Source organism: Neolamprologus multifasciatus, chromosome 11, assembly GCF_963576455.1.
Source record: "Neolamprologus multifasciatus chromosome 11, fNeoMul1.2, whole genome shotgun sequence".
Classification (NCBI taxonomy): Eukaryota; Metazoa; Chordata; class Actinopteri; order Cichliformes; family Cichlidae; genus Neolamprologus; species Neolamprologus multifasciatus.
In genome coordinates, this window is record NC_140449.1 from 27,871,882 (window position 1) to 27,999,898 (window position 128,017).

The 128,017-nt window shown below is 38.5% G+C and overlaps 3 protein-coding genes, 2 long non-coding RNA genes and 1 other non-coding gene across 8 annotated transcripts; 4 read left to right on the forward strand and 2 right to left on the reverse strand.

Moving 5' to 3' along the window:
* Window positions 1–327: 327 nt before the first annotated feature.
* On the reverse strand, window positions 328–26,585 carry nagpa (N-acetylglucosamine-1-phosphodiester alpha-N-acetylglucosaminidase). Its single transcript, XM_085176578.1, has 12 exons — window positions 26,397–26,585; window positions 22,938–23,143; window positions 22,507–22,774; window positions 20,320–20,459; window positions 18,298–18,406; window positions 14,861–14,989; window positions 14,486–14,691; window positions 12,907–12,954; window positions 12,443–12,571; window positions 10,106–10,237; window positions 6,572–6,653; window positions 328–3,435 (listed from the first exon to the last, which is right to left on the reverse strand). The coding sequence occupies exons 1-12, from the start codon at window positions 26,477–26,479 to the stop codon at window positions 3,168–3,170; spliced, it is 1,800 nt and encodes a 599-aa protein (XP_085032704.1). The 5' UTR covers window positions 26,480–26,585; the 3' UTR covers window positions 328–3,167.
* Window positions 26,586–26,933: 348 nt separating this feature from the next.
* ndufaf6 (NADH:ubiquinone oxidoreductase complex assembly factor 6) lies at window positions 26,934–98,862 on the forward strand. 2 transcript variants are annotated; one of them, XM_085176582.1, is made up of 9 exons: window positions 26,934–27,200; window positions 29,185–29,284; window positions 29,542–29,664; window positions 29,895–29,951; window positions 30,298–30,400; window positions 31,310–31,443; window positions 44,188–44,289; window positions 48,007–48,063; window positions 95,712–98,862. In XM_085176582.1, the coding sequence occupies exons 1-9, from the start codon at window positions 26,995–26,997 to the stop codon at window positions 95,826–95,828; spliced, it is 999 nt and encodes a 332-aa protein (XP_085032708.1). In that variant the 5' UTR covers window positions 26,934–26,994; the 3' UTR covers window positions 95,829–98,862. The 2 variants fall into 2 exon arrangements, with proteins under 2 accessions (XP_085032708.1, XP_085032707.1); XM_085176581.1 differs by lacking the exon at window positions 95,712–98,862 and adding an exon at window positions 53,252–54,266 and having other exon boundaries at window positions 26,945–27,200.
* Window positions 38,858–40,389, forward strand: LOC146508706 (uncharacterized). The gene is made up of 2 exons (XR_014876726.1): window positions 38,858–39,185; window positions 39,772–40,389. It is a non-coding gene; the product is annotated as an uncharacterized LOC146508706 (long non-coding RNA).
* Window positions 59,087–66,705, forward strand: LOC146508707 (uncharacterized). The gene is made up of 2 exons (XR_014876725.1): window positions 59,087–64,054; window positions 65,966–66,705. It is a non-coding gene; the product is annotated as an uncharacterized LOC146508707 (long non-coding RNA).
* Window positions 98,863–105,242: 6,380 nt separating the features above from the next.
* LOC146508708 (5-hydroxytryptamine receptor 1B) lies at window positions 105,243–109,834 on the reverse strand. 2 transcript variants are annotated; one of them, XM_085176587.1, is made up of 2 exons: window positions 109,735–109,834; window positions 105,243–106,422 (listed from the first exon to the last, which is right to left on the reverse strand). In XM_085176587.1, the coding sequence occupies exon 2, from the start codon at window positions 106,386–106,388 to the stop codon at window positions 105,354–105,356; it is 1,035 nt and encodes a 344-aa protein (XP_085032713.1). In that variant the 5' UTR covers window positions 106,389–106,422; window positions 109,735–109,834; the 3' UTR covers window positions 105,243–105,353. The 2 variants fall into 2 exon arrangements, with proteins under 2 accessions (XP_085032713.1, XP_085032712.1); XM_085176586.1 differs by having other exon boundaries at window positions 109,570–109,820.
* Window positions 107,304–107,377, forward strand: trnat-agu (transfer RNA threonine (anticodon AGU)). The gene has a single exon. It is a non-coding gene; the product is annotated as a tRNA-Thr (tRNA).
* Window positions 109,835–128,017: the final 18,183 nt, after the last annotated feature.

Genomic DNA, 128,017 nt, shown 5'->3' on the forward strand with positions numbered 1-128,017 from the left:
GTGACTGCCACACTGAGGTGTAAAGGGTGTTCTTCACTTTGCAGTTGCAATCAGTAAACATTGAAGGAGAAAGCATTCTGTTATTGCAAATATCACCTTTTATTCAGTGTATATTATGCAACAGTGTGTCGGTCTAACGGCATGATGACTGCAATTTGTGTGGTTTAGATCACGTAAGAGTAGCTAATGCAGCACTTGTAAGTGGTGGAGTATTTGTAGCGTGTTTTATGTGTCCAGATGTCATATGAGTGGTGACCCAATGCTTCAGCTGATGGTATAATACACAGATCCCCACAGCGCCATGGTGAACTACATAACTAGTTCAAATATTTTTCCTGTTAGTCCTGCTTTATCCTTCTACTCCTTCTGTAATCAGTTTACATTTGATTGCATAAGTTAAGGGGACTGTGCCTGAATTGGCTCCAGTTATATATTTTGCCTTCTCCTGTAACTGGTCTGCCCTTTGATTGCTTTGTGGATGCTTTTGGACCGTGAGTTTTGAACATAATTAGAACTGCATTTAAGTTTCTTGCAACTGCCTTAGGAAATAATTAATTTGGCAATTAAATAAAGAATCCATAAATATATACAGAGCCCGCAAATAATGAAAGTCTCATGTCACTGTTAGACTGCTAGAGAAAGAAAATGCCTTCCGGAGCTACAGTATGTTTCCCAGGGAAGGAAGAGAAATAATAGATTCTCCCATAAAGAGTGAAAAATGTATTTTATTAATAGAAAATCCTAAGTCCAGCATTTAGACTGTCTTACAGAGCAGAAATACAAATGTCCTCAATTCCCTCTTATTTTCTCAAATAAAGCCAAATAAAATGTGAAGCATTCAAGCAACACACAAAAAGCTGAAGATAGGAAACTCAGAACAAGTTAAAAAAAAAATCATCACTAAAAAAAATGTAAAAGTGAAAGTAGGACAAAGTTATTTAAAGTGACAAGTGAGCAGCTCATGGTTAAGGTCCGAGGACAACTGTATGCTCCAGTCACCTGCAGGTGAAGGTTCAGCCTGTTTATCTCTGCACAGTTAAAACTTTGTCACTGTGTAGCAGCACTAGAGTTTCCTCATGGAAACACAATGCTGATATAGAACAACAAATAAACAAAGACAGGACAAGGCCAGTCAGTGAGAGAAAAAAAAAGACAACTGCGTCTACAAAATAGGCTTTAACAGTTAGCATAATGCATAAAATCACTCCATAAACAGTTAATTAAAACATCAACATGACCCAGTGCCTTCTCTTTGTGCTGTTTGACAGTTAGTGCAGAATGAAGAAAACAGGAAATATAAGTTTCACAAAACATCTAGCAACAGAAGAAGCTAAGCCTGTTTTCCTGTTGGTTCACCGTCTTGATGAATGTTGGGTGGATTCCTCTCAGAATCCCCAGAATCCCACTGACTTTGGTGGTCAGACTTACTTTTCCCAAACAGCCAACTGAAGTCACTTCTAGAGCTAATTCCATGCAAACACAATCTTTATATAACACAGGACACTAATACAATAGTGTTAGCATGCTAACAAGATGATTTTACTTTTTGGCTATTGCTAAAAAATGTTATTGTATACCAGTGAGCCTGCAAACTCCAGTGCTGAACTGAAAACTGCAGTTCCTCTGATGGCCACTTGAGGCTGGCTCCAGAAGACTTTCATGTTAAAATGTCCAATTTTACAACATTAAAAGCATTTTTAGCTCTGGATCAAATCATCGAACTGGATCTGAACTGAGTACTGTTGCTACTTTTGTATAAATTCATGCATGCTATTGGATAATATGGTCTCTTGTGAGATAGAGGCTGTCCAAAAAGTTTGCACTTCAGTTTTCGTGAGAGACGTTTTAGTTTAGTAAAGTTTGTTAATTAGCAGTAATTAGTGGATTTCTGTTTCAATGTATTACAGTTTATGGATACAGTTTGCTAACCAAGCCTGCTTGCTTACAACTTAGTACCATAACGTCTTGTCTAAATATGATTGGTTCAGACACCACAAAACCAACAAGTCAGTGGCCAAAACACTATTGTTAAAGCCTGGTAATGAAGAATCTAAAGACCAGTTGCTATAGTACCAGCACAAGTTAAAACTCAAGATCTTTTTGCTAGCTTACTCAGAAGCTTTAAAACACATCTCACTGTGTTTGCAGCCAGATTTTCTAAAAGGTCAACTCTTTTAGTCATTTATTTTTCCTGACAACTGTAGCAGTCAGTCTTTATGGTGGTGTTTCAGTTAGCATACAATATTAGTACGCTACTATGCTAAATGCTAACACACCGACCAGATGACGTTGCTTTTCCATAATGGTGCTGTTTGAGTGCAAGAGCAGCGAGTATAATGGCCCTGACAACTGTGTTAGGTTGAAAGTGAACATAGAAACAAAAGTAAATGATTTCTACTTTGAACAACCAAAACGTGATATTTACTTTATTTTGCTTAAAACAAAAATAAATCATCTCATAAATACACTCTGGGTGATTATGCTTATAAATGACATAGTAATAATTTTCTTAATAACATTTAATATAAAATTGGCACCTTTCTACACAGAAACTCAAAGGGATTATTCACATTTATCTTATAGATATTTGAAATTCAGACATGGAGCTCAGTGCAAATTGAGTAAACTCTATCATCTTGTTTAAAAATTGTCTGTAAAGTAAGCTCAACAGTCTGGGTGTTCTTTGGTTACATAGCTTCACTGACCTTAAAAATACTGCTGATGTGTTCAAATTAAATCTGATTCTAAAAAGTCAGCTATGAAAAAATATCTGTTTTATACTAAGGGGAAAGATAATTAACTGACATTTAAGTGAGATAACCCATTAATGCGATCTTGTAATACAGATTCCTGACAACAGTTTAAAGTTCTTCACAAAACCACAACTTTTCAAGTTGTGGTTTTGCTGGAGTTTAGCTGGAATGGAGACATTCAGATTGCTGATCAAGTTCCATAGCTGTAAACAAAAACCTTAGGCATGTATGTGGGTTAAAGACTGCAATAAAGCTGCTGTGCTTTGTCCTTTAGTTTCAGTTTCATTTTATCAGGAGTGTTGATAGAAACCTATCATTGATAAGAAGAGCAAATAAAGCAGAGGATTACCGAGTTCAGCGTTGTCTTTTTGTGCAATAACTGTCTTCACTCACTATCCTTGGTCCTCTTGACAGCTACGACTGCCCTGAGTGTGAGGAAGACCAAATTTCATCCTGAGAGTCCGAGTCCTCCAATTGAAAATCCTCTTTCTCAGCTCTCTGAGAGTTGCCTCTGGCACATGAAGTGACTCCGTTGATGTTGTTCAGAGGGACGTACGAATAATCCTTGCGCTCGGGAAAGTGAGATGCCACTGAAACGGCACGGCAGGCCTGTACGAGGTGAACCAGCAGGCTGGCTGAGAGGACAGTAGCCAGGGTGAGGGTGATGATCAGCCACGTTCGCCTGAGGAGTGGAGGAGGTTAGATCATTTCAATGATGAATCCAGAAGCCACATGTATCAGTACAAAGCACTCACTGGCTCACTGTAATGAGAGCAAGCAAGGTTTCCTTACAGTGTGCCTTCATTTTAAAACTGGATTTTACTGAGTGACTGAGTTCAATTATGTCCACAGCTGTATTTGTACTTGTGCAGTTTCTCCTTCTCCTACAACTTTAAACAGCTTTTCATACAGGAACTGACCCACTTGTGTGGCAGGGATAATATAAAGTTGTGGGAAATATGTGTATGTTTTTTTTAACATCAAATGTTTTGATTTTACTGTTACTTTCCACTTTTATAGTATTTTATAGTGAACCGCTAACAGTCCTACAGTAGCAAGATTTACTGCTGCAGGGAGATTTAATGCCCAAAGTGACAATGGAAACAATGTAGCTGATGGACATCAGTTGAGAAAACTATATTTAGACTATTTTAAAACATTTACTATATGTAAAGAAAATGTTATGGGTAGTAATTAAAAATTACTAATTGGATTATAAGTGTTGGTAAAAACCAAATCAGTTGCTAAAATAGCTGCTTTAGGGTTAAAGTGTATTTTTCCAATGTATCTAATTCCTTAACTAATTTGTTAGCCTTCTGTTTATGTAGAATATGTAGAATATAGTGTAATACATTTATCATTTCCTGAAGCACCTACTTATATCTTTATTACTTGTTTTATTCACCCAAGAGTCCAAACATTTTAGGAACTATTGTATATTACAAAATGCGTGCCCATTAAATGTCTGGTGACCAATCAAAACAAAAAACAAATGTCTAACCATTTCAGCTCCAGTGAATTTTACAAAAGAACTATGTGTGTCAGTTCTGTGTAAACAGGATTTGTACTTCAATCGCACTACAGCAACATTTTCCTTGCCTGAAGTCTTTGTTATGCAAACTTATATATACACATTAAAAAGCCTATAAGACTGTGGACACCTGTATACTTGGCTAGTGTTGAGACGACGCCGGTCTCTCCGATTCTTTTGGTCCTGGTAGAGATCACGCTGAGATGTTTCCATGTTTTACACAATCCTTCTATTACCCATTATTCTTACAGATGCATCTGGAGATCAGCACACTGCATTCCTATGCAGTCCTATGCTAAAGGCTGATCTAAAGAACTCCACACAACAGTTACAGTTATAACCCTCTGGTCTCCTCCCCCTACAGTAAACACCCCCACAATGGAAATACACTAGTACAGTGGCCAAGGGTGCTGACACTCTGACCCCCATCTCCTTCTATGGTAGTGCCCATTTACCCTTTGTCTGCCCCTCACCCTCAGTAACTCTTGCTTCATGCCCTGGGGGTGGGGGTTGATTGTCCTCCTGCCCTGCACCTCAGTTCTTTGTTCCCATCCCAGGCCTATTTTCTATTTTGTATCCTTACACCCATTACCACAATATTATAATGTTGCAAGCAATCACAACTATATTCTCTTTAACGTTGATGTACATTAAGGAATCTATTCTCAACACCAGCGGTCCTTTTAAAAAAAGAAGGGGGGTGGGGGGGCAGTTAAACTTATGTGGAAACCTGGTTGTAACCTGGCTGCAGATGTGCAATGGATGTAAATAAATTGTCAAGACAAGCAACTACTAAAGCTAACAGGGTGCAGTACCTCACTACTAATACATTGTATGAACAGTCTGCTTTTATTACAGTGGCTTTGCTCACTGGTTTGCAAAAACCCTTTGTGAAAGTAAACTCAGTCCCTTTATTCACTTAAAACTGAAAAATAAGCATTTTGTATTTGCACATAAAAAGACGTTAAGTGCAAATACAAATACTTTTCCTTGTCTGATAGTAAGTAGTGAGAGGAAAAAGCAACAAGCCGTGAGAAGAAGTCTGAGACATTTCTCACATGTGGCACACAACATGAGATAGTCTGCTAAGGGTTTCTTCTGACCACTAGAAACTTTCTGTCAGTACTGAGGCAGTTGCCTGGAGGAAGCTGCGTGCAGGACGACTGCTCACTTGCTTTAAAAAGCTACTTTCAGCTGCCTTCTTATTCACAAAGAGGTCATCATAATGTGGAGCTCTGCATGTTTGAATTGGCAGATTTTTACACTATTTGTGAGAGGCAGGTTAAAAACTGTTTAATATTCAATAAGACTGTGCATAACATTTGCATATATCTAATCAGTTTAACTGCCAGACTGAAAAGTTGGTGGTATTATTGTTACCGTGGTCTTGAGTCAGTATCTCCTTCACATGCTTGTTTGGATGATAAGGGACAGAAACAGTTAAAGATAACAGAGCTCCACCTACTTTGTCGCAGCTGATCGATCCCTGCCTGAAGTGGGAGTTGGTTTTGGAAAGTTACAAGAAATGAATGACAAAAACAGCCCCATCTGGAAGGCCCTGGGGGAAGGGGATTTCAACGCTGACATGCACTTTGACTACTGCTGAATATAACAAATTGGAACATGTCCAATTTTTTAACAAATAAGGTTTAAAGGGATTAGTTCTTTTTAAACGTGTCCTTTCCTACATAAGTGACCAAACATTAGAAACCATAGCAACAACTAACAATCCCTCACTTCCATGTGAAAAGTAATGAGGCCAGTGAATGCATCCCACCCCCAGAGTGTCTTTTACATGCCTTGTTTACATGTAAAAGAGAGAGTGTGAGAGAAAAAGCCAAATGCGGGTCTGGGCTGCTTCAGATGTTTTCTATTATTATTAAACTGAACTACAGTATTTAGAGCAGAGGAAAAAACTGGATCACTTATTAACAGGATCTGTAATTTTCTGTATTTTCTGAATACATAGCAATACCATATATACATGGAACATGGCCAAAGCTTTAGATTTCACAAACAGCTTTTTAAAAGTTCTTGGTTCTGTGTGCTGCCAGTGTGAGTGAATAAGAATTCTTGAACCTCATTCCCATTCATATTCCTTCTTATTTAACACATTAATACTACGTCGAGAGCTGAAATCGATGCTAAAAATAGTATCAAAATGGCAAAATGTAACCACTTTATTTTTTAAAAGGAAGACAATTTATTGAAAAGACCTCAAGATGCACAGAAGGGTGAAAGGTGACAGGGGAGGGTGGGTTAATGTTGTGTGACCTTTGACACTTACTCTGTAAAATAAGGCCGCTCTCTGTAAGCGTCTTCTTCTCGCCTCCAAGATATAAACATCTTTCTAGCCAGGCAGTGTCCAGCTATGGTGAGGTGAGGAAAAAGAACAAGAGACAAGTAAATGACAGAGGACACTGGCCGTGGCTGGTCAGTGTTTTTAATCCCATCCTGCATGAAAAGGTAATTTTCTAACCCAGACTTCAGCCACAATTACACTGGCTGCTCCACCAGTAATTGAAATCTCCACAGCCAAACCTTGGATTTCAAATTGGTGTTTTTCCAAATAGAGCAGCATGGCCTACTTTTATATCAGCTCTGTGTGAAATTTAACCTACAGGCTGTCACCATTAAAGGGATACTGGAGTAGTTATTAGCAGCTCAGGTTTCCAGCGCAGTTATAGATATTCAGACTATCACTGATGTAGTTGGACATGTAAATCAGTAATCAGAAACAAAGGCAAGAAATCAAAGATAATTATATGCAAGTCACACTAAATTTTGCCAACTTATGACTCTTAGAAAAAGTATTTCTGAATTAAGTCTCCCACTCCTGTGCACCTCTGGGGAGAGGTTTGTGTTTCTGTGTTGGCTTTGTGCACACGATGCCTGCTACAGACCTCATCTCATAAGTTATTGTTGGATAAAATATTGCATCGACCAATGAGTTAAACTGCTTAGAGAGACGTATTTGAATATTAATTTACTACGTCTTTAACACTGATATCATAAGTCAACTTTGGAAAATGTTAACAGAATCAGTTGAAGACAGTATTTAAAGCTTCACGTTCTCCCATGTAGCACACAGCTTTAGATGTGTTGTCACGAGACTGAAAACACTGGAGGGATGGATAGTTAGAGCATGCAGTTAGGAAGGTAGGAAGGCCATTTGGTAGATATGAATCGTAGGTTTGTGGTTTGAACTTTGAACAGCGTTATCAGAGATAATTTTTTCTGTTTTTGTTGTTTCTATTAGAAACATAACAGAAGCAGTAAAAAAAACATCAGATAATTGCAGAAAGTCTATTTATATCATGATGTAAGTAAAATATCAGACCTGTCAGGCCACATAAACAGTGCTTTAGGTCACAAAAAATGGCATTTCTGAAAACTCGTTATAGGGTCAAGATTATCAGAAACTTGTTCTGCAATGACATCATGTAACATCAAAGGTGTGTGGCTTTATCACATTTTTATGTGTTGCTTTTGTGCAATGGTGGACGTAGACAAAATACTTTTTCTGTTAACGATATTATCTGCATTTTTTTAAGAATGCGGACACATGCGCACAAATGCAAATGCAAGACTCGCTTCTTCCTCTATGCACCATCTTTTGTTTATATAATAACTTCCTGCCCCAGGCGTCTGATTGGCCAGGATTTCTATACAGTTATGGTCATATTACCATCTGTTGCTGCTATGGTATGCTCTTCACAGCCCTTGACACTGTGTTTTAATATGTTCGTGTGGGTGGAAATATTTTTCAAAATGGTGCTTGAGAGGATAGGATTTAAGGGAAAAAAAAGGAAAGCTGAAAACTCCCCACAAAAAACAACACCAATGATAATGATAACATTAAAGGGTATAATGTAATACAAGTAGAGTGCAAAGTGGAATTAAAGCCTCTTTCAAATAAACAATGATTGAACATTACTAACTTTTATGAGGATATTCACTGTACTAGTTTTGGCTACATGTACCTAATATTCTGAAAACAGATTGTAGAGCAGAAAGACATAACCGTATGAGTTACAGTGGAAAGTTTTGAGAGCTGACATGCAGGTGAGTAACATTTCCAGTCCTCCTAGATGAGCTGACACGGTGCTCCTCTGTTTAGACAGACGGCAACAAAGACAGAGCTGCTTCTACATCTGCTCTCTGCAAATATTGAATCATTTGCTCATGTGAGAATATGCACACTTCAACACAATGATAAACACCATCTCTGCCTTTTCTCCTCAGGCACACACATACTGAAGCTGATTTACATAGTGTCACATTACTTTAGTGTCTCCTCTCACACTGACTGTTTTTCTCACACATATTCTTTCTTACACTATGTTCACTGTGTGAGTATCTCACCCTACTTTAAGGAGATGGGATAGAGAATGACTGAATCAACAAATGGAAATTTATTTGAAACAAAGTAACCAGCTGTAGGGACTGACAGCTGGTTAATGTGTACATGTGTAGTCCTTATGGGCAGCAGGCAAATCAGTATTTAATATCTGCTCAGCTGTTTAACAGGAAAAAAAAAGAAAGAAAGAAGACAAATGTAAATGAGAAACACCACAGTGGGACTTCAGTTGCACTGAAACACAGTACAGATGACCACATTTTGAAATGTGATACAGTGAAACAGCAAAGTATGTTAAACAAAAGATTTGGTCTCCAACCCTGTGGAACCACATGCTTTAAAAGGTTGCTACTTGCTGTGATTTGGTCAGAAGGCATCTATTAAATAATACTTTAGTTCATCTTTCTCCGCTCTTGTATGTTGGCTGTGAATTTTGCCCAAAAGAAAGCAGGCAAAGGAGATGAAACTGAGTTATTTGCATCTTGTTTCACTTCAAATTCTCTACAAAAACAACCATAAATGTTCCTGCTTTCACAGCTCGCAACATAATTAATAATTAGTTATGGTGTAATGAACAGGCTAGGGATGAGGGAAAAGGAAGGAACAGAGGCGCTGTGCATAGAAAAAAAAATTCAAACTGTTCATTCACGTGAAAACCCCTGCAGCTAATCACCAGCTGCATGAGAGCTTAAGGACAGGCTTTCGTTCATCTCTTTACCTCTACCATCAACCACCATATGACCCTGTGTGTACAAGCAGTATGTGTGCCTATATATGGGTCTGCACAGGAGTTATTGCAGTTTTGTAACAACTTTGTGTGCATTCTTTTTATTTCAAGAAGTTCTTTTCAGTTTACTTTATTTTCAGTCTGATGGTAAAATTCAGGTAGAAGATATCACAATAGAAACACTTTTAAAATCAAATTGCCTCACAGTTGTGTAGACATCCATCCATCCATTCGCTTCCGCTTATCCTTTTTCAGGGTCGCGGGGGGCGCTGGAGCCTATCCCAGCTGTCATAGGGCGAGAGGTGGGGTACACCCTGGACAGGTCTGTCGCAGGGCTAACACATAGGGACAGACAACCATTCACACTCACATTCATTCGCACATTCACACCTAGTGACAATTTGGATTATCCAATTAACCTATCCCCACAAGCTGCATGTCTTTGGACGGTGGGAGGAAGCCGGAGTACCCGGAGGGAACCCACGGAAACATGGGGAGAACATGCAAACTCCACACAGAAAGACCCCGGCCTGATGTTGGAATTGAACTCAGGACCTTCTTGCTGTGCGGCAACAGTGCTAACCACCGTGCCAACGTGTTGTGTAGACATCTCAAATCTAAATAAACGTATGCACCTAACCAGCGGTTGTAAAAAAAAAAATTGTTTCCACTCCAGGCTTTATGTAGCTTTAAAAAAAATGACCTTGGTTAACTTTAATAACCTTGGTCTGTACCTGTGTGTAAGGTGTAGTTGGTGCCTCCTGGCAGTGTGGTGTTGCAGCTTCCTGTTTGTGGGTCACATGGACACCGATCCTCACATTGACACTCATGAGCACAGGACAGACCATAGAAACCCAGAGGACACACTGAAAGAAAGAGAAAAAAATGAAGTGAATTTACATTTTTTTAATATTTAAATAAAGAACAAACAAATTTAGCAAACTAAATGGTTCATTTTGTGACTGAAATGGTCGTCAAGTTGGTTTTTCTCTGTTTCTGTTCAATCAAGTTTAATCGTCGGATCTTTTAAATAAGTTCTGAAAAGTTTTAATACCCGTTTCATTTTTACAGCCAAAATAAAAGCATGAATGAAAACAAAAAGGTTATTGAGTGACTTCACTCAGACTTTTTTTGTGATACACCTGTTCAACTGCTCATTAATACAGATATATAGTCAGCCAATCACATGGCAGCCTCTCAGTCCATTTAGACATGTAGACATGGTCACAACAAGCTGCTGAAGTTGAGTATAAAACTGAGTATAAAAGTAGGGAAAAAGGCAGTTTGGTGCCACACTGGTGGATTTGCATATTTCAGAAAGAGCAGATCTGCTGGGATTTTCCCACACAAACATATGGTTGTCTGCTTTACAGAGACTGTTCTGAATATGAGAAAATATCCAGTTAGCAGTAGGGCTGGGCCATACCATACTGTTCACGGTAATACCGGTATAATGTTGAGCAACGATAAGAAAATGAAATATCGCGGTAGAATATGGGTAAAACGCGCATGCGCAGTGCCTTTGTTTTCATACGCACATGGCGGAGAATGAGAAGGACGAAAGCAGATCGTTGAATGAAACAGATGAACCAGAATTGGTTTGTAAAAATGTTGCAACTTCAGTGGTGTGGAACTGGTTTAGCTTTCGTCCATCAGATACACAACAAAGCACTATTTTTGGTAGAGCATGCTAGCGGGCCGTCATTATTACCGTGTTTTTTGGAAAATACGGCACCCTTAAAATCAATCCTTTGATTTTTCTGAAAATCAACAGTGCCCCTTATAATCCAGTGGGCCTTATGTATGAATTCTGGTTGTGTTTACTGACCTCAAAATGATTTTATATGGTACACGGCGCTCGAAAATCTGTCAAATGTTTTAGTACAACTTTGCTAAGCTACGGAGCTGCACCGCTTGATGGCTTGTCGGAGCATTACAGCTATCGTAGGCAGGAGCCTCGCAGAGTGATACCTACTGTGCTTCAACATAATATTACCGTATTGTGTGTGTATAACCTCTTTTTAAAGTTTTGTGGATATTATACATGGTTATGCTGAGGATATGTCAGCCAATTTCCACCGGAAATGCCTTTTGGTTAAACTGTCAGCAAGGAATTTGCATTTGCACTGTTAAATTTTTATATAACTTTAATGCACATAAAAAAACCAGCTGCTTGTTTAAGTGAAAATACATTGACTTTTTTTTTTTGCACTAATAAAGTTGAGGAGTTGTAAAGTATTTTGTCTAGTGTCAATTATATTGTCAGTTATATCGTTATCGCAAATTTTCAAATGTATATCGTGATAAATATTTTTGGTCATATCGCCCTGCTCTAGTTAGCAGTGGTTCTCTTTTTGAAAATGCCTACTTGATGCCCGATATGAGAGGAGAATGGCCAGAGTGCTTTGAGCTGACACGAAGGAAACAGTAACCCCAATCACCACTTTTTGCAAGCAAGGTTTTCAGCAGAGCATGTTTGAATGTTCAAGAAGTCGAACTCTAAAGCAGATATGCTACGGCAGCAGAAGACCACACTGGGTGCCATTACTCCTCCCAAGGAGAGGAAACTGTGCCTACAATTTACACCTTCTCACCAAAATTGGACAACAGAAGATTGGACAAATGCTGCCTGGTCTGATTATTTTTAGTTTTTGCTGTTACATTTGGATGGTAAGGTTACAATTGAAAGCATGAATCCATCTTGCATTATATCAATGATCTCTATTTCTGGTGGTGGTGTAATGGTGTGAGGAATATTTTCTTGGCACACTTTTGGCCGCTTCGTACCTGACCATGCCTTGAAGACCATAGTGTGATCCACATGTGACACATAAAACTACCTTGTATTAAGTGGTGTGAATTCTAGCCAACACAGCAAAGGTCTAGTTAATGATTTCCTTCTACAGCATAAATAAAAATGGATGGAAATCAAGTTGCAGTTCAACACATGTGACAGAACATACATGGAATAGTTCAACACAATAGTAAAGAAAATCCTTTTACTTCCACTAAAATTCCGAGTGACTTTCAACAGGTCTGGGTGAAGTGACATTTAGCATGCATAGCTCTACCTTGCTCACAGTAGTTGCCATGGAAACCTGGAGGGCAGGTGCAGCGTCCGTGGACGGGGTCACAGGAACCGCCATTAACACAGGAGCAGGTCTGATTGCAGCCGTCACCATAGAAACCGGCGAGGCACTCTGCAAACAAAAAAACAAAACAAAACAACAGAGACGTTTCATGTAAGGAGCGTGTTTTATTTTTGTGTCACAGGACAGCAATCAAACAATGTGTGAACATACATACACATTTAAACAAAATATAACACAAATGAAAAAAACAACAACATGTAAAGGTGCAGTGGGATGACCAACAGACCCACACGGGTGGGAAAAATGCCATATTTAATCAAACCATAACTCACCATTAGAGGCTGGTGTTGGTGAAAGTTAATGAGGTTGCGTATGTGTATAGAAGAACAAAAACATGTGTTTGCATTCTTGCGTACGTGTGATTAGATGAGGCTTTTGATTACCTTGGCTGCAGTTCTTTCCTCTCCAACCAGCATCACAGACACAGCCATCTGCAACACAGATGGAACAGACAGAAAGACATGAATCACAGAGGACAAACAATGAGTCAACAATCAGTGGGGAAAACAAGAAGTTTGATCTTTCACTTATAATAATCCCCTCTAGGCAGGCTTGATATATGACTGTAAATACTGTGCTGCTCTACGCTTCCACCACTCAAGTCAAACTGCAGTTTGTATCCGATTCTGGAGTTTGGAGCATGTCTTTACACATTGAGCTGATAATCATTGTCAGCTAGACCTCACATCTGTTAACTGGAGTCATCTGACTTTTTAATTATGTTTGTGAAGTTTGGACTTCAGTTTTGAAATTCTACATTTTATTAGTCTGTTACTTTGCACTACTTAGCTGATATCCATGTCTGCGGATTTCAAAAGTACTGTTTATTGTGGCAGCTTGCCAACCAAGCTTGCTAGCGTTTGCTGGTAACTTAGCACTCAACCCTCTTGTCCATATGTGGTAACTTCTGGGCCCAAAACACTCAAATAGCAGCAGCCAAAACGGTAAGACTGAGGTATCAAAATGTGAACAACACTTACATCATAGCGGCTACATCTTTTATAGACAATCTATGCTCCTACGTTAAGTCAATTCAAGTTCAATGTATTTTTATAGCACATTTTAAGCAACCTCAGTTGACCAAAGTGCTGTACAAGTTATGCAAAATATACCCTATGTATAACAGTCACAAAATTAACAATTATATATATATATACACACACTACAAATCAAATAAAACAAAGAAATTAAGTATTTTGCATAATAAAAGCCAGAGTACTTTTGGCTCCTCAACTAGACCCAAAAGCAAGCTAGAAAAAGTAGGTTTTTCACAGTGTTTTTAAATGATTAAGAGACTGGGCAGCTCTTATGTGAAAAGGTTTGTTGTTGCAAAGATTAGAAGCCACCATTGAAAAGGCTATATCGCCTCTGATTTTAAGCCTGGATCTATGATATCAAAGACCTCAGTGCTCAGCTAGGATTTCGCTGTCTCAAAAGTTCTGTTAGGTAAGGGGGCACCAAATCACTGACACTCTTAAAAAGAACCAATCAAATTTTTAACTGGATCCTGAAATGGACTGCAAGTCAGTGTAAAGAGGTCAGTATAGGTGTAATGTGTACACCTATCTGTAGGTCCTCTAAAAAGCAATGAAAGGAGATGTTGTTTTTTAAAAAAAAAAAATAGACCCCAAGAGAAGCATATATAAAAAAAAAAATGGATCCCAATAGAGAACCCTTAGGTATTCCTCAACCAAGTGTAGACACACATAATGAATACTGTCCTAAATGCACAGGGGAACTCCTATCTGACAAATATGACTGGAAATATTTAAAGGCTGTACTCTTAATACCCAGACATTGGACAAAGATTACTCTTAAACCAGCTGCAACTGCACTAAAAGCTTTAAAACTCAAATTCAGTACATCACTGATGACATGTTTACAGGGCTAAAGGTTTAGAATTACGGTACTATAAGTAATCCTGCTATTTTGCTTTATCTTTACCAGCACTTTCATACTTACTGGCAGTACAGATGCCATGGGGTCGGCAAGCTGATGGCTGACACACCAAAGAGTCACAAGCAGCACCCTGCCAACCATCATGACACTGACAGTGTCCATCCACACAGTCACCGTGCTCGCTGCAGTTTGCTGGCTGGCATAGTCTTTTATGGATACACAAGATGGTGGAGACCTTTCGCTCACAGCGCCACATGTTATCTGGAACACTGGGAGGGAAGGAGATGTGTTGACAGCATGGAAGGACAGAAAAAAAAAAAAAAAAATCAACCATTTATTAATTATCTTCTACACCTATATCCACACTTTAACATTAAATGTTGGAGAATAAAAAAGTAAGTGTAAAGTTTCACAAGTGTGAAGGGACAACTCACTCACCAATGATCAGATGGATAGCTGGCCAAAACGCCATTTTTAATATAGGTGGCAGATCCGCCCCCATCCAGATTAATGGCATTGATCACTCCATGCTCCTTCAGGAAATCAGCCATCTCCCAAAGACTCAAACTGTGTTAAAAAAAAAAGCAGCACTGAAAAAACTGAAGACAAACATTGTGTCCATAGAAATGTTGAGGACTTTAGTCATACTGGCAGCATGTCAGAATCAGTGACTGCCAAACAGCCTGGTGCATCTGTTACTGTTCTGTCTGTCTACATTTTTTTTGGTTCTGTGTTTGTAATTATGTAACTACCATGTTTCTTTCACAAAATCTTGTGCATGAGTGATTCAGCTTTGTGTATTGTATGGAAACGAACATGCATGGGTGTTGCATTAGCTTGGGCTATAAATTCCTTGATATATGCTGCTGTACATTGCATACTTATCCCCACATACAAAAACAATAAAACAAAACAGATATCCATTTACAAGAATATCTCAAATAACTGTATACAAACATTCAAACATCTTTGGTCAAAGATCATATATTTCAGACAGTAGAAATTACTTCTAAAAGCTATCTAAAAGCTTAGTCTCCAATTTGTCTTTTGCAAACAGTGTTTTTGATCTTGATTCTGTATGATGTCAACAAGGGGAGGGGGATATACTTAATATGGTCACCTCGGGTACACGGTAGCTCTGGGTGTGTGTGTCCACAGAAGCCCCCCTCTGTCATTTAAATCTTTTTTGAGAGGCAGTCATGCAGAAGACAGCTGGCCTAAATACACAGTGTCCTTTAAAGGAGAGGAGCTATCATGGTTTGCCTCAGACAGAAGATGACCTGGGGGCCTGCACCAAAGTCCATTATTTTCCACTGTGAATTATGCAAGCAACTCTAGTGGAGTTACAGTTTGCCACAGGTTTTCATGTGTCACCTGCCTGCCAAACTTAAAAAGAGTGAGTCTTTTCAAGGATTCAAGGCTAGAGAAGAAAAGAAAGGTGTGGGATGCTGTAGATGACGTAACTTTAAAATTGAAACTGTGACAACAGATGACAAAACCTCATCTCAGTAGTCTGCCTTAACTTTTGTTTTGTTAATCTAAATGGAATGAAACAACCATTAAACTCTGCAAATAATTAAGATTATGCAGATTAAGATAAAAATGATAAATGATAACTAAAGATAATCTCTTTAGTCCTTGGAGAGAAATATATTCTTGATCATGAGAGCATGCAGACCTGCTTGTGTCAGAATTAATACAAGAGAACAAATACCAAAATATATTGTTTTTCATTTACTCAGTATGATTTACCATCATCGTGGTGACAATGGCACTATAATATGAGAAATAAAGTATATACAAAACACAAAATCTTCAAAAGGCAATGAGTCAAAAACACTGCAGTCAAATATTTTCATGTTGTTGGCATTTAAGGACTTTATTTTATGTTCGGGTTTGTCTGGCCAAATTTCTAAAACAGACGCCTGATTATTTCACCAATCGCGTGTAGAGATTAGGCTGAAAAGTCCAAAAATGGCCACTGTACTGTGGATAAGTGGTTCTTCACAGTTAAGAGACAATCTCGCAATTCAATGCTAATCAATGCATCACATAATGAACTCAGAATGATTAATTAATTAATAATTAATGAAAATAATCATAGATTAAGTGTCTGACTGGCTGATCATCTATGGCAACCTCCACTAGAATTAGTTGAGAATTTCAAAGAACTAGCATGTCGTTCATGGAAACTAGAGGTCAGTTTCTGAGGTCACAGCTTCCTTCGACCTGACTTTTTCATGTTTTATTGAGTGGGAGGTGGCCCTATATTGAGCAGAGATATACAGAGGGCAGCAGACATGTTCAGACGTGTCCGATTGTTGTGCTTTTCCAACCCCTATCATAAACACAACAATAGAATATCTGAAGTCAGTGCAGGTCTGTGGGGTCACAGCATTAAAGGTGGAGGGAAAATTAGATCAATGCAATTGATTGGTGTATCTAAGAGGGTTAAGCTAATATAAGCCTGATAGTGTTATCGGATCTCTGTTTACCAGAACCCCTGTTTACTACATTCACTGTCAGCTTGTTTTTATTTTTCAGCCTCCAAATGACCTCGACCTGCATTAGTCCATCATCTTGTTGTTCAATGCTGTCCTGAGATGTTGTTATTGATTAAACTAATCTATAATTAACAGCTATATTTTGAAACAACCTTTTTTTTTGCATCTTGTGAAAATATCAGAGTTTGTGGACACATTTTTACTGTTGCTGCTTCTAAAAAAAAGATGTTTTGTTGTCAAAACAAACCTACAAGACAGGAAACAAGCAGGTCGAATAAGCTGTCTGTGTTCATGTGTGTTTTGTGTGTTTACACTTGAGCATGTGTTTACATTCGTGATGTGTCTTCTTAAGCCTTTTCCCACCAAAATACCTCTGGGGGTTTTGTGTGCGCTATGAGTTCAGGAGCCATCCCTGAGGGTCTTCTTTCTTTTGTTTGTTTCCTGGGGGAGGCAAAAGCAGATCTAATCCTTTGTAGGCTCTGGAAACTGCTGCTCAGTGCTAACTTGGCTGTTTCTGCTCAAAGCTGATTGGCTATTTCTGAACCTTTTGTCCTTGACGGCCAGAAGTCTTCACCTCTTCAACCTCGCCATTAACAGTGTGAAGTTTTACTGACTGACAACAAAACAACAATGCAGCAACCTTGCCTACATTTATAAAACCCGGTGCTATACCCTGGTGTTGTGACAATAATTCCCTCCATTTTTCTCATTGTTTTTATGGTTTAAAAAAAGAAAGTCATCAGAAAATAAAAACTGATCAGTAGGATGTTGCTGCAAAATGTTTGCGATACCTTACAGCCAAACCAGTACCTGTTGTGAAAAGTTTGAGAGGGTCTTAGGGCTGCTCACTGAGCCCAGATCAGCCAAAATGTCTTTGTTAGACGGTCGTTAGGTAATTTGTCAGCGTGATCTCTACCAGGACCAAAAGAATCGCAGAGACTGGCGTTGTCTCAACATTAGAAAGCCAGCAGGTGGAAAATATGCAAACAGTCAACATGTCATTTTCATGGTCATGTCAAGTCTTTCAATGAGCTGAAGTAAACAGGAGACATTCCAACGTACATGGAGGTTGTTTTTCTCTTCACTGTGTGTGAAATCGGTTCCTGGATATTAAATTCCCACTTGGGACATCCTGTGTTGACTCAAACACCAGTGAATCACTTTAAGCTAACAGGATAAATTGACTCTTTTCTTACATTTACACCCGTGTCTGCAGTTTCTTTTCTAATGGTTGGAGATTAGATAGCTTCCCACTCACTGTGTGGTAAATTTTAAAACAAATTGTTTCAATTTCATCACTACTTCTTGCTTCAAATTTCTTAAAAAGAAAACAGCATTGTAAACATTGTTTATCTCCTTTCCTTTTCTTACCCTCGTGCTTTTGTCTGTCCATCAAAATGAAACAGGATTAACCTTCCCTCTGCATCGTGGCCCACTGCCGTCCTCGCTGAAACTACATCCACAAAAGTGCGGAAACCCCCTGTGAAAATATGAGAAAATGCTTTTTTAATTATGATTAATTTACTTCTGCAGTTAATGCTTGTAGAGCCTACAACGTAATATGTAAGTCCCCAACGTTGCTGCTGGCATTTATGTTTGTGCTTGGTGCATTATGTGTCAATTACCTTGTGGTCATGTCCCTGCGTTTTATATTCCCTATTCCCTCCTGGGTCCCTACTCTTTGTTGTTTTTGGGGGCCAACATACTTTTCCCTCAAGTTCTACCATTTCTTTGTACACCCCTCACATCCATACTGATAGTTTCATCAATGTCCTTTCAGGAATTTGCTGACATTTGTGAGTCCTTATGTTGAAGCTGACATTAATATTCCTTATAGTGAGATGATGATTGTTATTCTCTCACTGATCAATTCAAAAACTGCAGTGAAAATTAGCCAGAAATATGTCGAGTTACAGTGTAGTTTATATCATAGGGTTTCCACTTAAGCATACATCCCAAGTAACAAGACCAAACATTTAACTGAATGAATGAAGAAAAAGCAATTACCTTTATTAGAATGACCAATAAAATTTGATAAAAATATTATGTTGTGTCTTTGCTCCAAAACAATGTTTAAAATCACTTTTTGTTTCAGTATGGTTTGATTTAAGGGTCAATCCAGGGTGCCAGTTCAGTTCCGTAAAGCTTTAAATACTGTGATCAACTGTTGGCTACAGGAACAAGGCAGCAGCTATTGAGACAATAAGGTCGTGACCTTTGAATTTTTTTCTGGGAGCCAGGTGCTCCAACACTTAAGGTTACTGTAAGTGTTCCCTATATACAACTAAATTAAGGCAAGCTGCATGACATTGATGAGTAATGTGGTTTTTGGCCATTACATTTAGTCATTACTAATATCTATCAGTCAATACTGAGAACTACTACTTATTCCAGCTAGCTGGTACACAGAGACATATAGTAGTGTACTGGCTGTTAATGGGCAACACATGAAAGGCTGCACCATGTCTCTTGCACTGCTCTATATTTTTCCATGTTATAAATTCAGCCTTGAAAAAAAATTATGGGTTGATAGATAAGGCTAAATAAGACAAAATAAAAATTACTTTAATAACGACTATAGTGGCTTAGGATTAGTTTGTTCTTTGTGTAAGACAAATGACTCTAGACGTGTCATGTTTATCATCTGGCGCCATGCCACACCCCCCTGTGTTAGTTCAGAGCTAGATTTAGAAAACGTGGGTCTACACACATGATAACAGCTGTTAATTTTAGTGAAGACAGAGAGTGTAAGCACAGACAATGTAAAAGAATTAGCTGTCTATAAATGTAAAGACATTGTGGGCATTATGAACAGGCCACTGGGTTATGCCAGTACTGAAGTACTCTAGCCAGTTAGTTACTGAATCTGATCGAATAAGCCCCAGACAATTCCAAGGTCAGAGAAAATGATGCTGGACAAGCAGAGAGTAATCTAAAATAAATTACCTCCAGATGAACTCTGTTTTTTTAACTGAAATCCTGAGAAATGTTCTTTTTTTTTTTTTTTTTTTTTTTTTTTTGGGGGGGGGGGGGGGGGGGGGTTACTGACGGGCTGGATCCTTTTATGTAACAGTTTAACGTAACCAAAAATCTGGGTTAGGATGGTCCTAATATCAAATTTTCACTATGCAAGTATCGAGGAATAAGACTTAATTTTACAGATAATACTGCAATATCCATATAACATTTAAAAAAATTCTACCAGTCAGAATCAACCTTTACTTTCATTTGCTTAACTTCAGTTAATAACTAGTCACCATCAATATCAGTATACCGTGACAAGATTTATAAATATCTCTATTTCTCAAATCCTAAAATCTTACGATTGAAAACCTTTATACATACATGTGGTCAAAGAAATGAATCCAGCTGGATGTGGATTTGCATCATTACCTGTTTCCTGTGTCTTGTTGCACTCGGCCTCAATGCTCTCATTGATGTAAATCTTGCCGCTTCTCAGTAACCACACCACCCCGCTGACTAATTGGACAAACGGATTGGACTGATCCAAAACGTCATCCTGAGATAGATACCTGAATGGTAAGAGGGGAGAAAGGAATTCAAAAAATATATAAATAATAAAATAAATATAATACTACTGTAGTACATATTATAATTTCATGTTTCTATATTTGATATTTGTGGTGATAAATAATGCTGGTAGGTAATCCTCTACTTTAGTCCAGGCTGAAATGTCTGACATCAATTTGCACAGTTTTTTATGCACCCCAGAGAAAACAAAGAATATTTTTTTACTTTTGTGTTACGACTACTAACAAATCCTCTTTTTTACCACTTTAGGTTCAGGCAGCTTTATTAACTTTAACAGCATTTCTGTTAACTTAGAGGGATAATGTTAAAACAGCATAGCACGGTGGTTCCCACATTTGTACTCGCTGTAGCTGTTTGATGCATCTCTAAAAAAAACAAACAAAAAACCCCCAAAAAAAACAACACAACCCACACACAGACATCAACACTTCAGTTATCTAACAGCCTATTAGTCATATCAAACAGCAAACAGCTGTTTGGACTCTGTACTTGATTTAGTTTAGTAGACAAAGGCTACTGAACTTTTGGACACTGTGTCTACAAAGAAAAACTGAGCTCAGCTCTATCTGGAGGTGTAAACAGCCCAACAGTCACTTCAAACTAGGACCCAAAACTGTCATTTTGTGGGCGAAGCAATGCGTCCTATTTTAAATCAGAGGTAGGTTTATTATGAGCTCGACTGACAGGTCATGGATGGCACAAAGGGCCCAAGCAGGACTGTGAGCAGGTTATTTTTTTTACTGAGGTCCACTCGCTCCCTGGGAGTGTGACCTACAACACAAACCACATCATGTTGCATCATGTGCATTTCTGACCTCAGTTATCAAACAAACAAGTTACATAGAGTACTTCATGGTTTAAAGATAGACGATGAGCAGATGTTTGTTTTTGTTCATCGAGGAAAATGTGGTGGCTTCACATATGAGTGTTATTTAACTTCTAGTTCAATTTTAATGTGAATCTCTTTAAAGTATTAATGTAAAGATATGCAGTTTTCTTTTTCTACAACAATTTGATGATAGTTTAATGTATTTCCACTGATTTAACATGCTACAATGATAAACACTAGTTAGATCAGTGAGTGATTCAGACATGAGCTCATCTTCTTTTGTTTTTCACATCAAAAAAAAAAGAGCATAGGTTATAAGTTATGCAAACAGGAAGTCACTGTATTGCAAAAGTGCATTACTTGGGACAAAACCTGAAAGAGGCCAGTATCAGAGGCAGAGGTGAGAAGATATTTTAGCTCCATGATGTCAGGTACAGATAAGAACAAAGAGGGAATGGAAAGAGGTTTGTTTTTATTCACGGTGTGGTTTCTGGCTGCTTGAAAACACTGATGCAACCGTGAAAGTGGGCTGTACCTTGTAAAAATAAATGCTGGCTTGTACGTTGAATATTGTAATCTGAGAGCTCAATCTAGCAGTAATTCTACAATTATTGGTAACTTCACATCGTGTCTTCTGTCCTGTCTCGCTCCCTTCACCCCCCCTAACTGGTTGTAGCAGATGGCTGCCCCTCCCTGAGCCTGGTTCTGCCAGACATTTCTTCCAGTTAAAAGGGAGTTCTTCATTCCCACTGTTCCCAAGTGCTTGCTCATACCAGGATGTTTGATTGTTGGGGTTTTCTCTGTATTATTGTAGTGTCTATGCCTTTAAATATACAGCACCATGAGGTGAGTGTTGCTGTGATTTGGTGCTATATATAAAATTGGATTGACACAAACATCTTTTTCCTTTGTTTTAGGATTTTTATCTTTTTAGGAAAATATCCAGCAGTCGGCCATATAAAGCACAGATGCCTGACAGAAACGGTATTTGAGACACACCTGTCAGAGGAGACAACGTGCTGTCTGTCTGTAAAACTGCATATAAAACATTACCTCACCTCGGATCACGTCTGGTCACGCAGATATCTTTGAGTATTTGGATGAACTCATCCTTTGTCTTTGGGGCTATGATCTAATGGTGAATCAACAATCACTGAAACGGATTTCTCTGTTTTACATTTTCAAGCCGCATTTCTTACCCAAACACTAGGCTGCCGTCTTTTCTGATTCCAAACTGGGCATTTTGCAGTCCTCCACTGTCCCGCACCACCCTGCCGTTGCTCACCACGTTTCCCAGACACTCCTTTGTTCCTGTATTGAAGAAACCAGCATTTTGCGCATACAGGCACTCAGCCGCTTCAGCCGTCTCTCGTACTGTTGCCCTCACTCTCATTTCGCAGCCGCCTGGCCCCCCTGGCTCCAACACGGACACCGTCCTCAGGGGGTCGTTGACCACTGTCATGTGTCCTGGTAAGAAAGCCGCAGCAGGATGAGGTGAAATTGAATCTTCAGTGATATATAATAAAGGATTCTTGCCAACACTTTGAGATGAAGGGGGAGGGATCAATAAATCAAACACCAGAGATTGATATTATTTTTTGTTCCTTTAACTTATGATGTCATCACTAACCATAAACAATTCTGGAGCTCCCCGGAATATTCGACACAAACAACTTGGTCTCAGCAACCGGCTGCCCGCTGCGGTTACTGGAAGCCCAGCTCTCATAGGTGGTGTTGCCATGAATGATGGGCTGACAATCCCTGACATAGCGATGAGAGTGGGAGGGGCCGTGGCCTTGTGTGTAGGGCAGCAGGATGTCATCGTCCATAGACTCTCTGCAACGAGAGAAGAGTTGTTGGTCTTAATTGAAAGTGACAAAAGTCAATTAGAAAGTGCCAACTGTGGCAGGTGTTGCATGCAAAAACATTTTATGTGTGTGTGGGTGTGCCTTTGGTTCCAAGTTGCACCCAAGTGTTTGTATATTAGAACTCTACCTATAGACAGACAAAGGAAACACCCTGTCTCTACACAAAGGCCAATGTAGAAATAACATTTCTCAAGTGAACTTAGTAGATAGTTGGACAATGTTCCATCACAATTCTTTCAAGACTGTCTGGAGACTGAAAAAGGTTTTACTGGGAAAAAAAACAGATAAATGAACGGACCTGTTAATCCCTTCATTGATATAAAGACATAACTGAATCTTTGTGTACGTTTTTGTGCAGAAATGCCAAACATTTTCTAGTTCCAGCTTCTCACAACAAAGCTCTGGTGCTTTGTTTTGTCATATACTGCCAACCTATCACATATCATATTATTCTGGACAGTTTTTTTGATCAATGCCAGCAAATTGAATGTTACTAGGGGTTCTTTGAGATTACAAAGGGCTCCATGCTTTTATAACCAAAACAATAATAATAATAAAAATACAATTATTGAAATCATTAGTAATCATTAGTTAGTAGCCAACAAATATGTGTTAAAAACAGACACCTCGACTAATATTAGATGCTGCAGTTTCGCTAGAAAAATAAAAGCAACAAAAATAACAAATCCTGATATCCACTGCACCAACATGCAATGTCAACAAACCCTTTAGTAGCTCAGTGTGTCCCATTGGCTCTCTGTGAGGAAGAAAAACATTCCCACATCTCCAAAAATAAGAGCTACAAAAACCCCTTCCCCTTAGGGACGCTGTGGAAATAAAAAACGCATTTGCGTGTTAATCTTTAAACAAATAAATCATGTGAGGACATATTTTAATGGAGCAAATTTCATCACAGCCTTAGCTGGTCAAATCAGTTTCATCACATGAAGGAATGTGTTTTCAAAAGTGATGATTTGTGGTTTCTGCTCCGGGTCATGCAAAAATAGTCCATGCGCAGCCTGTTTTTTTTCCTTCTAAATCTTCAAAGATCCCATTATTACTTGAATGTTAAACTCTTACTCCTTAATTTGGTTTCTTAGAATTCTTATATTCTGAAGTATATATACAAAACAAATAACTTGTATGTATGCCCACTGCCCAGTAAGAATATTTTGGCCCTTTTAACTATATTTTTTATTCAGGTTTCAATGAAACCAATAGCCTGATGGCCCAGAGCCAATAAAAACGATGTCACTGGCCAGCTGGCAGTTTTTCCACCATTTGAGTTTGCATGTGAACCAACCTGGCTGAAATGAACCCTCCCTACTGAGAACTTTTGCTGTAGCCAGTATTTTTTCCACTAAAAGGGCCATAAATGTTCTTTCTCAAACCACCTGTTTGGACCTCCTAACATCTACCACTAGTTTCTTCATTAAGGTGTGTTTTATAGTGTCGATGCACAATAACATCAAGTTGTTTTATACTGTAAGGTAAAGATCCTGCAGTATTCAGGAGAAAACCCTAACATTCAAGCGACCACCTATCAGCAAACACTTTGAGATTGTGGAAAGGAAAAACCCCACAACCACTTGGGGAAGAGAAGAGAAAAAAAAGCTAGTCCAACCTAGAATCTATTAACTAGTTTTCAGCTTAACACTGAGACAGGATGTCTCTAATTTTAGAGATATTGCTTACATGAAAAAGGAAGACCTACACATTTGTTTAATGTGAGCACTGAAGGAGATATCCTGGCAATAAGATTTCTCACAGTGTTGCTAGGTGAGTATCTGGTTAATTACATCAGTTCTCTCTGAATTTAGGAAAAGAAAATTACAGGACATCCAGGCGTTTATGTATGTAAGACGTGCCTGTAGCTTAAACGCGTTATCTGGCTTCACAGATAAATATAGCTGGGTATCAACTGCATAGCAAAGATTATGTATGCAGTATTACAAGCATGTATGGATAGTACTGCACATAGATATGTTTCAAACCATTCCAGTGCAGTTTCTTTTTAATACCAGCAGTATGTTCTAATCTCTGTAGTGAAACATTGTGGTCAGTGGATGCTGCAGTTAAGTCTAACAGGGCAAGCATAGAGATGAGTCCACTGTCCGAGGCATAGGAAAATAATTTGTAACCTCCACTAGTGCTGTTCCTTTGCTGTATTTAACTGAAACTCTAATAATATTATTTAACTATTTCTTGCAGATATCTTTAATAATAACAGTGCATTCATAATACCAGTTGAGCTGTGCTAGGAATGTCTAGAACTACTAGGATTTATTGTATAACCAATATATAACCACTGCAACCACTAAACACAGTCCTTTACCTCTTAATTAATTAATTAATTAATTAAATTAATTAAACATTAAAATATAGAATATAAAACTTTCTTATTGCAAATCAGTATGTGCATTCAAAGCAAAGGTGGTTCCATTTCAGAGAGTGTTTAATCTCTGTAAATTTTGTGTATTTTGGTTAATTTTAGGAGAAGTCATAACGTTTCTGGCTAAAAGAATGACATTCAGGCTTTACTTGCTACTGTCAAATATCAAAACTGATCCAAATTAAGTTTCAAGTTTATAATACATCAGCGCCGTCTTGTGGCCAATAAATCCAACTGCGTCAACATTTTTCTCCAACGGTCAACTTCCGTGTTAAATGAAACCAAAAACATGACGGCTCATCTTGTGACCAAAAGTTTGGGTTAAATAAATATTATGTACAGTTGCAATCACAGAAACACGGGAAAAGTTAAGTGTAAAGAACACTGTTAGTTAGTGTGAAGACATTCAATCGAGCCAACCACAAATGACTTACACGTGTTTGTTAATGCTGTTATTATTTATTATTAGGTGTATTTAAATAAGCACATTAAATTACGTACTGTATTTGCGGTTAATAGTGAATAGCCGCAAGAGTGAATAGTAAACTCTGGACTCTTCTGATAAGACTTTAAACATTGGACACTGTTGCCCAACAGCTGGCAAGTGACTTTACCTAAGTTTGTATGCTGACGTGTAGGTAATTAAACACTGTACATTAAGTCAACTTCATCCCGAAATATCGTCAGCCACCTACCTCAAGTGATTTTTTTAACCAGAAAAAGAAAATGAAGAAGACACGTTTCTTTTAATCTTTATTCTTGGCTAACAACAGTTAGTTAGCAGTTGACTATATATAACGGTTAGCTCAACCAGGAAGTAGCGCCTTACCGGGTATTTGTGGTCTGGGACAGCCGGACACAGAGCCACAACAGCAGCCAGACACACGTACATTTCACCGACTCTGTTGCCATATGAAGAGGAAAATTAGCCTGTCAAACTCCTGTCTCCTCCCGTGGATCCCACATCCTTATCAAAGCCAGCAGAAAACACACGACAGACCCCTTTTCCTGCTAAATTTCAAAATAATGGTTGCTATGTTGCACATCATTGTCAGAAGAATAGATATGAAAGTTATTTCATGTCTGTTTTGTAATATGTTCGTAAATCATTCAAAAACAAACAGAATCTCCCCTTATTTTAATCATCAACTATTTGTGGTAAATGTGAGTATAGGATACCGGCTCTTATTTTGGCAGCAGGGTCATGCCATATCCGGTGGTGTTACCGGTAACCACAATAAGTTCAATTGAATTAGGACTTTTATACCTAATTAACAAATCAGATGTATTTTTTTATATTTTATATTTCAAATATACAATGGAAATTAATTAACAACACGGGCGCTGGCTATTTTATTGATAAATAAATAAATCCGCTGGTTCAAGGTAGTCGGGGAACTATTTGATGTAACACAAGGTCGGGGTGCATGGTAAAGGGGAACATGGCGACTGGTGTTAGTGTGAAACATGGATTATTATGCAGCAAAGCCCGGCTGGTTTATGGTCTTCAGAGGAAAATATCACCTTATAGTGTTTGTATCCAGCGAGCAGCCGAAATACAGAGTGTGAGGGCATCAACCAGCACGACGGGAGACTCACAACACACTGAAAAGTACTGCCTGGATCTGGTTAGGTGGGTCTGACTGCTAGCAACACAAACTGGGTTAGTGGTTAATTAGCTAATCTGTGTTTATAGAAAGCAGATATAATCCGGTCATTTATAGCAAGAAACTTCGTCCTGTTATTGAAAAAAAAATATATATATATATATATAGAAGCAATCTAAAGTTTTGTGGGGACACATCTCTATGCAAGACTTCTTTCAAATATCGCACACATACAGTTTACATACACCAATTATTCAAATGAATATAATTTGTATGTCATTTTAATGATTTCTTTAAATTGTTCTACTTTCCTGGGTAGAATGATTATACAGCATACAGCTTTAATTACTTTAAAAAAGCAAAGATTATGGTTGGTTTCTTGACACGCACCTGACTTTTAAACTTATTCCATAAATTTTCAGTGGCGTTTATCCTTACAAAACGAGTTTTGATTTGTGTTAGGTATAATCTCTCTCACTTCTCAGTCCATGTTGATATAGAGCTCTCTTTTCTGTGGACAGTGACGCTGATGCGCCAGCAGTTTATAGTTCATTATCTCACTCTTATTGCCTGTTTATGCCCTGTCCTTATCTTCAATGTATTGCTGCTCTGTTGTATGTTAATTGCCCCTTGAAGATAAATAAAGTCTTTCTGATTCTGATTCTGATGGCAGGGTTGGGCCTTGGTGGTTAGTGGGTTTCTTGAACATCGTTAAGAAATTTCCTTTCATATGAGGGCGACAGTTTAGGTCAGGGGTCCCCAATCCCAGTCCACGAGGGCCGGTGTCCCTGCAGGTTTTAGATGTGTCCTTGATCCATTTGAATAGATAAATTACCTTCTCAACATGTCTTGAAGTTCTTCAGAGGCCTGGTAATGAACTAATTATGTGATTCAGGTTTGTTGACCCAGGGTGAGATCTAAAACCTGCAGGGACACCGGCCCTCGTGGACTGGGATTGGGGACCCCTGGTTTAGGTCTTCTTCTTGTACTTTCATGTACTTTCATACATTTTTTAAGCCAATGATCTTGGAATCTGCAGTTGTTTAGAAATGGCTCCAAGAGACCTCCCCAACCTGTGTAAATCTACACTTCTCCTTAGATCTGCACTGGATTCCTTGGACTTTCTGGTTCTCATTGCTGATCAGTTCAACGAGGCCTGTAAAAACAAAGCCTTTTTAAGCTTGCAATGAGAAACTACCAGTTCTATTCTTGTTATGAACTGATATGATCATAATTTAAATCATGACATCTTCAGAAAATGAACTAAAATGGAAACAACAGCTGTAAAAAAGCCACGAGGATCACATACCTCCCCTTGTTGGATATATATGATCGTCACTAAGATTAAACAAAATCTGCAGTGCTGACTTTCTTTTCTATGTTATAAAGCTGATCTCTAAAATTACAATTTCTAAATGGTGCTAGAAAAAAAGACATATTGTGCCCTTATTTTCTCCACCCATTAACATTGGCTGCTTGAGCTCTTATATGAGAACTTACAGATCAAATGTTTTACAAAAAAATTGTTTCAAAATACTATTATTTTGTAGGAATATGAGTGGGTCACTCGAATTTTTTTTCTTAAAAGGATCCCTAACAACTAAGACTTCCTAATATTTTGGGATCCCGAACTGTTCCCTGGGATCCCTATTTGCAGGTACTTTTGTTTAGTTTTTAGTAAAACCGTCAGAAACTCACTGGAGGTAATAAGCTCTTTCGGTTGTGTTTGATGTGAACTTATTTTTGTTTGAACATATTTAAGTTAATTGGTTTGTTTAATCTCCTATTTATTTATTTATTTTTTAAGTGTTTGTTTTAAAATGGGGCTTTTGAAGTTATCTTGTCTAACTTATGCCAAATTACAGTGTTGTCAAAAAAGGCTATACAGAAGTACCAAGTTAATGGGACTATTTTGTTATATGGGTATGAAAATGATTTTTGGATAAAACATGAAATCTCATCTCCTGCTTCCCGGCACTCCTATCAGCTCATTCTCTCGCTCCTCCTCAGGTCCAGAGACTATGATGGTTTCCTGTCCTCTCTCCTCCTCCCAGAGAAGGCACGGCGCTCTGCTCTGGCTCTGAGGGCCTTTAATGTGGAGCTGGCACAGGCAGGTATTGGTACAATCAGGCTGAATGCAGAATGATTACTGATAATACTGCTGTTTTTCTACTATTTGCGTCACTGCCGCTGCTGCTACTGTTATACTGCCACTATTCCTGACTATCCTCTATCCTGACTTTCCTCTTAATTAAAAATAAAAAAGAAAGGAATTTAATGAAATCCTTACAGTGGCTAATTTCAGATCCTTGTCCCTCTCAAACTGGCTCGTCAACCATTTGTTTTGCTCATTTGTTTCTCTACAAGGTGAAGGATTCTGTTTCCCAAAAGACCATTGGTTTGATGCGAATGCAGTTTTGGAAGACGGCTATAGAAGAAATCTACAGAGATGAGCCTCCGAACCAACCAGTCAGCACTGAACTGTGGAGGGTAAATATTAGCCAACAGAATACAGGGTATTTTAAGGTGTTTTTTCTTCATGTTAGCAATATGTAGGGGAAACACTGTCAGGATGTTGGATGTCTTATTTCAATTTTAAACGTGCCATGCAGTGTGTCGGATTTCTGTGTTTCTGTCCCTCGGCTTCAATTAGCTGAGGGGCACCAATCTGAATCAGTGTTGCATCTCAGCTAATTAACAGTCTGTGTGGTGTTTTTCAGGCAGTGAGGACACATAAACTGACAAAGAGATGGCTGCTGAGGATCATAACAGAGAGAGTAAGACAAAATTAAGATGATCATTAAATTCAAATTTCTGCAAGTTTAAATTGTGATGTGATAAATGAAGTTGCTGATGAGTGAAACTGAACACGAATAACTGCTTAAATGTGACAATATAAACTTGTCTTTGCATGTGTATATTTTGCTTTTTTTTCATTTTTCATTTATTATTTTCACTTTGTGGGTTATCTACAAGACCTGTCAGATGGTTGCATCCTGTGCCCTTAGAGGTTAAATAATGCCTTATTTTAATGGAAATAAAAACTGAACTTGCCAGCTGCTGTTTAGTGTAATTAAAAATGGGAAAAGTGACATTTCTGTTATTTAAACTTTGTTTTACCAGGAAAAGGACTTGGATGACAGAGCCTACAGGAATCTTCAGGAGCTGGAGGCATATTCAGAGAACACACAGTCATCCTTGATTTACCTCCTGCTGGAGTGTTTAGGTAAGAAACTGTTGATAGCTAAAAGACAAACAGTAATTATAAATTGAGGGGTGTCCTGAGTCCCTCCTAAAGACCTTTATCTGGGCAGATCCAACCATATTTTATGGGTCTGCTTTGCTGAAACAAATCCAGTCAAAATCCAGTAGTTTCCTTTTTTCAGCTCTCCTGTGTGTTGTCACTTCAGTGTGCCTGTGTGGCTGCAGGTTTCTTTAATCAGAGTTGGATTTTGCACAGCAGCATTTCACTGGATATGAGAGTGAAAGTTAACAGAGTGTGAAAAGGGAAATTATCTGGTCACACAAGTGATTGTCTCTGCTCTGACAGCTGTGCTGGCCTAAGCCAGCTCTTCTAACCCTCTTAGCAAAGTTTCATTTTAGCCAGCACAAATTCTCCTTTTCACCATTTAAGCCAGTAAGTTTTCCATTTAAAAACTTAAATATAGGTCAAAATAAATGGTCTGTTGTTTACTTTGTCTTCTTTCTGCATTCTGTATCCTGCCAAATATTGTTTCTGGTGTTTTGTGCTGGTGGATTCATTATTCTGTAATACCAGCAGACCCCTCCCTCTAATTGTGTCACATTGTAAGTAAATATGCCAGGAGGCTAGAAGAGGGCTGTGGCTATTACTCTAATGTGCCAAATACATATTTAATCAACACTGAAGTAAATTTATAGGTGTCAGATTGGATTATGAATTGGAGACATCCAAAATGAAAGGACTATAGTTAGGATTGGGCCCCTCAAAATGAGAAAAGTCTGTTTTAGATGCTTTAATTGGTGTACTTTGATCCACACAGCATTTAATTTCCAGAACAAAAACCTGTTTTTTGCCTCAAGTGAGGAGTGTGTTTACCTGTGAAAAAGAATTATAGTAGGTGATGCCAAACTGTGTGGCTGTCTTTCTTTGCAGGTGTCAAAAATGTCCAAGCGGACCACGCAGCGAGTCACGTTGGTAAAGCTCAGGGAATCATAACATGTCTGAGAGCGACTCCTTATTACAGCAGCCGACGGAAAGTCTACCTGCCCATGGACATCTGCATGTTGGTAAGTTGAACTTTTTCTTTGATTTCAGGCCCAAACGAGCGATCTTACCAAAACTTGGGTGAGGTTTGAGCTGCAGCTGTTGAGACTTTAATGAAGGTGACACGTCTGATAAACTGGTTTTGTTGACCCAAATCAAACCCAGGAAATCAATAAATTCAAATTTTATTTGTCACATACACAGTCATACACAGTACGATATGCAGTGAAATGCTTACACAACTGCTCGTGACCTAAAGAAAAAAGAAAAGGCTATGAATAAGATAGGAAATAAATATAAAATTTAAAAATGGTCAATTTAACTAGGAAGGAATAAAATAAAATATAAAAATTAAAGTTAAAAATGAAATAACTGTACAACAAAATACACAATACACAGTATAGAAATATATAAGAATGTATGAAGAAATACATATATATATATATATATATATACACAATAACAGCAGCTGTACAAGTATTAAATGGAAATGAAGAAATATAATGTCCAATGTTGTGCAATCCACATTTGTGTCTTGTGCAGTGCAAATATGCTTAAAGTGATTTAGTGATGAAGTGATTCGATTAGATGACCATGCATCTAATCGAATTAGTGTAAACAAAGTCCAGAATGTCCAGTGTGTGTGTGTGTGTGTGTGTGTGTGTGTGTGTGTGTGTGTGTGTGTGTGTGTGTGTGTGTGTAAGAACTATATGTGTGGGTCAGTACTATGTGGTGGTGTGATTGAGAGACCGTATCGCCTGCGGGAAGAAGCTCCTCCTCAGTCTCTCTGTGTTGGTCTTCAGGGAGCGGAATCGCTTTCCTGACCTCAACAGAGAGAACAGTCTGTTGTTGGGATGGCTGAGGTCCTTCACGATCTTCCTGGCCTTGGTCCAGCACCGCCTGCTGTAGATTGAGTGCAGGTCAGGGAGCTCGGAGCGGATGGTGCGCTCAGCTGATCGCACAACCCTCTGTAGAGCTCATCTGTCCTGCATGGTGCTGTTCCCGAACCAGGTTAAGATGTTTCCCGTCAGGATGCTCTCTATGGTGCACGAGTAAAAGTTCCTGAGCACCTTGGAGGGCAGTTGGAAGTCTCTCAAGCGTCTGAGGTGGTAGAGACGCTGTCGGGCCTTTTTCACCATGGTGTTGATGTGATAGGACCATGACAAGTCCTGTCACAGTCATGTCACAAATTCAGGACTTGAGCCAGATGATTTTTTTGGCATCATCATCAGCAGATTAATGTGCCTGTGTTATTTATTTCTTATTTATTGTGTTAAATTCATTTCTCAAGAATCATACCCTAGCATTTACCTTAACGTTGCCTTACTCAGGCAACTAAATCAAGTCCCGTGAAAATCAAAGGTTTTTGTGTGTATGCAAGCAGGATTTTTTTTGAATTTTTATTAACATCACATCCAGTTCAGAAGCCAATCATTGTCCAGTTTACACTAGAGCGATGTGAAAACTTGAAGCCTGAATTGCATATAAACTTTGCAAGGCTTTTTCAGAAGGCATGGGTGTAATTTAAGCATTTCTAGCCTTGTAACAGAAACCTAAGAGTACTTTCAGTGAAGGATATTTTAAGTGCTACTTCATATTTAGCATAGTCTGAATCTTCCTCACAAAAGTAACATAAGGCAATCCACACATGCCGGCAAACATTTGACCGGCTCATGGCACGACTCTGCCGTGTTGTCAGTGACGTTCTTGTTGGAACAGTGTTGAAATTTTTGTCCACCATATACGGAAAACAAAACAGTGAGGCATTATTACAGAACAACAATATGGCAAAACCCTCTTAGTTTGCATATTTGCAGGCACAGCAGAAAAACAAAAGACACCTCAAACAATTTGCATCCACACGCTGAGCCATCTGTCACACACCCAGAACAATAACAATCCGGCGATGCAGAGGGAGCCAGGATGCTCTGGGTTGTATTTACTGTACAGATGCGTTTGGACTATTGAATGTAGCATGCAGGTGCTGCCCTTAAAATCTTCGAAGCCTTGTGACAAAACCTATCTCATGTCATCTCCCTCTGCTGCCTTAAGAGGGCGCTGGTGGTGTGCTGTGCTGTAATAGCCTGCACATGTACACATGCACACTTCAGCTCATATTATCCATGCAGGGTGACTTGCACATCACTAATGAACTAACAAAATGTTATAATGTAATGTTCCCTCAATTAGCAAACAGGAGTTGAATTTCTTGGACACAGCAGGCAGGCGTGATGGAATAAATTGTCCCGATACTCGAACAATCACTCATGTTTAAAAAAGCACAAGGGGAGCAAGTTGAGGAGGGAAAAGGGGGCTGGTAAGTAGACTGAAGAGCCAATCTTGTTTAAACAGTCAATCAAATCACTGCAAAAATTCACAAGGGGATCTGATTTTTTTTTTTTTGATGCAACATTCATCTTTTGAATTACCATAAATCTTTTCTTTTTTGTTTCTATTTACAAAGATTTGCTTGATTGAATTTCATTAAATTTCAGCTCATATATGAGTCTTAAGATTTAATCAATTACCACAATATAATATTAAAACTTAATTGGTAACCTCTTCTTTTTTGGTTTTGCTGGATAGGAAGGATGGAGCACAAAGGCAGGACAAAAACTTTTATGTTATAGCAAATTCTATTGAAGAGCAACAGAAAATGCTTTTCCAGCACAGCTCACTGGTTAAGCTGGATTTATAGTACTGTTAGAACAACACACCACAGCCTGATGTGAACCTTTGCAGTTAAATCACACATTGCACTTACACAGGCTTTAAAGCATCTGATTTGTTTTCATGGTTGTAATATGCCACATAAACAGGGTTTATTGATTAACACAGGGATAATGTTTCTGTTCAACTAAGTCTAATGGGCTGTAATTGTATCTAATTTGTTCAAATTGCTGTTACAATAGCTGCTGTATTTCCCTAAAGAGGGTTTTTAAGCTCTGACTGTCCATGTATAGGTTCCACTGGATCTAAGAGGTCTGCTCTCTTTTGCTGCGTTTTAGTTTAAAAAATATTTCATATTTATTTGCTTGTTAAATTATTAGGTTAGATGAGGTAACAACCCTGTTTCCAGGTCCAATCACCTGGATTAGTTAGAAACCGACAGTGTATGCTGCAGCTGATGGGCTCACATTGTTCTCCAATGACTCTTTGGCAGGGTCGGCATGAAGTTTGGGATCAAAACATTTTCACAGCAATTAATCCGAACCACACAGCTGCATATTAATGACATCTTTTGTGTTATGGATGGGCTAATTTCACAAGCTCTGGCATTTATCTCTGCCTGCTGAGCATCCTTATGTATATTTATGGAGGAAAATTTAACCTTCATCCTAGAGCTTCACTGTGCTAATGTACTAGTCTAAAAAACACTCTGTAGCTACCCAGAAGATGACACATTGTTATGTCAGCCAACTGCAGTAACTCTCCAAATGTCAATGGTGATTAGGTTTTAGTCTTTAACATCTCCAAAGTTATAATTGTGGTGTCACAGTCTTGTGAAAATGAGAACCAAAACTGTAATCACCCCATAATTCAGCAACTTGTAAAGCCACCACTGGTAGTATCATTTTCTGTATGACTTTATCAGCATCTCAAATCATTGTTGAGGAATTTGTTTGCAGCATTATTTCAGTTCATTGAGGTTTGCACATTTCTGTTCACAACTCTTTTGAGGTCCTGTTACAGCATTTCAGTCTGACGGTAGAGTTCTTTGGTATACAGAGCAGTTCAGCCAACGCACAATTAGAGCAGGGCAATATGACCAAAAATATTTATCACGATATACATTTGCAAATTTGCGATAACGATATAACTGACGATATAATTGACACTAGACAAAATACTTTACAACTCCACAACTTTATTAATGCAAAAAAACCCATCAATGTATTTTCACTTAAACAAGCAGTTGTTTTTTTTTATGTCCATTAAAGTTATATAAAAATGTAACGGTACAAATTGCTTGCTGACATTTTAACCAAACATTCAAACTTTCACTGAGCAGTCAGACCTTGGAGTAAATTTCCTGGGGCGTCCTCTCTTTGGCATTGTGTTAACACACACGTGAATGCGCCAGTCTGGCAAACTGCCCAAACATCTGGCTTTTACACAGGTGCTCACACTTGCTGATTATCAGTTAACCCTCTCGGGCTCAAATTAAGTTTTAGTTGCTAATGCACAACCACGTCCTGCAGTGGTACTTCTGAGTAAAAAAAACTCATAAAATATGTATGTGGGGTAATCAGGTTGTTAGTGTTTAACTGTTGCAAATCTGCAACGCCTGCCTTGAGAGGGTTAAGTGCATGTGAGTAGCAGCACCTGTAGCTTACTCTCTTAACTCCCTTGGAAGCTATGTGGGTGTACTTAAGTTTTTTTTACCCGACTGCAGAGATTCCTGAAAAAAATATTTTTTTCACATGACTGTAGGCATGTCATCTGTAGCTGTCACCTAGCTAGCTAATGTGCTGTTAACCTCTGAATCGCCTCGATCTCATAAAACCTTTTTTTTTTTTTTTCACAGACAACTGGAGTGATTAATACTGATTAATACTCGGTACCGTATCCGATACTTTATGCACTACATGGATCATTTTATTGGTTGAAAGAATTTGGACTGTTTTTAATATTTGGGCCAACAAGCCCACAGTTGGTTAAGGAGCTGTGGTTCAGATTGTCCATAAATTGTGAGGTTGGTGGTTTGATCCCCAGTCAGCATGTCACAGTACCTTTGGGCTTTGGGTTAAATCCTCCCTTAAAAATAAAAACTTGATGTGTGTCATCTTTATGTGATGGCGAAAGCACCTTGTTAAATACTATGCGTGTGGGCGACTGTTACTTGAACCGTAAAAGGCTGTGAAGTGCCTGAGTCTGTAAAAGAACTATTTACATGCAGGACGACTAGAATATACAGTCTGAACAGTGAGAGTTTTCTCTCATCTTTTATTCATTAACACTGACTGACGTCCTGCAGTTTATTTCATTGTGAGCTCCATTCAGTTCTGTCACACTCTGACAGGGAGTGACGCGCATCAAAATCTGCAGGATTTAAAGGTAACTCACTTGTTGCACGAGGTCACAGTGTATTTAGTTTCATTGAAATAAATTTAATAGTATGCACAAATGTCAATTGTATTTTATACACTTGTCAACTTAAATCAGATTTAGTTGCAGGAGGCTGTTCAGTGCCCTTTGTAGAATTTCAATCACCATCGCTCACTGCAGGAAACACCGTGATTGGTACAACACATAGAAAGCCTGATGTTTATAAAGGGCAGCAAAAAAGAATGGATGCAGTAATCATCTATCCTATTTTATGCTACTTATGTGGTGGATGTTTTAATTAAATGAAGTACAGATTATTCAGAGTGATTGTTTTGCACTGATTGAGTGGAAAGTAATTTAAAAGAGGATATAGGGTTGTAAAAGTTGCTAAACTGGGATGTGAAAAGTGCTGTTAGTGGGATTTTTTTACTTGCCAATATATATAAGTGCTCTGCTTTGCCTCTAGTAGCCTATAGACTTCTGCAGAACTGCAAAGGATGTTAATTTTATGTTTGGTTCCAGGTGCCTTGCTTCAGTGCGTAGTCTGCTCCCAAACAGCACCAACATTATGCAACGTTAGCGCTTCATCATTTCAAGTCACAGAGTCCAAAACCAGTGTGTGTCAGTCTTTTTATATACAGTCTATGGTCACATGCAAACATGAACAGGATACTGAGTGCAGGCCATTTAATGACCATAGCTGTCTTTAAGAGCAGAGGTTTTGTGGATGTTATACAGGAAGCATTTTGTTGCTCCTTGATATTCTTATATTGGAGCCTTTAGTAGTAAGAAAATAGTATTAAATGACATTCTCGTTTTTTGAAGCATAGTGAGTGTGAGTGCATCGAACAGTCCACTTTAAAAATACAGCAAAAAACTGGCATATGATAAGCTTCTATCATTTTCTGAAATTGGCACAAAGGACTTTCAGAATAGCAACAGCTTTAACAGTCTGGATTGTTCCATCCTTTTGTTAAATGAGGCACATGAAATATTGATTGAAGTTATGCTGGCAGTAGAGATATCATCACCTTTGTGCTCTTATTCCATTTGGCACCATAAATAACACTTGAACTACAAGCTGCGGCACAGCTTTTGTAGGTTGTTTGCGGTCATTCACTCTGCTCAATATCTGTCTGCCTCTGTCGAAGTTCTGACATTACATTCGTAAATATTATGTTGTGAGTGCAAAAATAACAAATCCAAACACAGGACCAAATTGCTTCGTCTGGATTTTGTCACCTGACTTTTCTCACTCACACAGTGTAACAGCTGGGCAGTGTGGGTACACAAGTTGTGTGACTTTGTGTTTCATTGATGCTTGAATTCTGAAAATGACTGAGAAAAAGGTAGAAATTACACACCTGATAATAGGCAGACACTGCAGGTAGTCTGGTTAGAGGTAATTGGATGGTCAGGAACCCCTCATCATCTTTCCTGGAAATAATTTGTCATATTCAACGTCACTTTTATTATTACCTTCCACTTGTTTTTCTTCCTTTTCTTCTTTTTTCCATTATTTTCCCGCAATAGCTCATCCTTCACAACTCCCCCCCAGAGCAGACCTAGAGCTGAGAGTCTCAGTTTAGTCCCTACTATCTGCTTGTCTGAGATGTAAACACATAGGGCTGTGCGATATGACCAAAATCTCATATCCCGATATAACAATTCTATCGTCCCGATAACGATAAATATGTAACATTTTCTGTAAATTCTGTGAATCTCGGGCAGCTCGACTTGTGGGAAGTGTTTCCAGATGCGCGTCATGTAGCTGGAGTTGAGTGTTTTAACCGATGCATGAAACGATACATTTTTAGACATAAGTTGTAACGGCCGCCGTTTTCTTTGTGAGCATTTATTACACGGCGTGCTGCGGGGAAAAGCCTGTTCTAACGTTTGAGTCTAAGGTTTATTTTTTAGCACCTGGCGGCTCTTTTTTACTTCTCATCTGTAAATAATCTGCTCTTTCACATGATTCAGTTCATTTTGAAAAGTCTCAACAGGATCTTGAGCTTTATTGTGAAAGGTTTATGTGGAACATAAACAAGCGGACACGCGATGGTGCTACCGTCGTTGTTGCTAACCACAACGCATAAAAACAGGCTCTTGTCCGTCCGTAGTGGTTATATTAAATATAAGAGAAATAGAGAACTTTAAGAAATTAATATAGCCACTACAGTGACCATCAAAACGATGAAAAAATATTGCCGTAAACAGTTTATTTTGCGACACCACGAAACAAACGATAGTGTAAAATGAAACTATAGACGTTTTTATATCGCCATCCGATATATATCGTTATATCGAACAGTGAAGATATCCATTTGCTAAATTATGATTCCTGCTACTCAAATATTTTAAAGTAATCCAGAATATCATATATACACAGCAAATTCAAAAGTGTTAAATGTTTTGGTGTTAGTAGTCTTAGAGTTCATTTTACTCTAAGTAGAGTCACATTCTTTTAATGTAACTCTGAGGTGTAAAATGATAGTAGTTAAAATCGAGTGTTAAAAATGAGTGTTTCTATTTCAAATCTGGAGGTGTTACAATGGAAACATTAACTCTTGACCTCTTAACTCTGAACTCCTACAGGGGCTATGACACCAATAGAGTAAATTCACAGACTCCGCCCCCAGCACGGCTCCAATCGAAGCTGAAGTGAAGCCGTTTCAGAACATTTTGCTCTACATATTTGAGTTGTTTGCCATGCTTGGTAAGTCATGTTTTCAAAGATTGTTTCAATTATTGTTATTAGCTTTTACTTCTGTGGCTCTTTGGAGTTGAGACAAAGCTGTGTGAAAGGCATTAGCCATGTTGCTCGCTGATAGCATAATATTCTGTTTTAGCTAGCTGAAAGGTATTGTTTGCGGGCAAATACCACAGCCTTGAAAAAAAGCTTGAATGTGAATTTTCAGTCAAATTTCTTGGTCAAATACACTTAAAACAATGTCTAGAATGTGAAATGTTGGTATAATGGTGCTACTTGAAGCCTGAAAACGATCTCCCATAAAAAACGAGCAAACAGCAGTAGCAGACGTCCCGAGTCCCGACTGAGTTCTACGTTAGCATTTAGATCCCTCCAGAGTTTTGTGCACACGGTTTAGGTAAAAATGAAAAAGGTTGAGGTTTTACATTTAGTTCAGTATTACCTGTTGTCTGTGTCCTTGTCTTTTGGGAAAATACTTTACACAAGTAATGGCTCAAAAAGGATTCCTTTGTTTGTTTGTTTTTTTTACTGTGCTTCAATTGATTTGTGCCATTAATTAGTGTCAACTAATTTTTAGTCAATCTCCACATAGGATATGCTTGTGAAGATGGAATATGGGGGAGAGCAGAAGTGCGTTGAAGTTCCACAAAGTGATGAATGAAGGACATGCGTATTGTATTTTGTATTTATTGAAATAAGTGATGAGAATGCTGTTATTTGCATTTACCAGCTCACCTATGTCAGACCTTTTGATAAACGAAATTCTAATGAAAGTGAGAACATGTACACTGTTACATCTTTCAGAAAATGTTTTGAAATTGTGGTGCACAGTTCAGAATAAATGTTTTTCAAAAACCAGTGCGTCTTTTTAGTAAATGTTTATTTCCAAAAGAAATTTCTAGAAGTTCAGAACAGTAAAATTCCCGCTTTTTAGAATTAATTAGAAGATAACTCTTACGTAGTTAAACTAAAATACTCTTTGAGAGTTAATATATAAACTCTTAACACCAAGTGTTAAATTATCAACTCCAGAGAGATTTGGTGTTTAACACTAAATCAGAGTTAACATACCAACTCTCCAAAAAGAGTTAAATTAACACTCTCTGGTGTGGACCCATATAGACACTTTAAAAGTGTTGAAATCAAATCTGACAGTGTTAATTTGGACATGCTGGATTTGCTGTGTAGGGCTAACAATACTTAATAATTACTATTAATCCAACAGTCATTCATTGTATGTGGTGAATATGCTAATAAAAGCTTATGATAGCTGATTTCGTCAAATGTCTGTTTTTTTTTTTTTTTATCTCCTGATGTGTCCAAAAAGAAACCTGTCTTGATTCAAAAAGATGCTGATTACAACAAATGACAATTTAACTAATGATACAGTACGTCTCCATTTTCCAAATCAAGCCAGCTTGTAAATTGTTTCATGGTTAATATAAATGTTATTGTTTCGTTTTTGTACTGTGTAATTATGCAAAATTATACGGGAAAGCCCATCATTTATTGAAGAGAGATTTTTTTTTTTTTCTACACCACCACAACAGATTTTAAATAAAATAATAAAGATTTAAATAAAGAGAAGACAGATATACTCTCACTGGTCACATAATTAGGTACTGTTGAGTAGCTTGGTAACACAAATATCTGTTTAGCCATTTGCATAGTGGCAACCCATACCTGCTGGAGGAAGTGGAAGGAAGGGGATTTAAATGCCTTTGAACGGGGTGTGGTTGTTGGTGCCAGATCGGCGGGTCTGAGTTTCCTACAAAGTCTCCAGGGTTTACAGAGAGGTCTGGAAAAAGAGAAAATACCTAGTGAGTGGCAGTTTTAGGAGATTTTAAAATCGTTGTTTGGTGTGAGTTTCAATTCAGATGTTAAGTTCAAAATGTTTTAGTAAAACAACATAAAAGCTTAGATCCATCCTGCCTCGTGTCCATACTTTAGGTTGATCGCTACAGTTCGTGTCCCTTAATACTAATACTAACTGATTTATCTTTTGATTGCTGCTTACAGCAGGGTAATGTGCAAGGTCAGAAACCTGTTTCTTGGACATGACAATGAATCAGATGGCCCACAGAGTCACCAGATCTCAATCCAGTAGATCAGCGTATGATGTGGTGGTCAGGAGGTTCAAATAGTGGATGTCATGTCAATGTGGACCAGAATATCTGGGGAATGTTTCCAGCACCTTGTGGAATCTGTGCCGTGAAGAATTAAGGAACTTCTAAAGACAAAGGAGGTGCAACCTAGTTGTGATTTACAGGTCCGGTTTCAGAAAAATTACATGCTATGTGCTGAAAGTTGAAACTTTTAATCACACAACCATGTGGTCTGAAGGCAGTTTGTTTCTTTCTGTGTCGGTCGATTTGCAAATATGGAAAAAAAAATCTTTATTTGATGACATTTGTTTTTTAAGCTTTTTGTGGCTTTCTGGGCTTTTTTTCCCATTGTTTTGAATTATTGTGACATATTTCAATGTAATTTTGTTGGTACACAGCAAAACGTTCATAGTTTGCTTTGTTCTCTCCAAAGTCCCAGTGGCTACCAGACTTCCAACAGTTGCCTATCATGTTTACAGAAACAGTTATTTTGTGCATCTCCCAAAAGCTTATTTAGCACTTTCTCAAGTTTTCTTGAAGTTTTATTTATTTATTTCAATTCAAAAACCCTTGAACACCTGAGTATATATTTTTTTTAGGTACAAAAAGAATATATCATTGTTACCAACCAAACATAAGAGTCATGAAATATTCATTAAATAATCACAGAACAATATAAAGATGTTACAGACAAAGAGAATTAATCTTTGTTAATGTAATTCTGTTTGTAGGGAATAATTTTTCTAAATTCTGCTGTAAATATCACTTTTGTTCCTTTTTATATCTCAGCTATAAGATAACCTGCAAATGGTCATGGATGTAAGATTTTATATTTTATATTCTGCTGGAGGAAAAGTGCTCATGGTGCAGAGGAATCAATGCTTTCAGTTTATGTGTAATAAATAGAACAGGCTTTGCTGCTTTAATGATCCATGCAAACTGCAGGATGTCAATAATGGACACCAGCCATTGATTTCTCTCCTTCTTAGTGGCCTTGACTTGCTGTCACATCATTATGTGTGGCCACATATACAAACGCACCAGTGGGCGTTGTATTAATACCACATCATCCAACAAGGTGAAAGAACTTATTAAAACGTGACATGTCTGCAGGTCTGGAAAAGCACAAAATTTAGTCCCTTGCATGGGAATTAAAGTCTTGAATAAAATTTCAATCTTAGCTCATGAATGTGTTTTCCACCTTGGAATAGGCTCAATATTCCTGCTAGACTTTCAACATCAACAGGAATACGAGTAGACATTAAATGTGGGATTGTAACAGTGGATTATGTTCACTACTTTTTTGTTGAGTTTCATACACAGTCGCTAGTGTCGCTGGAAAGGTGGGAGGAATTCTGAAAATCATGCTTATCTGGATCCAGGGTAATACATTTATGGAAAAATAGGAATTAGTCTGGGATTGAATTGGTTGTTCTGATATGCATTTCTGCATATACACTTTATTATTATTTCTACCAGTGACCTTTTTGTTGTTGTTGTTGTTGTGGGGTTTTTTGTTTTGTTTTTTTTTTTTTTAAGGGGTGGGGGTGGGGTGTTAAACTGCATTTTGTGTGATTTTAGTTACTGCACTAAACACCAATAACTTAAGTGTTTACCTCTTTTAAATGGATTGCAAAGGATTTGATGCTTACATTATGTTAATTAAAAAAAAGTATATTGTCATTGAATTGTAAATAATTCATTTCAATAAAATTCAAGTGCTTTATCTTCCAGGGTAAAAATAATCGAACCCCCTCTGTGAGCAAGCGCTTGGTAAATGGCAGGAATGACGAATCCCATTTTAACAGGAAGAGACCTCTGCCAGGCGCAGCTGGTTCTCAACAAAAAACTATTATATCGTGCAAAATTTTTCCACAGTAATAAGGCAAGGCAAGTTTATTTGTATAGCACAATTCAACAACAAGGTGATTCAAAGTGCTTTACAGAGACATTAGAAACAAAAACAAATAAAAAGCATGATTTAAAATTGATCAAAACAAGCAAACAAACTAACTAATTAACAAACAAACAAACAAAACAGTATATAAAATCAAAACAGATAAAATCAGAACAGTAGATAAAATCAGTAATTAAAATGTGAGTTTTGAAATTTAAGCCTAAGTTAAATTTCAACATGGTGCTAACACAGAAACTGCCATGGTTTTTAACAGGGTATACTTATTTATACGAAAATGTCATTTAATACCGTTTTCTTGCTACTTAAGGCTCCAATATAAGAATATCAAGGAGCAACAAAATGCTTCCTGTATAACATCCACAAAACCTCTGCTCTTAAAGACAGCTATGGTCATTAAATGGCCTGCACTCAGTATCCTGTCCATGTTTGCGTGTGACCATAGACTATATATAAAAAGATGGTCACACATGGGTTTTGGACTCTTTTTTTTGGACTCTTTGAAACTTTGAAATGATGAGGTGCTAATGTTGCACACTGTTGGTGCTGTATGGGAGCAGACTACGCACTGAGGCAAGGCACCTGGAATCAAACATAAAATTAACATCCTTTGCAGTTCTGCAGAAGTCTAGGGGCTACTAGAGGCAAAGCAGAGCATTTTTATCTATTGACAAGTTAAAAAAAACTGTAATGTAAACACTGCTACAGTGTGTGTATTTATTTATTTTTATTTATTTTTTAGTATTCAAGTGTGGGGGTGGTATGACACCATAGCACAATGTCACACTTATTGCCAGAGCTCCAGGAGCCAACTCGGTGCTTTTAAACCTTTTTCAACATATTAAAGAGAAGACTCGGCTCGTGTGGGAAGTGGAGCTACAATGAATACAGCTGAACTGCAGAGATGGTTTTTGTTGTTAAATTGAAACAACAGCTGTGAACTGAATGCACAAACATCACCGTTTTTTGTTATTGTGTGTCTCTCCAGCACGGAGCTTCTCAGGAGGATTTCATCCGCGGCAGCCGGGAGCAGAACATTCGGGATGTTGTGTATGACATCGCCAGTCAGGCTCACGTGCACCTGCAACATGTATGTACTTCACCTACACAATAAGGTCTACATTGCATGCACATGCACATGGCATATTCCTGTATAGATGTTTCACATGGCAAAAACATGTTCTTTTTAGTGCTACTTTTATATATGATTCACTAGTTTATGAAACTTGGCTTCTGGGATTTACATATGCATTGACATGTACTCAGTTGGTGCAGGCTTTTGTCCAAAGTAAGGGACAACAGATCAAAGAAAAACTTTTAGAATAATTAACTCAACACTCAGCACCATATCCCATTTGAAACAAGTGCCACAAGCCTGCAGGTGTATGAAACAACATAAAGTGCATAGCAAATGACCTATTTTCATTTTCTCCTGAGAGGTAAGGGATGAGAGCAAGAGAGCACATTAGATGAGTAAGCACCCTTGTGTGGTTTTTGAAGTTTGAGTGGGAGTTTGAGGGCTAGTTGTTGCTCATTTGAGAATATGGTACCATAGAGGAAGCGTTTTAAACCTGAACAACAGAATTTGAATATTTCTCATCATCCAGCCACTCTGTGACTGCCTTGCTTTTGCTTAAAGCTCATTGGCACTTATTGTTAATTTCAGGAACTGTTCACGAAAATAAACAAAAACAGGAGGCCTAATTTCCCAATGCATTAGATACATAGGAATCTCTGGTGACTAGAAAAATATGTATTTCCTGACGGGTCGGTAGGTAGTTGCTGGAGGTGAAATCAGTCACAAAGAGGGCTTTAAACCAAAAACAACCTCGTGAATGCTTTGATTGCTAGTAGGTTGCTGATAGTTTGCATGAAAGACACCAACTTGTCTGCAAACATTTTCCAACTATGGAGAAAGCAGTTGTGAAACTCGAGTAAGTTCGAAGCAGTCGGGAAATGGAGAATATCTCCTTTCAAAATAAAAGTTGCGCTTTTTGATACATAACTATTGCAGTAGTAAAGCGCAACACAGTTTCAGTACCAGTTAGCAAGTAGTTGGCAGTTGTTTGCATGCAAGATGCTAAGGGAAGATGCTCACTACAGGTTAGCATCTTCCCTGCAGAATACAGGCAACTACAGCAATGTGATCGGGATATATCAGTTTGCGACCAATTTCACATAGTAACTGGAACCATGAGTGTATATTTTATATACATTCATGTATATAAAATTACACTTTTTTCCCCTAGCAACCCATTGAATGTCCGTGGGTCTGTAACCGTGTGTGACTGGGGCTTAAAACAGCTGACCACAGTAGCTTTTAGAAATATTCTAATATTCCGCAGTTACAAAGTGTATTTTAAGTTGCATAATAAAAACATTTGGATCTTTCGCAAACAAATTCCACACAACATATGCACGGTTATGTTTGAACTCCAAACTGTGTTTAACTTCAAACAAAAACAACATAAAATTTGTTGGTCTTTACCTCTGTCGTTGTGTTGCTCTTCCTCTAATTTGTCAGTGTTGTCCAGTATGCTGGCCAAGCTCACAACGTATATTTTTGCATAATGCCTCTGCAGCACCTGTTGATTGAAATTATGACTCGTTTCAGAGACGAGATGAAGTAAAATTCTCCTCCGCATTACTGCGTTTTATAACACTCTTGAACACCTCTTAATCCACTCAAAACAGCATGAACAAAAAGCTGTGCTATAATGTAAATGAACACCAGTGACGCATAATGCTTTGACATGCTGTGATGTGCGTCTTGCACACTGAAAATGCCCTGGAAATGTCTTGAGTTTGAGTATTGTCTAACTAATGTAGCTCTAATTAGTTGGGAGCTAATTAGTTGGGAGACTTATTAACCTCCACTTACATGCCTCATTGATTTTTGTACTTTAGGAGGCTTTTTCATTAAGTGGCTTCCCAAACATTCATCAGCAGTTACTTGTTTTAATTTGAGCCTTTTTATACCAGTTAGGAGTGTCGCCAACAGTTAAAGGACGTGTGATATTAAAGTGTAAACAATAAAATGTAAATGATTTCTCTGCCATGAATAGATGTAATGTTATTTATTTTCCTATTGTGGCTATACCCATTAACCAAAGAGCCAGTTTACACAAATTATGCAAGTAATGACTCTTTGTGTGTGTGGTATGTTTACATATGTTTGTGGGGATCAAATGCCCCCATTTTGAAGGCATTTTTAAAAGTCAAAATGTGGTTTTAGTGTCAGGATTACAATAAGTTAGGGAAAGCATTATGTCAATAAGATGCCCCCACAAAAATATGAAAGTGTGTCTGTGTGTTGTTGTTTTTTTATAATTAAAATAAATGCATATTTAAAATGATTAAAACAACTGGACATTTTAATGATGACTCCTAATGGGTTTTTTTATTTTTTTTATTCACAGTGTGCTTAAAGTCACATTTGTATTTTCTACAGACACCTTTCTAAAAGAAGTGGTACTCTTCCTACACTGTTGGTCATTGAAACAAGATTAATCTGTCCTTGATGTGTTTCTTTTCAAGACTGACTTCTCAATGGATCTTAGTTCTTATTTACAGTACTTGTGTAGCAACACCAGTGATAGGAACACTTACTGTGAGCCAGATGAACAACTACATTGTTTTTTGGTTTTAAAATCTCTTTAATGCCACCTTAAATTAAATATAAGACCAAACTTGAATCAAAAATTAATTCATTAAAAGGATAAAAAGCAAACTATTCTCTTTACAAGTCAATATTTTTATATAATCTCAAAATTAACATTAAGGAATAATTTTTTAAAAATGGTTGGGTTTAAACATGCTGTGCATTTGTTATGGTGAAACACCTTCTGTATTTTTTCATATTACTATTACTTTGAGTTACAAGTAAGTTGGCTAGTAAGGTCTCACACTTCATCACCATATTCTAAGCCTTGCTGGATCTAAGTGTCGGGTACTTTCCTGTATTAAGATGTTTTTAAGCTTGACCTGCAGTTTTTAAGTTAGCCAGTGTTTCTTATCTGCTTATTGTTACTGTTAAGAATCAACTGCATGAAAATTGGGTAGCCCAAGATGGAGCAATACGTCTAACCAAACCACTTAAAAATTGATTGAAAATTCAGGGAGATTTGTGGAAGTGTGGAAAAAGTATTCAGCCTCCCTAAACGCCCAGTAGATACACTGCATACCATCGATATGGTGTCTGAGCTGACAAGCCACTCTCCCGAGAAACCATGAAAAACAAATTACAACCAAAATAATGCATACCGGTACATGTTTCATCTTTGCTCATTGTAAGAGTCTCTACTGTCATTCTTGGTTACGGTGTAGTATACCACAAACTTCATTCATCTAAATCAAATATGTCGGATTTATTTTTGAAAATTAAAGAGAAGCCAATAACCAGGGCGAAAATCGCAGAAGTCATCTAGCTCATAAAAAAGTGATTTGATTGACGACTCAGTGCAGCAAGTGTAGTTTATGAGTTGCCAGTGTGTCAACATGTTCACTTGCTCCTTTGTATAACAACAGAAGCACAAAAATGTGTAAGTTGTGTCCATGAGAGAACAAAAAAAAGACCTGAGTTCTTCACTGTAACCAGTCCGTCCCACAGCTTCAGGTATGTGCTGTGTGACGGCGGACAAACATGAGATGTAACCGTTTCCTGTTGTTTCTGTGTGGGTGAAAGATCTTTAGAAAAGCAACCCTAAAAGGCCGGTGTGGGCGCATTTTAAAATATTTGGTGTGGTTGAGTGTAGATAATTATTTTCTCTCTCCATTTAATTTCTGTTTATTGTGCTCTCTCCTTCAGGCACGATCCTTTAGCCACAATGTTCCAGCAGCTGCCACTCCAGCCTTCCTCCCCACTGTGAGTCAAATAATGTGGTCATGGTTTGCTCTTTGACAATTTGATGCTGACATTTCTCTGTATGCCTCCTGAACTGCTTCGTATAAAATCGCTCTATATTTATTTTGGAGAAAAATTGATCTGAATGTCAAATATGCCAAAAAAAAAAAAAGTCTTAAAATGACTCAAAGCTTTAATTAACCTCCTATGAAAAGCTTCTAAGAATTGAGACCATCAATTTATTCTAGTGGATTCCTCTTTTTGTTCAGAAAGACTATCAGAAAAACAGACTTCCACTGAGGCCAAAGCAAAGCGATTTTTCAGGCTTCTGTTGCACCCAAACATATTATCCTCATCACTTGAGAATTTAAAATTCTCAAGTGATTACAGCTCTATGTCTGTAAGATTTATTTTGAGGGGCTAAAATAAGATAAAGAAATTGGAAATCCACATCACCTCTCTTGGATATTAATGAGGTGTCCCGTATCCAGAATATTAACAGCAGTGCAGTTCAGTCAGTGCATCTCCAACACCTCCAGCACCATGACCTCAATTATGGACATAAAGTTGTATTTAGTTGAGCTTCTGCATTGGATTACGTTATATTTCCCAGTTGATTTCCCAGTTTTCTCTTTTTAGGACAGATCTCATATGGAGGTTTAAAAATGTTTTGAAGTCTTGCTCATTAACTAAAAATGAATGCAAGTCATGGTTTTGTAAGAAGCAATAGCAGTTTAGGCCTTCTTACAAATGAGGATCCGCAGAGAGGCGATAGATCACAGAACTGATTATTCTGTGCAGCCATGATGTAAATTGCGAGAAATCATAAAAAAAAGCGTGATGGCGTTCTGCTTAAAGAAGAAAACATTTAAAATTAGGGCACATAAATATCTCTCTCTCTAGTTTTCCAGCTGTTACATGCGATATCTCTGGAAGCTCAACTTTTAATTTTGGAAAAGCCTAAATTGTTTTTAATTTGGATATTTTAAAAATCTGTTAAATTTTATGTATTCAGTGGCAGAAAAAAAACGCATAAACGGTAAACCCACTGTGCCAATGAGCTGCCGTACCCAAAGATGAGTTTGAGAAAACTTGATTTTAACTGTGACTGCACAGTTAAACCAAATCTGCAGATACAACATTATGACTACTGACAGGTGATGTAAATTACACTGATCATCTCTTTCAAGTGAACATTTTGTCCTGAAAATTGTTGTATTAGAAGCAGGAATATATGGGTAAGTGTAAAGATTTGGCAAGGGCCAAATTGTGCTGGCTAGATGAAAACTGTGGCTCTTGTGGGGTCTTCCCAGTGTGCATATCAGTATCTTCCAAAATTGGTCCAAGGAAGAACGAGTGGTGAACCAGTGACAGTCTCATTGATGCATGCAGGGAGCAAAAGCAGGTCTGATCCAATAGACGAGCTACAGTAGCTCAAATTGCATAAATGGTAAATGTTAGCTCTGATAGAAAGGTGTCACACTACAAATTGCATCGCAGTTTGTTGCGTGTTGAGCTGCATAGCTGCAGACCAGTCAGGGTGCCCACGCTGACCCCCCATCTGTCACTGAAAGCACCAACCCTTTCATAGAAACTGTATTCCCTGATGGCTTTGGCCTCTGTCAGCAGGATAATGCATCCTGCAATACTATGAGTTTCGGGTGTTAGAACTTGGTCTCCTAGATCCCCAAATCTCAATCCAATCAAGCATCTCTGGGATATAATGGACAAACAAATGCGATCCACGGAGGCTATTCACAATTTACAGGACTTCAAAGGTCTGCTGCTAACCTTTAGGTGCCAGATACCACAGCACACCTTCAGGGGTGAAGAGGAGTCTCACCTCACCAGGTCGGGGCTATGTTTGGGCAGCAGAAGGGTAACCAACATAGTATTAGGCAGGTGGTCCTAATGTTATGCCTGATCATTGTATACCATATACAGGGAAGAGTGAAAACAACCCTTCAGATTGGCTGTCATTTGGGGAAAACAACAAATGGTGGTTACATCTGGCCACTGGGCCTGGTAGTGAGCAATCATTGCTTATGGCCAAAAAACTAATTTAAGCTGAATGTCCTTTCTCAAGATGCCTCAGGATGTTACTCATCATTTGCAGTTTGAGCCGAGGAGGAAAATTGATGGCACACATTGTTAAAAACAAAAACATGAGCATGCTCATTGTTGCACTGCTGACCTTATTTGTTGCCTCTGGACTTGGGCACTGTGGACTCTTAATCAAAACACTATTTGGACAGTGACTTGTAGCTATAAAGGCAGCTCTTATCACCAGCAGTGATCTTCAGCATGAAAGCTGGGTCAGTTTGACACAGAAGTTGATAGATAAAATTTCAGGTCAATGTTTGAATCACAGATTCAGCGTGATTCAAATATTCCAATGATTCAAGTCCCGCAAGGTTTTAATCACAGATGGTGGTTTAGAAATTCACTTTTAGAACAGACAAGTATGCAACAAAGTGTTTTTCTCATGATGCAGATAAAAGTTGTAGTCAAAGTTGAGTGTCCACAAGAAAGACTGTGATTCAGCTGCCTGCTTTTTTGTTGTTGTTTTTTAAAGGGTTATGTGTTTATGTGTTGAGTCCTTTGCTGTGTGTGTTTTCAAAGAGGTGAAGAAGGGTTTTGATCCTTGTTATTTGTAGTCTATCTCCAAAAAAATGAATAGCTTGAAAAAATTCATTTTTAATATTTAATTTAAAAAGTAAACTGTCAAATTCTATATTTACGACATGTAAAGTGAAAATTTCAAGCCTTTTTGTTAGACCTATTTAAACAGTGTGAATACACACAACCACAATCACAGGGATGACACTGACCTGACAGTTGTCCAGATGACAATCATCAACATCTTTTACAACGAGGGTGAGTCACAGAATGTTCTGGAAAGGCTGGCTTCTCAAGTGCTGTATGAAAGCAAGGTAATGGGAAATCGACTGGAAAGTAAAACTTTGTCAGAAACAGGGAAGGGTGCACAAGCAACATGGATCACTTCATCCTTGAGAGGATTGTCAAGAAAAGTCAATACCAGCTTTACAAGAAATGGACTGAGGCTGGTGTCGGTGCATCAAGGGCCACCATGCTTCAGGAAAGAAGCCACAACTATTATCAGCCCACTCCTGAATGAGAGAAGACAGACGTGTCATACCTGGGCTAAGGAGAAGAAGAACTGGACTGGTGCTCAATGGTCCAAAGTAGCCATCTACCAGGAGATTCTAGACCACTTCATGCTTTCATCTGCTGAAAAGCTTTATGAGGATGCAAAGTCCTTTTCCAGCAGAAAAGTCAAAAATACTACCAAAGGGTTTGCTAAGCATGCGATTACTGTGCTTCAGTGTTCCAGCCAACTGTCCTGACATCAACCCAATAGAACATTTAAGGAAGATGAGAAACGGCTGAAACTGATATCAAGTCAAGCTGGGCTTCAGTAACAGATCAATAATAACTTAAGTTGATCACCTCCATGACGCATCACTGCAGTAATTTATGATAAAGGAGCCTCAACCAATTTTTTTTTTTTTTTTTTAAAGCTTGAGGTGTTTCACTTTTTGTGTTGTGGATATAGAAGATGTAAAAGTTTACCTTTTTGACCTAAATTATTTAAAAAAAATTTTTTTTTCACAGTCGAGTTAGTTGAGATGCACTAGTACTCTAGCGTACTGAATTTAAAGTAATAAGTGTTTGGTACCATGAGAATGAAGCACAATATGATCAATCAAAGCAATCTGCTTTATTGTCCTCCAAATATGTTAGACTGTTGCCTACAAAAAAAACTAACAACTTATGGAATCAAGACCTGTTTTTAATTATTGATGTCATTATGTTGCTGCTACCTGCGTAAAATCTGAACAATACATCATCAAATATCTGCCAACTCAGGATGTATCTTGTGTTTTCAGAGTAGATGTATTCAGATAAAATGTAAAGAACTTGCACTAAGTGCTGTGTAAGCGAACTGCAGCTCATCTGTTTGGAGATGAAATTGCATCATTATATGACTAAAGCTGAATAAAAAAAAAAAAAAAAGTTTCTAAAATTTTTATTAGCAGCATTACTAAAGTGTGAGTACCTGGAAATTTTTACTCTACAACACTGAAGTGATGTAATTCACCAAAGGGTTAGTCAATACTTCCCAGTAGCTAAAAATGCAGCACTGCTTTTATCTCACAAGTGGTTCCTAAAAGGAATACGCTGTTTTAAGCTGACTGTTTTATACCTACATGCAGAAGCTGTTTTCTGATTCTAAAACAATGATTTCAGATGATAATGATGCTGATGTACTGACCTGCATCTACTACAGCACAGAGCTGAAAAGCTCTCCAACTTGGCAGTGTGCAGCAAAAATCACTCTGCTCTCCTGAGTGTAGATTATGATGTTCACGCTGCGGTGGACTTGTATTATTTGTCCATATGCTTGATACTTTTCCAGCTCTGTGTTCTTGCCCGCACAAGAAAGCCGGCACAGACACTTACGTTTTCTCACCATGCCGACGATTTGATTTAAATGAACCGCAGGCTCGGGATGAGTCATGTGAAACAGCAGGGTAAAAACAGAGTAGTCCTAGTGAAGCCTGAGGGACATGAAACGCACAAACCGCCGCTTAGGTTCTTTTATATTAACACATGAGTAGTTTATTTAAACCTTACAGTTGAGAGGGTACCTTTTAGAGCTGAGGACAAATGCCATAGCAATATGAATGCAAAGTTCTTTATGACCTTGATCACTCAGATTTCTAAGAGAGCTAAAATGCTCTTATCTGATGTAGTCATGCAGATGGTTTTCAAATCATATGGTGACATTTTGTTTGTTTTTCTACTTTAGTCAAGCTGCAATTTTGTCCTCTATACCCAAATATAAAACCATAAAAATAGCATTTTTAAGACTCAGTAGTGTACGTCTGTGGCCATAGTCAATTTTTGGCTACTTTCAGGTTTCTGACTCACCTCCATTTTGCTCAGTGATTCACAGGATATGGAGGGGCAAAAAAAAAGACATGGCCAGTGGTGTATGTGTTTACTTATTTCTAGTTAAAAACTTGTTCAAGGACACTAACCAACAACTAAACCATGTTATGAAGGTCTGAGTCATATCCATATGAACAATACCTGTAGGAGGATGAGTCGGTGTTTACACTGGAGCTTGTTAGGTCAAACCTGTTGAAGCTGAAACCAAACTCTCCTGTGATGTGTGCTTCAGGTGGTGTTGGAGGACTATCTTCACAGAGTGAGGAGGGTGGATTTTGATGTTTTCCACAAGAGTCTACAGAACAGAAATCCCCTTCTCCCAATCCAGCTGTACATCCGCTCCTGGAAGAAGACTTACTGACTTCATTTCTCTTCTTCCTTCCTGCCTTTTTAAGGACTGCTGCAGGAAATGAAGTGCGGGGGATTTATCTCACCACTACCACCAAAAAACCACAAACCATAGACCAAGTCTGTGGCTCCCACAACAGCTTATATCTTTGAAATATTTGTTTAATCCACAAGTTCACTGGAGGTGTCCTGCCATGCTGATCAGAAAATGCTTGTGTGATGTTTTATTCACAATGTATGAAAACTTTGATCAGATGTCTTCTCGTGGCTTACAGAAAAATCTAATTGCAAATTGGGTCATATTGTTGTTGTTTTTTCACTCATCGTTTCTGTAATAAACACAAACTTACAAGTTGAGACCTGTGGGATGTTAGAAGTCACCTCTGCCGATCTGGACTTGTACGTTGTTTGTATTAACTCTCTTCCTACACTAAAATCTATTTATATTTTTAGTCACACGTAAAAACTTTTTTACATCTATGTAGCTTTTTACTGTTATTTCAAGGTGTCTATTTGATGAATACGACGTTGCTACTGTGCTGTTGTTGTGGACATGTTCACTGAAACATGAAACGCTGAGGTATGACTTCAAGCTTTAGCTTCTGAGATCTGAGAAAATAGTGGGTGATAAAACTGGAGCAGTCAGGTGGGTTAGAAACAAACCTCTAGGTGAATATTTAAGAAAAACACTTTGAAAATAACTGTCTGCAGGTACTCTCAAACATTAGTGACCAACATCATGCCTCCCCAGGAACACAATACATGTAGCAGACGTGTTAATTCTGTTGTGAGCTGTGCTACCGATATGATTTCTACTGTATGTGGAATTGACAGGAGCCTGAGGGACAGACCTCGGGACAGTTACATTCAAAAAATAAATAAAAAGAAACTGTGCAATATTTTTTTTTGTCCTTGTTTTCCTATGATTCTCTTGTCTCTTCTGCTCTTACAAATGCCGAGTGCTTTCTCATAGGAGCTGGGGTCTTCAACTTGCAGTATAAAGCTTGGGGTAACTGATGAATTGAAGCTATAAGTAATGCCTGCTTGACTACATTAACACGTGGATGTTTCTCAGTAAAAGTCTGCCAGACCAGAGTTGGACAATTAATGTTCTCAAGAGCTTACATAGGAAACTGGGACTGTTATGGAGGGCCACACCAATAGGCTTATGAAGAGAGAAAAATAATATGAGCAAAATTGAGTTAAGCTTGTTGATGTGGCCCTCCAGAACAGTCCTAGTTTATTCTTTGACAATACAGCTGTGGACTCATAATCACATGAATGTCATGGTAATTTGGGTATTTTAATTATTTTAACTTTTCTTTTCCCAGGGCAAAATGATTGTACAGCATACTAAAAACAAGATTTGGGTGCACAACCTTTGGCAGCATAAAAGGATCTGTTTGACAGCTCTCACTAGATTCACCATCCAAGGCAGCAAACAGCACCAGTGAATTTCTAAGTAACCAATGATGTCCTGGGAATGTTGTTGTTTACCTGGAAAAGTTAAGATGTAGCTAAGTCGCTCAGTTATGAATTTCTCATTGGTGGTGATCCCAACCCAAATCCAAATTTTAATCCAAGGGAATCAGAATATTTAATTTTTGTTTTCATTAAGTAGTTCTCCCAAGTCTTTGGATGAAGGAGGAAATAAAATAATTATTCTGATGCCAATTCTGATACTTATTTGTTTTAACCAAAAAAGAGGCAATTTTAACTTTCTAAAAAGTATAAAGATTATTTAAATAAGATATTTATGACGATGCAAAAAAAGCTCAAAGATTTATAGTCGCAGTTCTTCCTTGTCCAAATGAAAGATGAATGTACAGCTTTCCATACCATAGAAGCTCCTATATAAAAATACTATTTGCTTTTTTTTTTCACATTTCAAGTCCAAAGTAATTCCAGATCTCCAGATTGTCAAAACTGCCTTTAGGAGAAGCAAAAAAAGAGAAAAATTTACATTTTTTCAAGGTATTTTTCTATATACAGTTGGTTCAGGAAAGCCACAAAAGCTTCGGTCACAGGGAGTTAAAGAAACGTTTTGATGCATAAATTGTGTATGTGGAGTGAAAGCCCATTTCATTATTTCTGAAGGACTTTTGACGTTCTGCTTGTCAGATCTGGTTAAAAACATAAAAAGGTTTTTACAGCAGAATATCTTGGCAAGGTCTCTTCGAGCCATTTTTAACTGCAGATTTAGAGTTTATCTGTTCAAACAAGTGCAAGTTATTCAGACGAGTCACAACTTTGCCAAGGTTTCTGAAGAAAACCCAAACTGTCACCCTCAGATCAGAAATTGGTTAGGATGTTCAGAAAAAACCCCAGTAATAGCAAAGGTTAAAGTGATGGTGGTAACATCATGCGCTGGTGCTGTTTGCTGCCTTGGATGGAATAATGAAGAAGGAAGACTACTTCCAAATTCTTCAACTTCAAATGAAATCAACAGTTATATGGTTGGGACACCCACCAAGACAGTGATGGCAAACACATATCAAAACTATAATTTTGACCCTATGTGGATTAGAGAAAATCAGAAGTAATTCAAATTTGTTGTTTTTATGATTAGACAAGTTTTATAATGATTCCAGTATGGAAAAAGAACACTTCAAAAATCATTAAAATCCCGAAATTACCATAACATTCATGTCCATGAAGCATGTGAGCATATGAAAACTTATGACTTCAACTGTATGTTTCTTATTGTCAGTACCTTGTCTACAAATGCATTCACTCTTCTCCAACTGTGTCAGTTCAGCTTGCTGCAAAGGGACCTTTGACACACACTAAACTCTTATACCAGCCTTTAGTACATTAGATCCTTTTGTTAGCTCAAAGATCCGTGTTTTAATGCTGTTGTTTGGCAGCTGTAATGTCAAAGCATCAGAGTTTCATATGGGCAGAGTGAGTATTCTGGTCATAGGCCACTTATAAAATCCCAAGCAGCTGTCAGCCGAACACACATTGGACCACAGTAGATGAGATTGTAGCAGAAAAACCCCATTAAGCCGACTTCACACAGCACTCGTCGACCTTTCACCTTTTGTCATTTTTTTTATTTGATCATTTTTAAGTTAGATGAAAGTTTACTGCCAACAAGTCCTGTTGCTTTTACCGGCAAAAAGTAAGTAGACTGTGAGTCTTCTCACATTATGCTATATGTCACTAACTTGGGTGTCTCTATCCATCATTTGGATACTGTTGATACTTTGTACGGCTGGTCTGTTCACAGCTTCCCACGTTGTCTCACTGTCTTGAGTACACTACAAACTACAAAAATCCAACCTTATAAAGAATACAAGAAAAGCTGGGGAAAACTTTTGCAACTGTAGCAAATTCTGCAAAACTTTTATGCATTTTTCTTGGGACACAGTCTGAATTGTAATCCTGTTATTTTTGTCATTGCCAGTAATTTCGAAGACTTCCCATTTGTTTGATAAAAGGGTTTTTAGGCTGCTTTCCTACCTTTAAATGCAGAATTGCTGAGGCAGGAGAGGAAAATATGACTCTTTCATATAGTTTTGTTCCTGGCTTCAGGAGGCCCATGGAGCCTCTCAAAGAATGGAGCCACATATAAGTACAGAAACTCAAAAGGTAATGAGACTGAAGATGCATACGTAGGAAGCAGGCAGTTCAAACCCGAAACATTTTATCTCTGAACAGTCCTGTGGAGAGCAGTCTGAAGTTTTCTACGGCACAATACATCGGCGTACTCAGACAGGTTCCTCTGTCTGTGTGTGTTACAGTCACTGTATCAGCAGGTGTCTCACCTAAAATAAATCTAATGTTCTGCAGCTGTTATCAAACCAAACAGCCCCGAAGAGAAAAGAAAGAGCTGCAGCACGTCAGCTCAGTTTCACACTGAGGCTGGAAAACATCTAGGAAATTGCAACCAATCAAGTTTCTCTAGACTGAAACAACCCCCACATCATGCCTCTTGTGTCTGTGGGATAGAATACCGCTGGAGCCTTTAAATATAATGAGTTTCAGCTATTTCCTATGAAGCTGACCTGCCTGTTATTCTTGTCGTTCGATAAATGCTGCAATTCTGAGATACGCGGAGGTGCATTACCTACATTTCGATGGCAAAACCATTTACTAAACTTCCTTTTTTTTTAGTTTTACTGGAAAAATATTCGTCATTTCTCTCGAGCAAAAATACATCAATAAGTTCAGATGCAACCCTGCGACCCTGGAAAGGATAAGCGGAAGCGAATGGTTGGATGGATGGAGGTCATTCACTTACTAAAACACCCTAAAAAATCAGATCTTTGCTGTTTCTAAGATCCTGCACGTGGTTCATACACCAACCCCAGCTAGAACAAAGTTGCTCTGTGATTAGTGAATTTCTAAGTAACCAATGATGTCCTAGGAATGTTGTTGTTTACCTGGAAAAGTTAAGATGTAGCTAAGTCGCTCAGTTATGAATTTGTCATTGGTGGTGATCCCATCCCAAATCCAAATTTTAATCCAAGGGAATTAGAATATTTAATTTTTGTTTTCACTAAGTAGTTCTCTCAACTCTTAGGATGAATGAGGAAATAAAATGATTATTCTGATGCTGATTCTGATACTTATTTGTTTTAACCAAAAAAGAGGCAATTTTAACTTTCTAAAAAGTATAAAGATTATTTAAATAAGATATTTATGACGATGCAAAAAAAAGCTCAAAGATTTATAGTCACAGTTTTTCCTTGTCCAAATGAAAGATGAATGTACAGCTTTCCATACCCTAGAAGCTCCTATATAAAAATACTATTTGCTTCTTTTTTTCACATTTCAAGTCCAAAGTAATTCCAGATCTCCAGATTGTCAAAACTGCCTTTAGGAGAAGCAAAAAAAGAGAAAAATTTACATTTTTTCAAGGTATTTTTCTATATACAGTTGGTTCAGGAAAGCCACAAAAGCTTCGGTCACAGGGAGTTAAAGAAACGTTTTGATGCATAAATTGTGTATGTGGAGTGAAAGCCCATTTCATTATTACTGAAGGACTTTTGCTCTTAAAGGAGCATGTTCTGCTTGTCCGATCTGGTTAAAAACATAAAAAGGTTTTTACAGCAGAACATCCCTTTAGCTAATCGAGTCTGAAAAAAATTATAAGAAACTAGCAATTTGTTTGCAGCCTCTTGTATCTCATATTTTATTTAAATTTACTGTACTTGCTAAAACTGCTTCAGCTAAATCTTGGCTGGAAAAATCCAATTTGAACCTGAAAAAAAAGGACTATGATGGCCATTCTAGGAACATGTGGGCTATATGGCTCTTTTTACATCAAGGACTGCATATTGCAATATTTCATTAACTATTGCAGAAGAAGCAGCGTTGTGTTTTTTGAAGGAACTTCACAAATTCCCAGACCATCTGGATCGATTTGGTTGCTTCCTTCGCGTCCACAGATATCAGCAAGCCTTTAAGCCTCTCTGACTCCAGAGCAGTTGCTCTGAGCACGTGTTGAAATGTTTGAAACAGGTTGATTATAAAATCAGTTTATGTGGTGAGGAAACATTGCCTGTTTAAAAAAGGAGAAAACACTGGACGGTACATTATGTGACAGCTCGTAGCTCAAATGCAAAGATGTAAATACTGAAATCTTCTTGCACAATCCTGATGCTGTTTTTGTGGCTCTGCGTGTCATTTTGTATATTTCATGAGATGTGCATTTATGATAAAAAGAAATCACGTGGGAAATTCACCTCTGGGCATCGAGCGACCCAAAGTTATCTTGAATGCTTGGAATGCTATTAGCATGTTAATTTGGTCCACCTATGACGTGTGTGGTTTCAGACGCTTGGCCTTTTTATGTCAAACCTGACACAGAGACTACAGATATGTTAGCATCGGCAAAGTTATGTTTGTTTATTTATTTATTCATTAAACTTGCAAGTTGTAAGACATAAAGTCATTATAATGTACAAAAGCACCGGATTAGACCAGTTAAAAATCAGACAAAAATAACAAAAATGTGGCTATAAATTGTGAAAAAATATAAGTAAGAACGGAGACATACATCTAGAGACTACTTCAAATATTTTTCATTAATGAGTTCTTATTTAATTATTTACAGCAAAGCGCATGCAGTTCAGTTTTAGAATAATTTACATAACACAAGAAGGTTACAGGAAGATGATGATTTTGGTTTACAGTTCTGTATTTAACAATGTAATAGTCTCTTTGGACTATGAGTCTATGGTCACTGACGACACTTTGTCCTGCTGTGTAAGTAGGGAGTGGGTGCAAGAGAGCCTGGAGAGGTGAAGGTATGCTTTGGAGAACACATGTTGGAATCAGAGGGTCAGGTGGAAAGGTGAAAATGCAAGGCTGTGCACTGGTCAGAGTCTGTGTAAACCATTACCAAGTTCCAAGAGTTCACTTTCTAATATTGTAGTGTCTTTATCTTAGTGAATAAATTGACTTTGTTGTGAACTGGGGACTACATAAATATAATTTAATTTAACTTAAAGAACACACAAAATAAGTTTTGACCAGTAAACATCGTTTAGCACAACCCGAACCACAATCTGGAGATTTGTTTATGTAAATTAGCTTTTGATGGCTGAGCAGATGGGCATAGAGACGATGGGACTTGTGTGTAGCATGTTTATGAACGTGCGATTACTGTCAGCTGTAGGACAGCAGGGACAGGCCGTTCATGAGCATAAAGAGGCGATTCAGATGCCATTAAAATTTATTTCATGCAAAATCTGATAATTATGAGAATTATGCCTTTTTGAGCTCAATGCACTTCACGGTATCTACCCACTGTGTATGTGCCTGAAAGGAATTTATAAAATCATAAAATTAAATATTACCTCATGGACATTCATGGATTATTAAAACAAGATTAAAAGAAAAACTCTCCTGGGTTCAGATGTTAATGAAAACCTGAAGTCTAACTTGACCATTCTCTCACATTCATCAACATACAACATAATTAGAGCTCTAAGAGGTTGAAGACAATTTTCTATAGTTTTTTAGGCTTTCTATAATTTCACATTTGCATAAAATTCAGCTCCTCAAAAGGAAAAAAAAGCAAAGAAATGTAATGTGTTACTCTGCAAGTATATAAGAGAGGAGGTTGAAGAGATTTTTACTAAAAGCCAAAACAGATAAATGCACGACCTTTACTGTAAGTGTGCCAAGTAAATCCTACAGGAGCGACAAATCGAAATGGTCTCATGTTGGATAATGTTTTTTACGATTTGATGAGCAGGGTTGTTCACCCTACCCTCACCTTGACGTGGCACGTGTCTCGTTAGTCCATAATTAAGGCTCATCTCTTCCGCCTTAAGCTGTCACTGTCAGCACCAAGACCTGTAATTACTAACTATGACCGAGGGAAGCTCGCTGCTTTCATCAGCAGATGCACCTACTTTTCACTAAGAGAACAGAAAGCGTTAATTAATTCATATCTGCCTCATTGTTCACAATTCCATTCAATATAATTGTGAACCTTTTTAGAGTCATGTGTTTTCCATTATGGGACTGAAGACCTCAACGAGAATCAGACCACGAGAACCCTGACACACACCAAGGCCACATTTGTTCCTAGAAGTTGGGATTTTAAAAGAGAGAGCCCTCCTACATACTGCTGCAACAAGACAACAAATGTTGTGTTTAACTGCAGTGCTAATTTTAGTGATGCAAAAAGCAGAAAAATATTAGTTCTGTTATGAAAAAAAGAAAAATCAATATTTAGAGACAAGAACTGTCATAAATAAATATTTATATTCATCCCAAAGAGATTCGCTGCCTAAATTTCACCCTTTTCCTAGAATCCTACTCTGACACACCAAGCCTCTGCAGTTATTCCTTCCTTACATACATGAACCCTCTCTGTGGTCTTCCTCTTTTTCATCTTGCCTGGAACCACCATATTTGTTGCAAAATCAGTTTTACCCCGGTTCTTTTATTCGTCGAGGCATCCAGAGACGGCACCAGAACTCAGTAGTTATTTCACAAAACCTTTAATCATCTTTATTCATCTTCATTTAAGCATGCACTTCTAGAAGGGAAGACGAGGCCGGTGTGTCCCTCTGCAAAATCTTCACTCCTTTGTCTGTGAAACACAGTTTTGTAGGGGCGACCCTATCATAAACCCCCCCCCCCCCCCCACAGTGTGCTGCAAACTCTGTGTCTGTGTCTATGCACGAGCACGTGAATGCCTATGTGTGTGCGTACCCGTATGCCTATGTGAGCGCACGTGAGTGAATGTATGTGCGTACCTGTATGTATGTGTGAGTGAGTGTGCGTGTGGATGTGTGTACGTGACAGTTAAAACACTGTGGGTGTAGGTGACTCCCTAGAGGTCATAAAAAACCATCTCCCTTCCAGACCACAGTTATCCAGTTGAGACCCCCACCCAGGTATCCTCTGGGGAATTTCCACTCAGCATTAACTCCTCTTTGTCTTACTTTCACAGTTCAACTGGGGGAGGGTTTCCTACAATCTACTCCTAAGTTCATGACACAGTCAGGCCTTTATTTATATCCAAGGCAGTGTCAGTGTCTCTACAATAATTCTAGATTCTATGTTAACACATTTCTCAACTCTAAATCAGCTAAACATTCCTACATATTCTACATCCCCAATATATCGACTATCCGTCCTCTCCTCGTGTCCAAACCATCTCAAATGTAACCTCATTTCTAATCTTGTCCATTCTGATCACTCCCAATGAAAATCTCCAGCTCGGCCTCCAGGAAGGTCTCACTACCATGTTTTAAAGCTTCACATTGACTCTTGCTGCTATGCTACTGTCACAAATCACCCTTGGCTCTCATTTCCACGTGCTCCACCTTCTCTACACTCTCGCTCCTTCACTTCTTTTGTGCACGGTGTCTAGTGCTCACTGGCCCTTGGTATTTAAAATCATCCACCTTCACTACCACCTCTCCAGGCTTTCTTCCAACTGCTCCCTACTCACAGTGTCATCCGCAAACTTCATAGTCTACAGAGACTACTGCCTGACCTCATCTATCAACCTGTCCATCACCACTGCAAACAGGACTGAGCTCAGAGTCAATCCTGATGTAATCCCCTGTGTCACTCCAACCACACACCTTACCACCGTCTCACTGCCCTCATACCTGACCTGCACCACCCTCACATACTTCTCATTCTTGGCTTCTTATAGTTCCCCTCTTAGCACCCTATTATATGCTTTCTCTAAATCCATAAAGACTCAGTGCTGCTCTTTCTGACCTTCTCTATCATTTTCCACGAACACTCTGTGCTTTTTCACTGCATGATGGCTACTTTTCAACCATATATATTTAATTTGTGTTATACACTGGGGTATTTATAACTATTTGTACATATTAAAGATATTTTACTATATTTTGGAACTTGGTGATATATTGTATTATTTCATTTAGTTTAGGCAATTACATAATTTTCTCAGGGATTAATAAAGTATTCTGGTTCTGATGCTGCTGCTCACTGATTGTCACCTCTCTTTTTAAGCTAGTGTCAACAACTCTTCCTCATAGCTTCATGGTTTGGCTTATCAGCTTTAAGTGAAGACAGATGTAGGGACTATTTAAATAATTTACAGTTCCCTCCATAATGTTTTCAATTTTTGTACACCACCATGGTGGATTTTAACAACACAATTTAAATAGATTAAAAGAACCAAACATCAGACTTTTACACCAAACTCTGAAATTCCCTGAAATAACAAACATGTGCATTACCACCAGGACAGCGTATCACAACAGATCAGTGTGTTCAGCTGAAGCTTAACTCAACCTGTGACGTTTTTTTTTCCAGCTTGAGGCAATGTTTGTGGGACTAATTTTCCAATCCACAGACACAGAAGGGAGACTTCTGTTCACATTTATCCATGCGGTCTTTGTAGTGTGACTGCAGCCCCAAGAAAACCAATTTCTTACAGTCAGTTTCATAAAACAAAACTGTTCTTAAAGACTTTCATTCAATTGCTGAAGAGGTCAAAAAGCAACAATTTGGTCTTTCAGAAAATACGACAGATTAATCAATCTTAATGTCTCTGCATGCAGTGCGGCTGACAGCACCGAGCTTTCTGCTAATAATAAAAGTGAATGTCAGCTGTAATTGGTTGTTGGACACTGGGAATTAACTAACAACAAAGACAAGTTAATACATTAATTCATACAAACTAGGTTCGAAAGATGGAGCACCAACAAGAAGAAGAATATTTTAATCCTGGGTGCTGCAGCCAATGTTGAATTATTTGTTTGATTATGATTTCTATAGTCTGTTGCATAGACAAAAATCAGATAATGAAACTGCAACATGCAAATTCCAACTTCTAGAGATGCTCCATCATACAGAGCGTCCATCTGAGCGTTTCACTGTGTGGGAGACAAAACCAAGGAGAAGGTAGAGTGTCTCATCTTACTATTGCTATACGCATGAGGGCAGCCACAAAAACCTGTATGTAGACTGGTAACACGTGGCTCATGACAGAGGAGGAATTGCTGTATGGGCAGTTTGATAATGAAATAAAGATCAAAGCTGCAGATATAGAAACATGCATGAATGGCTCTTAGTAAAGGTTGAACATGTCAAAGGCATGCCAACTTTATTCACTGTCTTCAGAAGTGCTGCAGTGCAGTGGAAGAACTTAAATGTATCAAGAAGCTTTTGATATGCCAGCAAACATGTGAGCTGTAATTCAGAAACACACAAGTCTTGACAACCTGTTGTGGTCGTGGACAACTGGACACACAACAGCTGAGGAGTCAGTTCTTCTCTGGATGGACAATCGTGCTCAGTGTCTGATGATGATGTTTACAGTACTAGGACCTGAACAGACCCAGCAGCCTAACAAAGAATGACAAACTTTTAACACTTGTTAAACAGTGGCAATGTGTTAGCTTTGCAATGACTGTAGAAGAGATCTGATCTCCTAAAGGGGTCCTCGTGTGAGTTCATTCACACTTGTTGGAAGTGGTGTGCATAATTCTGTTCAAATAAGCCCTAATACCAATGAAAGCCACTCAATGGAAATGAGGAGAAGTTAGTGAAAAAAGAAAGAAGAAAAAAGAGGAAGAGGAGGGGATAAAAAGCAAGAAATTGGTGAGTGAAGCAGATAATAACATATATTATCTGCTCCACTAATTACGTATAATAATAAATAAAAGCTGCTAGTTTAGTCTTAACTGTGGGGACAGACATTTAAATAACCAAACTTCAATTAGATCACATTATTTTGTTTGAGTCTTTGATGCTTAACCTTAGTTTACTTAGCTAGTTAGAATACGTCTTTGGAGATTTACAAGACATTATCTATGAAAAGCAGCTTATTACAATCAGCAGCAGTGTGATGAGGTTCTGAGTGTCTTTTCCAGTACAGATAGCTCAGCATTTTTTCCAGTCAGAGAGAGATGGGAAATTTTCAACTTCAAGTTAAATGCAAAGGGCAACATGACAAAAGTGGCAAAAGCTGGAGCTCTTTTAACGAAAAACTGAGCCTGCTTCCAAAAGGGAGTCAATCATCACAAACTCCAACTTTAAAGCATCCTACTTTACAGCATTAAAAGAGATATTTACAGTGTGGCATACACACAAAAAAGAATTTGGGTCTATGGGTAGTCTTTGCTCTTGTAAGGGGCAGGGATAGCTCAGTAGGTAGAGTGGTGGCCCCACGATCGGAAGGTCAGGGGTTCAATTCCCCTGAACAGCTACCCTGAGGTACCCCTGAGCAAGGTACTGTCCCCACACACTGCTCCCCGGGTGCCCAATGGCTACCCACTGAGTGAATGGGTTAAATGCAGAGAGGAATTTCCCCACGGGGATCAATAAAGTACACTTTTCTTTCTTTAACAGCTCTGAGTGGGGTAATTTTTAAAATTGGATTTACAACTCATCCACCTGGATACCTGGGTTGGGTTTCCATGGCCGAGCATCTGCATCCAAGCTTTAAATCCCCAAGCACAATGCAAAGTGTTGTGGACTTGAGGACTGGAGACAAGTTCTCTGGAGTGACGCCTCTTTTCCATCTGGCAATGCAATGGGTGAGTCTGGGTTTGGCAGCTGCCAGGAGAACTGTTCTGTTTGACTGTATTGTGCCAAGAGTAAAGTTTGGTGGAGGGGAGATTATGGTGTGGTGTTGGTTTTTAGGAAGTGATCTCACTCCTTAGTCCCAGTGAATGTAACGCTTGATTCTTCAGCATTCGCTGATACGCTTTCACTAACATATGAACTTGAGGGACAACTCACTTTTAATCTATAGGGCATAATATGATGTTGGGAAGGCTTTCAACAAGGTTTAGGAGCATGTTTTATTTTTATTTAATAATTTTTTATTTATTTATTTTTTTTTTTGGGGGGGGGGGGGGGGGGCATTTTTAGCCTTTATTGGATAGAGAAGGTTTAGACAGGCAGCGTGAAAGAGGGGAGGACACGCAGCATTGGGCCGTGGGTTGGACTCGAACCCAAGCTGCTGCTTTCTGGCTATGGGGCACATGGTGGCCTGCTCGCCTACTGAGCTAAACTGGCACCTTTATGGGAATTTTTGACTATTCTTCCAGGAGTGCCTTTTTGAAATGAGGCACTGACATTGGATGAGGAGGCCTGGCTCACAGTGTCCGCTTTAATTCATCCCAAAGGTGTTCAGGAGAGCAAATGATGCTTCAAAAAGATTGAGGGTATAACATCTGTTTGGTACTTGAACTTAACCATTTTGGGACGGAGTATCTGGAAAAAATCTGTTAATTGGCTGCTAGCACTCGAAAGATACTTGTAATTAACAGCATCTCAAATGTCATTCATCAGTTCATGATAAGATTTACTGCCTAGAAGGAGCTAAAAAGCACAGTTGAATGGATTTTGAAGTTGACTGGGAATCTGCTGGACTTAAAAGAAGGTAATTACTGGAAACTTCTATTACTTTTTCTCTGCGCTGACTGCTTTAGGTGACAGTTGCTCTGCAGGAGCATCTTAAGGGAGCAGGAACAGCCATTATTTGCTTCAGTCAGCAGAAAAGGTTTGTAAGCGAAATGAGTGCACTGACATCTGACAGGCTTGGGAAAAAAGGAGAAAAAAAATAAGTTGGATCTGCATCTGATCAGAGTTGGAATAAGGCAGCAAGGACTGATAGCACTAAACATCCTATCATTATCTCTAGGGAACAGCTGTGCTCTATTTGACACTAATCAGCTGGGTTATGCATAAAGAAATCATCCTCTCTCAAAATTGTGCAGAACCTGCAGGAGCTATTAGGTTACATATATGTAACGCAAAGTTATTTGAAATGTGTGGGTAAGGATTTATTTCGATAAAGAAGTTGTAACTGCTTCATTTTCATATTATTCTGATATGACAAAGAGGAACATATAAAGACAGGAAAATGTGAATCTGAAGACCCAGTTTGGATAAAAATCCACTGAGAGAGCGTGGAGATAAATGATCATATGTTTCATATGACTGAGTGCCATTATGACTCACAGTTGGTACGTTTTAACCATCATAAACCAGTACACCACTGGATTTGTTTGCTCCAACATATCATCTGTCCGTGTTTGAAACAGTCCCCAATTTGCAGACAGTTCTAAATCCGGTGTGCAATTGCACCGTTGTATTGTAAACGGGCCTTTATTTGATAAATCGGCTGTCGGCGTCACAATGTCAGAATGCCAGAATTGTGGGCATTTGTTTATGTTGTGTGTTGCATTAATTATTTTGTTCCACTTCCCCTTTCCCCCATCTATTCAATATATTTTTGGTACAAGATATTGCAGTTTTTGGTCTCATCATTCACACCATCTAGGCTCCATAAAGAACTACTTCTTCTGCGCGTCAGTCAGTAAACTCATCCATTGCAATAAAACTAGTCCTTAAATAACTTTGCGTTACATATATCAGCTCTGCAGGAAATAAAAATAAGATGAAACATATCAAACTCTGAAGTATACAGATGCCAAAGATAAAAGTTAGTCAAGCAGAAAATGGCAGATTTTCCAGAAATAAAAACTCCTGAACAACGATATAGTTTTTACTGATTTGGAGTGATGTGGTGACATAGCACAATGCTATGGTGTTATCTTTACATGCATGGAACATGGGGCAGTCACTTTGCAAATAGACTAGATAAAGATTCACGAAATAGTGTTTCAGATCAGTAGTATTTAAACAGTTGCAGGTGTGTGCACCACTAAAGAAAAAAGCCTATGTGTTAAAACTTATGAAGAAGATGTTTTTTCTTTTGGTTATGGTTTGGACTGGGAATGAAAATAGCATAACAATTCTACATGGCAGCTGATTGTTTTATATCTTATTGTGTGTCATACAAAGTAATTTCTTTTTATCTTTCCCTATGGTATTACTTATGGTTATCATAAAACACAAAAATGTTGTTCGAAGACTGAGTTATTTTTTTTTCCATTCCAGCCCATGCTGTGAAAATAAGATAAGATAAGACAACCTTTATTAGTCCCACAAGTGGGAAATTTGTTTTGTCACAGCAGGAAGTGGACAGTGCAAAAGTTATGAAACAAAAAGCAAAAAAAAAAAAAAAGTAAGAATAACCAAGTTAGGAATATCATCTGTATAAAATCTATTAAAGAAAAAAAATAGTACAGTTATTTTCAGTTCAGCAACTATTCAGTGGCTTTGAGAAGCAATAGTGAGGACATCAGGTAAAGTAAAGACTTGTCAGATCAAAAGAAGAAGACAATCAATTCTTTTATCCTTGAACAGAATAAAAATGAAAAAACAAATACAACAACATAGACAAGAAAAAGCCTTTAAACTGTTTGATTTGAACTAAGTAAAATGGATTTATGTTTACAATTCCAGACGTGTATGTTCTTTTTTTCTTTGAATGATGTATTTAAGAAAGGATCACCTGAATACTGAGGAGGTCGAGACAGAAAGTGAGAAGCAATAAATGGAAAACATGTAGATATAATAAGAACAAAGTGCATGCAAATATCTGAACGTTACACTGCACTTTGTAGTCACATTAATAAGATACACTCAACAGCCACTTTGGCTGATGTCAAATAAGTTAAAGGCAAATGTCTTATCAACATTACACAACTCAGGCATCGAGCATCAGAATGAGGAAGAAATATGATTTGGACGTGACATGAATGTTAGTGCCAGATGTGCTGGTCTAAGTATTTCAGAAACTGTGTGTCTTCTCTGGGATTTGCAGATAATGGTCCACAAAAGAGAAGATATCTGATGAATGGCAGTTCTTTGGGCTGAAATGAATTGTTGATGTCTGATGTCTGATGACAATGACCAGACTCAATATAACTGAGACATGCTGAAGAGCATCTCTGAGTGCACAGCACATCAAACACCAAAGCAGCAGATGACATCATTGCTCTAGTCCAGTCATCTTTCTGGTCAGCCTCTTCAAGCCTCTTCGAGCAAATCAGCATCCACTCTGCATATTTTAAATCACACTGTGCATCTTTTACTCTACCTTGCAGCCTCTTTCCCATCTCTGCCTCACCCAAGTCCATCCAAGCCTTCATGTCATCTCTACCAAGTAGACTCAAATTTGCAGTAACTTTGTGGCACTAGCAAAAGGTGGTCAAACTCGGTAGTATCAAGGTCAAATTAATTATAAACTTTGAAGCAAATGTAATAAATGTAAATATTTAAAATGATCTAGTTGCATTACTTTTGGTATGGTACTAAAATTCATGCCTTCTGTAGCTTCCCTTTACTCCTGCCTCAAGGGATGAGTTCAAAAAAAGAGCTCCATATTTCTTAAGCTGATGCAGCACATTAAATGTTACAGTTTGTCAGGATATTTCAGTTCAAATACTAGTGATACAGAAGTACTACAGTGATATTACTGGGTTGTTTAGCTTTGGTAAGGAATAAATCTACATTTTAATATATATAGTAAAATAAATTATTTTCTAAAAAAATGCTAGTGCATAAAATTCAGGTATAAACAGATTACGATAACAGATTATGGTTATTATACTGCATACTGCAATGTTGTGTTGGATGTAAGGGTGAAGCAATGAATATCTGTAATTTTGTCATTGCAGAGACCTCCAACAATCAACTCATGAGCAGTAATTGTAGCATCATGGCAACATGTAAACATCCAGCAACCTTAATCTATTTATTTGTATCCATAGACCCAAAGTTCCAATATATCCACATGAGCAACAGCTGCAGCACAGTCTAAGAGCAAGTTATAAATACAGAATTTGACAGGCATTTTGTGAACTAGTCATGATTCTGGATCGATTCATTAAGTTCATGGGTAAAAATTAAAGTGCTTCCAATCTTAGAAACATTTCTCTTTTTTTCTCTTGAACAGTGCACAGCCTCCATCTGGGTGCCCACTCACTGAAAGGAACAGAGGGAAAGAGCTCTGTGCTCACTCGCTGGGGGAAAGCTTGATGAAGTATAGATTTTTAAGCAGGTGCTTTAGAAAAATAGAAATTGCTAAAAGGGTTTAAAAAAAAAAGAAAAAAAAGCCCATCAACAAATAATGTCAAAGAGCCACAAAGTTTGTAAGCCAACCAAGCTCCACAAATTCCTAAATAACATAAACAGACAATCTGAAAAACCCCTTATATTGTCTGAATCTAATTATGTTTTTCAGCTTTGGATTCATGTTTTGTGATTCAGTTTTTGCTTCCTCCTGTTAGTCTTTTAATCTTTTGCTCCTTTTATCTTACCGTTATTCCATTGTTGAGCTTTAGTTTTACGATCCTGTGTTTTTGTTCACATTTTTGTTTTTAAAATGTATTCTTTGTAGTACTGTTAGTTTCCTCTGTGTTTCTCTGTGAGTCTTATCTTTCTGTTTCAGCGTGTTCCTGTTTGTTAGTCGTACCTATTGTTGGTCTTGTCTTCGTGTTTAGAATTTTGTTATTTGGGCTACATTCACACTGCAGGTCTTAATGCTCAATTCCGATTTTTTGATCAAATCCAATTTTTTTGTCTGCTTGTTCACACTACAAATAAAATGCGACAGCAAACGCGCTCTATTATGTATTATTTCATAATAATGGAAATAACCTAATAATTATCCTTATTGCTGTTTTAGAGAGGAGCGGTGCTTCAAAGGATAGTTGCAGATTTCTGTCAGAAACAATACAAATAAAATGTTCACGTTGTCTTCCCAACAGTTTCACTAACATCTACACTGGATGGCCAGGAAGCGTTCACGATGTCTTCTCGGGCGCTTCTCCGGCGCTGATAATTAGAGTCTGTCTTGTGTCGGTGACGTAAAAGACTGATTTAATGCGACATGACCGTTCAAACAGATATGTATCGGATTCAGTACCACATACAAAAGTGACCCAGATCGGATTTGAAAATATCGGATTTGTGCTGTTCACACTGTCATACCATGATCGGATATGGGTCGCATAGGGTCAAAAAAATCGGATTTGATGCGCTTTCGCTTGCAGTGTAAACGTAGCCTTAGTTACTTGTTTATCAGTCCTGCCATAATTGTTTTCACCTGTGTTAATTATGTTCAGCTGTGTCTCATTCCCCAGCTGTCTGCAGTAGCCTGCCAGCCCTGTTTGTAAGTAGTGCCTTCCTTTGTCATTTATCAATGCATCTTTTATTATTCCGGCGTTGTACTTGTAGTCTGTATTTAAGTTTTCTCCAACACTTTTACTACAGTCAGAAGTAGTGATGGGCAGATGAAGCTTCATGAAGCACTGAAGCTTTTCATCCAATTGGTTCACCCCAGCACGAAGCTTCATTTGCTCTAGTAGGACATCTACTGGACGTAAAAATATTAGTTGGCATGAATTTGAAGAGTGTGGCCTTTTGCACATAGCCTGTAAATGTCAACAACAAAAGGAGTGTGTAAAACATGTATATTGTTGTGATGGCAGTATACTGTGTATATTTATATTGGCAGTATGGAAAATGATCGGTGTATCAGAAAAACTCAGGAGGGTTTTCTCCAAGCATGACATCCCGGCGCATTTCAGACCCAGCAACACGCTCAGACAAAAACTGGTTCACCCGAAAGACAAAACGCCAAAACACAGACTTAACAATGTGGTGTATGCTGTACAGTGCAGCGAGGAATGCCCAGACCTCTACATTGGAGAGACCAAACAGCCACTTCACAAGCGCATGGCACAACACAGAAGAGCCACCTCCACAGGACAAGACTCAGCTGTCCATCTGCATCTTAAGGATAAAGGACACTCTTTCGAGGATGCCAATGTTCACATTTTGGACAGAGAGGACAGATGGTTTGAAAGAGGAGTGAAAGAAGCCATCTATGTCCACTGTGAGCGACCATCTTTGAACAGAGGCGGTTGTTTATGACACCAACTCTCTGCCATCTATAATCCAGTTTTGAGATCCCTCCCCAGACGCCTTAACGCCCACTCACATCCTGGGCCATCTGACCTCAGGAATTCGCATGATAAGGTGGGGCCAGGTTTCACAATGAACTCACCCAAAACTCTGGCTGATTGGGACCCACACCCAGTTTCACACCTTGGCTCAGGCGATTAGAGGATCATCAGGGGGTCCTTTTGTCCCTCTGTGGGGGGATACTCCCACTAGGTTTATATCTGGGACTCTCCACCATTTGACCTTAGAACTGAAGAAGCTTCTCGGATGAGAGGTGAAACGTCTTCAAGTAACTTAAAGAAGTCCAGATGCTTTTCTTTGCAAGCTCCTTGGACTACGATGACCTGGATGACTGAGAACCTTCACAGACATTAGCCTTTACGATTTGGGCTATTGAATTTAGGTTTAAAAATCATGAAAGTTACAATAGATTGTAGAGGTTATATTGCTGTGTAAGAATCCCAAGCATTAATCCGTGACAGAGTGTGTTCTCATTTATATAAAGCCTATGTAAGGGAATCAGGGCTAACTTCTGGGTTTCTGTAGTACTCTGTAACTGTAAACATTGTGAGCAGGTCAGCATATTCATTGTTCAGTTCATTGTTTTCTGTGCATGACATTTGGCAACTTTGTAGATTTTTGATTAAAGATTTTTTATATTAATATTCAAATTGAAAATCCCCTGGCTCCATAGTGTGGTGGTTTACACATTTGAATAATAATAATGATGTGTCAGGGGGGCCATCTGGTGTAAAAATCTGTCAAATCAAATATGCTGAGATACCTGCTGTGGTGAACCTTTGTGAATAAGGGAGCAGCTGAAAGTAGCTTCTTTTCTGATACAATCAAAAACACTGACCTGAAAAACCCATGGCTATCACTTGTAGGTCAATCTGTGGAGGTTAGGAGAGCCAGCAATCTGTGGATATGCTCAAGAACAGATGGAAGACTTTTACCTTTACTTTTTGATGTTGTGCGCCATTATTTGGCATCATGTTTTCTTTGTTCGGCTCACATCAGCTACCAGGCTGATTTGTCACATCCATGCAGGGACCACAAATGGCTGAATTGTGGACACCTAACATTCAAGGTCGCACTTTTGCCTCCACCTGATGAGTCGCCACTTTCAGCCTCCCATATTACCTCTCTGCAGAGCCATACTGGTGTTTTTGTTGTTGTTGACAATGAGAGAATGCATTAGTTAACATTAAAGGCAGTGTGGTCACTAATGACTGACACGGCTGCACAAAGAAGCAAAATGTAGCAGCATAGCAGAATGCGTAAAGCTTTTACAGCAGCGGTGATGTGTCTGTAGGCAGAGCATAAAGTCTGAGAAGAGAAAAATCTGAAGCTTGCCTGAGACTATATCAGTTTGTTCAGTGGCTGCCTTTTGAATAATTCCCATCAATAAACTAAAGGGTAATGTATTTTCTTCAGTTTTTTACCAGGTCAACACATTAGCATTTAGATTTGCACCAATACATGTAAGTACATTGTCTTCTGTGTCTTTCTGGCAACTTAACAACAAGGCCTGTATTTTGTAATGTCTGTGGATCATTTTAAAAATAGTGCCATATTAAAGGGTATTAAAGGGTGCCAGTAGTAAGCTGTTGTACAACGCCTACGAAATTCTTTGTGTAATGAATATGCATGTGAGAGTAACTATTTGTAAAATACATAAAATGAAGAACTTTCTTCTTAGACTGTTTCTGCTGTGACCCAGACCTGATTAAGCAGAAGAACATGGATGGTTGGATAAAAAAACCATCAGAGAATCTGAAGATTGTCTGAAAGTAATTCATCCATCCCTGCACTTAATGACAAACCACACTTCTGTCCAACCAAAAGTACCTTGGAAGAGGGAAGGTTTAGTGATGACGCTTATTACTGCCACTGAAATAAAAATGTCAAGTAGTGTGTTATAACTCCATGACATGATGCTGCAAGTTTCTAATTGGCAGATAAGTTGTAAAACTTAAAAAAACTTAAAACTTTTAAACAGTTAAATACAACAAACAGGTTATTTCATAAAGCATATTCAACATTATTTTTTTCTTTTAACAATTTCACATATTTAATTCCGAACCAATTTGTAACTTTGTAAACTTTTTATCTTCATCCTGCAGAGAATAATTCATTTTCTTCGACTTGTAGACAACATAAATACAGGTTGTTCTTGCTCTAGTGAGCGAAAAGTTCTAATTGTTTCTCGTACAAGATTAATGACTAGGTGGGACAGAGCCTTTCAGTCTGTGGCATCAAGACTTACGAACAGTTTTTGTTTAACCTTTTTGTTGAGACTTTTTCTTTCACGGCAGATTGTTCTGCCCAAGGTTGCATTCCTGTTAAAAGGGAATTTTCCACCAAAGCGCCTGCTCACATAGGGGATCATCTAAATGTTTGGATTTTCTTGGTTTTCTAATTTATTATTATAACCTTATAATATTTAACACCTTGAGACAACTTTTTTCGTAAATAAATTTTTTTGAATTGAATCGACTGATTGTCTGTGAAAAGTGCTTCATATAGTTTAATAATTAAACTTTCCTGACTTAGCAATTCATTCTGTAAAATTATAGTGACTAAAGTGAATGTGTCAAGGTTCTGGGAAATGTAATATATCTTTCAAATAGATATTAATTTGTTTTGTTTTAATCCTTTTAGTTTTAAAATCATTCATTTCATTTAGCTAGCTAATTCAATGAGTGAGTTCTAGTAATAGTGAAATGTATAAAATGATCAATGATGGCAAAATAAATCTCTTATGTAAAAGTAAGGTTTTGCAGGCCTGTTTAGTAAACCTTGTTTTAATGCAACCTTTTTTACAATTTAAAATAAACTGTCCTGAACATATTTCCTGATACATTTAATGCAATTCCAGGAATAGTTGAAAAAATTCTGACAGCCCATTTTAAAACATTTTCTTTCTTCTGTCCTGTCTTTCTTTACTTCTGTGACTTAAATGTATTATTCGTAATTGTGACAAATTAAATCCACTTTCTGGGTATGTTATGTTCTTGTTGATAAGTAGCTTACCAAGCAGAAATTTTAATTGGACTCCTTGAAACCTTCAACAGATAGCTGAGCAAGGATTGCAGTGGGTTTAGCAAAGAGACTTTGACACAGGCATCAAAATAATTGGTTAGATAAGGCGCTGCTTTCTACATGCCTTTGATTCTGCAGCATCTCTGACACACCCAATTATTTTCACATTCTTTGTATTATTCACAACATTTCCACATAAAAACCATGGTGTTCCAACAAGTGTTCATTATACATTAAGTTTAATACTGGTTTATGTGCTACATACACTGAGTTGACAACAACAGAAGTAACAGCAGTGCAAATACGGTGTATAAAAGCACATTGACGAGAACCACAATTTACATTGTTGTTGTTTTACACATTTGTTATTTCTTATAATTTCAACTATTGTGCATTTCTCCAACCCTTAAAAGTCCGACTATATAAAAGATACCCACGATACTTTAACCATGTTTTAGTACTACAGGTATATAGAGTATGTGCTTGGGGAATATACTTTTTATTGTGTAAGTTGTTAAGCTGTAACCTGACTGATTACTGATGAAAACACTGATTTAAGCAAAAAATGTATGTATTAGTTCTGTGATGCAGATACTGTATAAATCTTGTTATATTTGATTCTAATCAATTTATGACTCTATAGAAAAGTAACCTTTAATGTGTCCATTTTAAAGTTTCAGTCTTTATAATTAAAGTCTTAAGAAAATATGAAAAAATATAAAATATTTTATCATCTATCTAGTGGAAGATGCTGTGAAGGATTCATAGATTAATTGAAAAAAAAAAAAACCTTAAAAACAAAATATTGTTGCATTTCTGAAAACAGTAAAACACATTTATTTTTACTTCCCTTTTTCAAACACAACAAAAAGGTTATTTCAGAAAATGTTGTCTAGAAGTGCAGCATTCTCCAGGATTTTTAAAAAAATTATTTCAGATGTTTTATTCTGAACCAATTTCATGTTGTAAACGTTGTTTCATTCTGTACAGAACAATTCCTTTTCTCCCAACTGTAGACCAACCAACAACCCAAAAGTGACAATTATAAAAGGAGCACAGGATTATATACATACACACACAAAGCACTGAGCAGGGGAGGTAAATCAAACCAAAAAACACATGAGAAAAAGTAACCTTCAAAGTAAAAACTGGAAATAACCAAAATATATCTATATTGTTTCTGACTCATTAAGAAAATTTAAAAGACACAAACATCCAAAACAGCACCACTGATAGTGCAGGATTATCAGAAATCAAATAATAAACTTAAATTATTAACTTTAGTATTTTACTCTTATATAATTTATGTTCTTTATAGATTTTTATTAACCATTTAATGACCTTTTTTTAAATCATCATCATCTGACATGTATCCAATTAGAGTAGGTGGCACCCATAGGGATCATTTTGTGCTATGACCAAAACATCCCTTTTTCATAGAGAGCAGACATAAGCTGAAGCAGAAAGGCCAACTTAACAGTGAAAGCTGATGACCACCGTTGTGATATCTGTTATCTGCAGCTGGTGTTTTAGGTTTTGTTGAGCCAGCTAATGCAAAGAAAGTCTGTGCTGTGTTGTACCACCCGATTATGGACTCCATATTTCGAAGCTTGCTGTATTAGAAGATTAGTAAGGTGAGAAAGGTGACAGATTTTTTTTGTTGTCAGTATAGTTGCCATAATTGATCCATCTTGCGAGTGTTTGATGTGATGCAGCACTAATATGAAAATAATAAAATCAGTATCATGCAAAAGTTTCTAACATGCTAAGCAAACACTTTGCAGAAGCTGCTGTTCACCCTGTCATCCCCTGCTGTGTTTTAGTATGATTAAAGATTAACTAATTTTATTCAACAATTTATCTCCAGTAAGCTGCTAAAAATATTGATAAAAAAAGTGGATGTTAAAACAGTTGTTAAATCAGGATTGATGCTCACTTGATAACACACAAGATACAAATCGGGATCTGTTAGACAAAAACAGAATAAAACATCTCCATGATTAGATATGAAAGTAATGCAGCTACATGTCTAAATAGAGGAGAAACACACAGCAGATTCTGAGGAGGCGATGGCACAAACTCCAACAACAAATTGGGTCTGATCTGTTGCCACGGAGACCCATCTCTCCTTTCATTTTGTCACTTTGACATCTCGACTCATTTATCTCCATTTATTTACCTGATGCATATAAAACCCTTCAGAGAGACTCATAAATTAGACTTCAACTAACACCTGCAGCCGACTTCTTAATAAAGAGAACAAAAAAACTTCCAAAACAAATTAAATCAAGCACAATGAAAGCTCGGAAATGTCACATCCTGAAACTCACTCACTCCGTGAACATCTCACGTATCTATTTTGTTTTGATTCTTAGCTGAATCTAACTTGGGAAACTGAATGACTGCATCTGCTGGTTGTCATTATGGTGCTTTTATGGTGCTTCTATGAATGATTGTACTCATATCTAATTTTAAACAACAGAAAAACATGAAAATGCCATGAGTCAGAATTGTGACGTTGCCGCCACCGTCTTAAGGCGGTCCCAGCCAGTTATTCTGACAAGGGACTGTCAGCAGGAACTGCCAGCTAATGCAGCTCTGCTGGGTCTTCTGTCTGCTTAACATCAGCCCTCTTTGGTGTCTTATCTTATGTGATTTACCTGAAGATTTGGATGTGGGACCTCTTGCACCCAAAATTAGAATCTATCCCTAGATAAGAGTTGGAAGAGGTTCCAGGTCTAAATTTATTTATTAAGCACTAAAAAAAACCTCAGAGTGACTAGAGTGTTGCGAAAAGATTATTTATTATTTATTTATTATGGATTAAGAAAACAAAACAAAAAAACCCTAAAACAATCAAATAGATAAGAAAAAGGTAAAATACATGTTGATAGGTGCTAAACATATACAGTCCTGGCCAGAAGACACAATGAGGAAATCAGAAAGACTCAGATTATAGGTGTTGCAACTCAGAGAAAAACAAAAAACCCCAACAAAGCATCATCAGCTCAGATACAGAAACTGATGCACAATCATCCAAAACAACACAAAGTGTGCTGCCTTCCACAAGGGAAAACACTGAGAGCATAAAGAAAATAAAAATAGTGTTACATTGAGTGAAGTTTCAGTTGGATAGTTTTCTCATATATGCCTATGCAATCACTAGTTTGGATTAAAAAAAACCCCATCAAGTTCTGATATTTTCTTGTAGTTTGTATTGAAATAATCTCTGTTGTCCTTGAAAATCTTTCAGAAGCAAATAAATATCCATAATATTAATTAGAAATGAAAGGTCATATTTTTAACTTTTCTTCAATTTAAATGTTTTCTTAATAGTAAATAAAAGCTAATACTGCATACTTTTTATTTGTCTCAAAATACTACTACTATACTGACATTACAGCAACATTTAGTTCTGTTTCTCTGGTCTTCCCTGGTGTTAGGTCTTCATATCGGGTTTAAAATGCTTCATTAATAGTGGAAAAAAATATTTTCTCCACATTTCTCAACATTTTACGTTGAGCTGCAGGAGAAAAAACGAACCTCATGATTAACTTGACTGGGCTGACAGACTAGTGTGTTCACTGAAAATCACATTTTGTAAAATTACGACTGGAGAAGAGGGTGTGAAATACTCCATGAGCTCCAGTCTGGCTGAGAATCCCCAGCTGAGGGGCAATCTTAAACTTGTGATTTCAGAAAAAGAATATTAGGAGAAAACTATGCCACATTATTTGATGGAAATGAAAAAAATCAACCCACAGCTCTGAATTAATCAAAGTGAAAAAAAGAAAAGAAAAAAGGAACAGGCTAGTAGGTTTTTCCCAAATTTAATTGCAGCAACTCAAAATGGTATTGAGTGGTTTGTATGGCCCCCACATGCTTATAAGCATGCCTGACAACATTCAATTCAATTTATCTATACAGCGCCAAATCACAACAACAGCCGCCTCAAGGCGATTTATATTGCAAGGTAGACCCAACAATAATACGATCACATAAATCAGGTTCCTTTGAACTGCCTGCATCCCAATACCTAAAGACCATCACTGATTCACCACCAAATTATAGCTTCTCCAGACCCTTTTACAACTGTTGTCATCTGTTAAAACCACAGGGTGCCAGTGGTGAACCTGCCTATTTCTGGTATTCTGTAACGTCGGGTTGTGTTTAGTGGTTGAGAGGAGGCGGCAAAAACACTTAGCAGGATAGTCAAAAGAACACACACTCACACTGGCATTGGGAATTGCACATCGAATGGGAATTCTTTAATATACCTTCTCTTCGTCAACCATATAAGCCCGGTTGAACGGCTGCAGCTTAACAAACATAGCGCGCAGTGTTTGTACAACCCATAACGTTGTTTGGAGAGGTAAAACATGACATCTGTCCCTCCTCATGCACTAGCGTGCAAGCACATATCCACACAATCACAGAGAGGGCAGTGGCGCATACCGATGACAACATTAACCCTCAACTTGGGTTGTCTTAAAGAGACACTATACCACTGTGACTGTTACAATTCTATGGTAAATACCAATTTGCCATAGAATACCAGTGCTGGGCAGTGAATACAGGGCCGACTAGAGGACATTGGGCCCTCAGCCATGCTCATGAAGTCTGCTTTTTATTATTTGACAGAGAAATTCACGCCAATGGCCTGCAGGACCTCATTTAGTAGCTCTTAGCAATGCTTGTCCTGTTCCTCTGACATGCTCTTTAGAATGTGCTGGGAGACACAGCAAACCATCTGGGATCCCACCAGTGGCCTCCACATGTAAAACCATTCCTGTTTTGGGGGTTGTCTCATTGTAGACCCTCTAGTGCATGTGTTGTTAATGTCATTAACGCCAAAGAAGCTGAAAAAGCTTAAAAACCACCTCGTTTCCCTAACTGACCAGAAATGTCACTAATGTAATGCTATAGTGTCTTTAGAAAGTGGTCCTTTAATTTTTTTGAGTAATGTAATTAGAGAACTGGAGAGCCATGTCAGTTTATGTTTACTGCACTGGACAGTTTTCATTGTTCTTGAGACTGCTTCATTCTCATTACGCACCTCTTATCTTCTAGAAGCTTAATGGAGGTAGAACGTGACTAAAGTATGATTCTTATTCTCTACCAGGAAAGAACGTTTGTGAATAAACGCCACGTAATGAATTCACAGAGCCGCCTCCTGCAAAAGTGCACCTGTTCCTTCTGGCACCGACTTTGTTTTTACATATTATCCAGACCAGGTCAAGGATTGTGTAAGAGAAAAGGAGTAAAAATTAGAATAATGAATAATTAGGTCATCATCCAAAAGAGAAGCAGCTTTGAAAATTCATCACTGAGATGCAGCTGGTGGCCCAGATGAGCTGCTGGAATCGATCCAAGAGGACAATGATTTTCTGAACATTAAAGAGCAAAGTTTCAGTCATTCTGCTTCTCAGATCACACTCTTTTTGAATATCTCTAGCTTTTAAGTGATACTGATTGCACTTTCCAACAGAGTCTTTCACAGGCCGCACGCACTCAGCCCTCACCGAATCAATGCTCTGTTTCAGATAAGGATCGCTATTGCAATTTTTTTCTTCAGTGTTTCTAAGCCTCCGACACGAGACTGTGGGCCTTTGACTGTGTGGAAAAAAGCACAAAACCTTTATCCTCATATTGAACCCTGCTGAAACAGTTTAATTTGTTAATTAAATCGTTTTCAAACAGAAGGAACATTCGATGCCATATGTCATTATTACTGAATTTTACTTTAACCTTTTGTTGCAAATGAGCTGAAGTTAAATCTGATTCAGTTTCTTGTGGAATATAATTAGGACATTTCCATCCAAGAAGTTTCACTTCTTTGCATCTAATATAATTAATTTGAATACAACTGTCAATTTAGGTGAAATCCATCTGGAACTTTAGCGCTTAACTTAGAGTGAGCGTTCAAGAACCAGCTACCTTTTAGTGGACAGAAGGAGAAAAGTTTGAACAGGAACTGTCCTCTTAGAGAAAATAGCCGCTTCAGTTGTTTCAGAAAATTTAAATGACACTTGCATCTAAAAGTCAAGGTGCTCTATGGACTGCAGGGAATTATGATTGCTCAACTGGGAGAAAAGGAAGAAAGCGAGGCATTATTGCACATCATGTGTATGAATCCCAAACTGCAAATAACCCCCAAGAAAAATTGTTTCCTCTCATTTTCTTGCTAAATGAGGGCAAAGCATCACTTTAACCCGGTATGCACCGCATCCTTTGTAGCCACTTTCCAGTTTTTGGGAGCATATGCATTTTTGTGAGTGTGTAGCCACCTGAAACTGTGAAAACAACTGTGAATGAGTTCTAGTCTAAATACCTGATGCAGGTGCTCCAGGGAAACATTCAGGGCACAGCCCAGCTGTTGAAATGGATTAATACGAAGGTGATTTAGGGCCACATTAAGAAAAAAAGTTTCATCATTTTGAGAATAAGGTTGAAATTTCAAGAAAAATGTGGAGATTTCAGTTGTTTCAACACAAAACTATTATACCCTCTACAAAATTCCTTGTGCAGATGAGTGAAACAAAGCAAGCAGGTGTCTTGTTGTGTCTTGTGATACAACATACAGCCTCTTTACTGCACAACGGTATAATCATCGATATCTTTACGTCTTTTCTTTGTTGTTTCTTTGCTTATGTGCTAAAAGGCAAATCATTTCCTTGTAAGTAAAAAATCTGATTCTAAATTACAATCTCACTAACTCATCTACAGGCATTTTGTAGAGGGTTTAGCAGCTGAGGCAGTTTCCCTTGAGACAACTAATCTCCACATTTAAACTTTTTTCTTTAAATTCCACATTATTCTTAAAATGATCAATAATATATATTTTTTCTTAATGTGGACATAATATGCCATCCTACATTGATGAGAATATGAATGGGTTAAAAGAAACCAGAAACAGGCAAAACCTGCTTCAGTTCTTTATATTCTCTCTCTCGCTTGCAAGTACAACTGGGCAGAGCCTCTGATTTTGTGTTTGCCCTGCATGCCTGGCTGCCCCTTGCATGTCTGCGGTGTTGTGACTTTCTTTGATAAACTTCAAAAAACAGTTTATCAATGCAGCATGACAATGTATTCACATGCACACAAACAAAAATTATCCATGCCGCTGGCGCCAGCCTGCAACCTTCTCCCTCTTTATGCTCTCTGTGTGAATGAGCATCTGTAGCTAGCTTGTCCTGTGTTCATGAGGTCCCTTTGAAGGTCTGCCTATTTACACACCAGCTTATTCACCCATTCCCTGCCAGATCACTACACCAGTCTGTAGTAGTAGTAGCCAGGCTTATCTCGAGCTTTTGAGTGATTTACTGTGCTTAACTGGGGTTCTCTTTGTGGCCCTCCTCAGTCTGTCAGCCACATCTCTGCTTCTCTTTTCCTTAGGGAGTAAAACCTCCCAAAACGTACATAACTGGTCACCCTTTGCTGTTCCTCACCGTCCCAGAATATTTATTTTTCCAACAACTTTTCACTTTTACTCCTTACATTTTTAAACAAATGTCTGTAATTTCTACTTCTTACGTTTCCCCAAAAAAGTTGTTTTAAAAAATCAAGTAATTTAAAATTTTTATCAAAGCTATCAGGTCATTTCTATCAGCTAAACAAAGATCAGCAAGCACACAAACTGTTTGTGTGAAGTTTGTCACACACTGCGTTGCTAGCTAAAGAGTGCAAAATAAGTTCACTCAGAGATGGAGAAAGATGTAAGACAGACAGAAGGGGAGAGGAAGAGGAGAGGTCCGCAAATTTAAAGATTATCTGTAATATCGTCATTTTTATTCACACTTTGGACTTTTTTATGATCTGTTGTGATAAATTAGATATTTTTATATTGTGAAACATCCTGCAAAAACAAACTATTCTTCAAACTCTGTTATTGTCAAAGTCTATAATCAGAAATCGTCTTCATGAATGTAAATACAAAGTACAAACTGTTGGTTATGCTCAAAAACAGGAAGACAGGTTCTAAATGAGCCTGAAAGTCTTTGGACCAATGAAACAAGATTAACATGTTACTCAACCACAATCATGGGAAGAGAAAACAGCTTATGCTCTGAAGCACCTCTTCATCTATGAAACATTATGTGGGGGATACTGAGCCAAGGGCTGTATGGCTGTCAATTGAACCAGGTCACTGGTGTAACTGATGATATGATTGCTGATAGAAGTAGCTGGATGAAATTGGAGGTGCACAGAGCTATGTTCTCTGCTCAAACTAAGCTGCACAATTGATCAGACAGCGCTTCACCCTGCAAATCAATAACGCACAGCAGACCATAAAAGCGACCCACAAGTTTCTCAAAGTAAAGGAATTCTTCAATGATTGCATTTTCAACCAGCATGCCCTTAAGTTACTGTAGTTACCATAAAAAAACATTTTATATATTTTGTTGACATTCACTTATGATTCTATAAAAAAATACATTCAATATTCAGTTATTCTCTACGGGCGATCGTGGCTCAAGAGTTGGGAGCTTGCCTTTTAATCAGAAGGTTGCCGGTTCGAGCCCTTGCTTGGAGAGTCAGAGGGCACGGTGGCGCCAGTGTCTGGCAGCCTCGCCTCTGTCAGTGCGTCCCAGGGTGGCTGTGGCTACAATGTAGCTTGCCATCACCAGTGTGTGAATGACTGGTTGTGTAAAGCGTTTGAGGTCCTTAGGGACTAGTAAAGCGCTATACAAATACAGGCCATTTACCATCTTCTGTTTTGCATAGGTCTGCTTATTCTTAGACTGACAGATTTTGCAAACTGTTTTAAAGGAGGGACTGTTGTGATGGATGAATTGGGGCTTGACTGTATGGGAGTAGCAAATGCCTCATAGGTCAGGTGAGGCTTCTGCAGAATGGTGATTAGGGTCCCAGTGGGGTCAGAAATAAGTCCGATCTGATTATACCTCCTGAAGAATGAAGAACTGCAGCTGTGTAGCAAACTGCTGGATACTTTCTTTCCTTGCAGGTGATTTATCCCTACGCTTTCTGCTTTCTGTTCTCAGTGAGCTTGAGTTTAAAACATTTAGTTAGAATATGGTTATTTTCTTTCCTTCTTGATACACAGCAAGACAACCATTAAGAGCTTCCTTCACAGCCTCTCAGATTCTTTGAACATTTTATAGAGCTAAAACACATGCAGTCCCTGACTGCATGTGTTTTATTTATAACAGACCCTATTCAAGAGTGACTCATATTTGTCCTTGAGGGGCACAACTGGGTTTGAAAAAAAATCTTTGGATTTTCTCTTCTCAGATTTTTTGCAAAATAGCAAAGAAAAATCATTAGCGGTGCAAACAGTCTTCAGCTCCCATCACCTTATAGAGAGTATATGAACCTTTAGCCTACGATTTAGCTGTTTGCTCCACAGCATTACTGTTTTAGTTCAACTACCACTGCTATTTTTTGCACTTGCACTTGTTTATTGATTAGCATTCAAATATCTCAGTGAAGACAGAACAAAGATTTACCACAAAGCAAGAAAGCATGAGACAAGGCTAATCAAAAGGTATTGGCTGAAGCATTTGCTTATTACGCCAACCCTTTTAACAAAAGATCTTTTAGCATGCAGCTCCTGTACACAGGGCTCGAAGCAAATAATAAAATTCAATTCAATTCAATTTCATTTATATAGCGCCAAATCACAACAAATGTCGCCTCAAGGCGCTTCATAGATACAGAGAGAAAAGCCCAACAATCATATGACCCCCTATGAGCAAGCACTTTGGCGACAGTGGGAAGGAAAAACTCCCTTTTAACAGGAAGAAACCTCCGGCAGAACCCGGCTCAGGGAGGGGCGGCCATCTGCTGCGACCGGTTGGGGTGAGAGAAGGCAAACAAAGCAAAAACAAAACAAACAAACAAACAAACAAGAAAAAACACCACCACCTTAGTAAGTAACTACATCAAAGCAAAAGAATCAAGAGGTTTTCTGTTTTTTGTTTTTGTTTTTTTTTTTTGCTCTTTTCATTCTTGATATATATATTTTTCTAATACTCTATTTTTAAACATATTTTTAAACAAGGAAAATGAACTACACCTTTTTAAATCACTGTCATAACTATTCCACAGGTTAACTCCTCTAACAGAAACACATCTCTGCTTTATATTTGTCCTTATCTTGTTTTTTTTAAAGAAATCTGTTCCCCTTAAGTCATATTGACTCTCTCTGACTTTGAACAGCTTCTGAGTACTGGGGCAAAGCAAGTTATTTTGTGCTTTATACATTATCTGTGCCATTTTATATTCAACTAAATCATAAAATTTCAGGGTATTCAGATTAATAAACAAAATGTTAGTTGGTTCTATATAGTTTGATTGGTTTATAATTCTTATAGCTCTTTTTTGCAACTTGAAAATAGGAAGAGTGTTCGTTTTATATGCATTACCCCATATCTCCAGACAGTAAGTCATATATGGAAGCAACAGAGTACAATAGAGTGTGTATAATGATTTTTTGTTCAGGACATGCTTTGTTTTATAGAGAATAGCAATGGTTTTTGACATTTTTGTTTTCACATGGTTTATATGAGACTTCCAACTCAGCTTATCATCAATTATCACTCCAAGAAATTTATTTTCGTACACTCTTTCAATTTCAATTCCATTAACCCTGATTTTAGATACATTTTTCATTTGTCTAGTGCCAAAAATAATCAATTTTGTTTTCTTTATATTTAATGATAACTTATTTACATCAAACCAGTTTTTTAATATATTTAACTCCTTTTCCGCTGTAGTCAGAAGCTGTTCCAGGTTTTTACCTGAGCAATACAGAGTGGTATCATCAGCAAACAATACACATTTTAACAGTTTGGAAATGCTACATATGTCATTTATGTATAATATAAATAATTTAGGGCCCAGCACAGAGCCCTGAGGAACACCACAAGTTACCTTCAACTGCTTAGATTTTACATTATTGAATTCGACATATTGATATCTGTCATCCAGGTAACTTTTCATCCACTTGTATGCTAACCCTCTTATGCCATATCTCTCTAGTTTATTCATTAATATAGAATGATCAATCGTATCAAACGCCTTTTTTAAGTCTATAAAAACACCAACAGTATATTCCTTATTATCTATAGCATTAGATATCCCTTCTACAAGTTCCATCACTGCCATCGAAGTGGACCTTTTCACTCTAAAGCCATATTGGTTATCACTTAGGAGATTATGCTTCTCAATATATTTATCAAGTCTATTAACAAATAACTTTTCTAAAATTTTTGAGAACTGTGGGAGCAGTGATATTGGCCTATAATTGGTAAACTGACTTCTCTCTCTGTTTTTATGGATTGGAATAACTTTTGCTATTTTCATTTGTGAGGGAAATACACCAGTTTCTCATGTTCTGGTCATGTTTAGGTTTGTGGTGATCATTAGAGTTCTTCCATGTCTTGTGTTTCTTCCCAGTTTAGGTTATTGTTTAGTTTTTCACCTTTGTTTGCAGTGCTTTTGTTTTTGTGGTAGTTAACAGCCAAAATAAACGGCCCGCTTTTTGTTAAACTTTAGTCCTGCCCCTTTTGTGTCTGCATTTGGGTCCATGCTCCTCAAACACATCGGCCATTCTGGCAGTGACAATCATCATTAACATACTTGTTGTGTTTTCAGTTTTGTTTCATTCATTCAGTCAAATAAAGGCAAAAATCAGGAATTTAGTCTTCACTGTTGTTAAAGCGATTTAATTCAAATTAAATGCTTATTAACTGGTGTGATAACGATATAACTGACGATATAATTGACGTGAGACAAAATACTTTACAACTCCACAACTTAGTGCCAAAAAAACCCCCATCAATGTATTTTCACTTAATCAAGCAGCTGTTTTTTATGTGCATTAAAGCCATATAAAAATTTAACAGTGCAAATGCAAATTCCTTGCTGACAGTTTAACCAAAATGCATTTCCAGTGGAAATTGGCCGACATATCCTCAGCATAACCATGTATAATATCCACAAAACTTAAAAAGAGGTTATACACACACAATACAGTAATATTATGTTGAAGCACAGTACGTATCACTCCGCGAGGCTCCTGACTCCTGAATGCTCCGACAATCCATCAAGTGGTGCGGGTTCGTATTTTAGCAAAGTTGCACTAAAACATTATTGACAGATTTTGGAGTGACGCGTACCACTTAAAATCAGTTCAGTAATAACAGTAATAATGACGGCCTTCTTGCACGTTCTACCAAAAATTGTTCTTTGTTGTGTATCTGACGGACGAAAGCCAAACCAGTTCTACACCACTGAAGTTGCAGCATTTTTACAAACCAATTCTGGTTCATCCGTTTCATTCAACGATCCGCGCTGTCGCCCTTCTCATTCTCCGTCGCAGGCATGCTTTTTCCACCATGTGCGTATGAAAACAAAGGCTCTGCACATGCATGTTTTACTCATATTCTATCGCGATGTTTCATGTTTCGTATCATTGCCGGTATCACCGTGAACGGTATGATATGGCCCAGCCCTACAGTGGACTTTAGTTAAAAAGTTTTCTTTTAGGAAAATGTCCAGCTTCAGAAGCAAACAGAGTTAGAAATTAGGTCATATAGCAGGTGGAAAATAAGAGCCAAGTATTTTCTTCAGAAGTTGGTAGAGATTAACAAACAGATTTAAAAAAAAGTAATAGTCAGCATAGAAACAGTTGCAAAACATCCTGTTTTTCTCAAAATACTTTCTCCTTCTCCATTTATGACTGTATATGTCTCAGGTTATGTGGAGTGCTGGAGGTTTGGTACTGCTCCAGTTCCCACCAGATCCTGACTGGCAAACTTGACACTCATTAACTAATTAACCCCCAAAGTATTTCTCTACTTTTCATCCATTCAGTATTTGTCTTATTGTTCTGTTACCAACAGTGATAAAAACATTCAGGTTCCATATTTATTTCTGTGTTTTTAGAATTGTTTGCTCATCCTATTTTCCTTATACAATAAAAATACAACCGTGACAAACTGCAGCTCTTTGTTCAGTCTGCCAGCTCCTCGCTGACAACATCTGCCCGTTCTCCACTGGTACCTCCACAGAAGGTTTAGGTCCTCATTTTGACTAAAATCTCTTGAATTCTGCTGCGTTGTACAGTAGGCTTTTCTTAAATATAGCTCTTTCAGGTCACCCAAATGAGTTAGACGGCTCTATGTGCAAACTCAAAGTGTGTTTATGGGCAGGCTTTATTCACAAAGTAACACTTCAAAATGTTGAATTATAGTCCATCAGGTTCAACTGAAATTCCTTAATGATATTTTTATGCATTTAAGAGCATTTAGTGAATCCAGTTTTGTGTAAAAAATCTGCTGAGTGTATAAATTAGTTCATATTTGTTTTTAATAATTGCTAAATGGCTGATTTGAGTTTAGCTTGCTCGGGCTAACTGGCTAACTGAAAATTAGGCTTTTGCAAGAAACATCTTACACTGGCAAACCCTTTCACCAACAGCCTGGGATTTGATTTAACACATGACTGACTTGAAAAAAAAAAAACAGTTTCTGTGATATTTCTTAAAACAGAACATCTGGGTTGGATTGGGTATGTGTTTAAGCCAAAAAAGGGGATTGGTATTTACTGAACCTCAAACGTAAAGCCCGTCGAAGGCTGTGTTAGAGGCAGGTTGAAGCAGTTAAATCTGGTTCTTGCTGTTAGCTGTGAATGGGCAGAGACACGTTGGTGCAGCTTCAGCACAGTGACACTAAATCCATATCGACACAAGCTGCTGTAATGCTTCTCAACAGAGCTCCCTGCTGTGCTGATTACTCTGCTGCTGGGAGAGATGACACACACACACACACACACACACACAAAACCGACGTCAAATATGTCTTAGGCTATGTCCACAGTACCCGGGTATTTTTGAAAACGCAGATTTTTCTATGAGTTTGCACCTTTCATCCACACACCGGCGTTTTCGGTCACTGAAAACGGAGATTTTTAAAAACTCCGGCCAGGGTGGATATTTTTGAAAACTCAGGTTTTGCATTTACATGTGGACGAGAAAAACGCAGAAGACGCAGAAAACGCAGCGTCAAAGGTGTGCGCATTTTTTTGACGTCACACTGTGCGCCACGTTATTGTTTCGGTGAAATGAATTTCTACAATACTGTTACTGTTAATTGTACTCTCTGCAGTGTTTAAATGCTTACATATACACACACAGTTACTGTCCCTCCACACATACGACTTGGTTCTGCTTCTATGCCCCATCTTTGTTTACTTTTTCCCACAGAGGCTTCTAGACTTCTGATTGGCCAACATTTCTGCACGGTTAGGAATATATCGCCACCTGTTGCTTTGGCATGTTCCTAACAGCGTTTTCCTTCATTTCTGCCTTTACGTGTGGACGGGATTATTTTTTAAAACGAAAATGGAAAATCTCCGTTTTCAAAAATACCCGTGTATGTGTGGACGTAGCCTTAGAGTCAAAATCCTTTTTGCCACATCCGAAACTTTCAAAAATCCCTTATTTTGCCATTTCTTATTAAAGGATCATAGCGTACAGTATGGTATGAAATATGTATCTAAAATTAGTCTGCACAATCATCTGTCAGTTTACAGCCTTGGACATGATTTGAGGCATCCAACCCTGCCATTAATCTGGACACTGACACACTGGCCTCATGTTTGAATTAGTCGCCCATTTACTTTTCTGTGAAAGTGAAAAGTAATATTGTAGTTGTAACATTTCACTACCACTTCCAATGAAGTCTGAATGAATGCAGTCACATTGTTGGATGAACATGGAGAAGATCATGGCAAGACATTTTTAATGATAGCGAGTCTGCAAAATCACAAGCTCCCTGGTCTTCAGAATGAAAGTCATGCTTTTATGTTGCTTTTCTATACTTGTTGAGCACCCAAAGTACTTTTCATCTAAGGCTTAAATCACTCAGTGTTCTCTATAAAGCACACACAAAAATTTTGAGTTCACTACTCGGATTGTAGCTGGAGACTTTTCACTTTGCTTAGGTCATTCCCCGTACATGTGGAAGATGTAGTATGGAGAGATGGTCTCGATATGATAGAGAACTTCAGGTTTCTGGATTTGTTAAAGTTTTCATGCACCAAACACCAAACATGCCCCCCCCCCCCCACCCATTTGCCCTTAATCCTGTTGTCTCTGAATGACAAACATAACTGAGGCTTACATTTTTCATTGTCAGTGAGAGCTAGTGAAGAATAAGGACAAACACACATACACAAAGTTACTTCTTGAACTCGCTGAGAACTCTGAGATTAAAAATGACCCTGCTGCTGCAGCTGCTGTTGGCTTGAGAGACACTTAGGTCTCAATTATAGTGATTAATTAAATTGATTGTCTGTCTAATTGGATTAATGAAAAGCCTGGCACATTCCCTCCAGAGGTCTAAACCCAGACAGCGAGCAGATAGGAAACATTTTCTCGCTGATCATATTTCACATTTAATGTCAGGTATATGCTTCAGTAAGCACACGACCTTAAATTTAACATAATACCTGACTTTAAAAACTGATTAGCTACCAGGTTTTGGTAAGCATGTTTGGGTATATGTATCATGATATAAGAAAAAAGGTTCGTCCATAGACAGCTGTGGCATAAACACAGTGTTTGTGAATCAATTTCACAACTTTTGTTGTTCTATGTAAAGAGCAAATGCTAAAAAAAGACCAAAGATCTCAGCTTCACACACCACCAGACAAACAATTTATGGCAACAGCATGCAGACTGTCAATCATCTGTTATAATCCAAAAAAAAAAGGAAACTAAAGCCTGAAAGAGAATGTCTGACCTTTTCCAGTATTTCTGAGCAAAACATGCAACCTGCACTTAAATTCCTAGACATTGTAAATAAGCTTTTTTTTTCATCACTTACCTCTAAGTGCAGCTCAATTTGGAACCAGACACCCTCTCATTGCTGCTAACATTATCAGGAAAAGCAAAGGAAGACAGCAAATGAGTTCTTCTTGTTAAACACACAAACAAAAAACCCCCACCAGCACCAGAAAGTACTTAAACCGATCCTGAAGCAGAAAGAAGTGGTGGACAAACTAGGGATGTTTTTCAGAATTTATCAGTCACACTCCAGTTCCTACAAAATGGATGTGTACATAATAGGTTTTTCACCATTTTTTGCCTATTACCCATCTTGCTGACATCCAAATAATGAAGTTTGTCTCTCTTTAACTCCTTCCTATGAAGATTTATGTCGCAGAGTTTACTCCAGTTTGGTTTGCTCTGTGTGTTCAGGGTCTGTTCAACATGCACAACATACACATTTGTGCAATTTCCTGCTGTCTTAATGGGGTTGGGACCATCAGTTGTGTTGTCCAGAAGTCAGGTTGGTACACAGAATTCATATTATGCAAGAACCAATCAGCTAAGTAAAGAGAAATGACAGTTCATCATTACTTTGAGAACTGAAGTTCAGTCAATTTGGAAAAACTTCAAAAACTTTGAATGTGTCCCCAATAGGGATGGGTACCGGTATCCGGTGCCATAATGGAACCGGTTCTGACATAACCATAACCAGACCGAAAAGCAGCGCACATTTCGGTGCTTTATTTCGGTGCTTTTTTACCCTGAGATGTCATACACTTTGGATTCTAGCCAATCATTTTACCTTTCCGAGGATAGTGGGGGGGTGCAGGTACATACGCTTCAGATTAAAAATACCCAAGGCTAAGTGGTAAAAAGTCTGGCTGTACTTCACAGCAAAAGATGTAAACTCAGCAGCCTGCAACAAGTGATACTGTGCAAAGGAGGTAACGCCTCAAATCTGATGAAACACCTGGCAACGCATAGCATTTTTTTAAAAGCCGAGAAATGCGCCGTATTTGATAGCTTGCTGCGAGACCTCACACCGAGCACATCTACTGCGGGTGTGGTGCCTGTTATCAGACCCGGAGTTAGCAACATATCCCAAGAACCCGAAGAGGAGAGTCCTGGCCTCTAGCCCTGCCAGTGTAGCAGAAGTGTTGACGGATGATGATGGCAGCAGCAGCCGTTCTTCTCTGCGTGAGTAGCTTAATGTTGTCTGTGTGTAATTTATGTTGAGTAGGCTAACCACGTTATTAAATTAATGCATGTAAGGTGAACTAGCAATCATCATCGTAGTTACATGCGGCTGTCTTGTTGTTTGATGGCAGATGCTCCCTTCACCCTGGCCAAAAAGGCTAAAATGACCAAAGAAAAAGTGGAAAACAGCTAAACATGAGAGGTTTTTGGACAAAAGTTGTGTTTTTTCCATTGTTTAAGCACTGCTTCCAGCCAAGAGTGATACCATATGTGCCCTATAGCTGCAGAAAAGGCTAAATTGTTATCTTTTTACAAAAAAACAGCTAAACAGGAGAGGTTTTAGGACAAAGTTTGTGTTCTCCATTCTTTAAGCACTGGTTCGAGCACTGTTTAAGCACCGGCACCATTTCAAAAGTACAGCTTTGGCACGGGTATCCGATAAAGCCTAAATGATACCCATCCCTAGTCCCCAAGTGCAGTTGCAAAAAACATCGAGCACTACAATGAGGACCGTTGCAGGAAAGGAAGACCAAGAGTTACCTCTGCTGCTGAGGATAAATTCATCCGAGTTACCAGCCTCAGAAACAAGTTAACAGCACCTCAGATTAGAGCCCAGATAAATGCCACACAGAGTTCCAGTAGCAGACACATCTCTACATCAACTATTCCGAGGAGACTGAGCGAATCAGGCCTTTATGGTCAAATAGCTGCTAAGAAACCACTACTAAGGAAAAGCCACAAGCAGAAGAGATTTGTTTGGGCCAGGAAACAAGGAATGAATACTGGACCAGTGGAAATCTGTGCTTTGGTCTGATGAGTCCAAACTTGAGATCTTTGGTTCGACCAGCCGAATCTTTGTACGATGCAGAAAAGGTGAACAGATGGTCTCTAGCATTTGATGTCTTCAGTGAAAATCTACAATGTAAATAGCCATGAAAATAAAGAAAAAACATTAAATGAGAAGGTGTTACATTTTTTTTCTAACAAAACTCAATAAAAATGTTCATAAGAAAATTCAATCTGAAGTAAAAACCTAGAACATTTCTAGGAGGCGTCTTCTACATTACATCAGTTTCTTGTGCTCTGGGGTAACAAGATCAACAGTTCCAAGAATAAAGATTATATTTCCAATCCAATCATTTGGCCCAAGCAGAGATACCGGCTCCCGAGTGGCTTGGTTCATAAAGGGCTGTTGCACAGGTGGGAGCCTTTACTCATAATGTGATGGAGAAGAAAGGGAGGTGGTGCAAGTTGCTCTTCCCCACTGCACAAGAAATTTATGTAATGTCAAGGAAGCGACCTGTAGATTTCTTTAATGAAGAAAGTGGCAAAGAGGAATTTCTCCGCTTCCTCATCTCCTCTGACGATCAGCTCTTCCTGACTGAAAATACAGACACTGAGGAGGAAGAGGAGTGCAACTGATGACACAATGAAAGGTTACTTTTCTATATGATAAAAAAAAGCTTCTAATTTTACGGCGTTTGTCTTCCACTTAGTACCAAAGACAAAAGTGTACCTGTTAGTATAACAGCATAGATGTAGCAAAAGTGAAAATATTGCTGCTTTTCAAAATGTGTGATTATATGAGATTGTTTTTTCCTACATATAAGAACTCAATGATTGCACAGCTACTGAAATAAAAGCAATAACAATAGAAATGTATTTATTTATTTTTAGTTTTGAGGCACCAGCTAAGCCTTAGTTACATGTAAGCTTTAAGATTTAATAATTTGTTTAATAATTTTATATCTTTTTGTAGATGAAACAGCTGTAGTAGAGTTGAATTTAATTAATCTACTGTATACAGATCAAATCTGGGAAATACTCACAGTTTACTGGACTCAACTCATATACTAAAAAACAATATTTGGAGTATTTACTGACTGTTGGAGAGAAAAGGTTTCTCTGTGTTTTGGGGCTGTTTCTAACCAACTCTGCACCACTCGAGTTACCACAGCTTTCCAGTGTCTCTCTCAGACATCTCATGGAGAGCCTGTGTTGCTCACAGCACCCATCTGACTGCCTCTTATCGTGACTGCCACCATTTCCTGTCAGCCTAAGCCCACTTATGATTCAGTTTCAAACTTGTTATAAAAAAAAACCCTGCTCTCTTCTGCACTGGCATCTGAACCAGTGCTCTGCTTTTGGGTCCTCAGACTGACATGGCCTGTTGCAAAAAGTCAGAGCTCCTGCTGACAGGAGAGGCACTCGGGTCTCAATTAGACAAACTCGTTTGATTGACTGGCAGTATGATTAGATTATTGAGCAGCCGTGCTCATTCCCCTCCAAAGAAAGAAACCCTCCAGACATGCAGCAAGCAGATGGAAATGTGGAGCAAATTGATTGGAAATAATCTTCATTTCATATTTAATACAAACCATGACCTGCCAGCTCAAATCAAACATCACACAGGACTTTGAAATCAGTACATATCAAAGTTACGATAAGCAAGTCTTAATGAATATTTTATCACCCAATACATTTTTTTTATTAATGACTTCAACTACTCTGTTCAGGCTGTTCACGCTACCATGAAAATATTCTGTTTCGTCAGAGTTCCAGGGATGTTTCAGCCATGCACTGTGTCACAGGTGGTGTGGGTGAAAAGTTAAGTAAAAAAGGCAGAGACAGTTAAGCTTACCAGTGAGTGGAAGTAAAGCAAAACCAATTGCAAAACTGAAAGGTACAAATGGAAAACAAACAAATGGATGATAAACCTGCCACTTAAACACCACCTGTGACTGGTTCCATGACTCCAAATGACACTTCAAGCAAAATGGAGTTTTGCAGTGGAGAGGAACTAAAGGAGAGAATGGCTTTGTTATCATGGCTGCAGTGTAAGTGTGCTGCAGGTGGAGTTGTGGACCCAAAAATGCAGGACTGTGCAACACAGAACTGAACTAAAAATTGCAGCTTTAATCCCAGAAAAAACATCAGCAAAAGATCCAGATCAACCAGAGACATAAAATAAACTGACTCACTGACAGCAAGGCAAAAAGTGAGACAGAACCACAGAACTTAGCTACAATGAGGGGATCGGAGACAATATATGCACACAGTGGATGGTGGTGGGAACACAGCTGACACTGACCTCAGCTGCCTCAGAAAATAGAGACGACTCTGGCCCTTCCTGTAGAGTGCAGTGGTGGTTTTAACCTAGTCCAGTTTATTGTCTATGTGTACTCCAAGATATTTATAGTCCTCCACAATGTCCACATTGGTCTTCCAAGAGAAGCATCCACCTGCATTGCTGTGAGCTTATCACCCTTCTAGGTGATAAGCTCACTCTTATGATAAGCATATCATAATGATATGTTAGCTAATGACAAAAGTGTATTTTACACAACTTATTTAACCTTATAAAATAAATTAAACATTAACAAAATTAACATTTGCTTTTAAAAAATGAAAATTTTCACTGGAAAAATATTTCTCTCCACCAGCAAAGAACAACCAAAACAATAGCCAGGATGAAAGTTTATTTTCACCCCTTTAAAACAGAATGACTTTTTCAGAGTGACGCACAAATCGATCTCCCCTCCTCCTTTTCTTTATTCAAACAACTCAACATTCGAATTCAACAAAAAATAAATAAATTGTTGTTCACAAAGGTGACTTTCTTACTATTTAACTGTGACACTCCACGAGGGACACTCCCTGCAGGTTTTAGATCTCACCCTGGGTCAACACACCTGAATCACATGATTAGTTCATTACCAGGCCTCTGGAGAACTTCAAGAAAGGTTGAGAAGGTAATTTATCCATTTAAATCAGCTGTGATGGATCAAGGACACATCTAAAACCTGCAGGGACACCAGCCCTCGTGGACTGAGATTGGGGACCCCTGCTTTAGAGGAACAGAGTTAAGTGGAAGAGTTAAAAATATTTGTCTAAAACAACAACAAGCATATTCACATAAGATGTCATTAAACGCTGCATGAGATTCATAGAAGTGTTTGTTCTCCCCTTCCATCTCAGTTGCAGAAAAATAGCCTTTTTTTCCATCCTTTTGTTTCTTCAGGGTGAAAAATGTGTGCTTCCCACCCCTCCTCTTGCTCCAAGGGGAATGAAAAACAAAGCCCCGCTGATGAAACATGGTAATAAATCTACTTTAAGCAAAGTTTGGAGGTCTGTGTGAGTGTAACCCTGCTGTAACAGAAACCTCAAAAGAGTCTTGAATCGCTGAGGATGACACAGAGAACAAACTGAGCTTAACCAAACTAATTAACAGTCAATCACAGAATTCAATGAAGTAATACAAGTCATACATGTACAATACAATTGTACAGGGGCACAAAGCACGCCACGGGGCTCTAAATAACACTTGTTCAATACTTATAGAGCCAGTAATTCTCTTCTTAAATTGCCCAAGACTAAGAAACCAATCCCACACAGCAATACCACAACATTAAATCCCCCTGTCTAATATTTTGTAACCCTCCCTCGTGCCACTAAAAGAGCTGTTATATGTCGGAGCATGTATAGATCTTCTCTGGGGGAGTCCCATGGTGTATACATGTGGCATTAGCATCTGATTCTTGGGGTTTTGTTTATTGCAGGGTGGTACCTTTGTGAACTGTGCCTTTTCCTACACAGTGATATTTGATTAGATTGGGAGTCATCACTGGCAGGGGACCAAATAGGCCTCGTCTGTGTGTTAGGGGGTCTGGTGGCTTGATTAGCGCTCGCAAATTAGCCTGTGTTCAAGTCAAGCACTGCACACAATTACTCTTGCTTTTAAGCAGCATAATGTTGTCACAGTGGCAGTGGAAAATAACCCATCTACATCAATATTACCTTTTTGTGTATGCAGTAGCTGATATTAACTGTCATTACACATGCATAAAAATAAGAGTGGCATTAATGCATCCTAACTTTACAGCAGTCAGGCAGCAGGTGGACTGTAGCTCTGCTCGACTTTTCCACTTTCTGATGCATTTTCAATTACTGAAAAAGGGAGAGAGAGTTCAGGGTTTGCCACTGAGTATACTCACTCGTGGCACATCGGCATGGGTTGATACCGGTGTATATATAAAACCTCTTGCAGAAATTCAGTGTTGTAATATTTTTGGTGCTAGCCTGTGGTAGCACAGCAAAATATCATATTTGTAATTTTGTATCAAAATATTTAAATATACATTACGAATGATTGTAACGGCTGCGTGCTTTTTCTGTTAAAATGTTGACGTGGATTGTACAAGTTAAAGTAACAGCTAGATGAATGCCAAGACCCAAGGTCTCCCAGCTAGCAGGATATTATAATGGAATTATGAAGGTTAACACTTCATCTGTCATTGCTTCATTGATTAACGATGCCTCTGACATGAAAACTGACTGTCCTTTCAGTTTTAAATTTTTTCTATATGTAATTTCACATCAAGTACACGTTCAACTGCTTGTTAATGCAAATATCTGACCAGCCAATTACCTCACAGCACATAATGTAGACATGGTCAAGACGGAATGGGGAAAAAATGTCATTTTGAATGTGGCATGGTTGTTGGTGTTAGACGAACAGGTCGGATTATTTCAGAAACAGCTAATCTACTGGGATTTTCCCATTCAAACATCTCTTGGGTTGACAGAGAATAGTCTGAAAGAGATCAAATATCCAGTGAGTGGCAGTTCTCTGGACATAAATGCCTTGTTGGGGTCAAAGAAGAATGGTTACACTGTTTCAAACTGATAGGAAAGTAACACTACCTCAAATATCCACTTGTTACAACCAAGGTATGCAGAACAGAATGCACAACACCTCAAACCTTGAAGCAGGTGGGCTATAGCACATCTGGGTGCTACTTTTGCCAACTAAAAACAGAAAACTGAGGCTACAATTCATCAGAACTGGACATGAACGTTTCCCGGTCTGATGACTCTCAATTTCTGCTTATTCAGATGATACAGATGATAGTAGCAGAATTTGATTTAAACAACATCAAAAGCAGCAACCCTTTCGGCCTTGTATCAGTGGCTCAGGCTGCTGTTAGTGGGGTAATGGTGTGGGAGGACTTCACCTAACATAGTCAAAGGAGCTTGCAAAGAAAAGCGTCTGGACTTCTTTAAGTTACTTGAAGATGTTTCACCTCTCATCCGAGAAGCTTCTTCAGTTCTAAGGTCAAATGGTGGAGAGTCCCAGATATAAACCTAGTGGGAGTATCCCCCCACAGAGGGACAAAAGGACCCCCTGATGATCCTCTAATCGCCTGAGCCAAGGTGTGAAACTGGGTGTGGGTCCCAATCATGTTTCACCTAACATACTTTAAGCCCCTTAATACCAGTACCACTATGACACAATATCCGTCTCTTTATAACCACAGTGGGCCCATCATCTGGTTATTGTTTCCAGCAGGATAACGCAGAATGTCCCTGAGCTCAAATCATCTCAAACCGGCTTCTTGAACATAACGATGAGCTCACTGTACTCGACATAGACCTCCACAGAAACCAGATCTCAAATCCCACAGGCCACCTTTGGGATGTGACAGAACGGGAGATTCACATCATGGATGTTCAGCCAACAAATGAGCAGCAACTGTGTGTAAACTGCATGACAATTTCTCCAGCACCTTGTTGAATCTCTGTCATGAAGGATTAAGGCAGTATTGGCTGTATTATGTTTTAATAGCCATTTACCCATTTAAAATTACCCATTAAAAATGCCTCATGTTTCTGAAAACAGGCTTACGCTACCTTGTGATGGGAGGTTTGTGACACCGAGCATTGTTTATTGATTAAGTACTCACCAGTGTTTTACAACCTATTTTTAAACCTGCAAACTGGGAAAGTCTAGCTTCTGTCAAACATTATTCTTCTGCTAATTATTCATCTTGTGGCTGTAAAAATTTCTTACTGTAGATTTTTGAGACTGATAATAAAGGTGTGAACTGTAATGTGTTGCAGCTCTGTAGGATTTAAAGATTTATCGGATCTTTGCAAGCCAAAATTATTTGTGAAGGTTGGAGCATTATATTTCTCTTTTGTGAAACGGGTCCAAAGTGACGATTACTGAACTGGTGTTTAGCAGCCATATCCATCATCATCGGCAGTCTGTTCAATAAAACACAAAGAGCCCCTGCTGTACAGTTATTGCTCTCTGCATGGGGTCTTTCTCAGAAACCTTTGTGGCCTCAGCATGATGTACTTTTCTTAGAGAAAGCTCCCATCCGCTCACATTTTGGGTTCATGCATTACATGGATGGATAGCCTACATTGCTGTGCCAAGAAAGTTAAATTTAAATCTAAAGTCCAGGAGGAGTTACAGTTGACAGACCAGGCAGCAACCACCACATCTCTTTGTGAGCAAAAACAATCAAGTATTTGCATGTTTATAATAATGTCTGTGAAGGTTCTCAGTTCTCAATAATTATATATGTGTGCACACTAAGTTGGGCTTGCTCTATAATACCCACATGTCATAATTAGCAAGAAGAGATCAAAGTAAATAAAATAATGTGCCAAAGTCTTGAGCTTCCTCTCATTTCTTCATATTTGGCTTCCAAGGAACCAGACTTGGCCAGATATGTCAAAGGAATGTATTTAGTTTGTTAAGCTATTTAAGACTGACCTACGGGTCATTCAAGCATTAAAAACTGAAGGAGTAAATGAGTGTTGTCTTCCTATAACTGACAACTTAGCAAAGCACTTTAAATTGTATCTCAAGGTACATTGTTAATAGCAGCCTGTAGCAAAAACTCATATTTTGATCCAATTTTGTTAACAGTATCAACAAAAAAAGGATAAAAGGAAAGAGTAAAAAAAAAAAAGGATAACACTATTTGATGGACACATTAGCCAAAAACCTGGCATATCTCAGTATGGTCTGCAGTGTCCTTTAAAAACATTGATGGAACTGGACATGTGGAGGATAAAAGTGACAGGCCTAAAAACTATCAACAGTGGATGGCAAATATCTTAAAGTCATGTCTTTAAGAAAAAGGAAAAATAAAACGAGCCTGACACAGGGCCTGAGAGCTGTATCTGGCTTCAGTTCATCCGCCTACTTTGCACTGAAGCCTCATTAGAAATGGTTTCAGTGGAAGGGCGGGTGTCAAGAAGCCATTCTTAAGGAAGGGAAATAGGGAGAGATGGCTGATGTATGCCGAATTACACAAGAACTGGACTGAAACTCATTAGCAACAAGTTTTATTAATCCAAATTGTAGATGTTTGATTGAATGCAGAAAAGTGCCATCAGATTTTGATCCACCATGCAATCCCGTTTAGAAAGGAACTGATTGGCAACACCTTTATTTTTTAGCCTGATAATGATCCCCAAGACACTGCCAGTGAAGTAAAAGCATACCTGTATACAAAAAACACACAATTAAACACAATCAGTCAAGGATTGGTCTTCCCAGAGTCCGGACTTTAACATTACTGAAGCAATGTGGGATCATCTTGAGAGAGAAAAGAGCAAAAGGCAAAGAAAATCTTTGAATGTCAAAGATAGCAAAATATAAAGAAATGATAGATGACTTTTGCACAGTACTATATACTATATGTTATTAAGTCATTCAAGAAAAACATCAGTGAGTCACACTGGCTGTAGCCTTGAATTCTGACAGAAAAGCTCCGACAAAGGCACTCCTGCTGTTTTCTTCTGCAAACGCTGGGAAATCTGTAGCTGCAGGAATGGAGTTTGAACCAAACATAAACTATCTACACATTTACTTTCTGACAGTACAGTGTGAAAATCCCTTTGGGCTGAAATCAAAAACATTTAAGATGTAAATCAAGTTTCTAAGCATTTTTTGATTAATTCTAGGTGGGAAACTCTCAGATAGTAACACCAAGACTGGCGCAATTTTTATTTTTATCTAAGTCAAGTGAAGCGACTTCCAGACAGACTTTGGAAGTGGTGGGTAGTTTTTGAGACGGCTGACATTTGATTTTGCCACTAAAGAAACATAAAAATGCTATGACGGAAATAAGAACAATAATTAAATGTGTGATCATATTGTGTTAAAAATGACTAAGGAGAAAGAAGATGGAAAATACATGCAGATTATCTCTGAAGTCAGGAGCAAGTACGAGAAAGGGTTCCACGTGGAAAGTGGTTGGTAATGTCTACATGCAGCCTTGGATGCTTTACTCCTGTCATACTCGTTTCATAACACATCGAGATTCATGATGCCTGGCAGCATTTTTTCCACTTTTCATTCATCAAAATGTTCACACAGGAGTTAAATGTTGATGTTCACAGAAAGTATTATCCACTACCAGCATCTTTATTTGCTCTAAAAGAGTATTTGATGCTTATTTTGTTTTGCATTTTCCATCAAATCTATACACCTCATCAAAATACCATATTTTCATTGGTTTCAGTTCATTTTCAGGTGCTCAAGGGTTTGTTAGTCTTTTCTCTCTCGGGTAAAAATAATTGGATTCTGTCAGTTAGTCTGGAGGTTTTCCAGACTAACTTGGGTTTTGTAGTTGAAGAGAGATGTCACAGAAAACAGTGTCTTGTATTGGGTCGATGTGGTGCTTGACACTGAGGGTTGTGTTTAATCTTTATGAGAAGGACTTTTCATTCCTATCTCAAGCTCACAGCAGACCTAGCCGCTTCGTCCTGTTGGACCTCTTAGATTGGAGACCTTATCTTGGGACAGGTACTTTAAAGGCACTTGGTAAAGTAGGAGGGATATATTATGCACTTTTTAGATGTCCAGGTTAGACTGCTGCTTTGCCTGCGTGTATCCCAGGCTGATAGGCTACTGCACACATGCTGCTCAGTGTACACAATTTTAAATAGTTTTAATTTGTCTTCTATTACAAGATAAAACATTTACGGTTTCTTTTAGTAATTATACAAAGCACTTATGTTAAGTATATTTCGCACTGTACATATGAACTGTATGTTTTAAAATGGCCTAACCTTGGTTTTCCTTTTTCCCCTTTTGGTGTTAGACAGTGGAAATGCTGCAGGAAGTTCTGTGGTTTCCTGACTGCAACGTGGTGGGCCTGAACCGTAGTGGTTTGTTTATTTTAAGCTCCTCACACTAAGTAGCATGACTGTTTAATTTAGTTTAGGCTGTTCACTGTTGTCTGGCAAGAGCTGTGTGCGTGTTGTAAGCTTAGATTATTTATTATTTTTATTAGTAAATCCAGCTCTGCTTAAACCTAAAACTTGTTTGTGTCAAGATAAAGTCAAGTAGACATCATTTGTGTACTGGACCCACAAACATAGTGTGTTGGGTGACAGCAAAACACAAATGCAAAGATCAAATAAAGTCATTAGGCATAACATCCATCTGTAATTAATGTGTGCTGTGCGACGTTGTGTACAGCACAATGTACACCTGCATACAGACGTAAATGGCGCACTCTGAAAGCTCTTTAATCTTTTTTTCTTTTTCTAATTAAACGAAACCCCGAGCTGGTAGCTGTTTGTGGACTGAGGGGAATAATGAGAGTGTGACACATCAAAGGGTCTAAGTGACAGTAAAGGCCATAGAAAAAAAATCAGGGAGATAACTGATTGCTTTGTTGCAGGGGCAAACATGCAGGTGGTAAGTCGAGAGCTATATGTTTCAGCACAGCCCAGCACACATGAGGGTAGGATTATGAAAATGCACAGTGAGCTACATTTTGCAAAAATAATAATAGCATCATCAAAGCGATGATGACAAATGATAAAACAGCACAACACTACTGACCAAGCAACAGTGTTGATAAGGAGTAAATGAGACCATAAAGAAATGCCTACTCTACTCAGGTTTGTCCAAAAATATGACAAAAATTGTTTTTGTTTTAGGCCCCAGACCTGAGACTGAGTCTGAAGGAACAGGCCAACAGTGACATGTTTCTGGAGTGCTGTGCTGACCTGATGATCAGTGACGGCTTTCTTTCTTTTGCCTCCATCTGTTTCAGTCGTCTTTGTATCCTCAGCTTTCTTCCTCCTCCTCTTTTTCTTTCCAAAACCACTTCAGCGCCAGTCAATGAGCCTTATTAATGTTAGTCAAGGACAGTGATGCCAACGTCTCTTTTCATTATTCTCTCTCTTTTTTTTTATTGTGACCTTCTTTTTACTTTTGTTTTTTTTATTCCTCCACACTATGACTCAGCGGTAATTGTTTTCTTTCATGTTTCAACTTCACCTTCTGTGCAATGGAGGCCGTTTAGAGATAAAAGCTTTTAAAGTAAGCACGCATCACAGAGTCAAAGAATATCTGTTTGAATCAAACTATTTAAAAGAAAAACTTGACTTTCGATTTTAGTCTGATTTTAACAAATAAAGATTTTATTGTTTTTTACTGGTCGGTTTCCTTAGTTGATGATTCTGAATGAACATTTGTGTTAACCAGGTTTTTAATGCAGCTGTTCCTAAATATGCATAAATAAGCAAAAACGTGTTTCTCATTTTCATTCCTCTGCTCATGTCTGCAGTTTTAGAACCAGAACAACTAGAAACAATGCTTAGTTTCACCAGAGGGGAAAACGATATAATTTGTTACCTCTTCACCTCGCTGTCATTCCTTTTCTCTCTCCGACACTATCTATTAAATGCTAATGGTGCACCTTTAGGCTTTTTCATTTCTTTTCTTTTTTAAAACTTGCTTCACTTGCTGATTTCAGCCACCCCATCCCTTTTATTATATTTACATTTTTGGTCCAGTTCCCAGAGAATGAAAAGTTTATTATTACGTCTTGTTGGGTTGTGATCCAGCAAAACTGCTTGAATAACAAATAAAAGGAGGAAATGTGTGTGTGTGTGTGTGTATGTGTGTGTGTGTGTGAGTGAGTGTGTGAAACATATATATTTTCTCCCCAAAGACCACATGGCTGCACACAGTCCAAAATCTGCTATTAAACTACTACAGCTTAATCGAGCTTTGACTTCAGGGTTGCTTCATTAAAATAATGACAGCATGGAGTTTTGCTGTGTGGCATTCTGAGCCTCCATCTATGAAGCAGTTCCTGCTTTATATGGAAACCTATTTCTGCCACTGAAAAAACAAAGAAACAGTGCTATTCATAAATCAAAATTCTGGACCATTATATTAAATTTTCACCTTACTGCTAAGTTTAAGTTAGGAAGTCTACATTTTGACGTCTGGTTGGCTAAAATGTTTTTATTGGTGGAAACAAGCTTGTGTAGCTTTAATAATACTCACCTCTGGAAAGGTCATAGAACCTCTTACACCATTAAGAGACTCAGTGTGGTAATGTGTCTTACCTTATATTGATGGTGGCTTATTCTTATTTTTTGTGAAAGTGTAGTATCTGTTTTGAATCACGTTTTGTATCCAGCCTCTATTTCATTTGAGATATTTAATGTTGTAGCAGTCCAAGGGGAGGAGCCACTAACCCAAAGACTGGTGGGACTGTTCATGCTGGCATTCATTTGTCAACTTACAAGGTTATAACAGCTATTCCAGTTATGTTGTGTTGATCTGTTGTTGTTATTGTTAATTTATAACCTCATTGCTGTTTGTTCTGTATTGAGTGTGGCTAGCATGGCCACCATGACTGAGACTGCTGTACCAGTTAATGACCTCTGATCACTGTGCTGCTTGGGGTGTGATGCTAATAAAGCTGCATCCCTGTAGTTGAGCAGCGTATGGAAAACAGGAAAAAACAGAGATCTCTGTCTCTTCCTTTGACTTAAGCTCCTTTTATATTTAATAAAATGTCACCAACACATTTGGAACCAAACTCTGCACTGTGACATGAACTCGCCAAACTAAACAGGCACGTCTGCACAGTAGCTTCACATAATTCAGAATACAACAAAAAAAACTAACACTGATGCAGAAGGCAGACAGCCTTATTTGAGGTGAACCACTGAGTAGTCCATGTTTTTGCCAAATGTAAAAGTGTTTGGTATCCTTTTGCCATGGCAACAATTTCTGTTTTATAGAAGAGCATTTTCTTTGTTACTTTGACGTTTGAACCCACACACCGGATAATATAGAGAGCCATAGACAGGGAAGAGGCTGTGGCCTTTTTTAAGTTGCTGAAGTAAAAAGAGACATGAAATTATAGCAGAATACTCTCAGAGCAATAGTGCTGCAGAAGCAGTCGGTTTCATAGCAGAAGGCTCAGCTCCATCTCACATGATCAAAGGTCTTCTTTGTTGACCAAATGTCATATAGGCTAGAAAAGTTAGGAAGGGCTATATGATCTATTTATTTTTGATTCTAGTAAAGCATATCAACAAACTAAATACTGCATGTCTGGCCTTTGATGTGATTCTCAGTGGGGCCTTTGGACGAACTAAATTGGGACCCCTGCTGTATACTCTCAGTCTTCATCACTTAATGTTGAAGTATCTCACTGGGAATCAACATCATCAATCTTACTAACAACTCTGATGTTGTGGTATCCAAAGATAACATGCACAAACTGTTTTGGTTTTCATCGGGTTTTAATTAATTACACTCAAGCAAACAATCATTCCAATAACTGAAACAGGCTTCAGTTTTTAAATGTTTCACAAAACAAGACAAATGCCCACAGAGAGAAACAGTTGTGATCTGAAAAAGCTCCATGCTTTTTTATCGATGTAAAAATAAACTGTAATTTCACAACAGCAATGCACAAGACATGCAGGTATGTCTCTTAAGAGGCTCACAATGTGTTTGAACAAAGAGTTTGTGCAAAAAACAACCATCTAAATGACGCGGCCCTCCTCGTGTACGAGTAGTCTTTGGTCCTGGGCGATTTTAAGTTTTGGTGGTGTTTTTTCTATGAAAGGGCATCAGCAGTTTCTGTGCCCGCAGCCTGAACTTCTGATCCCTCACGCTGTAAATAATGACATTCCAGCAACTGTTGGTAGCCAAAATCCAGAAGGCGAAAAAGGAAAAGTTGCACCATTTATTCCCCAAAACGTTCCCGACCACAAAGACAGCGATTGGAGTGAACGATACAGTGAAAGCCACAGTTAGAGTCCCGATGGTTTTGGCTGCTTTAATGTCTGAGAATGTGGGTTTGGTCGTGCTTTGGCTTTCACTCTCAGCCAAGTGTTTCCTGCGTCTTGAGTGCTGCCTGATGCTGGAAAGAGAGATGATATTAATGACCACTGTGCCACCAAGGAGGGTGAAGTCAAACGTGGGGAAAAGGAGGAGGATGTTCCAGGCCTGGCTGGGGAACTTGCCGATTGTACCCAGAGCGTAGTTACACATCCGACTGCAGGAGTTATACTCCAAAGCGATTTCACTGCTGAAAACTATCGGACACACAGCCAAGAAGAAACTTCCCACCCAGGAGAGGACAATTAGGATCGTGGTCCTTTTACGAGTAATCACAGAGTCCTTGTGCAAAGGCCTGAGCACGGCGATGCTTCGCTCGATTGTCAGAAGGAAAATAGTCGTAATGGAGACCAAAGTGCACCCAGCAAAGATGGGGCCGATGATGTTGCATGGGTGAAAACTCACCGATTGTGAGTTGTACGAGGTCCACTCCGGTGCCGAGTCAGTGACCATGAGATAAACCTCAGCGTAAACGGAAAGCGGGACCACAAATATTCCCACTGCCAGATCAGCCACGGCGAGGGATGCCTTCAGGTATCCCTGCGGTGTGTGGAAGTGTTTGGTTCCCAGAACCACAGCAAGAGTCACCAGATTTCCAAAGAGGGTGGCAAAGATCAGCAGCACCATGAAGAGCACCATGAGGATTTTGTTGGCCAGAGTGCAGCAGCACACAGTGCAGTGTGCCTGTTCAGTTCTGTCCAACATGGTCGGCTTGCTGGACTCAATCATTGGATAAAACGATGCTGGGCATTCACATCATGACCTAGAATGAACACATAACAAAAATAGTGTTAGGTGTGAGCTGCTTGTGCTGAAATCAGGGAAGAAAAAAGACACAAATCTGGAGACTAAATGTCAACTCAGCATGGCTCTAAAATGTGTCCACAGTATCTGTTTGTTGGTAAGTAGTTATATTTACAGACCAAATGATTCAAGTAACTAAACAGCAGGAAGTAGAAAGCTGAAACCTGTTCAGCCAAGCCCTTATAAAAGAGTAACAACAGTAACAACAGTGGAGCAGCCTAATAAAACCAGGAATGGCATTCAGCAACAGTTTGGACATAGTAATACAGAAACTGTATTTAAATCAACACAACTGCAGCTTATTTGTGGGGCAGTGTTGTGCTTTAATTTCTTGGAATTAACCACTGTACCACATCTTCAAAAGTAAGGAAATGTAAACATATTCACTTCTTGAAGAAGACATCATGATTGCTCCATTCGGTTTACTTTTTCATGTCAAAGTTTCACTACATCTGGCAAATATATGATGTAACTCCCTGAAACTTGGGCCGTGCACTGAAAATTAGCCTCGTATGTGTTATATTTTTCATGACCAGTACACCGCAGTGTCACACATACTGTGTTAGCACTGAACCTTTCCAGAGGACATTAATTGTGTGAAGTAGAATTAGCCCATGTAGACGTAATTTGTACAAAGAACTTGCCTGGATTATGAGTGTATCCTTTCATTTATTTGCAGAATATCTGATTTGCATGTCTACTTGGCTTGTTCCCCATGACTAAATGAACCTTGGAGGAGGATTATGGGTCTTGTAGTATTTAGAGCATCAGCCACACATTGTCGCACATGGCCTAAAGCTGTACTCCTCCCTCCATCACCTGACACCTGCTCATCATAGTGGTGCCGTGGCTTAGCTGGTTAAAGCGCCTGTCTAGTAAACAGGAAATCCTGGGTTCAAATCCCAGCGGTGCCTTAAGTGCTGTTCTCTTCTAAAAGAAGTTTAAAAAACTCAATATAAATACCAGTCCTGTTATTAATCATACAATAAATATTGCTTTACCCCACCCCAAAAAGAATAAGCCCTTACTCAATCACTGCCTAGTCCTCAAGCTGAAATCACTGGCATTTGTTCCTATGGGATGGACTACCACAATGATTCCCTCGTGGTTTACCGTTGCAGCCCACTGATTCTTTCCCCCATGGAATGACACAAAAGCTATAAACAGCGAACTATTTCTGATTCTGTCTAAAATATCGGCTGATTTTCAAAAGACATGAAGATTAGACTAGTTCTGCACATGCAAGGGCCAGTGGTATCCATGGCACCCCATAGTGCATGCTACATGATCACAGTGTCCACAATTTGATTCATTGTCAGGAGACCTTTGGTGCATGTTACACCCCCCTCCTCTCTCTCCCCCATTCGTTTTGTCAGTCGGTGGCAAAATGTCCCCAAAAGAAATATACAGTTTTCTCTTTCATGCCTTTGTGATTTTCAACCTCCACTTGAGCCTTTATCTGCCCGCCAACCTGTTCCTCTCACCTGCCCCTGCTCCTGTAGAGCTACCTCTCAGCTCAAACAGAGACCTTTATGGTGGACTTAAGAGCTCAATACACTATAACATAAGAAATAAACACCACATGAACAGAACAGGGCAGACTAATTATCAATTGCAAAGTAAGAAAACGCAGCTGAATACACCAAAAGACCGGCAATATACATGTGATTTGACTCAAAACAAGGCCATGTGCATTTAAAATACACACACATACATACACAGATACGATCCAGGTATCCCTAATAAATATTTTAAAGAAATATTTGGTGAAGTGTGATTTAATTAAAGAAAAGAAAAAAGAAAAAGAAAAAAGCTTACACAAAATAAAAGATTTTTTAATGATAACAAACAATTATTTTCTCTCTTTGTCGAACAGTTTGCCTTCAGGTATCCCTGTGGTGTGTGGTCTTATGCAATAAACAGATGTAGGCTGCACAATTGGCGCATGCGCTCTGCTCTTCTCTGCTCTGCGCCCTCGCGTGCGGGGCATCTGGATGGGTTGGAGGGAGGGAGGTTAGGCTGGAAGGAAGGATGGATGGATGGATGGATGGATAGATAGAAGGAGGGATGGCCTACAACTAACTCCAGCACGAGGTTAGATGACGTAATAATCTGCCCGGACAACAACTGTAGTAGTAAACAAAACACAGCTGACGCTCACAGCCTGTTTTAATCTACAGTCTGTCAGGTTCCTGGACAGCCTTCTCGTGGAGCACCAACATTTTACATTGGAATAAACTAAACAGATGCATTGCTGGGATTTTGTTTTGTGTAAAAAAAAGTAGAAATCAATTAGGCGATTAAATGTAAATGTAAACAACGAGACAGTTTTCTTCTTTTTAAGGCCACCGAGTCGCTTTTCAGACACGCACCAGCTGAAACCTCCATCCCTGCATGGAAATCCATCATGGGAGCCCAATGCGCACGGAGAGCACAGTTAAGAAATTGAAAAAAAAAAAACGCCGTGGAGACATAATGTATCCAAAGTTAGATCAAAGTTGAGTGAAAAATAAAAAGCGTTTCTAATCTTCCGCGCTGTTTTCTTGGACATTCAACTTCAGAAACAGAACCAATGCGCAGCTACAGGCGTCCCTGTCTTCATGTTGCCTTTCAGTGTAAGATGCGTTACCCAGAAGGGTTTTGTTTCCCTCTCTGGCCATCATCTTCTGAGCGCAGGCATGCAGACAGCTCACGAATATCCTGCCGATAATTGTTTAGGTAAAATCATTTTTAAAAAATCGAAAGGAGGATAAAATAACAAAATTATAAATAAATAAGTTTGTTCCAGCACGCACAGATTAGCGCTGCCCTGCATGAGTATGTGCTCCTTATAAGATTCCACTTCAACAAATGAAATGCTCTTATTACTTACATGTAATATGCGGAAGATGGATGGTTGGATGGACTTACATGAAAGTTTTTAACTCAGTTTAAGAAGAATGAACAAAACTGTTCTGCTGCTGTTTGTTTTTTTAGCGCACTTCTAAAATCACAGTGCAGACCTCTAAGACCCGTTTCTACATATTACCACACATAATAGTGCCAGTTCTTATAAACGAGATAATCGAGGTTTGTAAATATTACAGTTCAAGTCAAGTCTACTCACTTTCAGCTTTACATTCATCTCAAGACGCAGTGGGAAGCAGTCCGTAAAAAACAAGCATCTCCCAGCTGATTATCCCCACAGCGGACCGCTGTTTAAAACATCCCACAGCCCTTTCCATGAAAATTATGAGGCGAAAGAGTCCACGAGGAGAATCACAAAACTCACTTTCTGTTGTTCAGATGTTGTGCGAGAGTACGTGTGCGGGAGGTTGGATTTGTGGTGCCGGGCGCTGCGCTCTGGTCCGCACTGCTCCGGAGACACTGTTTAAGTGTGTCCTCCACTGGTTTCTCCATTGGATGGGGATGATGATGATGATGATGATGATGGCAGAGTCCACCTCCTATAATATGACGCTGGCTGCACATGAACGCGTGTGTGCTGAGGATGAGGAGGGTGGTGAGTCCTGTTGCTGTATCCAAGTGGTTCATTTATCGGGACTGATTTCGTGTCTATTTTTTATTACTTACAGAGAACCCTTCAGTTTCATAAAGCATTCTTCTTCTTCTATTATTATTATTATTATTATTATTATTATTATTATTATTATTATTATTATTATTATTATTATTATTATTACAGTTCTGCACCTGTTTAATAAAACCAACCTCACCACTTGCTTTATCTGTGAATTAATGCAGCAGTATGAAAATCAGGTCTCACCTGACTCTTCCAGCAGGTTTAAATTATGAAAATCATATTCATGATATTTTTTTATCCTTTTATCTGACAGCTCACAGTTGCATGGCTGAATTACCAGTCAAGCAATATAGGGTACTTTACACAACAGTGCGGGAAATTGAACATTTGGGAACATAAATACATAGCCTCTGATAGCATGGCAAAGGGACATCCTCCTTTACCACATTATCCTGCAGCCATACCTGAGGAAGGGTTCTCTCATTAGAATCTAATTTCAGGGTCTTTTATGTGTTAAAAGTGACAGTACAGCTCAGATAATCTGGGCTTGAATTTCTAGTATAGATGAGATGTTTCCAGATTTATTTTTTTAAGCTGAGTAAACCAGTACAGAGGGTCCCATTGAAAATCAGAAAACCCTATTAAAAATATACCAGAACAATTTCTCAGAAACTGAATACTAAAGACTCAAAGCACACTGCAGGGTAAGCCCTCTGCAGAATTCACATTCATTGATATACTGAGATTATCACCACAGTCTGTGGCTATCTCTCTGCATAACTCCTAAATCTAAAGTACAAGTCCACATTGCAATAGTTACAGAGCCTTACTATTTGCATATTGTGTACAGAGAAAATAACAATGTTAATATGACAAGAGGGACACCTCAATTTCAACTTTATCTATATTCAATTCCGTGTAATATACTGGGATGTTTGTATAGTAGAGCTAATTTGTAATAAATTGTTTGATCTAAATGGTACTTTAACTTGTTAATTATTGTTACTTTCTTGGAGCAACTGTGGCTACATAATTTCCTCAGGGATTAATAAAGTTTTATAAATCCGATGATTCCGGTTGCTACTGTTGTAATATACCCATCACCTTCTACACACACCAACAAGCCAGTATTGCTGCCTGCGGGCTCAGCTCCGCTCTTGAGGATTTGGCCAAATCTCTCTCAGAAGAGTTGTTTGCTTTCTAATTGCTTTTTGGCTTCGTGGCACCACAATAGCATTAGCATTCCCCTCCCAACTGTTGTCTGTGGAAAAGCTGAAGCCAGAAGATGGCAGCTTTTACAACAGTGCATGCAAAGAACTGATACTGCAAATGAACAATTCATTGATTGCCTCAAGCCATACCAGTGTGCCCATTGGGAACCACTGAATTACGAGATGTTGATGTCCCATAACAATAAGGCAGCGGCTTTGAAGCACAAGATTCAACCGCGAGGTAACAGGATTCAGTCTGGTTTGAATAAAAAATGTATTGTGTTTTTTATGTGTGTGATATATAGAGAGAACACAAACAAGTAAAGAATGGTAGGCAGTGGATTAAACCACCATAAGGCACATAAGGTATGGAAGCATTTAAAAAAAAAATCAGGATAGACTGTTTTTCAATAGGAGTGTAACAATTCTCCAAAACCGTGGATTGGTCCATTCGACATTTTTTAATGGGGATGAATAAGGGGGGAAAAAGTAGCAAAAAGACTAAATTACATGATTAAAATCAGATCATGAACAATAAACTCCATTATTCGGATGTATTTGCAGTTCAATCATTACCTAAACATGATGTTTTCAGCACATTAGCATGATTTAACTAGGTATTAACAACTAGAAGATGGAAATATTTCACTGTGGACTTTTCTCTCATGATTTTAATCTCATTTTGTTACACGGTGAAAGAGAGGCGGAGGTATGCGCTGGAGAAAAGAGAAATGAAAAGCAGTACAAGAAAGACAATGCATGTGTGTGAATGAGAGGGAGGCAGGTGGAAGGGTGAAGATGCAAGGAGCAGAAGTAGCGAAGGCAGATGAGTTTAACCATCCAAAGCTGGAACTGGAGGTGGCAGAGTCGAAGATATTGAGATTTTGGTGGGGAGTTTGCAGCAGGGACAAGATTAGAAATGAGCAGATCAGCGGGACAGCTCGGGTTGAGCCGTTTGGAGACAAAGTTACGAAGGCAAGGCTGAGATGGTTTGGACATGATTTTGAAGATGGAGCTGCCAGGCAGGAGGAAAAGAAGAAGATCACAAAGAAGATTCATGCATGTAGGAGGACATGCAGAGGGTTGGTGTGAAAAAGGAGGTTATCAGGGTTAGGTTGAGATGGAGGCAGATGATTTGCTGTGGTGATCCCTGAGCTGTTGCAACAATTGTCACAATAATCAGATAAGTGTAGTAAAACCCTGTCACTCAAGCTAGACAGCATATCTTTATTTCTTTAATTCTTCAAAGCACCAATTTTAGGAGGCTTTATAAACACTACGACTCCTCTGAAGTGCATAAAACTCTTCCTGTGTGTTGTGAAAGTATAATTTATCTGCAGGTTGGGCTCCAGTTCTGCGGTGGGCAAAACAAGACAAAAACATAATCCCGTGTTTGTCTGTGTGCGGTGGGTAATCCTTAATCCAGTGTTCACAGCAGGCGACTTCAGTCTGATGCTTCAGCTGCCTCACAGTTTGGAGCATTTGTTTCTGCAGCCGGGCAGTGACATGAAATATATGCGTTATACATATTTTAATATGACACATAAGAAATGACCTGCACATTGGTCCTTAATGAAAATGTGCAGCGATAACAGTGCAAAGTGAAGAATTAACAGATGATAACAAAACGAAATTACAGTGGAGAAGCAGCGTTAAAATCAAATAAACCTTTTTTCCTTTGTTGTCCCCGATTTGTAGTTTCAGAAATTAATCACACAGCGGACAGGACAAGAGTACTTTAAGTATTTGATTTATTTTTTTAAGGTACAGAATCAGGTGCCCAATAATTTATACTGTTATAAATTCATAGGTTTAAAATTGTTTTGCACTTTTCTGATCTCACTGACCACTCAAGGTTTTACACATAACATATCAGCACCTGCAGCCAACTTAGAATCACAAATTAACCTCACACTCATGACTGTGGTAGGAAACCCACTAAGACTAGTGAGAACAAAGGCCCCAGGAAGACTTCAAGCTACAGTCTTCTTGCTCTGAGCCTGCAGAGCTAACAACTACACCACTGTGCTGCCAAGACACAAGACAAGATACAGAGTAAAAAAAGGTTTTCATTAAACTTAAATAAAGCGGTCGTATATTTGAAAGTATTACAATAAAATCAGTGTTTGATCTGAACACAGACTTTCTAGTGACACAAATGTTTAACTAAGTACTGTTTACTGCTTGGGAATGTATATATACAGTGCCCAAGAAGTTCATTAGACCTGCCATAAAGGAAAGTTTTTCAGATATACATGTGATTTTTTTCAAACTTTGCTTTGATGGCCAGGACAATAACATATATAAATGCACTTTAAAATGAAGCACTGGCCACATAAACAAAAATACTGATGGATTCTGCTCCCCTTATCCAGCATTAAAAACCTAAAATTGTTTCACAGCTCCTTTTACCTCAAGACCCTGAAACCAGATAAAGATTGGCTATCATCAAGTTTGTTCAAGTTCCTTAAAAAACATTTCAGAGGAGTTTAAAGTTCTTTCTAACAGCTCCACCTGTTGTGTGTGTCTGATTAGTCACGTGGACACTCACCAGCCACTTATTTAGGCACACCTGTTCAATGGCTTATTTACTCAAGTCTCTAATTATCCAACTGCCTCCACAGTCTTTGAGATTCATATCATGGATGTGCACCTGACAAATCTGCAGCTACTGTATGATCCTATCATGTCAGTATGGACCATAATCTTTCAGCAATTATTTCCTTCTTGAATCTGCACCACAAAGAATTAAGGCTGTTCTGGAGGGGAAAGGGGCTCCAACCTGGTACGACCGAGGTGTACTCAGCAAAGTGACTAAATTGTTTGTCACATTTATCCCAGATTTGTGGGATAGCCTCCAACCTGCCTGCATCCCTAAATTGAAGAAGTGAAAGAAGACGGATGGATAGTTTTCATGCAGTTTGTATTATAGTGTGATTTCTGTGAAAGTAACAAATTGTTGCAGACTAAAGTTAAATACATGTCCTACATGTTTTTATTTTAGTTTCTTTTCATGTTTTGTCTAAAGTCTAATTTTTATTAATTTTTTTTTTCAACAGTAATTAGTCCGACTTCAGCATTTCTTCTCCATCTATTTTGTCCCATCACCACACTGCATATAGAACCGATTTTGACGTGTTGGCCAAAATATCACATGTTTTCTCAAATTTGACAAGAAAGCTGTTATCTGTAGAGCAGCAGCCATTTTTACATCTCAGCGGAAACACAGATTCAAGGTGTCTGTGAAGGTTCTCAGTCATCCAGGTCATCGTAGTCAAAGGAGCTTGCAAAGAAAAGCGTCTGGACTTCTTTAAGTTACTTGAAGACGTTTCACCTCTCATCCGAGAGGCTTCTTCAGTTCTAAGGTCAAATGGTGGAGAGTCCCAGATATAACCCTAGTGGGAGTGTCCCCCCCACAGAGGGACAAAAGGACCCCCTGATGATCCTCTAATCGCCTGAGCCAAGGTGTGGAACTGGGTGTGGGTCCCAATCAGCCAGAGTTTCGGGTGATTTCATTGTGAAACCTGGCCTCACCTTATCATGGGAATTCCTGAGGAAAACTTCAAGGAAAGGATTCAAGGAAAACGGTACACGTGCAATCAAACCAGCCGGAGCTCAGCAATCAAAAATAACATTAAAACCTTAATAGTTTCATTCCCCTTGAAAGACGAGAACAGCACAATTTGACAAAAACATGGCGTGTTTGTTTTCCAGACGTTGCTTCTTTAATATTGAATCTGATGCATCCCGTGATCGTTTCTCTCCGAGGATTTCGGTCAAATTCACAGCAGATAAAATTTGTGCATATCCACTCTGTCTCATCAAACCCAGAGCTGAAACGCTGCTCTGTCAGGTTATTAGACGCTTAATTTAAAAGTCAAGTAGGCACACTAAAATAACAGCAGTTTTATTAATACTGGTGTTGGACTGAAATGTCAGTTTGAATTTCATTACAGCGGCTCCCAAATGGAGAGCTTATTAGGTCTAAGTGGAAAGTGCCAACATTTTTAGCTTTGCTAAGGGGTTTTACAGTAAAGAATTAAATTTGTAGGCACAAAAATTATTGTTATGCTAATATGCTCTCAGCAGCTTCACTTTACATACTGACTCATTAATTTCAGGATAAACACAGAGAGCATGGGGCAGCTGTGAGGCTAAAAAATGGAGCCAACAGAAACTGCAGTTCCTCTAATGGCCACTTGAGGCTGCCTTGGTGGCTCAGTCCATAAAGAGTCGCATGTTAAAGTGTTCAAGCTTAGAAGAGAAATAAATGGGCAGCACTTAAAGCTTGGTTACAAGAAAATACTTTAGATTTGTAAAGTTGATTTTTCAGATTTTACACACTTTATCTTAACACTATGATTGAAGATAATTCAAAATTTAAAATGCAGTACAGAATTTCACTTCTGTAAGCTTTGGGCATGCTCAGCAGACAACAAGAAGATAATAACTGAACTGGAAGAGCTCAAGATTTCTAGGCTTTTGACACTTACCATTCAAAAACATTGGCTCTTTAGCGGCATCTTATCATTACACACACCCTGCCTGGTAACGCTCCACAGTCAGCTGATAACACAGGCTTTTGGATTTAAATTTCAAAGCTTAAGCAATAGTAACCCTGATACCACAAGGCTATTTTCCGAGAATTCCCTAATAAACTCGTTTCAGAGAAAAAGATGGTGTTCACAGCCTGAACTTTTCCTGTGACCAGCAAATAGACCCTCGTTGCATTAAATAAGCGGTGCTTCCCTTTAATTTAGGTGGTTAAATTGAAGGAAGCTGAAGAGACAAATTGCTAAATTAAGGTAAATTAAACTGAAAGTGACTGATTCCAAGGAATGATTTATGAAGCCCATTTCACTCCGCTGCTCTGCAAAGCTGTCATGTGTATAATCTTTCCGCTGGCTCAGAAGGATTCACATGTGTGAAAGTAAACTAGTAATGATGACTTCTTCTTCTTGAGTCTTTATTTCTGCTGCTTCATTTAGATGAAAATGTGGATCCATCACCCCTTTATCAAGGGTCAAGGGTATATTGGGGATATTTTCTTGGATTTATTATTTTCCTGTACCCACCTTTCTCCAGCAAGATAACACACCATGTCACAATCAACTCAAAGTTGTTTCTTGAACATTAAACTCAGAAAAATTATGTATGCCAAATATGATACATCAGGTGTTAAGCGGTTAGCAGAGATGTAAAGGCAAGCAGTGATCCAACCTGGTACTTCATAAGGTATACCTATTGAATTGGCCAGTGCGTGTATGTCATAAATTATATCATTATATAACAGCTGTCTTGTCTGAATTCTTTCATGTGTTTTGTGTTTCAGTGTGGTTGGACACATTAGGTCACAGTCTATGTTTATAAGTTGTTTGATGCTGAACATCAAACAAAGCCCTAAAAATTGCCGGTAAAATCCAACTGCAAAGCTTCTCTATCTACCAGCGTGCTGTCCCCAAGCAAATGCAGAAATCTCTTTTGAATTCACCGAAGTTGTTACAACTTTATACTAACTGTGAGAAGTTAGGTGTTTTCAGTGTTTCGTAGCATGGCTTTACTCCTAAAGCAATGAAAATATGCCAAGAGCAGATCTTGTGGTGCAAGCACAAGCGTCAAACCTTCCTTCATTGCTATGATGATATCTTCTTCAGTGATTTGAGTGTTACAAAAGTTTTTCAAAGTTAGAAAATGAGAAAGATGGTATATTATGTAATATGAAAAGTAAGAGGTTGGGAATCATTCAACAAATGTAAGACAAACTTGTACTATAATAGAAAATTATAAGCAAATAATACAGTACGTTTGAATAAATTGTAAAATCCATTAGAAGACACAGGAAGGAGTCTAAAATAAGAATGTTATAAGCTAACTTCCTCTCTTGGATAATCAGCCGGAGAGACGAAAACACTTTTAAGAAGAAAACAAGCAATTATGGGCGTCAATATTTTCTCACCAAGCTTCATTTTGCAAGTTGAAAAGAAAGAAGTAATGACACTACCCCCTACGAAGTGGGTGAAAAAGCTGAGAAATGACGAGCCTTCGCCAATGTCCCTCAGTGAATAGATCGCACTGAATAGCAGCAGAGCAGGAATACAACAACCAAAGATAGAGGGCTTATACAAGCTTTATGTAGCTAGTCTGGATGACTAAGAGCAAACTGTGTATTTACAGTAACACCCTGAAGGTGCAGTTACTCTGAGGTCTCCAGGCAAACCCATTGCCCAGGTGGGATGTTTTGTATTGTCTCCTGAAAGAAAAGAATAATCCCCTTCAAAGCCTTTTCACATCCTTCAACTGGACTGCAAGCTCCAACTGTGAAGCAATAATGCAACATAATTTTGCCTGTTTTTCCAAAAATGCACTGCATGTTTTCCTTTGTGAGGCCAAGGAATCAATGCAACACCAGTTTTATTGCTGTGACCTTGAGGAATGTGTTCACTTTTAAACTTACCACTTACTCAAACTTATCACATTTTAAAACCATTTTTATCTGAAAAACAGGCATAAAATAACACTGGATGGGATGAATTTCTCCTTTATATTGAATTTCTCAGTGACACTTAAATAAGTGCCATTTCATTTCAATGCTGCATTTTTATTTCTATATTTATGGTCATTAATTTCTAAGTGATCGCATAGATTGTTTGTGAAAGCTGATTCATTGTTACTCATGGTTCTGGTTTTGTGTTTTATTTGGTCATTTCTAAGGTTTCTGTTACTGTGCCTCCCCAAATTCCAAGTTTCATGTCTAGTCTTGCCCATGTCTGTGTCTTCCCCAGTCCTAGCGTCAAGCCCACATCTTCAGTGTGCGGTCATGTTTCCTGTTTTCCGAAAACGTAGGCTGCGTCCTTCAGAGGCCGCATTTGAAGGCCAATTACGTCACAGCCAGGCGACGAAGGCTGTCCCAATTCGTCGACTCCTTCAAATGTGGCCGACAAATGCATCCTTCATTTCTCCGAATTTGAAGGATGTGTCAGGTTTGTCCTTCGTGGCCCACCATATCCCAGAATTCATAGTGCAGCCCAGCCAATTCCAGTTTCCAACATTGGCAGCCACTACTAAGTTTTAATATTACTGTTATTAATATTAATCTTTCTAAGTCAAAAAAGAAACTTTTAACATATTTTCAGGCGAGAAAGTAGCTGTTACCCATCCGCTCGATAGCTAGCCGGGGGTTTCAATGGTCACTCGAGCCGGCGAGAGCAGCGGACTCCCTGCTTCATCGTTTTCAGACCCTGCTTCATCGTTTTCAGACCCGTCTTTCAGACCTGTCTTTCGCTACTCAAGTTAAACATGATATATAAGTCACTCGGATAACTTAAAAATGTTATTGTTTGGCTTTTTTCTGTTTTTTATTTGTTCCGGAGTAAATCATTTTGGCTGAGATCAAAGTTATTAGATTAGATTAAATAAAAATGTATTAATCCATCGGGTGGGTTCCTCTAGGATTTTCACATAGCTGAATAAACGTCAAACAGAAAACTGATTAAACAGAAGTGTGAGATGGTTGAGAATTTATGCCAGTGTCTACGGCCCACGTAGACTGCGAAGGTCGGGTCCTCCGAAGGATGCGGTCTCTGTTTTGGGACACAGCTTTAGTGTGTTCAGATTTTTTTCTCCTTCCTTCTCATTATGTTCGATCTCTCTCAGCTGTGTTCCCCGTGTGTTTCTATTTCCCTCATTACCCCTCTGCGTATTTAAGCCCTTTGTTGCCCTCTGCTTGTTGTTGCATCGTCCTTTGTAGTGGTGTGGATGTCCCGTCATTCCTGTTTTCATGTCTCCCAGTTTCGATTTTGTTTTCTTGTTTGTAGTGTTCTAGTGTTTACAGCCAAATAAAGCTGCTCCTTTTTTCAATCCCTTTATGTTTGAGTTCTGCATTTGGGTCCAACGCCTGCCCGCCACACAGCTCAACTTGATGACCTTGACCACTTTCTGTGCCCTAAAATGTGAATGACAGTGGAACTTCAAAAATAGTCTAAACAAGACTTGAACTCTTGTCTGTTTGAAAAACGTTTGTTGTCTTCCTGATCTGTACTCAGGCTCAATGTGCTCACATGTTACTTCTGATGGTAAAAGAAAACAAAAAATATAATTTACATGTGGAACATCAAGGACTCTCAAGAAAAACGGGCACAGCAAAAGTGCATTACTGTCTCTACAGACGCAGAGTACAAGGATGTACTATATGTTTCTCTTTGAGTCACTTTACTAGTTAGGGTTACATAAGTTGCTGTTGCTTTGTGTTTGCTGTAAGGAGTCTGGCTATTCTCCTCTGACCTCTGCAGCTCACTGGATATGTTCTCTTTATCAGACCACGATAAAAAGTCCAAAGTAACGTGCAGGGTATAATAACCGGTGTTTCTAAACTGGCTTTAACTGGTGCAGATGTGAGATCGATAGAGTTCTCAGTGGCCAGCAAGACTAGAAATATGCTCTACAAATGCCAGCTGCCTTTAAGGAATGGATGATAAAATAGATATAGGTATCCAGTTTTGTGCATTTAGTTTCAAATAGATCAATTTTGGGTACAAAACTGTCAGCAGAGGTTCAGACTGGTAGTAATTAATTGGTTATGAATAAGTGCAGCAGTGCCTTTGAGGGTATCACCCCAGTAACGAGAGTGCCAACACAACAGAACTAAATGGATCACAACTGTAATTTAAACACAGGTGTCCTGAGAGGATTATGATCATTATACTTCAGAGCGCCTCTTCAATAACTCTTAGTATTGTGTATTGGCTTCATATTAATTGTAAGCTTGTATTGCTGGTGTCCAATTTTCCCTAAACAGATCAATAAAAACACATTTCCTCTCATCATTGCTGTCTGTATACTGGCTCCACTCCCCACCTTTTTTGCCTCAGGTGGGGTTTGACTAAGAAATCTTGCAAACAAAGGAAAATCATTCTGCATTCTGTGAGCTGCACAGAGCAGAGGATTCAGCCTTGGGCTAAGTGAAAGAAGAGGTCATGCAGGGTAAAGTATTTATGTCTATAAACAACGGTACCTGATGTTATATAAAGAATAACATTTGTCACTTTGATCAGAAAAAAGTCTTTCTTTACATTTGCATATATTCAAATACACAGATACAGTACACTAAAAGTCATTTCAGTCAGCTTCCTTTATCTCATTTTCTAATCTTTTAATTTCATGCAAGAAAAAATGCACTGAAATATAATTTAATCAAAAAAGCAGTACATTTCTGTGTCAGATTTATGGGTCACAGTAGGGCTGCTCGATTATGGCAAAAATGATAATCACGATTATTTTCACTGAAATTGAGATCTCGATTATTTATTTAACCCTTTAAGACCTACTATAGAACCAAGTCCGCCAGAGCTTATATAATTTTTTTTACATGTTGTAGTGCCATTTGTGGGAGCATTTCAAGTTGCTATACATCAATACAACTGTTATAGCCCATATTTTAATAATATGTATGCATTAAGTCCATAGTAACTACATTAATTGCAAAAAAGTGCAATAAACTACAAAAAAAATGAAAATCATTTTTGTTTTTTTTTACATATATTTCTACTTGGAGAAATTTAAGAGGCTTATCCCTCAAAACTTTAAATACAAAAAAGTTGCAAAAAATAGTTTACAACAACAGGAAATTTATTTTGAGTGTCTTCATAGTTTTATTTTGGAGATACAGCAATTTTTATATACTGCAGGAAAAACAAAAAACAATCCTATGGTGCAAGAAAACAGCATGTGCATCAAAATAAACTATTTCCAGCAGCGCAATTCGAGTTCTAAGCATCCCAGAAACTATTCAGAAAAGTCAAACATGACTTATAAAAACACCAGTATAGGCTTTTAAGGCCTACAAGTAAAAAACTACATTTTCCGCAAAAATGACGTCACTTCCGGTTTTGGGCAGGAAATGGCGGACATGCGACAGTTCGCGCTGACGTTTGTGTCAATGTGGGAAGTGTTACGAACAGGAATATTATGTTTTTGTTCCTGCAAGCGCTTTTTATGCAATTTTTGCAAAGCTTTATGTGGAAGGAAACTGTGACCTAGGACAAGCTGATGGCATAAGATGTAAGTACAACTCCTCTGGTTTCATATGCAAAAAAATTATTGCGCTAGCTCACGTGGTTCAGGTTCTACAGGGATTTAAAAATAGTTACACAAAACAGAGCGTGCTGCTCTGACAGGCTTTAAAGGGTTAACAATAACAATGTATTGAATAATGACTTTAAAAAATAATATAAAATAGTGTGCAAATACTGATAACAGTGCAAATGTTTGCAATATAAGAAATAAATGAAAAATGTAAACATCTATGTTTTGTGAACTTTGCAGTGTTGCTCTGTGGTGCAGCTACTACACCATAGCAAAGTTTACACACTGTGTCTACTTGATCCACGTCTGACTCCGCGAACCCATAATGTTTCCACATCACTGAAGTTTTTTTTTTTTTTTTACCTCTCTTTTCAACCAACTGCAGTCACTCTCCTCTCCAAATAACTTCTGCTTAGCTTTCCGAGCTTCCCTCGGGTCCTCTTAATTGTTGTGACGCGTGTTCGAAATGCAGAGAGGTGCGCTCGATTTGTGACACGGAGCTGCGCGAGAGTAAAGCATGAGGGAGGGGCTAATAATCGGCTCAGTTATTTTTAATGATCTTTGAAAGCCCAGATCGTAATCTTGATTAAAATTCGATTAATTGAGCAGCCCTAGGTCTCAACATCTCTTTCAAGTATTATCTCATCTGTTTGCCACATATTTGGATAGATTCCTTTTTTGAATCTTTTATGAAAATAGGCAGAAAGATGTTAGACTTTCATGACTTTGATAAATCCCAGATGTTTCTCAGAGACAGTTTGATTCAGTTCAGTTCAGAAGTTCTGCACAATATAATACCCCTAAAAAAAGAGCACGGAAAGGGGAGCTTATTTTTTTCTGCCCGTCTCAACTCAAACTGCGAAGCAGGCACATAGAAGAAGTCATTTTTACAGTAATGAACTCTCCAAGGCTGAAGTGATGCCCTCTCACTTTGGATGTCATACTGGGATTTTGTCCTTGGAGCAGCACATTCTCTTCTCACTCTGTGTATCTCAGTGTTTCAGGACAAAGAGAGGGCATGAAACGCTGTAAATGTCATTCACCGTAGGTATCAGTTAAAAAAAGAAGAGGACAAAACCAACCCAAGGTTAATTTGTTTTCACTGATGCAGTTCCAGAGCAAAACAAAGCATAGAGGGTGAAGCCACAATGCACCCGACTCAGAATTAACAGCCATTTTAGCCAAGCTGGCAGAGTAGCTGTTAGTGTTTATTAAACTGTTGTCCTCCACCCGGTTCCAGTTAGAAATTTCTAAAAAAAAATGTTTTATGTTATATTTGATATCCCAAACATTCAGGTTTTGTCTTCTTCAGGTTGACTAATAAGAGTTTAATGTGTGGCATCATGAGGTCTTGGCTTTAATTTCAACAACATTGTTTGTGACTAAATTAGTGCTGTCAGCATGAATCTAGTTAAACTTATGTTAAAGCCATAACCGCATTAATGGGGCAAATCTCCCTTTAGCGAGTTAACGCGGATCGTCCCGTGCTGGGGCTGCACGAGCTGACCGCGCTGACGCGTTTATGTCATGCAGCCCCACGCACGGTACATCCGCGTGAACTCTAACGGAGACTTGCCGCGTTAATGCGGTTATGGCGTTAACGTCATTTTAACGAGATTAACGCTGACAGCACTGGACTAAATACATGCAGAAGTTTTTCTATTTCCCTCATTGTGTCTAGTTCTAATTAACATTGTCTTTATGAGCATTTTTACTGGTGTTTTGTGTTTTTCTCTCTTTGGTACACAGTCCAGACTGAATAGAGTGATAGCGAAATATATAAAATTGGCACAGCTGGATGGATATTCAGTATCAGAGAACAACCTAAGTATTGATTCTATTCAACAGCTCAAAAATAACAACAATAACAATAATAAGAAAAGACAAATTTTTCAGATTTGTTTGTTCATTCAGCAGTTTATATGGTTTTGTCTGGAATGGGAATGAAACATATTTTCCTATAGTTGGCTGACAAATTTGTGTAATTTCAGCTCAAATGCCATCCTATTGTAATAAAGATGAATTAATGAATGAAGTCAGGCCAAACTATGTATGTTACTTGTGACAAAGTGCCGAGAGAGTCTAGCAGGGGACAGAGGGAAGCATTGCTGTGTGTGTACTGGGTGAGTCATTTGCTGATGGGATACAGGTGTGACAGAAAGTTGGAAAGGAAACTAGCATCATGGAGTTGTTAAATAAAATTCTAGGACATGATTGTAAAGAGTCCATGGCAGTTACGTTGTTTCTCAAAGGCACTTCAGAGGTGTGTACAAGGTGTCCTTGGAGTGCTCTGGGTATCCTTAAGAGTCATGTTTCAACACTCAACTTGTGCTTATGCTATACAGGGCCACAGTTGCACTCTGGCTCTTCATTTTTACTGAATCTAACCTGAATTTTGGTGCCTAACAAAGAAGTTACTGAAAGCAAAAGGTAAGGAACATCTAAAAAATCAAACCAGTCTGCCTTCAATTTTTTAGGCAGTGAGTTCAGTACCAGATGTCACCCCTCTTTGCATGCAGATTTTTTCTGGTTTACAGAGAGAACTTTTTGCTCACTGAGTACAATTTGTCTGTAACTGATGCTTCAAGGACACCTTGTACATACATCTACAAAGCCAGAGGCCGTCATGTTTTAGCAGCTGTCACCCTCTGGGGGAGGGATTATGGGGTTTTGTACCACTCAGAAATAAAGGCCACTCAGCAGAGGGGAATCCCTTTGTCCTCAAACATAGAGTCGTTTAATTCTTTTTTTGTCTTTTATTAAAGCCACGTCATTCACTGTCAGACAGACAGAGAGACACTCACAGGGCCTGCTCCACTCCAAATAAGTTTTAAAGCACATTTCTGGAACTAAGCTTGACAGTTTAATCTTAATGTGCAAAATCTAGCAAAATAAAATCTGATACTGCAGGTTCCATTCACTGCCCTCATGTAAATATACTCCAGTGGTGGAGGAGTGGGGGATCTGGTGAAGAAATCTTGTGTGCTGTGAAGTATGACCATCATACCTGCAGTGCTTTGATTTTGTTTCTAATTTAAGGAACGTCAAACAGTGATTGGTGTATTGTTGGTTAGTCAAGTCTCTGAGAAGAGCAAAGTGGGAGGTCGAGTAACTTGGACATGGAAAGCCAGACAATGAAATGTTAAATGGGCAGCATGTTATAAATGTCCTTTTTTTTGTATAATCCACCATCTGGCCAGGAGTTTGGAGTTTGCGTGTTTTCCCTGTATCTGTGTGGGTTCTCTCCAGGTACTCCAGCTTCCCCCCACACTCCAAAGACAGGCAGTTAGCAGGGTTAGGTTAATCAGTGAGGCTAAATGACATGTGAGTGTGACTGGTGGAGAGAGATGACCTCCCAAACATGACTCCACTCATTCCTGTTGCAAGTGGCATACATGATTCTGTTTAAACAGACCTAATGACAATAATAAATACACAGTGAAAATAAAGAGGTGCTTTGGCTGCTCACTTATTCAAAAGGGGTCCTCACAGCAGGTAGCCCCACATGGATGCCCTTCCTAACACAGCCTGAAAGGCACTAAAACTTCATACCAAAAGTCAGCTTGATCTTGAGCATTGTTACCAAAATTAGCACGATATCTTGTAATGTTGCTATTTTATAGGACTGTTATTGTTGTTGTTGGTGGTGTCACATTATTTATCATATAATAGTAATACGTTGCAGGGACCACTGTGAATTTTTGCCTAAAATGATCAAATATCCAGATTCTATAAATCTTTTTGTTTTTTGGCCCATGCTTTCTGTGCTAGCAATTAGTACATAGAGCTTTATATAACGGAGAACTATGTTTGTATATTTTAATACAATATTGCAAATACACATTTTTATTTTATTCTCATTTTTTATTATATTTTCTCGGAGACTCTGGACCCAACTGCCTTCAGATCGTTAACAAACTCCTGTTGTCACCAACCTTCTTGATTATGATCTTGTAGCCCATTCCTTTCATGTGCACATCTAAAGCTTTGTGTCTGATGTCCTTTGACAGCTTTTTGGTGGTGAAAAGGTGGAGAGGTGTGTTTTATAGGTTCCCGGTACCACACCCAATGATTTGGATGTGAAAGAGTGGGACTGAAGGCCTCCACATGTACTACATTACCGTCACTGAAGTGAAATGGGAAGGTGTGAGATGATGTATTAAGCAGAAGCTACTCAAGCACCTCCAGGCTTTGCTTTTTCCCCACTTTTGGTTTATTTGGAAGACACTGTTACTTTTTTTTTAAGTCTCACCAACAAAACATTAAACTGTCTGAGCTGAGGAACCACAACTCAAAACTGATGGATTGCATGAGCTGGCCCAAACCTCCGGAGTGAAAACTGGTCGAGGGGAAGCTGGACATTCATGAGTTCACAGTAAGAGTTGTTTGCCAAATAAGACAGGAGTAAGCCCACACTTCTTTGCATGGCTAATATTTTGTACCCGGTATGGCACAGCACTCTGATTGTTTCTAGATTGATGTGAGATGAACGGTTTAAGCACTTTGTGGCAGAGTGGTCTGGTGACTGTGACAATAACATTTAATTCTGGCTGGGTTGTATGAGATCAAATACACATATTCCCCACTATATGTGATGTCCATATGCTAACCATCCTCATATATAAAGGTAAGTTTTTCCAACTGGGAAGTTATTTTCTTTTGTTAAGGTAAAGGTTGTATACTTAGCATTAAAGCATTAAAACCAGTGAGTTCACTTAGGTTTCTGATTCATTAACTGCATTGTCACATGAGTTCAAATAGCTGGAGTCACAGCGGCGGAACAACAGCAGAAGAGAGCAAGCCAGGAGGGGAATTATACAGTATAAAGAGAGATGGAGATCATTGCTGTGGAGTTGTGGAGTTGGGGAGGGGCAGGGTGACACAGCAGCTAACAAGACAAGGGCGTCCAATCCCACGGCTGCAGCCGGCAGCCTGCACGCCACCACCAAGGGTTGGATTAATTCACTGTGACGCGCTCTCTTGTCTGTGGGGAAAGATGAGCACCCCCTCTCTCCCTTCCCTCTCCCTTTATATCATGGCTCCCCTTACTCAGGGCTCGGCCTTCCCTCCCCACTCCTGCTGGGTCAATCTCTGGAGCGCTGATGAAGCTCGGCTGGGGGCTGATGCTGTGGATTTGAGGTGACAGATGGGAGAGTTTGAAGGCAGCTGAGCTTCGTGGCCCGCTGGCTTGGCCGGCCAATCTGAGTCATGCATGTGCGGGCTGTGATGTTTGGACTCGCATGTCAAAGTGAACTGAAGGAGGTGGAGTTTTGAGAGAAACCTCCTCAGCTGCTGCTAAAGCATCTTTTCAGCAGACACAGCTGAGTCTCAACATACTCGGGTCTGAATTTTTGCAGCGATGTGATGTTTTATGACAAAGAATAGACTTTATATTGATAGACGCAATGACAGCAACCTTAAGCAGAGTCCATCAGAATATTGTGTTTATATAGGAGATGGTTCTTCATATCGGGAAGTACATATGGATCCGAAATCTTAAAGATAAGTGGGGTGTGGGTTACCTGGATCTTAGAAGCCAGTTCTTATACATCTGTAAGGTTTAATCGCAGTCGCTTGTTTGCATTAACAAAATCAGTCTAGAGACAGACAGCTGCCAAAGTCATGGACTGTACATTAGATTAACCTCTTTTGACCATCGCCATTATGTTGTTCAGAAACTAGGCTGACGGGCAAAAAGTGAATTTAGACAAGAGACATAGAGATGCTGCACACTTGTCAATAAGGTAACCTCACCCTGAAGCATACACTGGCCACAAAAGCCACAGTTTAGGAAATTAGCATCAAAAAGAAATTCATGATTGAGATTGTCATGGTCCTCAGGTCTTGGGCCAAGGCTTTTGACTTTTTGTGATTTTCATAAGAATCATTTATGTTGGAGTTTTGCTTCTTTTGTAATATAGGTAGTATCGCTTCTATTATTCACTATCTCAGTTGTGACATGGAAAGATAGTGTTTCCATCCCACCTTGCTTAGTTTTTTTTTTTTGCATATTTGTCAGACTGTATTTGTCAGGTGTATTTGACAAAGATAACCCAAGTAAATACAACATTATGATTTTATTATGGGGAAAAAAGTTCAAAAATACCTGTCCCTGTGTGAGGAGTTGATTGAATGAGTCTTTCTCTTTGCTGTGGAGGAGTTTAGGCCCACTCTTTATAGAATTGTTTTAATTCAGCCAGCCTGGATTGTTTTTGAGCATGAATGACCTGTTTAAGGTCCTGCCAAAACCTTTTTATCTGATTTAAGGTCACTCCAAACTTAATTTTGACTGAGGCAGGTGAGGCCTGCTGTTCTTTAGATGTTGTAGTTCTTTTGTGGCCTCCTGGGTAAGTTGTTGATGTGCTCTTGGGGTGATTCTGTTAGGCTGGACACTGCTGGGAAGGTTTATCACTGTTCCAAGTTTTCTTTGCCAAACAGGTTGTGTTTAAGCAATTTCTCAATTCAGCAGGTCTGGCAGGAATCAGGTCTGGGTGTAGCTAGTGAAACATAACTCCATCTTCCCCTGTCCTTCATCTCATCATCTACACCATTCCCTAGCTCTGTTTTCACAGTTTTGTATTCCTAGCATTTTTCTGTATTTTCCCATGCTTCACTCATGGTTCTCTGGAGTTCGTACCTTTCCTATCTCTGGACTTCAGCATTAAATGCTTGCTTTATTTTACTTCTCCCTCTTGCATCTTAAATGTGAGTCTGCAGCTTTCTGCATGAACAGAGACGGA

Excerpts from the sequence above, each read along its gene's own strand:
- LOC146508708 (XM_085176587.1), bottom strand. The coding sequence starts at position 106,388 with ATGATTGAGTCCAGCAAGCCGACCATGTTGGACAGAACTGAACAGGCA.
- nagpa (XM_085176578.1), bottom strand. The coding sequence starts at position 26,479 with ATGGCAACAGAGTCGGTGAAATGTACGTGTGTCTGGCTGCTGTTGTGG. Across the intron at positions 14,692-14,860 it reads AGCTATCCATCTGATCATTG|TGTTCCAGATAACATGTGGC; the intron begins GTGAGTGAGTTG and ends CTTCCCTCCCAG. Across the intron at positions 12,572-12,906 it reads AGGAAAGAACTGCAGCCAAG|AGTGCCTCGCCGGTTTCTAT; the intron begins GTAATCAAAAGC and ends TTTTGTTTGCAG.
- ndufaf6 (XM_085176581.1), top strand. The coding sequence starts at position 26,995 with ATGGTAAAGGGGAACATGGCGACTGGTGTTAGTGTGAAACATGGATTA. Across the intron at positions 29,665-29,894 it reads TCAGCACTGAACTGTGGAGG|GCAGTGAGGACACATAAACT; the intron begins GTAAATATTAGC and ends GGTGTTTTTCAG. Across the intron at positions 29,952-30,297 it reads TGAGGATCATAACAGAGAGA|GAAAAGGACTTGGATGACAG; the intron begins GTAAGACAAAAT and ends TTGTTTTACCAG.